Here is a 144,179-nt window from a genome sequence, read left to right as displayed (position 1 = left end):
AGACCTGTGTTCAGACAGAAGACCACTCTATTCTTGCTGAACATGAAGTGTGTCCAGTGTGTTTGAAAGTTAGACTGTTGCAGTGCTCTGAAGTGATAAGGGAATAAATGCTTATTGGCTATGATTAACCTCCACTTTGTCAATCACCCTTGAATTTATCAAGAATAGTTTGCAGTAAAAATGTCGATCTCAACCCTATTGTAAATGGAAATTATAGACATCAATTTAGGACAAGCCCAATGTAAATGGAAAGGGAAGGGGATGAAAGAAGTATAACTTTTTAGTTTGTATATATGTGAAATTGTAATTTAGAACAGTTCTCTCATTGATTACCTGTGTCAGATCAGATCAGATCAGATCAGTCGCTCAGTCGTGTCCGACTCTTTGCGACCCCATGAATCCCAGCACGCCAGGCTTCCCTGTCCATCACCAACTCCTGGAATTCACTCAGACTCACGTCCATCGAGTCAGTGATGCCATCCAGCCATCTCATCCTCTGTCGTCCCCTTCTCCTCCTGCCCCCGATCCCTCCCAGCAGCAGAGTCTTTTCCAATGAGTCAACTCTTCGCATGAGGTGGCCAAAGTACTGGAGTTTCAGCTTCAGCATCATTCCTTCCAAAGAAATCCCAGGGCTGATCTCCTTCAGAATGGACTGATTGGATCTCCTTGCAGTCCAAGGGACTCTCAAGAGTCTTCTCCAACACCGCAGTTCAAAAGCATCAGTTCTTCAGCGCTCAGCCTTCTTCACAGTCCAATTCTCACATCCATACATGACCACAGGAAAAACCATAGCCTTGACTAGATGAACCTTTGTTGGCAAAGTAATGTCTCTGCTTTTGAATATGCTATCTAGGTTGGTCATAACTTTCCTTCCAAGGAGTAAGTGTCTTTTAATTTCATGGCAGCAGTCACTATCTGTAGTGATTTTGGAGCCCAGAAAAATAAAGTCTGACACTGTTTCCCCATCTATTTCCCATGAAGTGATGGGACCGGATGCCATGATCTTCGTTTTCTGAATGTTGAGCTTTAAGCCAACTTTTTCACTCTCCACTTTCACTTTCATCAAGAGGCTTTTGAGTTCCTCTTCACTTTCTGCCATAAGGGTGGTGTCATCTGCATATCTGAGGTTATTGATATTTCTCCCGGCAATCTTGATTCCAGCTTGTGTTTCTTCCAGTCCAGCTTTTCTCATGATGTACTCTGCATATAAGTTAAATAAGCAGGGTGACAATATACAGCCTTGACGTACTCCTTTTCCTATTTGGAACCAGTCTGTTGTTCCATGTCCAGTTCTAACTGTTGCTTCCTGACCTGCATACAAATTTCTCAAGGGGCAGATCAGGTGGTCTGGTATTCCCATCTCTTTCAGAATTTTCCACAGTTTACTGTGATCCACACAGTCAAAGGCTTTGGCATAGTCAATAAAGCAGAAATAGATGTTTTTCTGGAACTCTCTTGCTTTTTCCATCATCCAGTGGATGGTGGCAATTTAATCTGTGGTTCCTCTGCCTTTTCTAAAACCAGCTTGAACATCAGGAAGTTCACGGTTCATGTATTGCTGAAGCCTGGCTTGGAGAATTTTAAGCATTACTTTACTAGCGTGTGAGATGAGTGTAACTGTGCGCTAGTTTGAGCATTCTTTGGCATTGCCTTTCTTTGGGATTGGAATGAAAACTGACCTTTTGAAGTCCTGTGGCCACTGCTGAGTTTTCCAAATTTGTTGGCATATTGAGTGCAGCACTTTCACAGCATCATCTTTCAGGATTTGGAATAGCTCAACTGGAATTCTATCACCTACACTAGCTTAGTTCGTAGTGATGCTTTCTAAGGCCCACTTGACTTCACATTCCAGGATGTCTGGCTCTAGGTCAGTGATCACACCATTATGATTATCTGGGTCATGAAGCTCTTTTTTGTACAGTTCTTCTGTGTATTCTTGCCACCTCTTCTTAATATCTGCTGCTTATGTTAGGTCCATACCATTTCTGTCCTTTATCAAGCCCATATTTGCAATAAATGTTCCCTTGGTATCTCTAATTTTCTTGAAGAGATCTCTAGTCTTTCCTATTCTGTTGTTTTCCTCTATTTCTTTGCATTGATCACTGAAGAAGGCTTTCTTCTCTCTTCTTGCTATTCTTTGGAACTCTACATTCAGTTGTTTATATCTTTCCTTTTCTCCTTTGCTTTTCACTTCTTTTCTTTTCACAGCTATTTGTAAGGCTTCCCCAGACAGCCATTTTGCTTTTTTGCATTTCTTTTCCATGGGGATGGTCTTGATCCCTGTCCCCTGTACAATGTCATGAACCTCATTCCATAGTTCATCAGGCACTCTATCTATCAGATCTAGGCCCTTAAATCTATTTCTCACTTCCACTGTATAATCATAAGGGATTTGATTTAGGTCATACCTGAATGGTCTAGTGGTTTTCCCTCCTTTCTTCAATTTAAGTTTGAATTTGGCAATAAGAAGTTCATGGTCTGAGCCACAGTACACTTAGAAAATAAGAATTTCTCTAAGCCTCAGTCTTCTTATCTGAAAATGTCATCCATATGATTTCTTTGCAAGAATATAATTGTCAAATATGATAAACTAATTATCCTATAAATGGAATGTATTTTGTCATGTTTTTACTATGATGATAATTTTATTTTATGCTTTTCCAAGCATTTTCTCATTATTTTATTTCAATATTAAAGATATTTTGAAGATGAATAGAACATGTATTATTATTACCATATACAGAGAGGAAGTTCTGTCCTGGCTTATGACTAAATGAGAGAAATAAGACAAAGGTCAATCACTTCTATTTTACTTCCTTTTCTCCTCCATCTTTTTTTCTTCTAATAAATTGATTCATAAGTGCATCATATTTCCATCTTATTGGGTATAGTTCTGTGTGTTCCTCAAAGATTCTCATCCTTCCTTGTCAGCAAACATAAATCCTTTATAAAGGAAGCTTTTTAATTAGATGCTTATTTTTACTCCACTGCTTCTCGACCACTGTTTTTTTTACCTTTTTATCTGCATCATGTTTTTATCTTATCCCTTTCTTATAAAACATATTTTCAATTGAATGACCTGATGCTGACTATCTACATTCTTTATTTTACCAATTCTTTGCCAATAAAAGGATGAACAGAAAGAAGACAGGCAAGAAGGAAGTGAGGAGGGAGGGAGGAAGGGAGAGAGGGAGGAAGCAAGGAAAAAAAAATTGCTAATTTTTCCACTGGCTCTACTCATCAAAACCATGTTTCAGACACTTAACATTTAATGCAGCTCTTTTTCTGGAGATTCCATGGTTCCCAGTGTAGTTAATTCATAAACTGGCAAGTATTCTATTTCCATATATTTACCATGCCTACTCAAGTCAGTGGTATGGTTTTCAGGTTTTATGTTCCTATGGCTGTATGATGGCTCTTATTCTTCCAGGTTACCACAGCTTTATGAAGCCAGGTCCAAGGACAAGATGAGGAAAACAATGTCACCCTCAATTAGTTTTAAAGAGGGATAGGATTGTTTCTTGGGGACTATACTTTTTGTCTTATTGACCCAAACTTCACCCCAAGCCCATCCTAAATCCTGTGGTGGAAGGTATAATAATCATGATTTATTATATCTTAGATGAATCCAGATTTACCTCTTGGGCTAGAAATGAACACATACTCACTTGAAAATTATGTGATATTCCCCAATACTTGAAAATAAGGTTTTGTTTCAAAGGAAGAAGATTAAATACCTTTTGCCCTGGAAGCTGACAGTGTCTGCCATGGCCCTCTCACGACTAGAGTGGGATATGTCACAGTAGTGAGAGGTTGCCAAATTTCCTATTGACCTAATGTCTCTTATTGTTTTTTATTATGGCCTGCTGAGTGCAATTATTAGGAAGTGCTTTACCTTAGTTTGCTAGGAATAGTGTTTTATAATATTATTTCTTGATCTACATAGCAGAGAGACCCTGGGCACTTATTTGCCCTCCATGGTCTGTGTCAGACTTAAAGCATGGTGGTTATGTGAACTTTTGTCATTTGTAGAAATATTTTCCTTCTCTTTCTCTCCTTTCTTTTGTGGTACTTAATCTTGTACGTTTCCCATTTTGGTGAGTGCCTTCTGGGTCACTAGTTTCAATTAGCAGCATTTCACAAGCTATTGCTTCAAGTACTGTTTTTTCTTGGTCTTATTATTAAATTATGTCTATTACTATTGGTGTTTTTAAAATTCATCTGCCGGATAATCTATTATAATGATTTGCAAGTTTATGTTGTGTCCCACCTGAGATGCCAAAGAGAAATGAGTTTTTCTTGTCACAGAAATTCAGTTTCAACTGCAGGGAAAACTGACTGGAAAGGTTATTAGCCTCTGAATTAGCTACTGAGAAAGCTTTGAAGTTATCTTCCTAAGAGATCTTTCATAAAAGACTAAGTGTGCCTGTGATGATTTAGAAATTTTTAACTGTCTGGAAAAGAGAAAGAAGAGGACTCTTAAGTTGTATACAATTATATCCTGATTATTCAAAGCCTCTAAATCTTCTGTAAAACCCAATGATTAGCCAGCTTAAGAGAATGGCCAAAAATCTGGAGGCCTATAGAGACATGAGGGTAATGTCAGGATACCCTCCCCAACTGTTGAAAGGTACTTAATCACATAAGGCTGTATAAATTGGCCAGGGCTGCCCCAAGGTTCTCTAGAAAAGACACTCATCCAGGGAGCATCTCCTATCTTATTGAAAGAATGTAAGAACTATGTGCCCCAAGTCCCATCCTTGATGGTATGCAAGTAATAAGAGCAAATTTCATCTTTTCAATCATGAATGTATTATTTGCTTTGAAGTAGGGTTAGTGAATTTGAGATACAAATCATAGTATTTTGAGGAAATCCTTTTAACACTCTGAGACTCATTTTCTTCATTTATGAAAGGCAATAACATCTTAGAATACTATTGTAAACATGAAATTCTATAAATGCATGAAACAATCTGTGATGCTGTTGATTCCCTATTAAAGTTACTTCTTTTAGTTCTTCCATTTCATGTCTCAGTAACATTGATAATAGACTAGTCACAGAGCACGATCCCTAGAAAACAGAGCTTTGAGGCATGTCATCCAGGTTGAAGATTGCAATCTCAGGGTAGCAAGAGGAGGAAAAATGGGATATGAAGCAGGAGACAGAGAAGAAAAAATTACAAAGCAGTTCACAAAAAATTTGGGTACACAGTCTTGAGAGAACAGAAACCATTGCTTGATTCCATGGTGTATCCTCCAGAAAGGCCCTGTGAAGCCACTGGGACTAGAAACAGTCCTTTAAAGACAGCAAGGATAGAGGATATATCTTCCGGGTATACCTCCTATGTTTCATCTGACAAGGTTCACTCCCAGGTGATTGATTCCCCACACTTTTAGGTTGGGTAACCCAACTCCTCCAGCTGGCTTCTAGAAAGTCAACTTGCAAGGTCAAAGTTTCATCTGAGCCACTTGACTTCTCAGATTTCAGAAGCAGAGAGAAGCCAGGGATTCCCTATATCCACCATTGTTGAAGATCACTGGGGTCAGTGGAAGTCACATTGGAGTGTAGCTTTGATAAATTCCCTTGGGAAGATAGGGTAGTCAAGCTCATGAGAACTTACGGAATTTCTTCAGGTTGTTTCCATTTGGAAATAGAAAGAGTTGAGGATGAGAGTGTGTTAGTGTTAGATGTTAGCATAATGAGTGTGTTAATGCTAGATGATTTGTTTTACACTCAAATGCCTAAAAATTTAGTTTTGAAAATAAAAAGGTAAAAATTTCAAAGCATACTATTAGTAGAAATTTACTAACCCAGATAATAAACACACTAAGATCTCAGCAGAGAGAACACTATGATGAAGTGTAATCAGGAAATGTATGGACTTGACCCAGTCCAGCTTAATAAGCTGTGATGCAGAAAATAGGGACATAGAAGCCAGGTCAACCACATAGGCAAAAGTGAGACTATGAATAAAGACTATGTATTTCTGATTTCTTACAAATAGATATGACTGATGAGACTGTAACTGAGCAGGACCTCCACAGGGCCTTCCTGGGACAAGACACTCCCCTGCTGTGTCCTCTGCCTATTTCTTGTTTGCAGAAAAACTTTAGCTTCCTAAGGCTTCCCCTATTTCTAAAGAACAAATTTAATCAGAGAAGCACAAAAATGCAAAAGCAAAGGAAAATAGTCAGGCAAAACAAAATAATCAAAATTTAACTATTAAACAAAACCAAGACCTTTAATTTCTCCTCAGGAGCTATATAATATTCTGAGCAATATCCTGTGAGCTGTCTAGTAGATACTGAAACACAGGTAGAGGAAGTTAATGATATGATAACCAGACTGTAGTCATGACATAAGCTGCTTCATCTAACACAATTCCAAGAAAACTGAATTCAAGTAGAAACAAAGCAACCCTGGAACTGAAGATTAACAGTACTCAAAATGATCAAGATGATGCTGATTAACCCAAATTCAAACAGATCAGTGAGACATGCTTCCTTTAAGCTGGGTAATTGAGGATAATTTTATCAAGAGAATATATACAAAGATTAGAGCAGGGGAAATACAAGGCATGGGGCATAATAATGGAGAGCCATCGCCTCTCCAAGCCAGGCTTCAATAGTACATGAACTGAGAACTTCCAGATGTTCAAGCTGGATTTAGAAAAGGCAAAGCAACCAGAGATCAAATTGCCAACAACCACTGAATCATTGAAAAAGCAAGAGAGTTCCAGAAAAATATCTACTTCTGTTTTATTGACTATGCCAAAGTCTTTGACTGTGTGCATTCAAACAAACTGTGGAAAATTTTTAAAGAGATGGTAATACCAGACCACCTTACCTGCCTCCTGAGAAGTCTGTATGAAGGTCAAGAAGCAGCAGTTAAAACTGGACATGGAATAATAGACTGCTACCAAATCGGAAAAGGAGTACGTAAAGACTATAAATTGTCACCCTGCCTTTTTAACTTATATGCATAGTATATTGTGAAAAATGCCAGGCTAGATGAAGCACAAGCCGGAATCAAGATTACCAGGAGAAATATCAACAACTTCAAATATGCAAATAACGCCACCCTTATGGCAGAAAGCAAAGAGGAACTAAAGAGTTTCTTGATGAAAATGAAAGAGGAGAGTGAAAAAACTGGCTTAAAACTCAACATTCAGAAAACTAAGATCATGGCATCCAGTCCCATCACTTCATGGCAAATAGATGGGGAAACAGTGGAAACAGTGACAGATTTTATTTTCTTGGACTCTAAAATTGCTGTTGATGGTGACTGCAGTCATGAAATTAAAAGACACTTGCTTCTTGGAAGAAAAGCTATGACAAACCTACAGTGTACTAAGAAGCAGAGACATTACTTTGCTGGCATAGGTCCATCTAGTCAAAGCTATGGTTTTTCCAGTAGTCATCTATGGGTGTGAGAATTGGACCATAAAAAAGCTGAGTGTCAACGAATTGATGCTTTTGAACTGGTGTTGGAGAATATGCTTAAGAGTCCTGTGAACTGCAAGGAGATCAAACCAGTCAATCCTAAAGGAAATCAGTCCTGAACACTCATTGGAAGGACTGATACTGAAGCAGAAGCACCAATACTTTGGCTACCTGATGGGAAGAACTGACTCATTTAGAAAGACCCTGATGCTGGGGAAGATTGAAGGCAGGAGGAGAAGGGGATGACAGAGGATGAGATGGTTGCATGGCATCACCAACTCAATGAACATGAGTTTGAGTAAGTTCCAGGAGTTAGTGATGGACAGGGTAGCCTGGTGTGCTGCAGTACATGGGGTTGCAAAAAGTTGGACACGACTGAGCAACTAAACTGAACAGATCACCTCTCCTAAGTTTATAGGAGCAAGGAGAGGAAAAAAATGACCAGAAGGCAGAAAGAAAATTCCGTAGAGAAGGATTTATGACAGTAAATCTAAGGTAATAAAGAACCATAGCCAAAATCAGGTGATGCAAGAAGAGTATACTAACCTCACTGCTCATCTGTATGATCTCCTGCCAGCACCAAAAGAGGCCAAAGAACAAGGGATATCATTGATATAATTCATATGGGTTAGCATCCCAAGAACAGAGCAGGTAGAAAAAACCATGAATGGATCAAGAGGAACAAACATTAAGATGTCCAACACAGAACCAATGAGCTGGTAAAATCCCCTTTTGCTTCAAATATTTCAAATTAGGGTTCTACATTTGCAAGCTAGAACAGTCACCACTAACGCACTTGAAATTCTCCTTTCCAGTTTTCATCAAGTGCCTATCTTGTCCATTTCAGTGATCTCTAACACAGGACTTACACAAAAAGGGTGATAATGAAAGAAATGGGATTAGCAGCTGATATATAAATCGTCAATTAACCCAGTGGAACCACTCTTATTTTTCCCCAAACTGGGCAGTAAAGGCAGCATGACAAAACATTCTCTAAGCCAGTGAAACACCTGATCACTTCTGTTCTTTCACTCAATCCTAACAGTGATTAAATCTCTCCAAATTAGTTTTTTCCCTTACCGTGCCTGCCTACCTAAATCACAAATATTTTATTTGACTTCATCCCAGCAAATCAACCCACTGCTCCACCATATCAACTTCTGGTGGAAATCAATCACACAGCTTCCATAATCCTAGTTTGAATATACACCCACATATGCTCATCATAGAGTTTTACCCTCAGCGCACCTCACTCATCAGTCTTAAAACCAGGCAGGATGAGAAGGTGAAGTTCTATAATATAAATTTTTAATGAGTTAAATGAAAAAGTTGTCCCCAGAACTTCTAGGTCTTGAACTCTGAAATTCAACCAAAGCAAAAACAGTGAAAACAAGATCTATTGCCAGAAGAATCCCTGCCCACCTGTTCCTGCTGTTTTTTCCCCCAGTCCAGCTTCCTGCCCTTTTTGTTGTTGTTGTTAGGGAAGACTGAAAGGGAGCAGGTAGTTTGAGGAAACTCTATCTTGTGAAAACAGCTGGTGCAAGCTGGCCTTCAGAGCAATCCAGCCATTCTACAGAGCATAGCCATTTTCTAAACTCTCCTTCATTTTTTAAATAAAGTAGATTCATATAAATATTGCTATTGGATATGGTAAAAAATGAGTAGTAGAAAAATGGACCAACATTCAGAAATAAAGCCATGCCAGTTTCATGGAAAAATATGAAAAGGAAAAGAGGATATTTATTTTCTAACTTTTTTCTTTTCTAATGCGTGGGTCTTATGAATAAATAACTGTTAAGTGCTTCAAATAACATGCTTGCATTAGATCTTGAAAACACACAAATAAGACATATATAATTTACTTTTGGTGAAGATTACTTGCACCTAGTCCAAACTAAGTCACAGCAGGGCAAAGCAAAGGTAATGACGATTGTAGATTTCCAAGATGCATCTGTGGGTCATTCTGAAACATTTGCAGTAAGACCACAAATTGAGGTGTCCTTAGAAAACAATGAGCATGAGCATTCACTATGTGTCAAACACTCTTCTAAACATTCTTTATTTAACTCTTGTAACACACTGCGATGTAGCTGCTTACTGTCGTTACTGAGTTTGCAGAGAGGGAAACTGAGACACAGGGATTTTTAATGATTTATCAGCATCATAGGGCTAGTAGTAAACAGAATCATAATTCAAATTTGGCCAATCTGGGTCCAGAATATCTGCAAACTTTACTTTTTTTTTTCTTTTTTAAAGAAATTATGGTCACTGATATTTCCCATGAAGGAGTAGTTAACAGATACAAGCATACTTTAACAACTGTGTTCAATTAAAGGTGTTTTCTAATAGTTAATAAAATTTTAAAAAAATTATGGCCATTTTATTTTTCAAAGGTATATAAAAAACTGATATTACACTGTTTCATAATAATCTTACAGAAAGAGATTGGGTTCTTAGTTATTCCATGACTTATTCCACAATATAGCCTAATATAGTTTTCTGCTGTTGTTATTTTTCAGTTGATAAGTTGTGTCCAACTCTTTGTGACAGCATGGACTGCAGCCTGCCAGGCTTTCCTGTCATTCACTATCTCCTGGAATTTGCTCAAAGTCATGTCCTTTGAGTCGGTGATGCTATCAAATCATCTCATCCTCTGCCACCATCTTCTCCTGCCTTCAATCTTTCCCAGCATCAGGTTCTTTTCTAATGAATTGGCTCTTCCTATTATGTGGCCAAAGTATTGGCGATTCAGCTTTAACAACAGTCCTTCCAATGAATATTCGGGGTTGATTTTCTCTGGGATTAACTAGTTTGATCTCTTTATTGTCCAAGAGAATCTCAAGAGTCTTCTCCAGCACCACAGTTTGAAAGCATCATTTCTTCAGTGCTCAGTCTTCTTCATGGTCCAACTTCCACATTTAAGTATCTCAGATGCATTTTAGAATTTCCCAGTCATTTCCACAAATCAAGCATGGTCTTAAGAGTAAAGGACAACTGTATAGTCTATATAGATGTCAAATTATAATATGGCACACCTGAAACTTGTATAATATTATATATTAATTTTACCTTAATAAAAAATAGTAAAAGGACATGTCAGAGATTGATACACAAGTTTATATTTTCAGTGAGGTCTTAACTTGCTTGAAACCCAAAAGTGAAATCTTTGCCTAGCATTTTTCAATTATGAAACACTCTTTTCATTTTTTTTCATAAAAAGTATAGACTCACGTTGTACGTCCAAAATCACAAAGCCAACATCAGAGTCATAATTCACACTCAAGTCTGTTTGACTTCAAATTTTACATTCTAAAGACAGTATCAGAAAATGGGGCTAGAGAGCTTGAAAGTCCACTAATCCAGAGATTTTAAAGTCAATTAAAGTCAATTATTCCTTTTGAAACTAGGGAAAGTTTGAGAAGTTTGTTGAGCAAAATCCAGTGTAGTTAGGTCATTCATGGGACACTAAATATTTACTGATCTCATGAATGTGACAGTTTCTTCAATGTAGTAGTAGTCAGTCACACAAGATGGAACAAAGTCTGGCTCTCCTCTCATCCCTGGCACATGGTACGAAAGAAACCTCACAATTCTCCCTCTGTCTGAAATATCTGAGGATTGACACAGAAAGATGGAGAGATGGATTTTACCAGATGAAGAAATCTAGTGATGAAGTTCTGCTAAAAAAGTTTAATGTGAATTTCTGTAAGAAGAGGATGTAAGTGATGCTGGGGGCATACAGAGGTGAGGCATCCTCAAGTCTGGATAATTAGATTTCTTTGTATGGTGAAGCTCTGCCAGTATTTTAAAGTAATTTTGGCTCATCAAGGAGTCCAGGATTCAAACAACATGCACAAAAACCAACCTCATATGCTGTCTGTTTTATCATTGATTTTCTCAGGCACTTATATAAAAAGAGCCTGTCACAGAATTAGTACTTAATAAACAATTCTGAGTATAAGGTACAAATTACATACATTCCTAAATAGGTCTTCCTTGGATGTGAAATGTATTCATGCATTTATTTATACTTCTGCCATGATTATTTTTTATCATTATTGTTTAGTCACGAAGTCATATCCAACTCTTGTGTAACCTCATGGACTGTAGCTCCACCAGGCTCCTCTGTCCATGAGATTTCCCAGGCAAGAATATCAGAGTGGGTTGCCATTTCTTTCTCCAGGGGATCTTCCCAACTGAGGGACCGAACCCACATCTCCTGCACTGGCAGGAAAATTCTTTACCACTAAGGCCACCTGGGAAGCCCATTACTTTTTGTATCATCTTTAAAAACACTATATATAGCTGGAGGTAATTACTAAATAATTATATTTAAAGTTAAGCAACTGTTACCTACAGAGGACAAAGCAGGGACACTGAGCACTATGAAGGGGCCTGGGACATTATCCAAATTTCCCTTCATTCACTTGTTTATTCTACAAGCACTTTGTGAAAGTCTACAGTTTTTCAGGAGCTAAAGAATATCAGAATAAATCAGTTTTTAATGTCTTAGCCCCAGAAAGGTCTTATAGACCTTGGTGATTTTGTGTAGCATTTGTCTTTGCTGTTCAGTTTCTAAGTCATATCTGACTCTTTGTGACCCCATGGACTGCAGCATGCCAGGTTCCTCTGTCATCCAGTATCTCCTGGAGTTTGCTCAGATTCATGTCCATTGAGTTAGTGGTGCTATCTAACCATCTCATCCTCTGCCACCCCCTTCTTTTGCCTTCAATCTTTCCCAGAGTTAGAGTATTTTCCAATGAGTCAGCTTTTTAAATCAGGTGACCAAAATATTGGAGCTTCAACTTCAGCAACAGTCCTTCCAATGAATATTCAGGGTTGATTTCCTTTAGAATTCACTGGTTTGATCTTGCAGTTAGAGGGACTTTCAAGAATCTTCTCCACCACAATTAAAAAGTATCAGTTCTTCAGCGCTCAGTCTTCTTTATGATCTACCTCTCACATCCATACATGACTACAGGAAAAACCAGAGCTTTGATTGTACAGACCTTTTGTTTCTGCTTTTTAACATGCTGTCTATGTGGTCCTGTTTTCCTTCCAATGAACATGTGTCTTTTAATTTTCATGGGTGCAGTCACGGTCTGAAGGTATTTTGGAGCCCAAGAAAATAAAATCTGTCATTGCTTCCATTTTTTTACCCTTGTATTTGCCATGAAGTGATGGAAATGAATCCCAGGTGGCACTAGTGGTAAAGAATCTGCCTGCCAATGTAGGAGACGTAGGAAATGCAGGTTTGATCCCTGAGTCGGGAAGATTCCCCAGAGAAGGACATGATAAAAACTCACTCCAATATTCTTGCCTGGAGAATCATGGATAGAGGAGACTCCTAGATACAGTCGATAGGGTCGCAAAGAGTTGGAGAAGACTGAATCAAATTAGCACAATGGGACCAGATGCTCTGATCTTAATTTTTTTTTTTTTTTAATGTTGAGTTTCAGGCCAGCTTTTACATGCTCCTTTTCACCCTCATCAAGAGGCCCTTTAGTTCCTCTTCACTTTCTTCCAATAGAGTGGTATCATCTGCACATCTGAGGTTGTTGCTATTTCTCTTGGCAACTGTGTAGAATGGCCTTCTCCAGTTCCTCTGGGATTTTCAAAGGCACATCATCAACAATCTGGAAGTGCAGTTCTGTCTTGTACAGGACACTCTGATGCCTTTAGCAACTCTGCTTTGTGCTCACCAAATGGCAGGGGCATTTTTCACTCACTGGGACAAACAATAATGTGCCTTTAAGTTTTCAAATGCTTCCTTACAAAACAGAACAACTTCTAGCTGAGAATCTTATTTGATAAAAAGAAAACCTAAATCACAGCTTCATCTAAAGATTAGAGCATCAGTGAATCAAGAGAAGCAGAGATTGTAGAGAGGTTTATGAATAAATACCACTACTGCTTCTGCTCCGACTCCTGTTTCTGCTAAAAGACATTCCACGCCCAAACCAGAATACCTAGAAAGCTTCCAGTTTTCAAAAGCTGTTTGCTGTTCAGTTCATCTGAAGTGTAGATTTGGAGGGTACCAAGGGCCAAGAGAATGAGAACAGGTGAGAAGGTGAAATTGGCATCCAGATTTGACAGTGGTTAATGGAGCCACTCATGACTGAGGATCTTGCTCTCTCTATCTCCCTCTCTCTATGTATATTTGTATATACCAAATACATATCTATATCTACCTATCAATACATGAATATATATGTATGAATATATACTCATATATTATTTCACATGAATCTTATGAGGATTATTATTACACTTATTTGTTATGTGTGAGATCAAGGACAGAACAATAGAAGACACATTTCCCTCAAAAGTCTGCAATTTTTCCACAATTGCCAAGTTCATAGGACCCATGTGGTAGTTCAATTCAGTTGAGTTCACTTGTTCAGTCATGTCCCGACTCTTTGCAACCCCATGAACAGCAGCATGCCAGGCCTCCCTGTCCATCACCAACACCTGGAGTACACCCAAACTCATGCCCATTGAGTCGGTGATGTGATCCAACCATCTCATGCTCTTTCATCCCCTTCTTCTCTTGCCTTAAATCTTTCCCAGCATCAGGGTCTTTTCCAATGAGTCAGCTTTTCCCATCAGGTGGCCAGAGTATTGGAGTCTCAGCTTCAACATCAGTCCTTCCAATGAATACTCAGGACTGATCTCTTTTTGGATGGACTGGTTGGATCTCCTTGCAGTCCAAGGGACTCTCAAGAGTCTTCTCCAATGCCACAGTTCAAAAGTATCAGTTCTTTGGTGCTCAGCTTTATTTATAAGTACAACTCTCACATCCATACATGACCACTGGAAAAACCATAGCTTGGACTAGATGGAACTTTGTTGGCAAAGTAATGTCTCTGCTTTTTAATATGCTGTCTAGGTTGGACATTACTTTCCTTCCAAGGAGCAATCATCTTTTAATTTCAAAGATGCAATCACCATCTGCAGTGATTTTGGAGCCCCCAAAATAAAGTCAGCCACTATTTCCACTGTTTCCCCATCTATTTGCCATGAAGTGATGGGACTAGATGTCATGATCTTAGTTTTCAGAATGTTGAGATTTAAGCTAAAATTTTCACTCTCCTCTTTGACTTTCATCAAGAGTCTCTTTACTTCTTCTTCACTTTCTTCCATAAGGGTGGTATCATCTGCATATCTGAGGTTATTAATATTTCTCTTAGGAATCTTGATTCCAGCTTGTGCTTCTTCCAGCCCAATATTTCTCATGATGTACTCTGCATATAAGTTAAATAAGCAGGGTGACAATATATAGCCTTGACGTACTCCTTTCCCGATTTGCAACCAGTCTGTTGTTCCATGTCCAGTTCTAACTGTTGCTTCCTGACCTGCATACAGGTTTCTCAAGAGGCAGGTCAAGTGGTCTGGTATTCCCATCTCTTTCAGAATTTTCCACAGTTTATTGTGATCTACATCATCAATGTCTTTGGCATAGTCAATAAAGCAAATATAAATGTTTTTCTGGAACTCTCTTGCTTTTTCCATCATCCAGTGGATGTTGGCAATTTGATCTCTGGTTCCTCTGCCTTTTCTAAAACCAGCTTGAACATCTGGAAGTTCACGGTTCACATATTGCTGAAGCCTGGCTTGGAGAATTTTGAGCATTACTTTACTAGCGTGTGAGATGAGTGCAACTGTGCGGTAGTTTGAGCATTCTTTGGCATTGCCTTTCTTTGAGATTGGAATGAAAACTGACCTTTTCCAGTCCTGTGGCCACTGCTGAGTTTTCCAAATGTGCTGGCATATTGAGTGCAGCACTTTCACAGTATCATCTTTTAGGATTTGAAATAGCTCAACTGGAATTCCATCACCTCCACTAGCTTTGTTCATAGTAATACTTCCTAAGGCCCACTTAACTTTGTATTCCAGGATGTCTGGCTCTAGGTGAGTGATCACACCATCGTGATCATCTGGGTCGTGAAGATCTTTTTTGTACAGTTCTGTGTATTCTTGCCACCTCTTCTTAATATCTTCTGCTTCTGTTAGGTCCAAACTATTTCTGTCCTTTATTGTGCCTATCTTTGCATGAAATGTTCCCTTGGTATCTCTAATTTTCTTGAAGAGATCTCTAGTCTTTCCCATTCTATTGTTTTCCTCTATTTCTTTGCATTAATCACTGAGGAATGTGGTAAGCTTCCTTTAATCCCTGAATATGCATTGTTTAGGCATATTGCAGATACGGTAAGTCCCCTACATAAGAACAAGTTCTGTTCCAAGAGCATGCACGCTGGTAAGTCCTATTTGTTCATAAGTCCAACAATGTTAGCCTAGGTACTGACTAACATAATTAGCTACATAGTGCTATTCTGTAATGGGTTTATAATACTTTTCACACAAATAATACTTTAAAAAATATATAAAAAGTAAACATTTTTAAACCCTGCAGTACACTACCTTGAAAAGTACAGTAGTACAGTACAACCGTTGACATCCATGGGCTGGTGTTGAATGAACAAGCAAGAAGAATTACAGACTTGAGGAGGGAGAGAAGGTGGGAGATGGTGGAACAAAGGATCATCAGCAATATGAGAGGGAAGGCAAGCTGCAATTTCACTCACACCTAATGCTGATGGCACCGGGTTCTGGTTCCTTGCTGGAACCAGATGCATGTTTGCACCTTTGAAAATTTAAAACTTGAAGGTTCATATGTAGAGGATGTACTGTATTAGTAACAGTGCATTGAAATGAATATGTTAATGTGATTTATTAGGAGTAGTTAAAGCTTCTCAATCCAGAATGTCTTGTCTGTGATTCAGCCCTGCTAGATATTATAACTGAAGTTTTATCAAGGGTGATGTTTACATATGTTTCCATTCACTGTTTCCATGATCCAGGGGCAAGGAGCTCACTTACTAACTCAATACTTCTTATTTATTAGGTAAATACAGGGTATGCATCACATTTAAAGGCAGTTGAAAAGACAGCATCAATACCTCTCACCTTTAAAAAATTATTAGTTTTTGAAATAGAGAAATAATTTTTTTCTCAGTAATAATTATTTTTTAAATTAGGTCTTTTGTTTAACAAGTGTGAAAACTACAGGTGTTTAGATTAGTATCATGGTTCATGAATAAGCCAGTTGAGAAGACTGTTAGCCTTTCACTGAGATAGGAAATGCAATGGAAATTAGATTGCACTAGTTCCATAAAACTTTCTTTTTTTTCCTTTTTTTTTTCATAGTCAAACTAGCAGATAGAGGAATGTTTCCTTCATTTATATTCATTCAGGGGTATTATTTGTAGAAAATTGAGTGTGCATTCAGAAGAAAGCTATGGGGTGGTATCACTCTTTAACATTTCACAGATCTAGTGTGTTTGGGTATACATAGCATGTGTGAATTTCTAGGAAGCATTTTAATTAAATAGTTATTTATAAGCATTCATATTTGTAAATGAATATGTTTAAAATATATTTGGATTTTGATTTATGACATATCCTGTGATTTCCCTTCATATCTTAATAATCATTTCAATTGTAACCTGAGAGTTCTAGCCAGGAGTACATGCTCATTTCTGTTCTTCTAAGTTAATTATTTTATTTCTTCCTTATTTGACAGCATTTTATACAGATTGGAAAATGTGTCTGCTAACCACATAGTGTAAGTCTTGACAGTAAAGATTGTCATACATGTACATATGTAGACATATGTACCCATCTCCTACTATGAAGGACTTAAGGAAAACATGTCTATTAATTATATTAGCTTTTAAGGTGTATATTTCTTAATTACAATGCTCTATGATTCTTTAATAAAATAAAAGTATTGTGATGATCCAGCCCTGCTTATTTAAATTAGTTTTTCTTCAGCAAAAATATTAGTTTAATAATGATGATCTATACCAAAAAAATACCACACTTGCTTCTGATTTTAGATCTAGCACATTTAAAACTAAATGTTTCATATATAAGATCAATTAATGAGGTCACAATTTAAATGAATAAACTGTTATTCAGGAGCCAAGTCATGTCTGACTCTTCATGACCCCATGGCATGCCAGGCTTCCCTATCCCTCACCATCTCCTGACAGAGTTTACTCAAGTTCATATCCATTGAATTGGTGATGCCATCCAACCATCTCATCCTCTGTCACCCTTTTTCACTTCTGTCTTCAATTTTTCATAGCATCTGGGTCTTTTCCAATGAGTTGGCTGTTCACATCAGATGGCCAACATATTGGAGCTTCAGCTTCAGCACCAGTCCTTCCAATAAGTATTCAGGGTTGATTTCCTTTAAGATTGACTTGTTTGATCTCCTTGCTGTGCAAGGGACTCTCAAGAGTCTTCTCCAGCACCACAGTCCTAAAGAATCAATTCTTTGGTGCTCTGCCTTCCTCATTGGTCCAGCTCTCACATCTGTACAAGGCTACTGGAAAGACCACAACCTTGACTATACAGACATTTGTCAGTTGGTAAAAAGATGTCTCTGCTTTTTAACGCACTGTCTAGGTTTGTCATAGCTTTCCTGCAAAGAAGAAATCTAATTTCATGGCTGTAGTCACCATCCACAGTGATTTTAGAGCCAAAGAAAAGGAAATCTGTCACTGCTTCCACATTTTCCCCCTCTATTTGCCATGAAGTTATGGGACCAGATGACATGATCTTAGTTTTCTGAATGTTGAGTTCTAAGCCAACTTTTTCACTCTCCTCTTTCACTTTCATCAAGAGGCTCTTTAGTTCTTCGCTTTCTGCCATAAGGGTGGTGTCATCTGTATATCTGAGGCTATTGATATTTCTCCCAGTATTCTTGACTCCAACCTGTGCTTCATCCAGCCTGGCATTTCACATGACGTACTCTGTATATAAGTTAAATAAGCAGGGTGACAATATACAGCCTTGACATACTCCTTTCCTAATTTGGAACCAGTCTGTTGTGTTCCATGTCCAGTTCTAACTTGCTTCTTGACATGCATACAGATTTCTCAGGAAGCAGGTAAGGTGGTCTGGCATTCCCATCTTTTAAGAGTTTTCCATTGTTTGTTATGTTCCACAGAATCAAAGACTTTAGTGTAGTCATGGAACAGAGGTAGATATATTCCTGGAATTCCCTTGATTTCTCTACGAGCCAGCAAATGTTGGCAATTTGATCTCTGGTTCCTCTGATTTTCTGAAGCCAGCTTGAACATCTGGAAGGTCTCAGTTCATGTAATGCTGAAGCCTAACTTGGAGGATTTTAAGTATAACTTTACTAACATAGGAGATGAGTACAATGGTCCAGTAGTTTCAGCATTCTTTAGTACTGCCCTTATTTCATAAATACAATAAATTAATGAGGTCACAATCTGAATAAATAAATAAGTACCTCAAAAAAAGTTGAACATTTACTCAGATGAGCTTTTTGATAATTGTGTTCTACAAATACAATATTTTCTGAAATTCAACTTTTGGATGATATGCTGTTTTATTTGTCCTTTGGAGAGAGTATAGAGTATTTAGAATTGAGACTTAGTAACCCTGGGTTTTATTAAAGTTTTGGCCATCCATACCTATTGCAAATACAAAAGTAAAAAATGGAAAACATGTCCTGTTAGAATACACAATGAAGTTTTATAACCATCACACTAAATAGATTGATGTATTTTTGGTTCAGTCAGGTCAGTTCAGTCACTCAGTTCTGTCTGACTCTTTGCGACCCCATGGATTACAGCACACCAGCCGTCCCTGTCCATCACCAATTCCTAGAGTTTACTCAAACTCATGTCCATTGAGTCAGTGACGCCATCCAATCTCATCCTCTGTTATCCCCTACTCCACCTGCCTTCAATCTTTCCCAGAATCAGGGTCTTTTCCAATGAGTCAGTTCTTTGCATCAGGTGGCTTAAGTGTTGGAGTTTCAGCTTCTGCATCAGTCCTTCCAATGAATATTCAGGACTGATCTTTAGAATGGACTGGTTGGATCTCCTTTCTGTCTAAGGGACTCTCAAGAGTCTTCTCCAACACTACAGGTCAAAAGCATCAACTCTTTGGCTCTCTAGTTTCTTTATAGTTCAACTCTCACACCCATACACAACTACTGGAAAAACCATGGTTTTGACTAGATGGGCCTTTGTTGGCAAATTAATGTCTCTACTTTTAATATGCTGTCTAGGTTGGTCATAACTTTTCTCCCAAGGAGCAAGTGTCTTTTAGTTTCATAGCCGCAATCACAATCTGCAATGATTTTGGAGCCCCCAAAAATAAAGTCTGTCACTGTTTCCACTCTTTCCCCATCTATTTGCCATGAAGTGATGGGACCAGATGCCATGATCTTAGTTTTTTGAATGTTGAGTTCTAAGTTAACTTTCTCACTCTCCTCTTTCACTTTCATCAAAAGGCTCTTTAGTTCTTCTTCGCTTTCAGTCATAAGGGTGGTGCCCTCTGCATATCTGGGTTATTGATATTTCTCCTGGCAGTCTTGATTCCAGCTTGTGCTTCATCCAGCCTAGCATTTCTCATGATGTACTCTGCATATAAGTTAAATAAAGCAGGGTGACAATATATAGCCTTGATGTACTCCTTTCCCAATTTGGAACCAGTCTATTGTTTCATGTCCAGTTCTAGCTGTTGCTTCCTGACCTGCATATAGATTTCTCAAGAGGCAGGTCGAGTGGTTTGGTATTCCCATCTCTTTAAGTTTGTGGTGATCCACACAGTCAAAGGCTTTGACATAGTCGATAAAACAGAAGTAGATGTTTTTCTGGAACTCTCTTGCTTTTTCAATGATCCAGTGGTTGTTGGCAATTTGATCTAGTTCCTGTGCCTTTTCTAAACCCAGCTTGAACATCTGGAAGTTCACGGTTCAAGTACACGGTTGAAGCCTGGCTTGGAGAATTTTGAGTTTTATTTTGCTAGCATGTGAGATGTATTTTAGCACCCCTTTTTTTCTAAATAGGTCTTTCATGATAAAATGAAATCAGATTAAATATTAACTGGGAATAAAATTTTGGAGGCCCTTAGGTGCTACAAATTAGTGTAGATATGTCTGTGAAATGCAGTGAATTGTGATTTTTGGTCACTAAGTTGTGTTGATTCTTTTGTGACCCCATGGTTTATAGCCTTCCAGGCTCCTCTCTTCACAGATATCTCTAGGCAAGAATATTGGAGCGGGTTGCCATTTCCTTCTCCAAGGGATCTTCCTAACCTAGGCATTGAACTCATGCCTTCTGCATTAGCAGGCATGTTCTTTACCACTGAGCTACCCGGGAAGCTCTGAATAGTGATTTTCAAATCTCTCCAAATTGATTTTTAAAATGTAAAAGATCCATTTGTTTGTTGACTGTAGCTTCAAGTTGATCTGCTTGGATCTTGTTATAGCCACAATAGAACTATTGATGATAAAATAAAATATCTTTCTGCCTAAATTTTTAATTCCAGCATGGGAGAGAAAATTGATATTCACTGGACATAATCCTTCCATGTGAAGACCACATAATATCTAGTAGCTGTACAGGATTTTGTCAAGTTACTCTAAAGACATGTAAGTGGATATGAGAGAATTATATAGAATTAATAAGCATAATTTTATGATAACATTTATCTTATACTTTTACATTCTTAAGGACTTTTGTTACTATTTTTTTTTTGAACCTTTGCAGTTCTTTCCTGTGGAAAATTTTAAGGTCTATAATCCAGTAAAAAAGTGTGGACATTTGTTATGTCTGACATCCATCATTGTTCTGTCTAGTTCAGTTTCCTTAGTTGTGTAATTCACCTTGGGGAACAGATTCTATAACTAATCAATCATTCATCTATCTATGTATTCATTGAGTAGCTGTCATCTAAGCACCTAAGAAATCAGACAGAGAGGTATGTCTGGAAAACAAAATGTGAGATAAAGTCTTCATTTTTCTTTGGAGATCTGGCAGTTTTTAAAAAGAAAAACCACCATAAATATTGAAATAAGCCGTTTCTAGACTCAAACGTTCTTCCAGGAGGCCTAGAACGTTCATTATTCAGTCTAACAGGATTATCTTTTTATGGAAGAATACATATAGATGAAAAACATGCAATAAGGGTGTTTATTATTGTATATATGTATATTATCAGAAAAACAGTTATGGACAACTGTTTTTCTGATAGACTATGACAGTAATATTTACTGTTATTAGTTTTACTTCAATGATAAATGCTCTGCTAGACAAGAAGTGCACTGTATCCAGTCATCCAATCCCCAGATACCAAGACATCACTGGATGTTATGCAAACAGTCCCAACTTATGGTGGTTCAACTTAGCAATTCTTTATAGTGTTGTAAAAAAAAAATACACATTCAATAGAAACCATATTTTGACTCTTGAATTATGAAATTTTCCTGGGTTAGTGATACCTTGTAGGATGCTGTCTTGGGACCCTGGGCAATGTCAGTGATTCACACTCTCAGTCATCATTAGGATGGAAAGGGTAAATAATCCATACACTTAAAAGCATTCTATACCCATACAACCAGTCTGTTTTTCGCTTTCAGCACAGAATTCAATAAATTGTATGAAACATTCAGCACTTTATTATAAAATAAGCTTTGTGTTAGATGATTTTGCCCAACTAATCTTAGCCTAATCTAAGTGTTCTAAGCATGTTTAAGGTAGGCTGGGCTAAGCTATGCTGTTTGGTAAGTTAGGTATATCATATATATTTTCTTTTTTGGAAAAGCAGAGTATCCCTTTTACTATAATTTTAACTTTTCAACTAAGATTCAGATAGTAACCTGTCTCTTCCATCAAAGGAGAAAGGTCCTGCATATTAAAACATGCAAAAAAAAAGGTTTTGGGAAATAATAATTTTAAATTTTAGATTCATTAAAATTTTTCATTTTCTTGAGTACATTGAAAAGAACAGAAGGAGAGAAAAGTGGCACTTCAAACAGAAAATTTCTAAATATTTTTCAAATGCATTTTTGACTTTTGGTATTTTTAGCTTACAGTAGATTTATTAGTGTGTGTGCTGTGTGTTGTGCTTAGTCACCTGGTTATGTCTGACTCTTTGCATTCCCATGGACTGTAGCCTGTAAGGCTCCCCTGTCTATGGGGATTCTCCAGGCAAGAATATTGGAGTGGGTTGCCATCCCCTGCTCCAGGGGATCTTCCCAGCCCAGGGATTGAACCCAGGTCTCCCGCATTGCAGGTGGATTCTTTACCAGCTGAGCCACCAGGGAAGTCCAAGAATACTGGAGTGGGTAGCCCATCTCTTCTCCAGGGGAACTTCCCAATTCAGGAATCAAACTGGAGTCTCCTGCATTGCAGGTGGATTCTTTACCAGCTGAGCTACCTGGTAAGTGCCTTATCAGCACCTAACCCCATGGCAAATCTTGGAAGATCTCTACTTATTTCCTTGTTCTTTTTTCATTTTCTATTTTTCTCTTCAGCATTCCTTATTCTTTCCTCTATAAAAACTTGCTGCTTTCTTCCTTCCTTCCTTTGCAGTTCTCCAAGTGGGTCCCTTCAAGAAGTGTTCAATAAAGTTTCTTTATATCACCCAAACTATATATTTTTAATTATTTTAACAGAAGCAAAAATAAACCAAAACACACACACACACACACACACACACAAGTTATAGGGAAGCATAGGTATGTTTCTGTGGGATTCTGAGGCCCTGACTATATCTGTGCAAGATCTCCACACTGCAGTCCTCCTTCCCCGACACATACAATCTCCATCTTCGAGATGCATTTTTTTCTTGATGTAGACAGATACTTTCTAAGTCTTTTGTAAAATTCTAAGTAAAAATGGTTTAAACTCCTGGTTTTGAGGCCCTACTGCACATTTCTCCCCATCCAAACCTACAAACACTCAGTAATTCTGTGTGTAACACTGCCCACTCCCTTGGACAACATCCTAAATCTTTTGTGAAAATCTGCTATATTTGTGTTTTCCTGAACTTCCAAAAGCCAAAAATAATTTAGCACAGGAAATACTTTTTTATTTTTGGTTTTTGAATAATTGCTTTCAATCTGTAAGACCTTGCTCATTTTGGGGTGAGGGAAATAAGCAAATCTTTAGTAAGTGCAATTAGCTTTTATATTTCTTTTCCAGGACTTTTCTTCTGCTTTCTACTCAGTTATCTTCCAATTTTACCTTTTCCCATCTTGTTAGTCAAACAAATTTCTACCTTTCTGGCTTCTAAATACAAACCTTCTTTACAGAGCAAACCAGGACAGGAGTCAAGTAAGCAGAGAGGTGTGTGAATCTAGTGTGTACATTCCTGTGTATGTTGAATGTTTGTATTTCTATTTGTGCATAAGCCCTTATGCAAGAGTTTTTGAGGCAGTCAGTAAAATGAGATAATGAAAAATGATGGCTGTCATAGTTACTAAACCACTGGGAAACTTAAACTCTTCCAAGACATGTTAATTAACAAAATAAGTGTAATGATGATAACATTCATACGATAATTCACACATTCAAAAACTTTTTTTTTTATTACTAATTGGGCTCTCAACATATGCTATGAAATGACTAAAGAAGCTATTATTTTTCACTTGCAATACATAAGAAGACTGAGTAGAAAAAAATTAAATAAATTACCTGGAGACCCTTATTGAGTTCACAGTGGAACCAGAACTAAACTTGCCCCAAACAGCTACCTCCTTATAACACCCTTACTCTTGGTTTCTTACTGTTTTCCCTCATGTTTTTGTTTCTGATTTTTTTTTTTTTTTGACATTAAAAGTAAATCAAGCTAGCCAATCCTGAAGGAAAGCAACCCTGAATATTCACTGGAATGACTGATGCTGAAGCTGAAGTGTAAGCTGCTCAGTCATGTCTGACTCTTTGCAACCCCATGAACTATACAGTCCAGGGAATTCTCCAGGCCAGAATACTGGAGTGGGTTGCCTTTCCCTTCTCCAAGGGGATATTTCCAACCCAGGGATCGAACCCAGGTCTCCCTCACTGTAGGCGGATTCTTCACTGGCTAAGCCACAGGGAAGTCCAAGAGTACTGGCGTGGGTAGCCTATCTCTTCTCCAGTGGATCTTCCTCACCCAGGAATCAAACTGGGGTCTCCTGCATTGCAGGTTAATTCTTTACCAAGCAATACTTTGACCTCATACAAAGAGTTGACTCATTGGAAAAGACCCGGATACTGGGAAAGATTGAGGGCAAAAGGAGAAGAGGGTGGCAGTTGAGATGGTTAGATAGCATCACTGATTCAATGGACATGAATCTGAGCAAATTCTGGAAGATAATAAAGGACAGAGGAACCTGGTGTGTTGCAGTCTATGGGGTCGCAAAAGGAGTCAGACATGACTCAGTGACTCAACCACATCAACATATAGTGCTTCATTCAGAATTTGAAGATAAACCTTGGCAATATATGCTTATAGGCTTAAACTAAACTAGATTAAAAACAAATCTGTGGTCTGACAACTTTCAGACCAGAATTGATTTTGAAGTAATTCAGAAAATGAAGATTTATAAGGGTACCAGAGACTACATCTTCATTAGAGAAGGTCTGGAGGAGATTGCAAAACTATGTCACAACCCTCCAGGCTTTTTCTACCTCCAAGATGTCCTCAAGGCTGTAGAGTAATTAATTTGCTTTGTTAGATAATAATTAAAGTATTTTCAATATGTGCTGCTCAACCCATATGCAAGCACATCTGGGAAGAAGCGTCTTTATGGCTACCTTCTGTTTATTCTTGACAAATCTTCTATTGTGCCAAAGAAAATGACTCATCGTGCTGCCTGTTTGACCTAAGTTGAGTACCCTTTCTGTTATAGTTAATACGCCCAGACAGTGGGGGCCGTTACCAGTTTGTCACAATTAGCCGGTAGGGACAAAAGTTGCTGGTGTGGTATGACAGTATAAACAAAAGAATACACAGATTTGAATAATATTCAGTCTTCTGGATAGCTTCTGCTCTGCACAGGAGCTTAATATAAAGTTGGTAGTATCTAATGATATAGGAAAATAACAAACTAGTTTTTCAAGTGTGTATATTCATATATCCAAAGTCTACCATATTCTAGACATATGAAATAAAAAAAAATTAAATCCTGGTGTTTGTTGCACTGAAAGGATGAAAAAGAATGGCTTTTACTATTATGTTGATAAAACAAGCTTGAGCAATTGCAATTTTTGATTTACAGTTGCTAATATTTTCCTGCATTAATGCTTGCATCCAGCTTCTGTTTTCTGGGTTTAATTTACTCCTGATTGAAATATACCCTTTAGTAACTCTTCCAAGAAGGGTCTGTGTGGTAAATCTGCAGTTTTGTCAGAATATACTTTTATTTAGACTTTCTCTTGAAATGTTCTTTAATAAAACAAAGAATTTTGGAAGCAGGTGGCAGACCTCAATGGAAGGGGAGGAAGACTCCGTGCTCACTTCCTCCTACAAGCACACCCAAATTACACTTCTTACCGAGCAACTACCCATGAGAACAACTTGAAGACTAGAAGAAAATATTTTCCATAACTAAGGACTTAAAGAAGGAACCAAAACAATTGAGATACAATGGGTGGAGATGCAGTAGAGTCAGAATCCACCCTCCGAGGCAGATGACCTACGAATAGGAAGAATATTCCAGCCTCTGAGTCCTCACAAGGAATGAGTTGTCTAAGCTCCACATTAGACTCCCCAGCCTAGGGATCCTTAACCAAAAAGACCAGCTCCCAGACATCTGGCTTACAGGCCAGGAGGGCTTGTATATGAAAGAACAAGAGGGCAATAAGAAACAAGTTTTCTTCTTAAAAGTCACACAGACTTTGAGTCCCAGGGGACCAGAAGAAGTTTGAAAGAAGCCTGAGTCAGACCTAACTGCTGGTCTTAGAGAGTGTCCTGAAGAGACAGGAGGAAACTGAACTCCCTTTGGGAGTAGAGATGTTGATGGTAGCCATTTTAGGGAAATTGTTCTACTATGATAACCCTGGTTTGAGCCATTTTGGAATCCTCCCACTAACCTATGGACTTGGGCTTGCCTGCCTACCAGTGGACTGTCACAAGGCCTAGGCCACCCAGATCACACAGACATCTATGTGGGACCCGTCCTTACTCTCCAGTGGGCTGGCACACAAGTAGGTACCCACCCCCAGGGACCCACATTGATCTTTTTTTTTTTTTTTGACTACAACAGGTCTTAGTTGAAACACTGGGATATTTAGTTGCAGTACCTGGGATCTAGTTCCATCACCAGGGATCAAACCTAGGCCCCTGGCATTGGGAACACCAAGTCATAGCCACTTTATCTCCAGTAAAGTCCCCACATTGATCTTTTCACATAATTCAACATTCTCCCCTTTCATACAACATAAAGTATTCTTCATTTAAAAAATGTATTCCGTGGTTGGCTTATAATAGTGGTCTCCAGGCTTTCTGGCACCAGGGACCAGTTTAGCAGTAAGCAAGCAATGCAGAGCAACAGATGTAACTTCACTAGCTTGCTCACTGCTTACCTCCTGCCATGCGGTCTGATTCCTAACAGGCCATGGACACTTACTAGGGGTTGTGGACCGCCGCTGTCAATCACTTCATGTATCCACAAGCTATAATCACCAAAAGCTTTGTCATTATTATTACTCAAACAAACTTTAGAGTCATAAGTAATAAGAAAAAGAAAAGATTTTATTTTACTTTCATTTATTCTCTAATGTTCTTCCTATATATATAAAGGAAGAACATTATACATACATATATGCATGGTTGCTTCAGTCATGTCTGACTGTTTGCAACCCTATGGACTGTAGCCCTCCAGGCTCCTCTGTCCATGAGATTTTGTAGGCAAGAATATTGGAGGGGGTTACTATGCCCTCCTCCAGGGGATCTTCATGACCCAGGGATTGAACCCATGTTTCTTATGTTTCCTGAATTGGCAGGCGGGCTCTTTATCACTAGCACTACCTGGGAAGCCTATATACATGTCTACATGTATCATTTTACTTCTCCGAGAAGAAATTCTCTAAATATTTCCTGCAAGAGAGTTTTGTTGACCAAAAAAAAAAAAAGCCCTCATTTTTTATTTATCTGAGAATGTTTTTATCTGGAGGATAATTTGCTAGATAAAAAAAAAAAAAAATTTATAGGTTGGTGTTTTGGTTTTCTTTCAGCAAATTAAATATTTTCTCCACTTCCCTTTTGCTTGAATGAGTTTTAATGGAAAATGTGATATAATTCTTATCTTTGTTCCCCAGTAAGGTGTTCGGACACGACTGAGCGACTGAACTGAACTGAACTGAACTGAAGGTGTTCTATGGAAAATGTTTTCTCTTCTCTGACTTCTTTCTAAATTTTTCCTTTGTCTTTGGTTTTCTGCAGTTTGAATAAAATATGCCAAAATATAGATTTTTAAAAATATATTTATTGTCCTTGATGCTCTCAGAGATTTTTAAATATTATTTTGTGTCTATTATTAGTTTAGAAAATTCTCAACAATTTTTCTTTAGAATATTTCCTCTGTTGCATTTGTTCTGTTATTCTTATATTTCCACTATACATCTGTTCCACTCTTTGTAATAGTCTCACTCTTTTAGTATTTTCTGTTTATATTTATTATAATTCTTTTTTATATGTTTTTCTTAGTTTCAGAAATTTCTACTGATATATCTTAAAGTTCCCTAATTCTTTACTTCTCCTAATTCAATATACTGAGAAGTATATTCAAGACATTATTTATATATTTTTCTTATCTCTAGCATTTCCTTTAGATTCTTAGAGTTTTTAATAATCCATTACAGTTCAGTTCAGTTCAGTCACTCAGTCGTGTCTCTTTGTGACCCCATGAATCACAGCACGCCAGGCCTCCCTGTCCATCACCAACTCCCAGAGTTCACTCAGACTCACGTCCATTGAGTCAGTGATGCCATCCAGCCATCTCATCCTCTGTTGTCCCCTTCTCCTCCTGCCTCCAATCCCTCCCAGCATCATAGTCTTTTCCAATGAGTTAACTCTTCGCATGAGGTGGCCAGAGTACTGGAGTTTCAGCTTTAGCATCATTCCTTCCAATGAAATCCCAGGGCTGATCTCCTTCAGAATGGACTGGTTGGATCTCCTTGCAGTCCAAGGGACTCTCAAGAGTCTTCTCCAACACCACAGTTCAAAAGCATCAATTCTTTTCATGATGTACTCTACGTATAAGTTAAAAAAGCAGGGTGACAATATACAGCCTTGATGTACTCATTTTCCTATTTGGAACCAGTTCTTTGTTCCATGTCCAGTTCTAACTGTTGCTTCCTGACCTGCATACAGATTTCTCAGGAGGCAGGTCAGGTGTTCTGGTATTCCTATCTCTTTCAGAATTTTCCACAGTTTATTGTGATCCACACATTCAAAGGCTTTGGCATAGGCAATAAAGCAGAAATAGATGTTTTTCTGGAACTCTCTTGCTTTTTCAATGATCCAGCGGATGTTGGCAGTTTGATCTCTGGTTCCTCTGCCTTTTCTGAAACTAGCTTGAACATCTGGAAGTTCACAGTTCACATATTGCTGAAGCCTGGCTTGGAGAATTTTGAGCATTACTTTACTAGTGTGTGAGATGAGTGCAGTTGTGTGGTAGTTTGAGCATGCAATTGTGTGGTAGTTTGAGCACTCTTTGGTATTGCCTTTCTTTGAGATTGGAATGAAAACTGAACCTTTCTAGTCTCGTGGCCACTGCTGAGTTTTCCAGATTTAATAATCATCTATTCCTGAATGTTGCCCACTTTTGCCCTTTAAGTCCATAGCCTATTAATCAGTTATTTTAAATATCTGGTATGATATCCAAAATTCCTAAATCATCTGATTTTGATGCTTGCTCTGTTTCTTCACACTTCTATTATGTTTTGCAAACAGCAGATTGTATTTTGATTTTCTATGTCTTGTAGGTTTTTCTTTTCTTTTTTATTTTTTGCTGCAAGCTAGAAATAATATGGAGAAGGAAATGGCAGCCCACTCCAGTGTTCTTGCCTGGAGAATCCCAGGGATGGGGGAGCCTGGTGGGCTGCCGTCTATGGGGTCGCACCGAGTTGGACACAACTGAAGCGACTTAGCAGCAGCAGAAATAATATATGAAAGTAAAAAGCAGGAAGTAAACTGATCTTTAGCATGAGATTATATGTTTATCTGGTTGCACGGCTGGCAGCATTAATCATTTGCTATAGCTATTGTTTTAGAGGCTAAAATTTTCACTTGTGTCTTTTTTGTTTGTTTCCCCTGTTGTTTTGGGGCATCCCTAGAAATTCTCTAAAATAAAGTCTGGGCCCCTTGCCGTTCATCCCTAGTTACTATACAAGAGTCCTGTTGATGTTGTGGTGAAGTGTGGAAAGAGAAAAACTGTGTTCTACTCTTGTAAGTAGGTGTAAATCTTTAGTGAGCCTGGGTCCATGGGCTGTGACTTTCTCAAAAGTCTGAGATTTTGAGGTTCCCCCTTCCCTCCATCTTTAGCTGAAACAGGAAGGGTAGAATGGGCTTGAGGTGGGTATATCCATTCTTCCAAGTCAGTTAGGCTTTGGGAAAATATTTTTATTTGAAGTCAGGCATTTGTTGACAGCATGGTACCTTGTGCATACTTTGATATTTTTATTCCTCCTACAGCTAGAAGCAAGATAGAATTTTTCTTTGATCTTCACCCCAAGAATCTGGTAGGGCTAAATGGTAAAATTTATGATAGTGTGTGGGTCCTTTTAAGGTTGGGCCTCCAGGAGCTTTTTCCTTCCAACTCCAAGTGCTCAAGTCCAAAAATTTTAGTCAATTACTATTTAAGTGCTTACTATTTAAGCAGATTCTGCTCCCAGAAAGCTGTAATTCTCTGTTCTGTATTTCTAGGTTTTGGAGTGGTGATTCACCCTGTTACCTCAGTTCTCTGAAAAATTTAAGAAGAGATGTTGATTTTAATTTTTTTAGAATTTTTTCTTACCTGAGTATGGGAGTGATGCCTTCCAAAGTCTAAACATGTCAAACTAGAATGTGGAATCTGACAGTTTTCTTTCAAAATTTTGTCTTTATCTGTGGTGTTCTGCAATTTTAGTGAGATATGTAGTGCATTTAATTTTATTTAGTTTGCTTGGTATATGGTATACATCTTTAATCTGGATAGTTCTCTCATTCTTAAATCCTGGAATATCCTTAGAGTTGAGCTCTTTAATAATGCATTCATTTTATTTCATTTCCCTTATCTGTTACTCTGGAACCTCTGATTCCATCTTTCATATCTCTTAACCCCTTTTCTCATAATTTCCATTTCTTTAGCTAGCTGTAAAAATGTTTTTAAAAATCAATTAGCCTATTCTTGAATTCTTTCTTCAGTTGAGTGTAATCAGTGGTTATCCACTGAAAGTAAGCTTTATATATTCAAAACCAAATTTTCATTGTGTAATTGTTCTAGTTGGTTCATTTTCAATTAAACTATTCTTTCTTATAGCATTCTATTCCTTCATTATGCATACTTTTTTTTCTTTTTTCCTGATTAATCATTTCAGCAATGATTTTGTAGCCTCTCCAAATAATTTCATTATTTCTCATTCTTGGTGCATTAATTCTGTTTATTGTGTACACTAACTGTTCCAAATAAAATTTCATTTGTATTTATTTTTATTGTGAACTTACTTCAGTGGAATTTGATCATTCTGTAGAGTGGCGCAAAGCCTGGAAAATGAACAATATATTATACAGGAGTTTTAACTTTATTCCAAGTCAAGCCTCCAGAGATTGTAGCAATCCAAGATCAACTTTTATTTAATTTGGAAACTTATGGATTGATGCATAGTAAATTCATTCTCCATTTGGATTGTAAATCTTAATGAAGAAATGTTTGGCTTTTCAATTTCTCATTGATAATATTTTTATTTTTTTAATTTTTTTTGTTGCCATTGCCTTCTCCGAATATTAGAATACAATAATAATAATACTATTATTTAGAATTACCATGCTCTTTGTGACGTAGACAGTATATATGTACCTTATCCGTGAAGTCCTCCCACCCCGCCCTTACACTGACATCTTCCCATGTCTCCCTCCCCCAGCCACTCTGTGATGATGGTTTTCATTTTTTTAGATGGCCTTGCATGGCATGTAAGTGACAGGAGAAACTCTCTTTCTTTCTCTACCTGACTTATTCATTGGGCATGACTCCTAAGTCACATCCATGCTATCACGATATAAGAATGTGTTCATTCCTGTGGCTACATATTACATCTATATCTACCTATTGATCGATCTCTATCTGGATTGTGTATCTTCTTGATCTAGTCTTCCCTTGATGGACACTTAGGCTGGTTCAACTTTACAATATTGTATTGGTTTTGCCATATATCAAAATGAATCCACCACAGGTATACATGTGTTCCCCATCCTGAACCCTCCTCCCTCCTCCCTCCCCATACCATCCCTCTGGGTCGTCCCAGTGCACCAGCCCCAAGCATTCAGTATCGTGTATCGAACCTGGACTGGCGACTCATTTCATATATGATATTATACATATTTCAATGCCATTCTCCCAAATCATCCCACCCTCTCCCTCTCCCACAGAGTCCATAAGACTGTTCTATACATCAGTGTCTCTTTTTCTATCTCGTATACAGGGTTATTGTTACCATTTTTCTAAATTCCATATATATGCGTTAGTATATTGTATTGGTGTTTTTCTTTCTGGCTTACTTCACTCTGTATAATAGGCTCCAGTTTCATCCACCTCATTAGAACTGATTCAAATGTTTTCTTTTTAATGGCTAAGTAATACTCCATTGTGTATATGTACCACTGCTTTCTTATCCATTCATCTGCTGATGGGCATCTAGGTTGCTTCCATGTCCTGGCTATTATAAACAGTGCTGCAATAAACACTGGTGTACATGTGTCTCTTTCATTTCTGGTTTCCTCAGTGTGTATGCCCAGCAGTGGGGTTGCTGGATCATAAGGCAGTTCTATTTCCAGTTTTTTAAGGAATCTCCACACTGTTCTCCATAGTGGCTGTACTAGTTTGCATTCCCACCAACAGTGTAAGAGGGTCCCCTTTTCTCCACACCCTCTCCAGCATTTATTGCTTGTAGATTTTTGGATCGCAGCCATTCTGACTGGCGTGAAATGGTACCTCATCGTGGTTTTGATTTGCATTTCTCTGATAATGAGTGATGTTGAGTATCTTTTCATGTGTTTGTTAGCCATCTGTATGTCTTCTTTGGAGAAATGTCTATTTAGTTCTTTGGCCCATTTTTTGATTGGGTTATTTATTTTTCTGGAGTTGAGCTATAGGAGTTGCTTGTATATTTTTGAGATTAGTTGTTTGTCAGTTGCTTCATTTGCTATTATTTTCTCCCATTCTGAAGACTGTCTTTTCACCTTGCTTATAGTTTCCTTTGTTGTGCAGAAGCTTTTAAGTTTAATTAGGTCCCGTTTGTTTATTTTTGCTTTTATTTCCAGTATTCTGGGAGGTGGGTCATAGAGGATCCTGCTGTGATGTATGTCGGAGAGTGTTTTGCCTATGTTCTCCTCTAGGAGTTTTATAATTTCTGGTCTTACGTTTAGCTCTTTAATCCATTTTGAGTTTATTTTTGTGTATGGTATTAGAAAGTGCTCTGGTTTCATTCTTTTACAAGTGGTTGACCAGTTTTCCCAGCACCACTTGTTAAAGAGATTGTCTTCTCTCCACTGTATATTCTTGCCTCCTTTGTCAAAGATAAGGTGTCCATATGTGCTTGGATTTATCTCTGGGCTTTCTATTTTGTTCCATTGATCAATATTTCTGTCTTTGTGCCAGTACCATACTGTCCTGAATGACTGTGGCTTTGTAATAGAGCCTGAAGTCAGGCAGGTTGGTTCCTCCAGTTCCATTCTTCTCTCTCAAGATAGCTTTGGCTATTTGAGGTTTTTTGTATTTCCATACAAATTGTGAAATTATTTGTTCTAGCTCTGTGAAGAATACCATTGGTAGCTTGATAGGGATTGCATTGAATCTATAAATTGCTTTGGGTAGTATACTCATTTTCACTATATTGATTCTTCCAATCCATGAACATGGTATATTTCTCCATCTATTAGTGTCCTCTTTGATTTCTTTCACCAGTGTTTAATAGTTTTCTATATATAGGTCTTTAGTTTCTTTAGGTAGATATATTCCTAAGTATTTTATTCTTTTCATTGCAATGGTGAATTTCTCATTGATAATATTTTTCTACACAACGCTGTAGAAAAGTGTCAAGATTTCTCACCATTTCACTAACTTTGACTTGAAAATTTTCTATTTTATGAAAAATGAATATCTTCTTGAGGCTTCAGATTCTAAGAGGCACTGGGGTATAGCTTCCTCATGTTGAATGGTCAACCAGTCTCCTGTCCCAGCACTTGGACCTCAGTGTCCTACCCTTGGCTCAGTACACTGTCTGACAACACCTTGAGCATGGATCACATTCAATTCATTTGAGTTCAGTCGCTGAGTCGTGTCTGACTCTTTGTGACCCTATGAACTGCAGCACGTGAGGCCTCCCTGTCCATCACCAACTCCCGGAATTCACCCAAACTCATGTCCATTGAGTTGGTGATGCCATCCAACCATCTTTTCCTCTGTCGTCCTTTTCTCTTCCTGCTCCCAATCCCTCCCAGCACCAGGGTCTTTTCAAATGAGTCAGCTCTTCGTATCAGGTGGCCAAAGTATTGGAGTTTCATCTTCAATATCAGTCTTTCCAATGAACACTGAGGACTGATCTCATTTAGGATGGACTGGTTGGATCTCCTTGCAGTCCAAGGGACTCTCAAGAGTCTTCTCCAACACCACAGTTCAAAAGCATCAATTCTTCAGTGCTCAGCTTTCTTTATAGTCCAACTCTCAGATCCATACATAATCACTAGAAAAACAATAGCCTTGACTAGACAGACTTGTGTTGACAAAGTAATGTCTCTGCTTTTTAATATGCTGTCTAAGTTGGTCATAGCTTTCCTTCCAAAGAGCAAGCATCTTTTAATTTCATGGTTCCAATCTCCATCTGTAATGATTTTGGAGCCCAGAAAAATAAAGTTGGCCATTGTTTCCACTGTTTCCCCATCTATTTGCCATGAAGTGATAGGACCAGAAGCCATGATCTTAGTTTTCCGAATGTTGAGCTTCAAGCCAACTTTTTCACTCTCCACTTTCACTTTCATGAAGAGACTCTTTAGTTCTTCTTCACTTTCTGCCATAAAGGTGGTGTCATCTGCATATCTGAGGTTACTGATATTTCTCCCAGGAATCTTGATTCCATCTTGTGCTTCTTCCAGCCCAGCATTTCTCATGATGTACTCTGCATAGAAGTTAAAAAAGCAGGGTGACAATATACAGCCTTGATGTACTCCTTTTCCTATTTGGAACCAGTCTGTTGTTCCATGTCCAGTTCTAACTGTTGTTTCCTGACCTGCATACAGGTTTCTCAAGAGGCAGGTCAGGTGTTCTGGTATTCCCATCTCTTTCAGAATTTTCCACAGTTTATTGTGATCCACACAGTCAAAGGCTTTATCATAGTCAACAAAGCAGAAATCGATGTCTTTCTGGAACTCTCTTTTTTTTCAATAATCCAGCAGATGTTGGCAATTTGATCTCTGGTTCCTCTGCCTTTTCTAAAACCAGCTTGAACATCTGGAAGTTCATGGCATTGGGTACATCCAGTACTCCCTTTTTTATTCTCTAGTTGAGACAGGTTTTTCTTACATATCTTTAAGTTCAGTGATGTAATGATTTTTGTCATTTTAATTTATTCAGCATCTCAATGTGGTGGGGTTGGAAAGAAATCTGTGTGTACTCAGTCAGTCATCCTACTCAAAACCATGACTTGACTGTATATATCATTTTAAAGTGGATATTTTTCCAGAGTTAGTTTTCAACTCTACAAGGTCTTTATTAGGATATGTGTGCTCAGTTGCTTCAGTCATGTCTGATCCTCTGAGACCCCATGGACTGTAGCCCGCCAGCCTCCTCTGTCCATGGGATTCTTGAGGCAAGAATACTCTAGTCAGTTTCCATGCCCTCCTCTGGTATATCTTCCCCACCCAGGGGTCAAAACCATGTCTACTGCATCTCCTGCATTACAAGTGGATTCATTACCCACTGAGCCACTTGGAAAGACCTTATTTAGGATAGCATCATGGTCATGTGAAAAGAGCAATATCTTTGGAATAAAACCAGTCTCACTTGAATCCTCACCTAAAATTTTCTGGCCATAGAGAAACTATTTAAACTTTTGAATTTGAGTTAAAATAACATAGTAGAATAGCACTTTCCTTTTTATCTCTGACTCAAAAGAAACAAGAAAGGGAATATCCTATTCCTAGCACTGATAAAACAAAGATAGAAGGACTTATGAGACACAACACAGAAATGATAATGTGAAATGCCTTTTGGGAAATTAGTGCAGATTTTAAGACATTAAAAGTATGGCATTGAAGAAAGCACCAGCAATGTGCTTGTGGCCCATGGGGACAATGCTTATAAAACCAGCTCTGATGGAGTATTTGGAAGAGATTCTAAAGGCAGTAGTGTTCAAATGGGGCACAGGAAAGTCCTGTAAGAGGACTCTGCCACTATAGATCACAAGTCTGTATAATACAGATTTCCAAAATTAGTAGCACATATGAATGGGAAAACTCATTAGCAAGTTCACAGGGAATTCTTTCAGTGAGTATCTTGTGGTAAAGACCTTGGATTGGGACTCTGAGCTTGCACCCCAGCCCCACAACTTCTGGTTATATGGACTTGTACACATTATATAACCACTCTGACTCTGCTTCTTCATCTTGAATGTTTGATAGAATTTATCAGTAATGTCCTTGGTTTCTGAACTTTTGATTTTTAATTTTTTAAATCAATGTTTCAATCTCTTTACTAATAATCAATCAACTTGGATTTTCTATTACTTCATGATACAGTGTTAGAAGATTTTTTGTTTCTCAGAATTTATTTATCCTAGGCATAGGATTATATATGATTATATATTGTTCATAGCCTTCTCTTATGATTGTTTGTATATTTGTATTATCAGTTATAACTTTTCTTTCTTTTCAGATTTTACTTGAATCCTCTGATTTTTCTTGTTGAGCCTAGCTAAATTTTTGCTAATTTTTAAAAATCTTTCAAAGAACTAAGTCTTACATTAGTTGATCTTGTTTATTGTCTTTTTTGCATTATTTCATTTATTTACTTATTTGCTGTGATCATTACTATTTCCATCCTTGTACTAATTTTGGGGGCTTTGTTATTCTTTTATGGTTCCCTTCTTTACTATTATTTAAGGTCTTTTTCTTATATCTTGATGTATGCCTGTATTGCTTGGATTTATCCCTTAGAACCACTTTTTCTGTATCCCACAGATTTTAGTTGATAATATTTCTGTTTACATTTGTCTCTATGTATTTTCTAATTTTTTCATTAAAATTTTTATGACCCGTTATTTGTGCAGTAACTTGCTTATATCCTACATATTTGCAGGTTTTCTAGTATTTTTTTTTCTTGTACTATATTTCTAGGTTTATAATATTGCTGTCAGAAGAGATAGCTTTTGTCACTGCTTCCTCTACAGTGTTATAAACCTCCACCACAGTTCTTCAGTTCAGTTCAGTCGCTCAGTCATGTCCGACTCTGCAACCCCATGAACTGCAGCACACCAGGCCTCCCTGTCCATCACCAATTCCTGGAGTTCACTCAGACTCAAGTACATCGAGTCAGTGATGCCATCCAGCAATCTCATCCTCTGTCGTCCCTTCTCCTCCTGCCCCCAATTCCTCCCAGCATCAGAGTCTTTTCCAATGAGTCAACTCTTCGCATAAGGTGGCCAAAGTACTGGAGTTTCAGTTTCAGCATCATTTCCTCCAAAGAAATCCCAGGGCTGATCTCCTTCAGAATGGATTGGTTGGATCTCCTTGCAGTCCAAGGGACTCTCAAGAGTCTTCTCCAACACCACAGTTTAAAAGCATCAATTCTTCAGCTCTCAGCTTTCTTCATAGTTCAACTCTCACATCCATACATGACCACTGGAAAAACCATAGCCTTGACTAGACGGACCTTTGTTGGCAAAGTAATGTCTCTGCTTTTCAATATGCTATCTAGGTTGGTCATAACTTTTCTTCCAAGGAGTCAGATCAGATCAGATCGGTCACTCAGTCGTGTCTGACTCTTTGCGACCCCATGAATCGCAGCACACCAGGCCTCCCTGTTCATCACCAACTCCTGGAGTTCACTGAGACTCACGTCCATTGAGTCAGTGATGCCATCCAGCCATCTCAACCTCTGTCGTCCCCTTCTCCTCTTGCCCCAAATCCCTCCCAGCATCAGAGTCTTTTCCAATGAGTCAACTCTTCACATGAGATGGCCAAAGTACTGGAGTTTCAGCTTTAGCATCATTCCTTCCAAAGAAATTCCAGGGCTGATCTCTCTCCTTCAGAATGGACTGATTGGATCTCCTTGTAGTCCAAGGGACTCTCAAGAGTCTTCTCCAACACCACAGTTCAAAAGCATCAATTCTTGGGCGCTCAACCTTCTTCACAGTCCAACTCTCACATCCATACATGACCACAGGGAAAACTATAGCTTTGACTAGACGAACCTTTGCTGGCAAAGTAATGTCTCTGCTTTTCAATATGCTATCTAGGCTGGTCATAACTTTCCTTCCAAGAAGTAAGCGTCTTTTAATTTCATGGCTGCAGTCACCATCTGTAGTGATTTTGGAGCCCAGAAAAATAAAGTCTGACACTGTTTCCACTGTTTCCCCATCTATTTCCCATGAAGTGATGGGACCGGATGCCATGATCTTCGTTTTCTGAATGTTGAGCTTTAAGCCAACTTTTTCACTCTCCACTTTCACTTTCATCAAGAGGCTTTTGAGTTTCTCTTCACTTTCTGCCATAAGGGTGGTGTCATCTGCATATCTGAGGTTATTGATATTTCTCCTGGCAATCTTGATTCCAGCTTGTGTTTCTTCCAGTCCAGCGTTTCTCATGATGTACTCTGCATATAAGTTAAATAAGCAGGGTGACAATATACAGCCTTGACGAACTCCAAGGAGTAAGTGTCTTTTAATTTCATGGCTGCAGTTACCATCTGCAGTGATTTTGGAGCCCAAAAAAATAAAGTCTGACACTGTTTTCACTGTTTCCCCATCTATTTCCCATGAAGTGATGGGACCAGATACCATGATCTTTGTTTTCTGAATGTTGAGCTTTAAGCCAACTTTTCCACTCTCCCCTTTCGCTTTCATCAAGAGGCTTTTTAGTTCCTCTTCACTTTCTGCCATAAGGGTGGTGTCATCTGCATATCTGAGGTTATTGATATTTCTCCTGGCAATCTTGATTCCAGCTTATGCTTCTTCCAGCCCAGCATTTCTCATGATGTACTCTGCATATAATTTAAATAAGCAGGGTGACAATATACAGCCTTGACGTACTGCTTTTCCTATTTGAAACCAGTCTTTTGTTCCATGTCCAGTTCTAACTGTTACTTCCTGACCTGCGTATAGGTTTCTCAAGAGGCAGGTCAGGTGCTCTGATATTCCTATCTCTTTCAGAATTTTCCACAGTTTATTGTGATCCACACATTCAAAGGCTTTGGCATAGGCAATAAAGCAGAAATAGATGTTTTTCTGGAACTCTCTTGCTTTTTCCATGATCCAGCGGATGTTGGCAATTTGATCTCTGGTTCCTTGGCCTTTTCTAAAACCAGCTTGAACATCTGGAATTTCATGGTTTACGTATTGCTGAAGCCTGGCTTGGAGAATTTTGAGCATTTCTTTACTAGTGTGTGAGATGAGTGCAATTGTGCAGTAGTTTGAGCATTCCTTGGCATTGCCTTTCTTTGGGATTGGAATGAAAACTGACCTTTTCCAGTCCTGTAGCCACTGCTGAGTTTTTCAAATTTGCTGACATATTGAGTGCAGCACTTTCACAGCATCATCTTTCAGGATTTGAAATAGCTCAACTGGAATTCCATTACCTCCACTAGCTTTGTTTATAGTGATACTTTTTTCAGGCACTCTGAAGTTATTCAGGCACTCTGACTACTCTATCTAATGCCTAGTATATTCATAACCTGCATTGTATATTAATCAGGTATTTGATTTAGGTCATACCCAAATAGCCTAGTGGTTTTCCCTGCTTTCTGAAATTTAAGTCTAACTTTTGAAATAAGAAGTTCATGATCTGAGCCATAGTCAGCTCCAGGTGTTGTTTTTGTTGACTGAATACAGTTTTCTGTATTCATCTTTAGCTGCGAATAACACAATCAATCTGATTTCAGGGTTATCTGATGATGTCCATATTTAGAATTGTCTCATGGGTTATTAGAAAAGGGTGTTTGCTATGACCAGTATGTTTTCTTGACAAAACTGTATTAATCATTGCCATGATTCATTTTGTATTAAAAGGCCAAATTTGCTGTTATTATAGGTATCTATTTACTTCCTACCTTTAGATTCCAACAACCATGATGAAAAGAATATCTTTGTGTGTGTGTGTGTGTTCATTCTAGAAAGTGTTTTAAGAATTCATAGAACCAGTGAATTTCAGCTTCTTCAGCATTAGTGGCTGGAGCATAGACTTGGATTAATGTGATGTTGAATGGTTTGCCTTGAAACTGAACTGAGATCATTCCATTGTTTTTGAGATTGCACTCAAACACTACATTCTGGGCTCTTTTTTGACTGAGTACTGCTCCATTTCTTCTAAGGGATTCTTGCCCACAGTTGAAAATACAATGGTCAGCTGAAATTCTCCCATTTCCAGACATTTAGTTCACTGATTCCTAAAACATCTATGCTCAATCTTGCCATCTTCTGCTCAATCACATCCAGTTTGCCTTGATTCATGGACCTAACATCACAGTTTCCTATGCAATATTGTTCTTCACAACATTGGACTTTACTTTTACCACCAGGCACATCCACACATCATTTTATGCTTTAGCCATGCTGCTTTGTTCCTTCTGGAGCTATTAGTAATTTTCCTCCACTCTTCACCAGTAGCATATCAGATACATTTTGACCTGAGAGGCTCAACTTCCAGTGTCATATCTCTTTGCTTTTTCATATTGTCCACAGGATATTCCAGTCAAGAATACTTGAGTGAATTGCAATTTCCTTCTCCAGTGGATGGCTTTTTGTCAGATCTCTTCACTATGACCCTTCCATTTTAGGTGGCTCTGCATAGCATGTCTCATAGCTTCATTGAGTTATGAAAGCCCCTTTGACACAATACTGTGTGAAGCAAAAGGCAAGGGAAAAAGTGAAAGATATACCTAACTGAATGTCGAGTTCCAGAGAAGAGAAAGGAGACATAAGAAGGTTTTCTCAAATGAACAATACAAAGAAATAGAGGAAAACAATAGAATGGTAAAAACTAGACCTCTCTTCAAGAAAACTGGAGATGTCAAGGGAACATTTCATGCAAAAATGGGCATGATAAAGGACAGAAACAGTATGAACCTAAGAGAAACAGAAGAGATTAAGAAGAGGTGGCAAGAATACACAGAAGACCTATGAACAAACAGTTTAAATGACCTGGATAACCACAATGGTGTGGTCACTCACCTAGAAGCAAACATCTTGGAGTATGAAGTCAAGAGGACCTTAGGAAGCATTACTATGAACAAAGCTAGTGGAAGTAATGGAATTCCAATTGAGCTATTTCAAATTCTAAAAGAGGATGCTGTTAAATTGCTGCACTGTATATTTCAATGAATTTGAAAAATTCAGCAGTGGTCACAGACTGGAAAAGGTCAGTTTTCATTCCATTCTCCAAGAAAGGCAATGCCGAAGAATATTCAAAGTACTATACAATAGCACTGATTTGTCATGCTAACAAGGTTATGCATCAAATCCTTCAAGCTAGGCTTCAGCAGTACTTCAGTCAAGAACTTCCAGATATACAAACTGGGTGTTGAAGAGACAAAGGAACCAGAAATCAAACTGCAAATATTTGGTAGATCATGGAGAAAGTAAGGGAGTTCTAGAAAACATCTACTTCTGCTTCATTGACTATGCTAAAGCCTTTGTCTGTGTGTATCACAATAAACTGTGGAAAACTCTTAAAGAGACCAGAATACCAGATCACCTTACCTGTATGCACATCATGAAACAACAGTTAGAATTGGTCATGGAGCACCAGATGGGTTCAAAATTGGGAAAGGAGTATGTCAAGACAGTATATTGTCACCCTGCTTATTTAAAATCTCTGCAGAGTATATCATGTGATATGCAGAGTTGGATGACTCAAAGTGGAATCAAGATTTAAAGTAATTTTTAAGAAATGTGTACTTATTCAGTTCAGTTTAGTAGCTCAGTCGTGTCCGACTCTTGGCGACGCCATGAATCACAGCACGCCAGGCCTCCCTGTCCATCAGCATCTCTCGGAGTTCACTCAGACTCACGTCCATCGAGTCAGTGATGCCAGCCATCCTCTGTCATCCCCTTTTCCTCCTGCCCCCAATCGCCCCCAGCATCAGAGTCTTTTCCAATGAGTCAACTCTTCGCATGAGGTGGCCAAAGTACTGGAGTTTCAGCTTTAGCATCATTCCTTCCAAAGAACACCAAGGGCTGATCTCCTTTAGAATAGACTGGTTGGATCTCCTTGTAGTCCAAGGGACTCTCAAGAGTCTTCTCCAACACCACAGTTCAAAAGCATCAATTCTTTGGTGTTCAGCTTTCTTCACAGTCCAACTCTCGCATCTATACATGACCACAGGAAAAACCATAGCCTTGACTAGATGAACCTTTGTTGGCGAAGTAATGTCTCTGCTTTTGAATATGCTATCTAGGTTGGTCATAACTTTCCTTCCAAGAAGTAAGCGTCTTTTAATTTCATGGCTGTAGTCACCATTTTCAGTAATTTTGAAGCCCCCCAAAATAAAGTCTGACCCTGTTTCCACTGTTCCCCATCTATTTCCCATGAAGTGATGGGACCGAATGCCATGATCTTCGTTTTCTGAATGTTGAGCTTTAAGCCAACTTTTTCACTCTCCTCTTTCACTTTTATCAAGAGGCTTTTTAGTTCCTTTTCACTTTCTGCCATAAGGGTGGTGTCATCTGCATATCTGAGGTTATTGATATTTCTCCAGGCAATCTTGATTCCAGCTTGTGTTTTTCCAACCCAGCGTTTCTCATGATGTACTCTGCATATAATTTAAATAAGCAGGGTGACAATATACAGCCTTGATATACTCCTTTCCTATTTGGAACCAGTCTTTTGTTTTGTTATTTTTTTCTGGCTATTTTTGTAGTTTCTCTCTGTTCCTTTATTTTTATCTTCCCTTCTTGTTTGATGACTTTCTTTAGTATTTTATTTAGATTTGTTTCTAAAATTTTTGTGAATTTACTATAACTTTCACCTTGTGGTTATGGTGAGGTACACATTTTTCATCCCTTATATTTAACAGTCTATTTTAAGTTGATATCAACTTAAATTTATACACACTCCAAAATTCTATGTTTTTACTCCTCTTATTTTATGCTTTTTCATGTCGCATTTTATATCTTTTTATTTTATTTATCCTTTGGAAATTATTGTAGTCTTAATTAACTTCACTGATTTTATTTTTAAACCTTGGTAGTAGCTTGGCACCCCACTCCAGTACACTTGCCTGGAAAATCCCATGGACGGAGGAGCCTGGTGGGCTGCAGTCCATGGGGTCGCTAAGAGTTGGACACGACTGAATGACTTCACTTTTACTTTTCACTTTCATGCATTGGAGAAGGAAATGGCAACCCACTCCTGTGTTCTTACCTGGAGAATCCCAGGGACGGGGGAGCCTGGTGGGCTGCCGTCTATGGGGTCATACAGAGTTGGACACGACTGAAGTGACTTAGCATCAGTAGCTTTACAAGTGATCAATCCAGTAATTTACTGTATATTTATTTACTTTTACCAGGGAGATTTTTACTTTCATATATTTTATTATAACTAAGTACTGCTATTTCATTTCATATTGAAGAAGTCCCTTTAACATTTTTTTGTAAGTCTGATCTACAGTAATGAACTCCTTTAGTTTTTGCTTGTCCAGAATACTCTTTATCTGTCCTTTAATTCTGAATGATAACCTTGCTGTCTGTGTGTGTTTAGTTACTCAGTTGTGTCCAACTCTTTGTGACTCCACAGACAGTAGCCCACCAGGCTCCTCTGTCCATGCGGATTCTCCAGGCAAAAATATTGGAGTGGGTTGCCATGCCCTCCTACAGGGGATCTTCCCAACCCAGGAATCAAATCCAGGTCCTCACATTGTAGGCAGATTCCGAGCCACTAGGGAAACCCAAGAATACTAGAGTTGTGTAGCCTATCCCTTCTCCAGGGGAACTCTTGACCCAAGAATCCAACTGGGGTCTCCTGCATTGCAGGCAAAGGATTCTTTACCAGCTGGGCTAACTGGGATACACGATAACCTTGCTAGGTAGAGCATTTTCAGTTGGAAGTTTATTTATTCATATGTTTTCTTTTCAGCACTTTGAATATGTCATGCCACTCCCTCAAGCCTGCAAATTTTCTGCTGAGAAATATGCTGATAGACTTATGGATAATTCTCTTTTATGTAACAATCTGCTTTTCTCTTACTACTTTTCAGATTCTCTCTTTACTTTAATTTTTGACATTTTAATTACAATGTGTCTTGGTGTCAGTTTTATTTGAAACCCTCTGTGCTTCCTCTATTTGGGTATCTGTTTCTTTCCCTTCATTGTGAAAGTTTTCAACCATTATGTCCTCAAACAAGTTGTCTGCCCCCTTCTCTCTTCTCTTTTTGCACACATCTAATGCTACTATTATTCCACTGCATACTATCTTATAGGTCCCATGAGTTATCTGTATTAAAAAAAAAATTATTCTTTCTTTTTACTGCTCTAAATTAGCTGCATTGTTTAGTCTTCCAGCTCACTGATCTGTTCTTCTCCTTCACACAGCCTGATTTTGAACCCCTCTAGTTTTCAGCTCAGTTATTTGCCAGCTCTGCAGCATCTGTTTTGTACCCTCTTATGTTTTCTGTCCTCTGTTGAAGTTCTCACTGTATTCGTGTCATCTTCTCCCAAGTTTATTGAGCATCCCTGTGACCACTGTTTTTAATTTTTTATCAATTTTTTATTACTTATCTCTGCATCAAGGTTTTTTTGAGATTTTTTTCTTTTAGAACATTATTCTTTTCCCTTATTTTGCTTGATTCTCTGTTTTTGTGTCTATATATTAGGCAAAATAGCTATCTGTCTTATTCTTGAAAGAGTGACTTTGTGTAAGAGAGAAAATTTCTTGTTCAACCTTGCCTTTGCTCTTGTTTGATTGTAGAAACCTTTGTGAATATCTAAACTTCTCTATTAGTTCTGATATGTCCCTCTTACTGAGGGTGCACTGAGACCTGTCAGTTCACCAAGAAGAGGATGCACATTTAGCAACTAGTTTCAGACTATTGAAAGCCATATATATACACAGTCCTATGGGGTTTCAATTGTAATCCTTAGTGGCCTTCAGTCCAGGAAATCTGGAGGTGTCTCCTGGATGACACTGGTAAAAAATTGTGACACCAAACATATATACATATACATATACATATACATATACATATATATATATATATATATATAAGCTCCTTTCTGGGAGAACTCTTTTAGCTGTAGTAAGGCCACAGGGGTGCACAAGGATGATATCTTACTGCTTACATTCTCTAGAATGCCTCCTTAGCTTCTGGATGTATGGGAAAGCTGAAGCCTATACCGTAGGCTACAGCTCTAGGCTATATAAACAGGCCTTTCATTGTTTTATTTTTTATTTATTTATTTTCCAGAAAACAGGAGTTATGTTTTAGTCAGTTGTGTGTGTGATACCCTGGATGGAGGCTTGCCAAGTACTGTCTTTCTGATTGTTACAGTCTGGTCAACTCAAGAATGTCAGCCCCCTTGGCCACCAAGTAAGGCAATCAAGTATCTTCAATGTGGATTGTATGTGTCCAGTGGTTTTAGTTAGGCAGCCGGAGAGTATAGGGGACAAGGCACATTCACTAGCTTCAGAAAGGCAGCAGGAAAATGTCTTGACCATGTACACCTATGAGTTTCAGTAATGCATTGATGGGTTAGTGCTTTGCCTATGCACATGTGAATTTTAGGCCAGAAGATGGAAAATGCCATGATCGGTCAGTTCCAACAAGGAATTGGGGAGGTGTTGCATCTGTGGGTACCCTCCAGCTTTAGTAAGGCAATGGGATAGCATCCCAGTCTATTGCCCCTCTATTTCTTAACAAGGCTGTGAAATGGTGTTACCTCTGAGCTCACTTACCTATGCTAGTAGGGCAGGTGGAGAGTGAAATAATGGTATCTGCCAGTACCCCTGTCACCCAGGAGAGTTTCAACTATTCCTTGATATTCAACAGATATTTTTGGATGAGTTTCCTTCACATAGAGTCTAGAAGCTTTCAAACTATTTTCTCACTGGATCTCAGAGTAAGTGGGACTGCATGTGAACCTTTTAAAAAGAGGGTCTCAATTTCTTAAAGTATTTCTATGGGTGCTTAGTCACTCAGTCATGTCTTTGTGACCCCGTGGACTGTAGCCCGCCAGGTTCCTCTGTCCATGGGCTTCTCCGGGCAAGAATATTGGTGTATGTTGCCATTTCCTCCTCCAGGGGATCTTCCCAACCCAAGGATTGAGCCTGCGTCTCCTGTGTCTCCTGCATTGCAGGCAGATTCTTTATCTACTAAGCCATCAAGGAAGCCCCTTGAATTTTAGTTCTGTTGGTTTCCTAAGGCAGATATTTTGGGGCTTCATTTCTCCACTACAGATTCCAAGAGCATCAACCCCTCACTCCTCCAGGGGAAGCACCAGACTGGTAAGATTCCTCCATATTTTATATCGCGTGTCACCGCACCAGAGGTTCACAGTGAGACCGTGTTTGCTTTGTCTTGATGTGGTCCTTTAACCCTTTCTTGTGAAGAAGCAGTTCATCTATTTTTTTTGGATCTTTTTCAAAGGGGAATAATTCACATGTAGCTGTAGATCTGGTGTGTCCATGGGAAGAGATGTGTTCAGGATCTTCCTATGCTGCCATCTTGGACCCCTCCACTTAATTTTATTCCTTTCTGTTCTTTTAATATTTTCTTCTTCCAGTTTGTATTCACTCTCTTTTCTTTGTAAATTTAGCTTATTCTTCTATTCCTAGTTCCTTAAATTGGGAGCTTAGATCATTTATTTAACACTGTTCTTCTTTACTAAGTATTAATGTTATAAATTTCCCTTAAATCACTGCTTCTGCTATTTTCCACATTTTTGTTATACAGAGCTTTCACTTTTATTCAACTTAAAATATTTTATAACTTTCTTTGTTACTTCCTTTTTAACCCTTCAGTGATTTAGACATAAATTATTTAATCCCCAAATATTTTAAGCTTATCAAATATTGCTTTTGTATTAATGCTATTATATATTATAGTTTAAGAAAAGACTTTGAATAGTTTCTAGTCTTTTAGATTCATTAGTGGTTTTCATGGCCTAGAATACGATTTATCTTGGTGAATGTCCCAGGTGTATTTGAAAAGAATTTCTATTTTTATGTCATAGTTATGCTGTATAAATGACAATTTAGTTCATTTTTTGACATTTTGATTCAATCTTCTACACTTTTATTACTTTTCTATCTACTTGCTCTATTGATTGTGGAAAGAGATGATGATGTTTCCAACTATAATTGTAGAATTGTTTATTTCTTATTTTAGTTCTATCAGTTTTTCTTTCATTTACTTTGAAACTCTGTTACTAAGGAACCTAAATAACTCTGTTATTTAGGAACCATGACAGTTATTGGAGAATTGATTTTTCACAATTGCTTAATGTCTCTTGTTATCCTTAGTAATAGTCATTGTTCTGGAGCCTACCATTTCTCATATTAATATAGTTATTCCAGACTTCTTTTGATTATTGTTTGCATGGTATGTAGTTTTACATTTTCTTAGACTTTTGGCATATATGTGACTTTATACTACAGCTGAGTATCTTTTATACAGCTTATAGTTGAGTCTTTTTTATTCTTTACACAATCAGGTAAAATCTGTCATTAGATCTCTTTTTAGGTCATTTACTTTCTATGCAGTTATTTATATCAGTTTCTTTAGCTCTAATATTTTATTACTCATTTTCTCTTTTTTCTTTCTGTTTTTTTGCCCATTTATTCCCACTTTATTATTTTTCATTATATAAATAAGTTTTAGGATTTCATTTTAATTTACATACTAAGCTTCTGGTGATATTTCTTTGTATTATTGCTTCATTCTTTGCTTTAGAGATTACAACATACATATGCCTAACCTTTTGCAACCTAATTTTCTTAATATTTTAGTACTTCACATGAAATTCAGATGTCTTAAAAACATGTAAGACTCCTTATTATTACCACTCTCCTTTATTTTATATTTGTCAAATATATCTATATACATTTAAACCTACTGTCAGTGTGGTAATTTTTATTTTTAATATTTATGTGTATATTTACAAATAAAAAATAAAAATTACCACATGATAGTAGGTTTTTTATTATATATAGATATAATAGTTTGAAAACTAAATATTTAGGTGTATATTTAGAGACTTCCCCAGTGGCTCAGTGGTAAAGAATCTGCTTGCAGTGCAGGAGCCGCAGAAGACTCAAGTTCAATCCTTGGGTCAGGAAGATAACCTAGACGAGAGCATGGCAATCCACTCCAGTATTCTTGCCTATAGAATCCCATGGACAGAGGAGACTTGTGGGCTATTGTCCAAAGGGTTGCAAAGAGTTGGGCACAACTAAAGAGACTTAAACACACATGCGCATGTGCACATCTGAAAAAATATACACATAAATATTACAAAAATAATAGTTACATATTTACCCAGGCACTCATCACCCAAGGCATGGAACTCCCTAGTTGAGTTTCACTATTGGAAATAGCACAAGAGGAAAGATAAAAATAAAATATGGATACCCCCTGCCCTCTTTGGAACATGTGGTTTCCTTTTCTTTACTCCTGTGGCTAGAAAGATGAGATTTCAATTGGAGATTTAGTTGACAGCATGCTCACTGCTACACAGCCTCATGACTGGAGAGTTCCTTCAAAGCAAAGTTGCAAAAGAAACAAAAAATTGAGAATCCCACACACATACAGCTTGGTTCTCGTATTTTTTTACTTTTATCTATAAATCACTTGTAAGGGTCCTCAGGTAGTTGATTTTTTGCTTCTTATCCAGTTGCTTAGTAGAAGACACAGGCTAAAGAAGGTATACTTGACTGAAAGAAACATAATCCCATGTACGTTTCCCAGCATGAGAAAAAGATTTATGTCAAAATGAAAAACTATTCATGTTACATGTAAAATAGAGCACATGACATATTGATTTCATATAAGACTTTGGATTTATGCAGTAAACAAGATACACAAGCTTTATGTAAATTTAATGAAAAACATAGTATTTAAATTGAAATGTGCTATGTGAGGAAAAAACATTTTTTGTGTGTGAATTGCTAGGAACCAGATAAACTGGATATCATGTGAATCTATAGAGAAAGTTTCTCCTTGACCTTTCTGAGTAAATTTTACTGCTATGATGTGTACCCCATAGTTATTTAAAGAAATTATCTTTACTAAAAAATACAGGTGAAAAACAAAAGGACATGCTTAAATGGAGTTTTCATGATTTGACATAAACTGATTCTGGCTCTTAAATATTTTATTAATTTGTTTTTTAAATGATGCAAAAAAATACATACAGTGAAATTACAGAGATCAGAGTTTAGGATTTAAACTTTCAAAGGAAAGATGTACAACAAGCATAAATGCTGTATCTATAACAGAGTGGTTTGACCTCTGTAAACCTTGTTTTCTTTTTTTAAATTTTATTTTATATTTAAACTTTACAATATTGTATTAGTTTTGCCAATATAGAAATGAATCCGCCACAGGTATACCTGTGTTCCCCATCCTGAACCCTCCTCCCTCCTCCCTCCCCATACCCTCCCTCTGGGTCGTCCCAGTGCACCAGCCCCAAGCATCCAGTATCATGCATCGAACCTGGACTGGTGACTCATTTCATCATCTCTAAAAATGGAATAATAACTTTACTCTTTGTTAAATTTATTTGGCAGGTTATATAAGCAAGCATTTACAAAGTACTTCACCATGCTTCTAGTGCTTGATGCTCAGTAAATGACTGTTGATGTCATTATTATATTCTAGTATTGTATCAGATACTAGGGAAATGAACCATAATGAAAACACATACCAAGTCTGAAGAAACAAGTAGAAAAACATACTAGTGAAAAGCTATGTAACCACATTGTAATCAAGTTATTGAATTACAACACAATAATTGTAGAAGCTTTAATATAATAAATGCAACTGAATGTGGAGATGGAAGCAAAAGGCCATTTTCTTATGTATGTTATCTCACACTATCTACATGAGGTTTTCCATCAATATGAAAAAAGATTACATAAAATGTTTAAAAAATGAGATCTCATCAATGTTGGGGTAAGAAAAATCTCTAAGGTATATCATTATGAAGACGCAGAGATACAAATGATTGTATGCTGATTATGCTGCCATTTGAGTAAAATGAAATACACTCATGCACATATATATGATTATTATTGTAATGATACATAGAGAAAAACAACAAACAGTATTTGTCCTGGAGGAGAGATGGAGTACAGTAACAAAACAGAGATTTGCTTTTCAACTTAAAGTTTTCAAAATATTTTCCATTACTTTATATTGTGTCTTATGTTATTAGAATTTTAATAACACAGTTAGGGAAAATATAATGTTGGAAAGTATTTTGATGTATTAATAAAATGTATATAGAGTAGTAATTCAATAAAGGCTAATATTTTAAGCACCTAATTAATAGTATCATTTAATTAAAGAGTTCCTTCTAAGATCCATTAGCTAATTACATTTTTTATTTATTATTATCATCCTTCCAAAATTCTTGGTGAATTTCCAGAACTTCCTTAAGGTGTCAGAAATATTCATTGATCTGCATACAGACTAAACTATTATCAAATGTCTTACAATTTTCCAATATTTCTACCATTCCTTTCATTTTTCCTGTAGTTTGCTAAGCTCAGAATGACATTCTCTGCTTCCTTTATGACTATTCTATACATGAATGAAGTAGGGATTTCTGAGACTCCAAAATCCAAGGGCTTTACTTCAATAAACTTTGCTCAGGTAACCATGCGTTTCTCCAACTAGGTCACCTGGACTCTGGATTGAGGCCACTGCTTCATCTTTGCTGCTCTAAGACATATATTGAGTCTCTTGGACTTTTCCAATATTTTAGTTTGACTTCTTCCGCATGGCATGAACCTATTTTATGTATGTGTATTTTGTCACAAATATGTGTATATTTTTAAAATATGTATATATAAATTATAAATACACATATGTGTATACATATACATATATATGTAATTTCAACCTAAAGCACATTGGGCCTCTTATAGCACTCATGATTTTAAAGTAAGTTGTTAAACTATAGGAGTTTGTAGCAGACACAGCAAGCTGCCTATTAAATACTCATTTTCTCTTTGTGCTTACTAAGACAGCCCCAGTTCTAATTGGGGTGACATTATGCTTTGCTAAAAATATGCTTTTTACCAGCCCATCTGGGTGCTAGGTAACAGCGATGTTGCACATTTCTGTACAGGGCCACCCCCTCAGTCGTTCAGGGTTTCAAGCGAATGTTTTGTGGGCCTCTCTTTCTATAAACAGTTTGATTAAAAATATGTTACAGACTTCTGGTGAGCTCCATTAGACATATTTATCCTGATGAATGCAACTGAAAATCCTGATTATTGTATATAAAACAAACATAGAAAGATGCTGAATGGTGAAGAAAAGTAGATAGCCTGTCTAGGAATATGGTAACATAGGGATGATATAAGGTAGTAAATTCTTTTGGTTTTCTCTGTCTTGTATATATCAGACTGTGAAGCCAACCACCCGGAAATGTCAATGGACACAGATTTAAGAAAAATAAATAAAAAATAAACAAGAAAAGCCTGATTTCTCTGTTAAAGGGGCAAGAAAGGATAGACATGCAAGGCAAAACGTCTTGGAAATAACCACTCTACTCCAGTAAAACAGCACATAAAAAAAAAAAGGAAGTACCCCACTCTCAATTCCATCAGCAAAAACTGAGTGGAAAACCAAAATTTCACAAGGTGTCCCAAACTCCTGGTCAGGGTAACGTCAGAGAAGGCATGGTCAGGAGCCAGCACCTTCCTCACCAAAGATCTTGGAGTGTCTTAACAAGTTCACCACTCTGTTCAGATTAACTTGACAGCAGAAAGGAAATCTATAGGTCTCTCCCACCTATGAGTAACAAAAAGCCTCTTTCCTGACTGCTTGGAGGGATGGCAGAGGGGCTCTGATGGAGAGTTAAATTTCTACTAAGGCTTACTGAGAACAGTGCTACCTTCTCCACGGTATCAGTGGAGGTCATGTGCAGAACAGTAAAAGTACATCTCTGTCCTTCCTAGCCAGGTTGATATAAGTGGCTGCCTAGATAGGAAGGAATTTGGTCTACATATAAACACCTCTAAGGAATGTGTTTTTTTTAATTTTTTTTAATTTTATTTTTAAACTTTACATAATTGTATTAGTTTTGCCAAATATCAAAATGAATCCGCCACAGGTATACATGTGTTCCCCATCCCGAACCCTCCTCCCTCCTCCCTCCCCATACCATCCCTCTGGGCCGTCCTAGTGCACCAGCCCCAAGCATCCAGCATCGTGCATCGAACCTGGACTGGCAACTCGTTTCCTACATGATATTTTACATGTTTCATTGCCATTCTCCCAAATCTTCCCACCCTCTCCCTCTTCCACAGAGTCCATAAGACTGTTCTATACATCAGTGTCTCTTTTGCTGTCTCGTACACCGGGTTATTGTTACCCTCTTTCTAAATTCCATATATATGCGTTAGTATACTGTATTTATGTTTTTCCTTCTGGCTTACTTCACTCTGTATAATAGGCTCCAGTTTCATCCACCTCATTAGAACTGATTCAAATGTATTCTTTTTAATGGCTGAGTAATACTCCATTGTGTATATGTACCACTGCTTTCTTATCCATTCATCTGCTGATGGACATCTAGGTTGCTTCCACGTCTTGGCTATTATAAACAGTGCTGCGATGAACATTGGGGTACACGTGTCTCTTTCCCTTCTGGTTTCCTCAGTGTGTATGCCCAGCAGTGGGGTTGCTGGATCATAAGGCAGTTCTATTTCCAGTTTTTTAAGGAATCTCCACACTGTTCTCCATAGTGGCTGTACTAGTTTGCATTCCCACCAACAGTGTAAGAGGGTTCCCTTTTCTCCACACCCTCTCCAGCATTTATTATTTGTAGACTTTTGGATCGCAGCCATTCTGACTGGTGTGAAATGGTACCTCATAGTGGTTTTGATTTGCATTTCTCTGATAATGAGTGATGTTGAGCATCTTTTCATGTGTTTGTTAGCCATCTGTATGTCTTCTTTGGAGAAATGTCTATTTAGTTCTTTGGCCCATTTTTTGATTGGGTCGTTTATTTTTCTGGAGTTGAGCTGTAGGAGTTGCTTGTATATTTTTGAGATTAGTTGTTTGTTGGTTGCTTCATTTTTTTAATTTTTTTTTCCACTTTGGCTGTAGGGCTTTTATTCAGTCAAAATGAGTGTGACAAAACCCAAGATGGGCCAGGTGGCCCCCATCTCCCCTCCCTTAGATCCACACTTCCCTGGGGACAGGGGATCCCAGGAGGAAGGGGGTGTGGAGACGACACTACAGGGACCAAGGGGCACTGCCTGGGAGGTTTGAGGTGCCCGGGTCTTAGGCCCAGCATTGTGTAATTTACCTTCCGCTCTCTCTCTCTCTTTTTGATTTTATGTTTGTTCTTTTTTATAAAGGAAAACATTAGTTTAGTTCCAAGTCATGTGAGTACAAGCAGAGGTGAAGGGGGGCCTTGGCCCAAGGAGGGAGCTCCTGCAGGAACCACTCTGGGTCCTTGGAGGGGTTTCTTGCTGAGGCTACTGTAGGTCTTGACAATCGGAGAGTCAGTCAGGACAGAAATGCAGGGAAGCCCCTATGTGAATTCCCACATGAAAGGAGAAATCTTGCCTTTGACCTGAGAATGGGGGGGTTGCTCCCTCCAGAACCTGCCAGACACTGGCTACTGTCCTGAGGGAGCTGGTTGGGCAGCCAGTCCTCCATTCAGGATGCCAGGGCCTACATCCTAGGGTGGCAGGGAAGTGGGGGCCTTGGCCCCCGATGTCATCTCCTCCAGAAGGCTGAACCCCTGAAGCAGCAGCATGGAGAGCTGGGTCTCCTCACACAGGGGCAGGGCCTTGGGGGAACAGCTGTTCCAGTTCCTTCATGTCCACACATTTCCTGCCTTGGCCCAGCTGGCCTCTCTCTCCCTGTCCCACCCCATTCAGGGCTAGGACACCAGGGTACCTCTGGCTCCAGGGGCCCTAAGTTGGAGAGAGGTGGTTTTCCACACCCTTACACAAGAGGACCCTGCCCCTTTGGCCAAATAAGAGGAAGAGGACACAAAAGATGACGCAGGTGACCTCGATGTGGATGCTGATAACAATGCCCATGGTGGATGTCTAGTTGGTGGCCCCTCTTTCCGACAGTCACATAGTAGGCTCAAGGATGCCCTTTTAGATGCTCCCCTCAAAGACACAAAGCAGACTGTGGCATTGCCATCCCCATGCTGGCTGTAGGCAAGCAGCTTCACATCGTACACTGCAATGGGGTCAAGCTGGCTTAGGCTATAAGAGAAGATAGTTCCAGGCAGCAAGTTGGGGCCTATGAAGGGGGCCTTGCTTGCTGGGTGGTAAAAATACCTTGAAGCCGCCCTCTTGCTAGGCCAGTGGGTGCCAGGGCTCCCACAGCAGCTACAGGGTGGAGCTGCCCAGGACCCTCACTGACAGTTGAGGGGGGAGTCGCAGTTCACCTAGAGTGCTGGCCAGGGTGGGAGTGAAGGCTGAACTGCACCCGCCTCCCCGCCCCCCCCCCCCCAAGGTGTGTAGACTTTGATGTAGAAACTGTAGGCAGTGGAGGGCACCAGGTGGCTCACCAGGTGCTGGAAGGTGCTCTTGCTGATGACTTCCTGATGCTCCAGCTCTGGGGAGTCAGCAGCCTTCCTGATGTATAGACCCACAATCTCCTTGGTCTTCACCAGGGTCTTGGTCCAGGACACATGGACCTCAGTGGACAACAAGAGACCACCTGCAGCCCCTCAACCCACAGCAGAGTCAGTCTGGCACTGGCTTAAGAGAAGCTGGCACCGTTCTCAGCCACACACTGGTAAACAGCCTCATCTTCCGAGCGATTCCAGAAATGATCAGGGCCCCTGGGCTACAGCACCTGTCCATTCTTCAACCACATCACATGAGGGGGTGGCTCACCCTGGGCTTGGCAGGTGAACATGGCTGTAGTCCCAGCCATCCTGGAGATGGACTGGGGGTGCTGGGCAAACTCTGCTGGGGCTTGCACCACCAGCCGGATCTGGGCCCTTCTCCTCACCCAGGTGCCGGGCCTTTTGGCCGTGTAGACATAAAGATGCCTGAGCGCTGGACAGTCACGTCTGAGATGATGAAGTTCCCCATGCCCGGCACCTGAGTGCCCTCCACCCTGATGGGGTGTTCATGCAGGGGACTCCAAGACACAATGGGTGCAGTAACACACTCAAGCACAGCAGTCTGATGCACAGTTAGGGTGAGGTTCTCAGGCCCTACAAGGACTGTAGGCTCCTTGCAGGCCTTCCTCTGTCCTTGGATCAAAGGCTGGTTATCTGAAGCACCCTCTTGGGCTGCAGCATGTACCTCTCCTCGTCCGTGTCATTGGGGACTTTGTTCTTCTCCCAAGTGATGAGGGGTTTGGGGAGCACATGGATTTGGCACTGGAAGCGGAACACACCGCCCTCCTCACCCTCACTGGCCTAGGGATACACGTGGAAGTCTGCCATGGTTGCAGCCTGGATTCAAGCCTTCCGATTGACCACCAGCCCAAACCAGTTCTTAGCCACCTACGTATAGTACCCCTCATCTGAAGGGCTACCTCCTCCATCCAGCAGGAAGTGGCGGATCATCAAGGACCTATTGGCCAGCACAGGGGAGTGGGGACTGTCCAGCAGCTCCACCTCATTCTTCTTCCAGGTGATTAGCACTGGAGGAGTCCCCTCCACCTTGCAACCCAGCATTAAAACGGGCTGCCCAGGGACTGCAACATCACTACTTGGCTCCACAGCAAATGCTAATTCAACAGAGTGGTCAAGACCTTCGCTCACTGCAGGCAAGAGCAGCATCAGTAGTGGCAGCAGGAGCCAGGACGGCAGCTCCAGAGCGTGGTGCGCTGAGCAACAGTGGGGCTCATGTTCTGCTAGGCTCGGCAACGCCCAGCTCTGGGGCCTCTAGCAGGCTCACAGTGTTCCATGGGGCCAGTGCCAGGGCTGAGCCCGAGGGCCTGGGGGCTGGGGCCACATGCTTGCCTAGGAGTGCTGAGGGTGCAGGGGGAGCACTGCCCCTTGAGCCGTCTTGTACCCTGGTGATCAGGAATGTATTCTGAAGAAAGAAACCTCAAGTATTAATAATTGAGTCCACCAAGACCCCAAGATATAAAATCAAAACCCTAAAATTAATTGCATTTCTATATACTAGCAGTAAACTTGCAGAATCCAAAAATAAAATGCAATATCATTTACAACTCAAAAGAAAAAGAAAGAAAGAAAGAAAGAAAGAAACCCAGAGGTTTAAATCTAACAAAACACATGCAGGTAAACTAAAAACTATAAAATGCGAATGAAGGAAAGAAAAAACTATCTAAAAGATGAAATACATTATGCCTCAAAAAGAACCTAAATAAATGGTGAGACATACCATGGATTGAAGGGATTTAGCAAAGTTAAGATGTCAACTCTTTGAAAATTATTATACAAGTTTATCCTATCAAAATGTGAGCAATTTTTAATAGGACAGTTTATTCTAAAATTTCTATGGAAAGTCAAAGGAATTATAATAGCCAACATTCTGGTAAAGTAGATTAACAGAGTTATTCAAGATTTATTACATAGCTTCAGTAGTCAAGACGGGACTTGGGATAGACAGACAGATCTATTGTGTAGAATGGAGAATTCAGAAACAATTCCATACATTTACAACCAACTGATTTTTGACAAAGGTGAAAAACACTTCAACAAATTGTGCTGGAGCAATGTATATTCATACTAAAAAATTATACCTCAGCTTAAATGTCAAAACTTATGCAAAAAATTAGCATGGAATGAATGACAGATTTAAGTGTAAAACTATAAAAATATAAAACTTAAGAGATAAGATAACATAGAGAAAATATTCTGGACTCAGGGCTTGTTGAAGAGTTCCTAGACATGACATCAAAACCACAATCCATTAATGAAAAAATAGACATCTGATTTTATCAAAATTAAAAACTTAATCCATTTAAGGTTTAGAACTTGGTGAAGAGTTCATTGATATGACACCAAAACCATAATCTATTAATTAAAAAATAGAATCTAACTTTATCAAAATTACAAACCTAATCCAACTGGAAATGGGAAAAGCCATAAATGGATATTTTACTGAAGAGAATTCTTAGATGGTAAATAAGCAAAGAAAAGATGTTTAACATCACTAGCCATTCAGTTCAGTTCAGTTCAGTTCAATCGCTCAGTCGTGTCTGACTCTTTTCGATCCCATTAATCGCAGCTCGCCAGGCCTCCCGGTCCATCACCAACTCCCGGAGTTCACTCAGACTCACATCCATCGAGTCAGTGATGCCATCCAGCCATCTCATCCTCTGTCGTCCCCTTTCTCCTCCTGCCCCCAATCCCTCCCAGCATCAGAGTCTTTTCCAATGAGTCACCTCTTCAAATGAGGTGGCCAAAGAGAATGGCAATTTTATACCACAATGGAATATCATCACACACTTTGTAGAACAGCTAAAGTTAGCAACAGTGACTAAATATCAAATGCTGGCAAGGATACAGAGAAACTGGAGCTCTTATACATTGCTGGTGGGAATGTGAAATAATACTACCATTCTGGAAAATAGTTTGACTATCCCTTAAAAAATAGGTTAAACTTACACTTAACAAATGACCCAGCAATTATTTGGGCTTCCCTTGTGGCTCAGATGGGAAAGAATATGCCTGCAATGTGGGATACCTTGGTTCAATCTCTGGGTTGGGAAGATCCCTGGAGAAGAGAATGGCTACCCACCCATTCCAGTATTCTGGCTTGGGGAATTCCATGGACAGAGGTGCCTGGCAGGCTATAGTCCATGAGGTCGCAAAGAGTTGGACATGACTGAGCAACATTCACTCAGACTCACTGGACAATTATCTCAGCAAAATGAAATCTTATGTCCACATAAAAACCTACACATGGTTTTTCATAGAAGGCCTATTTGGAGTGGTCAAAACTGGAAACAACTCATAAATTAATGGTTAAACATCTGTGATACTCTGGAATTTCACTTAGAAATAAAATTGATTGAATTACCAACTTGAAAGGATCTCAAGGGCATTGTGTTGAGTGAAAAAGGTCAATCTCAAAATGGCCACACATTACTTAAGTATATTTATATAACATTCTCTAAAAAAAATTACAGTGCTGGCAAAGGAATTAGTGATTGCCAAGAGTTATGAAATGTTGGGGGAGAGGTGTGTATATAAGAATAAAAAGGTAACATGAGAGGATCACAGATGTAGAAAACAATCCTATGGTTACCAAACTGGGGAAAGGGAGTTGGGATGAATTGGGAGATTGGGATTGGCATATACATACTGCTATATACAAAATGGATAACTAATAAGGGCCTGCTGTATAGCACAGGGAACTATACTCAATACTCTGTAATGGCCTAAATGTGGAAATAATCTAGAAAAGAGTGGATATACATATTACTGATTCACTTTGCTGTACACCTGAAACTAACATAGCATTATAGATCAACTGTACTCTAATAAAAATTAGTAAAAAAAATAATGAGGAAAAATTTGTGGTGATGGAATGGTTCTGAATCGTGATATAGTGTGGTGGTGATTACATGAACTTATCCCACTTCAGTACTCTTGCCTGGAAAATCCCATGGGCGGAGGAGCCTGGTAGGCTGCAGTCCATGGGGTGGCTAAGAGTCGGACATGACTGAGCGACTTCACTTTCACGCATTGGAGAAGGAAATGGCAACCCACTCCAGTGTCTTGCCTGGAGAATCCCAGGGACGGGGGAGCCTGGTGGGCTACCATCTATCGGATGGCACAGAGTCGGACACGACTGAAGTGACTTAGCAGCAGCAGCAGCATGCATGTAGTAAAAAGACAATGAAACATACAATCCATCAAAGTCAAATCCTTGGATTTGATATTGTACTATAATTATACAAGATGTAACACTTGGGGAAACTTGGATAAAGGGTATGGCACATGTCCCTGTATTATATTTGCAACTTTCTACAAGGCTGTTATTATTTCAAAATAAGAATGCATATTGATATATATTATATACATACATATTATATGGATGTGCATTAAAAACATATAATGTTATAAGTAATGTATATCATATAAAGCATATTATATATAATTGATTTAATGTGCCCATGTAAAGTATACTGATATATCAATTGATATATATGACAGTGTGAAAAGAGAGGTTGTTACATATTTTTTACTATCCAATCAGTATATATGAAGATTCTTCATGAATCCCACCCAATATGAGGTGTGGTAATACATGGTGTCTACTTTCCTTACAAATGGTCTTACTGAAGGACCCTAGTTTACTCTTGAGCTTTTTTCTCTGCTCCTTTTTTATAAAAATAGGAGTTTTCTGGGGAACCTAATACATAGTTTGTGCCTCTCAAATGCTCTGCTTTCGGTATTGACTTTACTTGGTTCCCTTCTTGATGTGTGTTGCTTTTCTTTGAGATTAAATTTTCTCTTTGTTCACTGCCATATTCCCTGGATCTAGAACATATTAAGAAATCACAGTAAAATTTTCTGTGACTGGATGTATAAATATGCACTAAAGAAATTAAACAAATTTTTTTCATAGGTGCCAACAAAGTATAAGATGTTCTATGTTGGGTCTCAGAAGGATATATATGTGTCAAATGAAAACACATGAATGGCTTCACCATCCCTTTTTTCTAACACTTATTTTTAAAAAATTTTTATTGACATACAGTTGATTTACAATGTTGTACATTTTTTTAAATTAAGTAATCCTTTGATTGATTAATGAGACATTGTACCTTTGCTTGATTTCTGTAGTAAATATTTATAGGAAAACTCAAATTATTAATCAAACAGGAATATCTTTTAAGCATTTAAATAAACAAAAAGAACCATGTTGAGATAAATTTCTAAATCCAAAAGTTTTGGAGGAAACAGCAAGGATGAAACAAAAGGAATGTATATGTATTTTCATTTTATTTATTTATTTGCCTGTGCCAGGTCTTATTTGCAGCACATGGAAGCTTTTTTAGTTGCTGAATGTGGAATTTTAGTTCCCTGCCCAAGGACCAAACCTGGGGTCCCTGAATTGGGAGTGTGGATTTTTAGCCACTGGACCACCAAGGAAGTCCCAGGAATATATATTTTTAAAATAAAAGAATGTAGAGAAATGAAGAGGAAGAAGGAAAACAAAAACTGAAATATAAGAGGCAGAATGATAGACAGGCTGTACAATGCTCACCCTCATCTTAGTCATCCATAACTCTTGCATAATGAAAAGCTTTTATGTAACAACATAAGAGATTCATCCCGCAGGACATGATTCAGTACAACAAAAATAAAATAAAGGTAATTAGTTCAATGATTTTTCAAGGAGAAACTGCCTGTTCTGCATTGTGCCATGTTGTGATATGCCTGTAGGAGGGACAATAAAATAGGGAAAGAAAAGATAAATGAAAAATGAACTTAATTAAAAATACATGTCATCTCCAGACAAACAGATTTAAATCATCCAAGTTGTAGAAAAACAATTTTAAGCGTGCAACAATTTATAGAATACTGTTTGTTAATCTGACCTAAGAAATCTAATGAAGATGACCTTTCCAATCAAAGGCCAAGGGAAACTTTGTTTTATAAAATGTTGTATAAAATTATCCATGTGGACTCCCCTGGTGGTTCAGCAGTTCAGACTCCATGCTTCTACTGCTGAGGTCATGAGTTCCACCCTTGTCCTGGAAACAAGATCCTTCATGCCAAGGGACAGGAGGCTTCCCAGTTGGCACAGCGGTAAAGAATCTGCCCACCAAAGCAAGAGACATGGGTTCAATCCTTGGCTTGGGATGATCCGCTGGAGTAGGAAATGGCAACTTGCTCCAGTATTCTTGCCTGGAAAATTCCATGGACAGAGGAGCCTGGAGGGCTATAGTCTGTGGGATTGCAGGGTGTCCGATATGACTGAGTACAATGCTGCATAGCACAGCCAATAAATAGACAAAACAATATAAAATCTGGAAGAATGTCATGTATGGATGTGAGAGTTGGACTATAAAGAAAGCTGAGCTCTGAAGAATTAATGCTTTTGAACTGTGGTGCTGGAGAAGACTCTTGAGAATCACTTGGGCTGCAAGAAGATCAAACCAGTCAATCCTAAAGGAAATCAGTCCTGAATATTCATTGGAAGGACTGATGTTGAAACTGAAATTCTAGTACTTTGGCCACCTGATGCAAAGAACTGACTCATTGGAAAAGACCCCAATGTTAGGAAAGATGGAGGGCGGGAGGAGAAGGGGACAACAGATGGTTAGATGGCATCACTGACTTGATGGACATGAGTTTGAGTAAGCTCTGAGAGTTGGTGATGGACAGGGAGGCCTGGTGTGCTGCAGCCCATGGGGTCACAAAGAGTCAGACACAACTGAGTGATTGAACTTAACTGATAAAAACTGGACTCCAGCATAGTTAATATTTTTTAATTAAATATAAAACTATAAATTTAGATTTTTCTAAATATCAAGGTACCAGAAAGTAAAACAAAATAGTAATTAAAATAAAAATGTAATATTTGAAGGATCAACTAGAAGCAAATAAAAATCATTATTTTGAAGGGATAGATGAGAACAGAGTTAAAGAGACAGAACTAAACACACAATGTATACACTATTGCTTTTTGTAGTTTTGAATTTTGAAACATAAATTACTTACAATGTCAAAAATGAAAATGAAATTGGAAAATAAGAGACCTAGGTAAATAAACCAGATATTATTAACTACAGAAAGAAAAAAAAAAAAAGTGACCCACTGCCAGGAAGCATTTAACAGGAGGCTTCCTGTGTGCTGTTTTGGATCCGTCATGAATCCTCTGTTCCTTATTAATTTTTGAATATTCAGGAATTAATTGGAGCAGCAAGCTACTCCTGGGGGCTTAGGAATGTATGTATTTCCTTTGTTAGTTTTTCCATATGCTTATAAGTAACTATTTACGACCCTCTTCCTTTTTATGAACCATACGGCAAAAGTGATTATTTACAACCCTCTCTCTTTCATATGGATGACCTCATGTTTCCTTGATAACTTGTAAGTTTTGATTTTATCTCTGCTGAGAATAGCTAACTTGTAAGACAGTATAAATATTCAAACAACGTTGAATAAAATACCTTTGCTCCATCAGAGCTTTGGTCCCTGTGTCTTCTCTTTCTCTCTTCCCCTCTCTCTCTTTCTCTCTCTCTCTCTTCCAGGCTAATTCTCTGGAGCGCAGAGGCCCTCTGAGTTCTTTCCTTCCCCAGGCTTCTAAGACCATCTGGAGAAGGTGCTCCACACCTTCACCCCATCTAGAGGTCACTTGAGGCTTTTGTGAACAGAGCAAGCCCCATGTCAGGGACTTTATTGGTTTTCTGCATAAACCAAGGAATATCAGCCTCTTTCTCTCTCGTGTATTTTCTTATCATTGGCTCTGGACCACCAGGTTCCGGTCCATTAAAGGACCTCAACAACCCACCACAGTTTTTGTTATTTTTTTAATTTTGAAATCATTTTAGTTTACAGAGAAACTGCAAAAGAAAAGAAAATGAAAGTGTTAGCCACTCAGTTGTGTTTGACTCTTTTGACCCCATAGACTGACTGTGAACCTGGATCTCGCTCCTTGCAGGAAGATTCTTTACCATCTGAGCCACCCGGGAAACCCAAGAAACTGCAAAAGTAGTACTAATTTTGCCCCACTTACCCTAACATTATCTCATGTAATGTTAGTATATTTACAAAAACTGTGAAGGTAACATTGTCAGAATACTATTAATTTTATTCAAATTTCACTGGTTTTTCTATTTATGCCCTTTTTCTGTAAATCCCAATCCATGATATCCATTGCAGTTGGTCTTTATGACTCCATTTTCAAGGTTAACACATGATGATTTCTTGGTGTTTCCTTGTTTTTCATGACTTCGTCAGTTTGGAAAAGTACTGGCCATCTATTTTTTACAATATCCCCCAGTTTAGGCTTGTCTAAGGCTTTGTCATGATTCAGTTGAGGCTATGGATTTTGAGGAAGAATAAATGTTAAGGGTCCTCTACACCGTGTCAAACAGGGATATATGAATTCAGTATGAGTTAATTCTGGTGATCTTAACATTGACTATTGGCTAAAGTGGTACTTGCTAAGTTTTTCTACTGAAAAAAAAAAAAAAAAACAAAAACAAAAAACAACTCATTTCTCTTGCCAGAAGCTGTTTTTCACAAGTGAGATACAATCCACCTGATATCCAAGGGGAGGGAATTAAATTTCACCTTTCAGAAGGATGGTTATCAAATAATAAGTGGACATACTAATTAACTGTTAAAATCAACATTGTTGTTTTCCAGTACTGTCCACTCTTTGTGACCCCATGGACTGCAGCACACTAGACTTTCCTGTCCTTCAGCATCTCCCAGAGTTTGCTCAAACTCATGTGCAATGAGTCGGTATATTAATTAACAAATAATTTGAGGAGATATTTGGATTCTATTCAAATAGTCTTTTTCTTATCATAAAGTTCCCCACACTTTTTACAGCATTCATCAGTACATTTTTTTCCTGCAGCATTAACTGTAATCACTTTCTGTATCCCTCACTCATTCACCATTCATAATCTGGAATTTTTCTGTAGGTAATGTGTCCCCTCTCCCCATTCATTTATTTATTTATGCTACCATTTATTTACATCAGCATGAACTCCCTGATACTTGCTTTGCTATTTTGATTGTAATTCAATATAATTCTATCATTATTTATATTGCTACTTAGATTGTTCCATTTTCAGCCACTGGAAGCTGTTTCACATGCCTTCTTTATTTTTTTTCTTCCTTACATTCTAGAACTAGGTATGTCTGACTCATGTTTCTTGCTTTATTGCTAGAATTAGCCATTTTGTTGAGTTCTGTTCTTTTTTTTTTAAATTAATCTTTATTGGAGTATAGTTGCTTGTGGCTCACCTGGTAAAGAGTCTGCCTGCAATGCTGGAGACCTAGGTTCAACCCCTGGGTTGGGAAGATCCCCTGGAGAAGGGATAGGCTACTCACTCCAGTACTCCAGTATTCTGGCCTGGAGAATTCCATGGGCAGTCCATGGGGTTGCAAAGAGTCAGACATGACTGAGTGACTTTCACTTTCACTATAGTTGCTTTACAATGTTGTGTTAAGTTTCTACTGTATAGCAAAGTGAATCAACTACGTGTATGCGTATAGGCTCACTTTTTAAGATTTCCTGCCTGTTGAGTAGAGTTCCCTGTGCCATACACTAGGTTCACATTAGTTAGATTGGTTATCTATTTTATATATACTATCAATAATGCATATATGTCAATCCCAATCTCTCAATTCATTTCACCCTCCCCTTCTATCCTTGGTGTCCATACTTTTGTTTTCTGTAAATAAGATCACTTATACCATTTTTCTAGGTTCCAAAAATAAGTGTTAATGCATTTGTTTTTCTCTTTCTGACTTACTTCACTCTATATAGTGAATAGTGTTATCTGTATGGTGAATAGTGTTTAGAAACCAAATCTGTGTCCCAGATTTTGTTCACTCTACTGTGTTATCTTTGCATGAAATGTTCCCTTGGTATCTCTAATTTTCTTGAAGAGATCTCTAGTCTTTCCCATTCTATTGTTTTCCTCTATTTCTATGCATTGATCCCTGAGGAAGGCTTTCTTCTCTATTGCTATTCTTTGGAACTCTGCATTCAAATGGGTATATCTTTCCTTATCTCTCAGACAGCCACTTTGCTTTTTTTGCATTTCTTTTCCTTGGGGATGGTCTTGATTCCTGTTTCCTGTACAATGTCAAGAAACCTCTGTCCATAGTTCATCAGGCACTCTATCTATCAGATCTAGTCCCTTAAATCTATTTTTCACTTCCACTGTATAAATCATAAGGGATTTGATTTAGATCATGCCTGAATGGTCTAGTGGTTTTCTCCACTTTTTTCAATTTCAGTCTGAATTTGGCAATAAGGAGTTCATGATCTGAGCCACAGCCAGCTCCCAGTCTTGTTTTTGCTGACAGTATAGAGCTTCTCCAGCTTTGGCTGCAAAGAATAAAAGCAATCTGATTTCGATGTTGACCATCTGGTGATGTCCATGTAGTCTTCTCTTGTCTTTTTGGAAAAGGGTGTTTGCTATGACCAGTGCATTCTCTTCCCAGATCTCTATTAGCCTTTGCCATGCTTCATTCTGTACTCTAAGGCCAAATTTGCCTGTTACTCCAGGTGTTTCTTAACTTCCTACTTTTGCATTCCAGTCCCCTATAATGAAAGAGCATTTTGGGGAGTGTTAGTTCTAGAAGGTCTTGTAGGTCTTCATAGAACTATTCAACTTCAGCTTCTTCAGCATTATTGGTTGGGGCATAGACTTGGATTACCATGATATTGAATGGTTTGCCTTGGAAACCAACAGAGATCATTCTGTTGTTTTTGAGATTGCATCCAAGTACTGCATTTCAGATTCTTTTGTTGACTATGAGGACCACTCCATTTCTTCTAAGGGATTCCTGCTGACTACAGTGGATATAATGGTCTTCTGAGTTAAATTCACCCATTCCAGTCCATCTTAGTTCGCTAATTCCTAGAATGTTGATGATCACTCTTGCCATTTCCTGTTTGACCACTTCCAATTTGCCTTGATTCATGGACCTAACTTTCCAGCTCCTATGCAATATTGCTTTTTACATCATCGAACCTTGCTTCTATCACCAGTCCCATCCACAACTGGGTGTTGTTTTTGCTTTGGCTCCATCCCTTCATTCTTTCTGGTGTTATTTCTCCATTGATCTCCAGTAACATGTTGGGCACCTACTGACCTGGGGAGTTCAGTTTCAGTGTCCTATCTTTTTGCCTTTTCATAATGTTTATGGGGTTCTCAAGGCAAGAATACTGGGAACATTTCATGCAAAGATGGGCTCGATAAAGGAGAGAAATGGTAGGGACCTAACAGAAGGAAAGATATTAAAAAGAGGTGGCAAGAATACATAGAAGAACTGTACAAAAAAGATCTTTATGACCCAGATAATCACAACAGTGTGCTCACTCACCTAGAGCCATCCTGGAATGGGAAGTCAAGTGTACCTTAGAAAGCATCACTATGAACAAAGCTAGTGGAGGTGATGGAATTCCAGTTGAGCTATTTCAAATCCTGAAAAACGATGCTGTGAAACTGTTGCACTGAACATGCCAACAAACTTGGAAAACTCAGCAGTGGCCACAGGACTGGAAAAGGTCAGTTTTCATTACAATCCCAAAGAAAGGCAATGCCAAAGAATGCTCAAATTACTGCAAAACTGCATTCATCTCACACGCTAGTAAAATGATCCTTAAAATTCTCCAAGCCAGGCTTCAGCAATATGTGAACTATGAACTTCCAGATGTTCAAGCTGGTTTTAGAAAAGGCAGAGGAACCAGAGATCAGATTGCCAACATCTGCTGGATCATCAAAAAAAGCAAGAGAGTTCCAGAAAAGCATCTATCTCTGCCAAAGCCATTGACTACGTGGATCACAATAAACTGCAGAAAAATCTGAAAGAGATGGGAATACCAGACCACCTGATGTGCCTCTTAGGAAACCTGTATGCAGGTGAGGAAGCAACAGTTAGAACTGGACATGGAACAACACACTGGTTCCAAATAGGAAAAGGAGTACATCAAGGCTGTATATTGTCACCCTGTTTATTTAACTTATATGCAGAGTACATCATGAGAATTGCTAAGCTGGAGGAAGCACAAGCTGGAATCAAGATTGCCAGGAGAAATATCAATAACCTCAGATATGCAGATGACACCACCCTTATGGCAGAAAGTGAAGAAGTAAAGAGCCTCTTGATGAAAGTGAAAGAGGAGAGTGAAAAAGTTGGCTTAAAGCTCAACATTCAGAAAATGAAGATCATGGCATCTGATCTCATCACTTCATGGCAAATAGATGGGGAAACAGTGAAAACAGTAGCTGTCTTTATTTTTCTGGGCTCCAAAATCACTGCAGATGGTGATTGCAGCCATGAAATTAGAAGATGCTTACTTCTTGGAAGGAAGGTTATGAGCAACCTAGACAGCATATTAAAAAGCAGAGACATTACTTTGCCAACAAAGGTCCATCTGGTCAAGGCTATGGTTTTTCCAGTGGTCATGTATGGATGTGAGAATTGGACTATAAAGAAAGCTGAGCACAGAAGAATTGATGATTTTGAACTGTGGTGTTGGAGAAGACTTTTGAGAGTCCTGTGGACTGCAAGGAGATCCAACCAGTCCATCCTAAAGAAGATCAGTCCTGGGTGTTCATTGGAAGTGCTGATGTTGAAGCTGAAACTCCAGTCCTTTGGCTACCTGATGCGAAGAGCTGACTCATTGGAAAGACCCTGATGCTGAGAAAGATTGAGGGCAGGAGGAGAAGGGGATGACAGAGGATGAGATGGTTGGATGGCATCACTGACTCAATGGACATGAGTTTGGTGGACTCTGGGAGTTGGTGATGGACAGAGAGGCTTGGCATCCTGTGGTCCATGGGGTCGCAAAGAGTCAGACAAGACTGAGCGACTGCACTGACTGACTATGTTATCTGTATCTAGTCCATCACAACAGAGAAAATACATATAAATTGTATGTATAACAACCCATGTAGATACAATTATATTTATTTCCCTTTATGTATGATAAAATAAACTAGAGTGCATGCTGATTTATAATTCTAATCTAGTATAATGGAACTTATTCTAACCTCTTCATTACTTTCTTAAGTAAAAACTACCATTTTTATTTTCCCTTTCCTCTACAAAATAAAGGTTTTGGCTCATAGATAAAAGAGACAAGATTGATCTGGGCCAATATCCACTCTCAACCATCATCATGAGAGACTCTTTCTCAAAATACTACCACTTTTCCTTGTGATTAAAAGCCTACAAGAGGGTCAAATTCCTCTTTGTTCAAGATCTCTTTGCAAATCATCAATTAGACTTTAGCAATTTATTAACAATTTCTAGCTTAATCTCCTTTTATACTTGCATAGTCTGGCAGTATCTGCCCAAACAAGCAAATCTTAAGGTCCTGTATCTCCCTGAAGGTTCCTGTCTCTCTCCAGACCTCATGACAGTTGCATACCTTTCAACCTTATTTTTCTAATGGATTCCAGAAAAGAAATTGATTTGCATTTTGTCCAGGTTTTCCTTATTATAAAGGTGATAGCAATGCTTTTGCTTGCTCTCTCTACATTTTGAAGGTGAAAACTTCCTCTCAACTAAATTTTTAAAATGGCAAAATGATTTTATATCCTTAGAAGGACATACTCTAAGGACAAACATAACTATAGAGAAATCTTAAACTTCAATTAAGTGGTTTATTTGTAGAAGTAATACTGGTATTGTAATTCTGAAATTATTTTATGAACATTGTAATATGAAATAAGTAGGTAAATATATTAATATTCATAGGAACCAAGATTTCCTCTGTAAGAGAAAATTAAAAAGTGAAGAAAGGGAAAATCTTTCAGTGGCAAATTTGAATTAGAAATGCCAACATGAACTCAAATATTTATAAGTATAAAAATAAATACATGTTTTTTTCTAACTCTACCCAATGAAATGTTAGAATTTTCATCTAACACAGTTATTTGTTCTAAGTACCATTTCCTTCTGAAAGTTACTGAACCATTGCAAAAGTAGGTTATTTTGAGTATGGGACAGGAGAAATATAGTACCAGTTTCAAGCACTTTGGCCAGAAAGCAAGCAGGTCCCCAAACACTAATGAGAGCGCACCTAAAAGGAAAATATGCTATAATAGAAAGCTATCATTTTGTAATGATTAAAGTAATACTTAGGCAAGCATCATCATGCATCCAAAATCATTTGGTGAAAGTATTTAGGCCACAAGACAATATTATCATCTCAAAATATCACCTCATAAACTGCTTACAAATTGTACTTATGAAGGTGTGAATGTGAAGTCGCTCAGTTGTTTCTGAATCTTTGCAACCCCATGGACTGTAGCCTGCCAGGTTTTTCCATCCATGGGATTCTCCAGGCGAGAATACTGGAGTGGGTTGCCATTTCCTGATCCAGGGGATCTTCCCATCCCAGGGATGGAACCTGGGTCTCCTGCAATGCAGGCAGACTCTTTAACATCTGAGCCACCAGGGAAGTCCATGAAGATACAGTATACTTTTAAAATGGAGACATCTGGAGCCTATCAGTTTAAGCAATTGATTAAATTTACCATCACCAATTTTGGGGCAATCTGAAATCATATATCTTCTAGCAAAATGCAAAAAGTATACTGTACATCAAAAAGAAAACTTGGCAGAGTTCTCTTGTCAAAAAATGTTTAATGCAAAATAGATCATGAGTAAATAATATGACAAATACAGAATATGACTGATTACACAGAATAATGGGATTTGATTTGAAACCTTAAAAGAATCATATAATGAGAAGAATGGGGAATGTTCTAAAATTAGAGATTAGAGACAATAATCAAATACAATATATAATCCTTTGTTGAATCCTGAATTTTTAAAAAAGACATTGAAATCCACTTTCAGAGTAAATGAGGAAATATGAATGTGGAATTGACATTTGGTGATAACAGAATTTAACTGAAATGTTAGAAGTGTGATGATATCCCTTTGGTTATGTAGGAATTTATTCTTAAAAGGCACATGCAGAAATATAAAAGGTAGAAGGTTATATCTTCACCTTAAAAGTTAGCACTATACACACACACTCATGCACATGTGTACATACAATTTGTATGTGAATAGAAGGGAAAGAAAACATGGCCTGTTGTATTCAAACTTCTTCAAATAATGTTCTAAGGCTCTCTACTCAAGAATGAAAGCTGATCTTGTTTTCTAAGCCTAGATCCAAAGAACAAGTTATATTGAGATTATCATTTCTCTATGCATTTATTAGGAGTTTAATTTTGACCTTACCAATTGTCAGGTATTATAATAGGACAATCATGTTCAATGCATGGTTGCAAAGATGACAACAGTCAGAAACTCCAGTTTCACAGCTGCATCGCCCAGACCTACTGAATCAGAAGCTCTGGAGGTTGGGCCCAGCAACATATGCTTCATTAAGCTATTCACATACTTCTTTGTAGAATACAATTTTAGAAGCATATAGCTAAGGTAAAGAAGATTATATATATACATATAATCCTCCCTGGTGGCTCAGATGGTAAAGCGTCTGCCTACAATGTGGGAGACCTGGGTTCAATCCCTGGGTCAGGAAGATCTCCTGGAGAAGGAAATGGCAACCCACTCCAGTATTCTTGCCTGGAAAATCCCAAGGATGGTGGAACCTGGTAGGCTACAGTCCATGGGGTCGCAAAGAGTTGGACACAACTGAGCGACTTCACTTTCACTTTTCATATATATATATATATATGATAATGTTTGTTCTTTGTGGTTTACAGTAAAGTGTTGGAAAGAGTAAGGAAAACAAATGCAAAATAAAAATAAAACATTTCCAGAGTCAGAGTCATGAGACATGTAATATAACAGCAACAGAGTACATGTTGTTGCTGCTAAGTCACTTCAGTCATGTCCGACTCTGTGCGACCCCATAGATGGCAGCCCACCAGCCTCCCCCATCCCTGGGATTCTCCTGGCAAGAACACTGGAGTGGTTTGCCATTTCCTTCTCCAATGCATGAAAATGAAAAGTGAAAGTGAAGTTGATCAGTCGTGTCCGACTTTTAGCGACCCCATGACTGCAGCCTACCAGGCTCCTACATCCATGGGATTTTCCAGGCAAGAGTACTGGAGTGGGTTTCCATTGCCTTCTCCTAACAGAGTACATACATGCTGTTAAAGCATAAAAATCCATATATGTGAATTCTAAGATGCATATCTTAACTAAAATAAAATAAATAAAATTTTAAATAAAAACAGACAGCGTGTTAAAAAACAGACATCACTTTGCCAACAAAGGTCCATTTAGTCAAAGCTATGGTTTTTCCAGTAGTCATGTACAGATGTGAGAGTTGGACCATAAAGAAGGCTCAGCACCAAAGAATTGATGCTTTCCAATTGTGGTGCTGGAGAAGACTCTTGGGAGTCCCTTGGACAGCAAGGACACCAAACCAGTATTCTTTGATTTTCTAAAGGAAATCAACCCTGAATATTCATTGGAAAGACTGATGCTGAAGCTGAAACTCCAATATTTTGGCCCCTTGATGCAAAGAGTCAAATCGCTGGAAAATACCCTGATGCTGGAAAGACTGAAGGCAGGAGAAGTGGATGACAGGGAATGAGATGGTTAGATGGCATCCATGACTCAATGGACATGAGTCTGAGCAAACTCCAGGAGATAGTGAGGGAACAGGGAAGCCCAATGTGCTGCAGTCATGGAGTCTCAAAGACTCAGACACAATGACTGAACAACAATAAATAAAATAAATGGTCAGTTCTAAGTAGAAGTAAAGATTTCTTCGTGGAAAAGATAATAACTATGAGTCAAATCATGACCTTGAATTGGCCACATCAGGAGGGCTTCCCAGGTGGTGCTGGTGGTAAAGAACCCGTCTGCCAATTCAGGAGATGTAAGAGACATGGGTTCAATCCCTGGGTTAAAGATTTAGCGGATCCCCTGGAGTAGGAAATTGGCAACCCACACCAGTATTCTTGCCTGGAGAATCCCATGGATAGAGGAGCCTGGCAGGCTACAGTCCATGGAGTCACAAAGAGTCAGACATGACTGAAGCAACTTAGCACAGGAATCTAGTACATTATGCAACTTTTAGATATTCTCCCAAATAGTCAAACATTGATTCCAGGCTTCAGGACTGCCTTCTTCCCAGGTAGCATTATAAAGCATGGAAACCTTTTCGGTTACCTTGGAGTCCTCTGGAACCAAAACCTTATTCTGACCTCAGTGGGTGATGGGGAGGTCCTGCATTCTTATTTCTTTTATGTCTAGCTTGTTCCTTCTGTGAATTCTACCACCAAGGCAAAATGGTGACTGATGTTGACTGCCCAAGATTTTCTCACTGTTCAGTTTCCCAGTGCTATCATCATCCAACATTTGAATTCTTTTCAATGTCTTACATAGAATTAAAAGAGATAATTTTAGCCACCCTGCCCAAACTCCCAACAACATACCTGGATTTTAATTACCAGTAAAGGTGAAACTAAGAATGGAATCTACAATGGTGAATTTAAAAAGTTCCTGTTCTCTACTTTTATCATAAATTCTGATGACTTTTTAGTCATTACCATTTAATATCATTTCCTTTCTCTATTTCTCTGTCCTCTATATATAATATATGATATAGTTTTAAATATTTATTTTGGTATGCATAATGCATTGCATATATGAATGTGTGCAAATAAATACCTGTATACATTTAAACACATTTATTTTTTAACTGAATCTACACATGTATTAAGGCTCTCCAGAGAAACAAAATCAGCTATATTTAATTATTTACAATTATTTTTTTGTTCCTTATTTTTGAATTGTCTCCAAAGGTCATTTGGGGTTGCAGACATATTGTGAAGTATCAGAGGAAAAGTGAATCAGTAGGAGGCAGGATAATGGTTATCAGCTACACCAACTATTTTCTTACAGGGAGGAAAATCAGCCATGGTAAAGAATATCATTGGTTTTGCTGTGCTCGACAAAGAAGAAGAAAGGGTAGTCTGCACACCCTGGGGATGTGCAGAAGGGGTGGCCATGGCCTCCATGCCTTCTTCATTGACCTCCACAAAAGACCCATGTAGGACCTTGGACAGGTACAAGTCTCTCTTTGATGACGCCCAAGAAGAGTAGCCTTGGCCTGCTAGAAGGCATCAGACATTGAAGAAGATATGCAAACAGCCAACTAGCACAGGAAAAGGTGCTCGGCATCATTAACTGCTGTGTGTTAGTCGCTCAGTCATGTTTGACTCTTTGTGACCTCATGGACTCTAGCTTGCCAAGTTCCTCTGTCCATGGAATTCTTCAGGCAAGAACACTGGAGTGGGTTGCCATTCCTTTCTCCAGGAGATCTTCCCAACCCAGGGGATTGAACCAGGATCTTCCCTAGGCAGATTCTTTACTGTCTGAACCACAGGGAAGCCCCAGATGAGTCCTTCCCAGGATGTGAAGAGCATCCTCCATGTCATGTTTCTTCTCTAGCTTAAGTCTAAGGAGGAAGTCTTCCATCTCTTCTTCATCCATCATGTCTGATTTTATCAGTTCTATGAATTTCTCATAAGTAAGTTATTTTTCCACCCCTTCACAATTGGTCTTTTTCTCTGGAAGCCTGTTATACCTATTCAGCTTCTTGCCAATTAAGAGAAGCACCAAATTCTTGGTAAATAGTTCTTCTATATATGTCCTTTCAAAGGTAGATTCCTCAAACATCACTTACACAGAATTGCCTTCATTCTTGAAGACTTTCAATGGTTTTTCCTTGGTTTGAAATTTATTAAACTGATGACCCTAGTTTCCTGTGAATTAGATGGCTTTCATAGGAATCAGATTAGTCCCTGAATTAACTGAATTTGTGGATGACAACTCTATAATTTCACTTTTTATTTCTTGGCGAGCCAGGTATGTCTATGTTTTCTGAACTCCTCTGTAAACTTGCTAAGGTCAGATTCTTCCATCTCTGATTGGTAGAATTTGCAGCAGCAATCTTTGAAAGATGAGAGGAAATAATAAGGCGTTTTTCCAAAGAGCCTTTTGGCAGTTCTAAGGAGGTACTGTGCATTAGTCATGGGAACTTTGATGAAGCAACTGGAAATCCTAGTGGACACATTCACCTCTGATTCCACTTTTACTTAATACCTGAATTGTAGTTTTTCTATTTGTTCCCATGAAAACCATGGCCAGGTCAGAAAAACATGTTTCTCAGTATCAGTACAAGCCAAAAGTGTATTATAATATACTTATGTATAACATAATTACATACATATACATTTAACACATGTATATAAAAATGTGTACCCTATAATTCTATAAACATGCAATTATTATTACCCAGTAGTATATGTGGGAGAAGGCAATGGCACCCCACTCCAGTACTCTTGCCTGGAAAATCCCATGGACAGAGGAGCCTAGTAGGCTGCAGTCCATGGGGTCGCTAATAGTCAGACACGACTGAGCGACTTCACTTTCACTTTTCACTTTCATGCATTGGAGAAGGAAATGGCAGCCCACTCCAGTGTTCTTGCCTGGAGAATCCCAGGGACGGGGGAGCCTGGTGGGCTGCCGTCTATGGGGTCGCACAGAGTCAGACACTACTGAAGCGACTTAGTAGTAGCAGCAGTAGTATATGTATGTGTGTATGTACTTTTCTTCCTTTGGAAAAAGGAATTGACTCCCATGATTATGGAAGTTGAGAAGTCCCACAGATTGCAGTCACCAAGCTATAGAACCAGGAGAGCTAATGGTGTTGCTTCAGTCTGAAAACCAGCAGGTTGGAGACCCAATTCGGGAGGATCCAGTGTTTCAGTTTCAGGGCAAAGCCAGACAATGACTGATTTCCCAGTGAAAACGTTTGAGCAATAAGAATTTTTCTTACTCAGCCTTTTGGTTCTACTCAGGTCTTGTTTAGGAGGAGACTCACCATGGAGAGAACAATCTCCACTACTTAGTGCACTGATTGAAATGCTTATCTCATCCAGAAACACCCTCATAGACATATCCAGAGTACTGTTTGACCAAATCTCGGGCACTTGTGGCTCAGTCAAATTAACATATAAAATTAGCCATCACAACACAAAATTAAATACAATTAGTCTTTGTATTCAAATATGCACCAAGAATATAATTTTGTTTATTAAAAAAGAAAAAAAAAACTTTAAAAGCAGATATTACCATTTTAACTGGAAACCTGCATATATTCTAGAGAAGAAAATTCTCTACCTCCTGCTCATGTTCCAGGCTAAGATGCTTATCTTACATGATTGATAATTTTTTTTTTATAATTAATTTTATTTTATTTTTAAACTTTACATAATTGTATTAGTTTTGCCAAATATCAAAATGAATCCACCACAGGTATACATGTGTTCCCCATCCTGAACCCTCCTCCCTCCTCCCTCCCCATACCATCCCTCTGGGTCGTCCCAGTGCACTAGCCCCAAGCATCCAGTATCGTGCATTGAACCTGGACTGGCATCTCGTTTCATACATGATATTTTACATGTTTCAATGCCATTCTCCCAAATCTTCCCACCCTCTCCCTCTCCCACAAAGTCCATAAGACTGTTCAAAGAGATCCTGGAAGTGGGTCAGTGGAAAATCAGAAAGCCTCCTAAAAGTGGACTCGTTTAAAAGTGGCCTATCATCATCAACGGGTCCTCCACTCACCTCTAAAAGTGATTCACTTGTGTAATGAGTTTGAGCTTTTCTACAAATTCATTTTTTATCAGGAAGAGAAATATTTTATCTTTGGATGTTTCTCTCAGTGTCACTTTCTTTCATATTCTAATTAACACTAAATACATTAAAGTATATTTTACATTAGAATAAAAGTGAAATGAAGTCCCTTTTAAATCAACATGTGGAATGATTCCAGAAATGATTTACATTCATTTTGCAAGACTTTGCCATGTATGAGTCTGCCGCATGGGAATTTTTTCCTCCTCAAACCACGGACTTTCTTATTAAACCACTGAGACAACAGTTTTTTTCTGAGCCCAAAGCTCATATTATTTTTCTTTTTTGCAGAATGCTTATTAGCTTCAAAGAGGATATACAAGGAAAAAGGGCTTACCTTAGTTCTTGAGAACTGAGGCAGAGGTGCTTTTTTAGCATTTAACAATACTAAGAAAGAGAAAAGATGATCATAGCTGACTTTTCATAGCAACTGATTGCAGGGGGCAAATTGCTACATCAAATAGAAGCCACATGCTCTCACACATTACCTCCTATGAGTCTTCTTTCTTGAGCACAGATAAGGAAAAACAGATGTATTGCTATCATTTTATTCTGCTATTATTTAATCAATGTTCATCCAAGACAAGTGGAACTTTATTAAGTAAAAATAAGTACAAATGTGAATCTTCTGCTTTGGTCTTGTGGAATGCCTCTTATACTTACTCTGAATTAACTCAACAATCACTTTCTCTGAATACTGTTAAAATACCATTAGAGTCACAAATTTACTTATGGCTCTTATCTTCTAAGAGTTTCTAAGCCATGTAAGCTAGGACTAATGCAGACAATATAGAGAGGAGGTGATTTCCTCTCCTCTTGCACACAGGAAATTTTCAATAAATGTTTGTTGCTATCATTGTTTTCATGAATATATTTTTTGCCCCCTCATTCCTCTGCTGAAACTGGTTGACCATCCCAATGCCATCAACAAAACACACACACCTACATCCTGGTGAAACAACAGCATCCCACCCACCCAAATTTACACTTGGAGAAATCCAACTGAAAGATTCCACACTGACCCACTCATAAGAGAGTGAACGTATATCCCTGTGCCTGAAGACAAGAAGAATGCCATGCTTACCTACTCCCCAAGCATAAGAATACAGGATAAGAGGAAAAATAAATTTTCTACTTTGCTTCACACTGCCCAAGTGTACCTTTATAATGTAAAGGAATAAGTGCAGATTTTTAGAATCAAAGAGTGAAAGTGTTAGTCACTCAGTCCTGTAGAACTCTGCGACCCTGTGGACTGTAGACCACCAGGCTCCTCTGTCCATGGAATTCTCCAGGTAAGAATACTGGACTGGGTTGTCATTCCCTTCTTCAAGGGATCTTCCTGACCTAGGGATCAAATCCCAGTCTCCTGCATTGCAGGCAGATAGAGTCAAGAAGACCTGGGTTTGAAACTCAGGTCCCTGCTTATTAGATCTGTGATATGAGTTTAGTATGCTTGTCTAAAATATGGAGCTAGTGATAACATTTCCTAAAACATTTCCTCCCCCAACTCATTTCTCAGGAAATAAAATCAGTAACTATGAATGGGTACAGTCTTTGTTAAAAGTTTCCTTATAATTAAAAGTCAGGAGATTGGTCTAGACATCTTTTTGGTATCTTATGTCACTATGAAATTGTTTTATAGATAGATTCCTGAAGTTCCTAGCTATATGATGGTCTTAGATTGCCATCAATCTTTTTTCCCTGTTTTCCCAGTGATATAATTTCACTTTCATTGAATATCTTTGTAGGTTGCCAGAGCTCTGTAGGCTTAAGCATAGCATTTATGAATTTAAGTAGCTTCACTTCATGAGTTGGAGCCAAGCTAAGGTTTCTGCTAGATACTGGCTACATTTATCCAAGTATATGCTTAAAAACTGGGAGATAAACCTAGAATGGGTTTACAGACCCATTCTGAGACTATTTCCTTTTAAAACTATATCAACTCTGCTGTTTATAGCAACACACTTAGTCTTAGGGATTATTATAATATGTGAAATAAGTCAGAAAGAGAAAGACAAATATGATATCAGTTGCATATGGAATCTAAAAAATTTATGCAAATGAATTTATTTACAAAAAAAGAAATGAATTCATGGACATAGAGAACAGACTTATGGTTACCAAAGGGTAAAGAGAGGAGAGTTAAATTAGGAGTTTGGGATTAGCATATACATACTACTATATATAAAACAGATAAACAAGGACCTACTGTATAGCACAGGGACCTATACTCAATATTTTATAATAACCCATAAAGACAAGGAATCTGCAATATATATATTTGCTGTACACCCAACACTAAGGTGACATTGTAAGTCAACTACACTTGAAAACAAAAATGCAAGAATGCCATCAATCATGAGTGGTGAGCCACTTTTTTTTTTTTTTATAGTTTCTGGAGTTAATGTTAGATTTGGAAAGAGAATTGGGCAAATTTTGAAAAGTGAAACAAGTATCAGCCTTTCTCTTTATAGTACTGAGCCTGTAGCTTTTACTATTCTAAACCAAACATCCTGGCAACACTTCCCCATAGTTCTGAAATTAGGTATTTTTATTTTCATTAAATTGTATATGACTTTAAACAAACACATAAAAAAGCAGCTGAAGATAAGAAGAAACAGACTGTGCATTTGAGCTCCCAAGAAGACAATAAACAGAAATCCATTTGGATATTTATTTAGTCAAAGATTTCACAATTTCCCACTATAGGGAAAAGCAAGATAATTCCTTCAAATACACAGCTAAGTGTTGTGCTCAGGCCATTTGACTTCCTGTTTCATTATTGCTGTGCTTGCAACAATACCATGCAGTGGAACGCAGTATATGCATTAACTCTGCATGCATTAACATATCGTTAACTATACAGACAATGTTGTTCCATGGATCTCTGGAACTTTTCATCTTGCATGACTGAAATCCACCTCCCTGTTTCCTTCACCACCCTCATCCCTGGGAAATGACCATTCTGCTTTCTGTTTTAATGATTTTGACTATTTTAGATACCCCAGATAATCGAATCAATCAGTATTTGTCCTTCTCTGACTTGCTTCATTTAGCTTAATGTCTTTGGCATGGATGAAACTTGAGGATATTGTTTTAAACTTTTGATCACAACCTATAGTCCTAGCGTACCAAAACATTCATTTCTCTTACACTAGATAAAACTGGTTTGTTAAAACTAAATATAATTTACAGCACTAAAAGTTAAATAAAATCACAAAAGAAAATAAGAAAAATTCACTCTTGGGACTTCCCTGGTAGCCCAGTGATTGGGACTTCACCTTCCAATGAATGGGGCTGTGGTTCAATCCCATGTGCCTCATGGCCAAAATACAACAACAACAACACAAAACAGAAGCAAAATTGTAAGAAATTCAATAAAGACTTTTGGAAAGTGGTCCAGATAAAAAATCTTTTAAAAAAATGAAAAATGCATTTTTCTTTCTTCAAATCAAGCTTTTCCTGTTGTTGCTATTAAGTCTCCCTATTTCATTTCATTTCAAGTAATCTTACAATGTTGTGAAGAAATGCCATAATATTTTTTGCCACAAAAATATATCTTAAGCATTTCAGCAAAGTTAAAACCAGATAGAAACTTTAGGTAACTGTAACAATAGTTAAATCGGTGGCCAAAAAGAAAACTGAGTCTGTCAGAGGACAGGACACAGAGAGAAAAATCAAAACTTCTAAACTCCTAAAACTGGTGGTATCGAAATGAACTCTGACTGGAATTATAGTTAAAATTTGTTGGTCTGACATAATCACCTGTTTCCACATTATTATTTCTTCCGATTAAGCAAGGTATTACACCTGCTATTCAGATATGCTAAGTCGTTTCAGTCATGTCTGACTCTGCAATGCTATGGACTGTAGCCTACCAGGCTCCTCTGTCCATGGAATTTCCCAGGCAAGAATGCTGGAGTGGGTTGTCGTTTCCTCCTCCAGGGGATCTTCTGTACCCAGGAATTGAACTCCTGTCTCCTGCAGTGCCTGCATTTCAGGCGGATTTGCCATGTGACATGAACAAGATTTGGAGTCACCAGTCAGGATTTAAATCTTGTACTCAGTTGTTACATGACTTTGGATTACTTAGTTACTTACTTTGTTAATCTTGTTTTTCTCATCTGTAAACTAGGTGCTAGTATGTAATTCCCAGATTGTAAAGATTAAATAAATGTATATAAATGTATACATGTATAAACTAATGTATATAGTATACGGCATAGTTCCAATCACATTGCACGCAGATTCTTTACTGTCTGAGCCACCAGGGAAGCCCCACCAGTCACATAAAAAGAATTAATTTTTAAAAAAATCTTATAGACACCTTTGGAGGGCTTGGCAGTGCTGTTTCCTTCTGCCTACTTTTAAAACCAAGAGGCCCTTGGCACAGGTTCACCTTGGAATGACTCACGGTCATCAGATAACTTCTTTCTTTGAAGTCCTCTATCAAATACTGTCAATGTAATTCAAGGGGCAATTAATCACTTACTACTTATGACATCTGTTCTCCTGTTGTCTTGTACTGCTAATCAGCAGCTTGATTTTCAAATTAACTGTTGATGACTTTCTTACCTCTCAATTTATAAGCACCTTGAAAGCTGAGACTGCTAAGTATTGTCTTTCCAGTAAAGTTTTAGCAAATATAATAAATGGGAAAGCATATTTTTGAAAACAAAGCATGCTTGTAAAAAGCTATATTGAATAAGTTACTCAGGGGCTCCAAATTTACACAGGATGGTTTGTCCCTGTGCTCACTATTTCCATTCAACTACAAGTTTCCAATATTTAAAATTTTCTGTCATTGTGTGTTCTTTAATGTGTCTGCCTCAAGCAGTCCCTCTCCACTCAGCTTCAGGATTTCTAAATTGTTCTCTGCTGTAACAAATCAATTTACATATCAGTGAATTTATTTTATACAGCTTGAAGCTAACAAATTCTGTGAAAATAGTTTTCCTTAGTACCACATAGGACTTACAGATCTATTTTCTGGATTAAATTTACATCATTGTTTTTCAAATCATTTTGAAAGTGACTTTTCAAGTCACTTTGGTTACTTGTATTGAATCATTTGGAACAATTGTTAAAGGAACAGACCTCAGACATACCAAAATATTCTGATTAATGGAATAATATGTAATAATAGCAATGTCATTGTTTAATGGCTAAGTCATGTCCAATTCTTTTGAGACCCCATGAACTGCAAACTTCCAGCCTCCTTTGTCCATGGGATTTCCCAAGCAAGAATACTGGAGTGGGTTGCCATTACCTTCTCCAGAAGATCTTCCCAAACCAGGGATCAAACTCACATCTCCTGCTTTGGAAGGTGGATTCTTTATCACTGAGCCACCTGAGAAGCATTATAGTAATAGTTATGATCATATAGTCACAACTGTCAAACAAGTAATAACAGACAACTCAAAGTTTGATAATTTTGATGGACTTAGTGTTTAGACAACATACATTCCACTCCCTACCACTTGTATATTTCATGCCTCTTCTTCTAGATTGCAAATTTTAGTGACACCTTCCTTGCATAAATGGTAATATGTCAATTGTAGAGTCTGGATTAGAGATTAAAGGAAAAGTTAAAAAGAAGTGGACAAACAAATCACAACAGATAAAATGCCTGCTGTTTCTTTTTATAAGACACAAATTCATTTATTTATTTTTAAAAATTGATGTTACTTATTTTATTTGTGGATTTAAATTCATTATTCATTTTATATGTATTTGGTGGTTTCTTTTTCAGGCCTTACATCATGCTTTTCTCTATAGTTTTTCTCATTTTTTTTCTGTTCTTAATATATTATGGGGAAGCATATATATGGGCTTCCTGGTGGGTCAGTGGTAAAGAATCTGCCTTCAATGCAGAAGACCCAGAATCAGGAAGATACCCTGGAGGAGGGCCTGGCAACTCACTCCAGTATTCTTGCCTGGAGAATCCCATGGACAGAGGAGCCTGGCAGGCTGCAGTTCATAGGGTCACACAGAGTTGGACACGACCGAGGTGACTAAGCAGCAGCAGCAGCAAGCATACACATACATGTGCCTATTCATACCTACACACAGCCCACAGTGTGTGCAGTCCATACTATATACAGATTGTAAACTAAAAGCTTGGAACATGTCTATAACTGGTCAAATCTCACAAAAACTATCATTAATGATGGGAATCCAGTGTAGAAACTGAGATAAGTAAAATAAAGTAAGTTATCCAATGTCACCCAGCTGGAATGTATAAGAAGAAAAATTTAAACTCAAGATTATCTTTTCCAAATCCACACTATTAACTTTTAACTCTTTAGAGAAACCTAAGACTTTTAGAATTTCTCCTCATAATATGAGCAACTCCTAAGTAATAATTTATATTATGCGTGGCATCTTTCACCAAAAAGTAAATTGATGTGTGTTGGTAAAGGAAAATAGTGTTATCTGGTTTCTGATAGCTACTTTCCTATGTATTGTAAGGAGTAAGAATTAAAGTGTTAAAAGTATAGGTTAGTTGCTAGAAAATTTTTATATATAAAAATGATGTACCATCAATAAGTAAATATTTATGTTTAATATATACACCAATCATTGATCTTGTACTTCCTTGCCACTTCTCACAAAAAAGTATTTTGTATGTGCTAGTAATGATGATGATCTTGTTTGTAGAGAAACAATTTCTTTTGAACTTGGCTTAATAGGCAACACAAATAGATAAAGAAAGAAACAGAGGAATTCTGAGAGTCATATGTATACTTTGATGGTCAAGTTGAATAATGGATATTAACACAAACTGTGTTATGACATGAGTGAATTTTAACAAATTCAAAAGATTCAAATACATATAGCCATACATTCAGAGAAAGAGAGATGTCTAGTTATGAAAAAATAAATTCATAGGTGATATAACATTACAATATTTTGTGTATGCCAGTGTCTTCATGTTCCCACGTCTATTCTCTTCACCTTTGCATGAAATCATCTTCCTCTCATATTTGCCTGATTAACTCCTGCCTATTCTTCAACAAACAGTTCAACAGCTCAGTGTTCACCTTTTTTAAGAATATTTTCAAAATCCTCAAGTTTCCTCTCCCATGAGTTTGGAGCGGAGGCTATGTTTGCAGCCATCATGAAATTACTAATTGGGACAGTCTCCCAGTACAGACCAAGAAGGCAATGGCACCCTACTCCAGTACTCTTGCCTGGAAAATCCCATGGATGGAGGAGCCTGGAAGGCTGCAGTCCATGGGGTCGCTGAGGGTCAGACACGACTAAGCGACTTCACTTTCACTTTTCACTTTCATGCATTGGAGAAGGAAATGGCAACCCACTCCAGTGTTCTTGCCTGGAGAATCCCAGGGATGGGGTAGCCTGGTGGGCTGCTGTCTATGGGGTCACACAGAGTCGGACACGACTGAAGTGACTTAGCAACACGCATTAGATATTGTCTACTATACCCTGATAAATATTAGAGTGAATTATCTCTGTGATTTTCATCTTTGTGGTTATAAGTTCCCAGAGGATGGGGACTTTCTATTTTACTAGGAACAGTGCACAAAATGGGTATTCTTAATTGTATGCTCAAGATAGGAAACAAATAATGCTTGCAGACTTGAATTTTAAAATATTTCCTATATATATCTCATATAATACGATGGTTGATTATACATACACAGATATGAAAAACAAACAAAATATGTCCATCTCCCTATACAAATTTAAACTATTTCCAAACAAGTTTCGGTCAAAATAGAAACCTGACTTAATAATGGAGAGAAGTTTGTCCTTCTACTTAATAGTGTTACTCCTAATTAAGTTCTGTTCTACATTTTTTAAGACAGCAATTTTCAAATTTTTGTTTGTCTAATGAAATCCCGCAAATGAGGAAAAGTATTTTTCGTATATTTTGTGAAAGTAAATAACATCTCCAAACCAGCAGTTAACCAATGGAAAGAACAGAAATATGACCAGAGTTTTGCAGCATCTCATCACTTGGCAAAATAACTTGAGAGTTCCATACATTGCCCGCCATATGTATTATTTGCTCTCTTTTGGTTAAATGAAACACTATAGTGACCATAGTGTTAGTCACTCAGTTGTGTCCAAATCTGTGACTACATGGACTGTAGCCTGCAAGTCCCCTCTATCCATAGAATTTTATAGGCAAGAATACTGGAGTGGCTTGTCATGCCCTTCTCCAGGAGATCTTCCAGACCCAGGGATGGAACCCAGGTCTCCAACACTGCGTGCAGATTCTTTACTGTTTTGAGCTACCTGGGAAGCCCATAAATGAAACACAGACCTCAAATAAAACTTCAAATGTCTTTTCCTTTTGCTTGCTTTTTGTGGGGGGTCCCTTTTGAATCATTATGATGCTAGAGGATAGTTTGTGGAAAATCAACTCTTCCTGGCCAGTAGAGAACTTAAACTTTGGATTATTGTCCTGTGGTGGTAGGTACCATCTCTATTTTTCTGTATGTGGGTGTTTTTGTGTGTGCATGTTATTACTTTTGTTGTGGATTCCTTGGACCTAAACTGTGAGGACTCTCATTAGATGTGTACACTGTGTATCTCAAATGAAATTCTCCTTTGACAAGGCAGCTATTCCTTATCCTCATAGAACATTCTCAAATCTTCCTTCTAGTTAAATATAGCACTTACACATTTAATATCTGTCAATTAAAAATAAAGGGCAGAAATATATTCTTACAAACAGAGTGCCTACCATCTGATGTCTAACATTCTAGAAGAAGGCAGAGAATGCCAAATCTGAGGGCTTTGTTTTTTCCCATACTATCTTACTTGCAGCTGAGAAGTTCGGGGAATCCATGAATTATCCATGAACGACATAAATGGGTATTTGAGATCATTTAAATCTAGTTTCTCCCTAAAAATTGTGGCTTCATACCCCTTTACTGTAGTTTATTCTATTTATAAATATCATATGGATTTAAAAACATTATTATTGCATGAAACAGAAATAACTGGAAAAGTTGTTTGAATTTGCCTTTTTTCATCTTTAAAATGGGAATAATATGGTACCTGTCTTATGATATTAAGTGGATTCATTTTATTACATTTTAAGGTATATAAATCATATAAATAACATAGTTAAAGTTGTATAAATAAATAATACTTAAGAAAAATATATTACAATTTTTTTACAGTTCAGTTCAGTTCAGTTCAGTCGCTCAGTCGTGTCTAACTCTTTGCGACCTCATGAATCGCAGCAGCCAGGCCTCCCTGTCCATCACCAACTCCCGGAGTTCACCCAGACTCACGTCCATTGAGTCAGTGATGCCATCTAGCCATCTCATCCTCTGTCGTCCCCTTCTCCTCCTGCCCCCAATCCCTCCCAACATCAGAGTTTTTCCAATGAGTCAACTCTTCACATGAGGTGGCCAAAGTAATGGAGTTTCAGCTTTAGCATCATTCCTTCCAAAGAAATCCCAGGGCTGATCTCCTTCAGAATGGACTGGTTGGATCTCCTTGCAGTCCAAGGGACTCTCAAGAGTCTTCTCCACAGTTCAAAAGCATCAATTCTTCGGCGCTCAGCTTTCTTCACAGTCCAACTCTCACATCCATACATGACCACTGGAAAAACCATGGCCTTGACTAGCTGGACCTTTGTTGGCAAAGTAATGTCTTTGCTTTTGAATATGCTATCTAGGTTGGTCATAACTTTCCTTCCAAGGAGTAGGCGTCTTTTATTTCATGGCTGCAGTCACCATCTGCAGTGATTTTGGAGCCCCAAAAAATAAAGTCTGCCACTGTTTCCACTGTTTCCCCATCTATTTCCCATGAAGTGATGGGACCAGATGCCATGGTCTTCGTTTTCTGAATGTTGAGCTTTAAGCCAACTCTTTCACTCTCCACTTTCACTTTCATCAAGAGGCTTTTGAGTTCCTCTTCACTTTCTGCCATAAGGGTGGTGTCATCTGCATATCTGAAGTTATTGATATTTCTCCCAGCAATCTTGATTCCAGCTGTGTTTCTTCCAGTCCAGCGTTTCTCATGATGTACTCTGCATAGAAGTTAAATAAGCAGGGTGACAATATACAGCCTTGACGTACTCCTTTTCCTTTTTGGAACCAGTCTGTTGTTCCATGTCCAGTTCTAACTGTTGCTTCTTGACCTGCATACAGGTTTCTCAAGAGGCAGGTCAGGTGGTCTGGTATTCCCATCTCTTTCAGAATTTTCCACAGTTGATTGTGATCCACACAGTCAAAGGCTTTGGCATAGTCAATAAAGCAGAAATAGATGCTTTTCTGGAACTCTCTTGCTTTTTCCATGAACCAGCAGATGCTGGCAATTTGATCTCTGGTTCCTCTGCCTTTTCTAAAACCAGCTTGAACATCAGGAAGTTCACGGTTCACATATTGCTGAAGCCTGGCTTGGAGAATTTTGAGCATTACTTTACTAGTGTGTGAGATGAGTGCAATTGTGCCATAGTTTGAGCATTCTTTGGCATTGCCCTCTTTGGGATCAGAATGAAAACTGACCTTTTCCAGTCCTGTGGCCACTGCTGAGTTTCCCAATTTGCTGGCATATTGAGTGCAGCACTTTCACAGCATCATCTTAAAGTTCACTTAAATAAAATTCTTAATATTTTTGATGCCAAGGAAAAATATACAATGTTTAATTATAAGTGCTACTTTGAATTTTTTATTTTTTTAAGAGCATGTATTGTCAAGAAATGCATTTAAGTATAAATCACTATTTTGCTATGCAGATCCAAACTTATATTAAACTATACACTGAACTTTAATCCAACAAGCAAAAAGTGCTTTCAGTTGTTTTTAATTTTCTTTTTGATGTTTAGAGTTCTTTTTATAAACCATAAAAAATAAACATATTCTGTTTGATTTTAGAAGCATTTGCTTAGAAATAACATATAATAGATTAATTGCATTCTCATTAAAAAAATTAGACATAATTGTCTTTACATCTTCACTACCTAGCACAGATTTTTGTAGTACTAGAATCATCCTGAATCAGTAAATTTGTGTGATCAAATAGATGAGTCTAAGGTAACTGTAGAATATCTTGAGGCAAATTTGCACAATTATAACTTTACGCTCATCTTCAGTGTTATGCATTTGTATTACTGATATTTTCCATTTCTAATCACTGAACTCTAGCATATTTTAAAACAAAATGTAAAACTGAAGATTAAAAACAATTTATAGAGTAAAGCAAAAAAATGACTCCAACTAATAAACTGTATTATAGCTCTATGATACTGCTGCTGCTGCTAAGTCACTTCAGTCGTGTCCAACTCTGTGCGACCCCATAGACAGCAGCCCACCAGACTCCCCTGTCCCTGGGATTCTCCAGGCAAGAACACTGGAGTAGGTTGCCATTTCCTTCTCCAATGCATGAAAGTGAAAGTGAAATCGCTCAGTCGTGGAGTCGCGACCCCATGGACTGTAGCCTATCAGGCTCCTCCACCTATGGGATTCCCCAGGCAAGAATACTGGAGTGGGTTACCATAAGTAGACACATTTAGTAGATGGAATGAAATCAGTTCCCAAGGTATTGAATACATGTATAAGTGAAATGAGCTGATACTCCCAGTTTAATTGCCTACATCCAAGTATACCTAAAGTTCATGTTCTCTTATCAGAGGCATATTAATGCCAGGTTCCATTCTCATCACTACCCAGCTTTTGAGCACCTACCACAGTTTATGGTAGTGATCTATGGGTCTCCAAAGCAGACAGCACTGTGTAGTGTTCCAGTTTTCCTGTGGTTACCAGAATACTCCACAGTGTTGTCGAAGACTAGAAGTTATGTATATAATGGTGGCTTATGCAATCTGATTGTAATATGATCTGAAATTTTGACACACTGCAATTTAAAAAATTAATGTGTGGCTGAGTTTATAGATTTTAAACTGGTTATCACTTTTTTTTTTTTGGGGTCAATAAGTACTTATATTTCACCCAAGATGCTATTGCAGGTAACCATCAAACTACTGTTTTCAGATATACAAAATGAACAAAAGCATTTTAGCATGCTGCATTACCATACATAGAAAACTGGTGAATATCTTCAGACACTAAGACTAGGAAATAAAATAAATTAACAACATTTGTTAATATGATTATGTATTCAGATATATGAATCTGAATATGATTCAGAGAAGGCAATGGCACCCCACTCCAGTACTCTTGCCTGGAAAATCCCACGGACGGAGGTGCCACTGCTAGGTGGCAGTCCATGGGGTCGAACAGAGTTGGACACGACTGAGCGACTTCACTTTCACTTTTCACCTTCAGGCTTTGGAGAAGGAAATGGGAACCCACTCTAGTGTTCTTGCCTAGAGAATCCCAGGGAAGGGAAAGCCTGATGGGCTGCTGTCTATGGGGTCTCACAGAGTCAGACACGACTGAAGTGACTTAGCAGCTGCAGCAGTAACATGCTGCTTTTAATTGGTGAACCTCCTCCCCTCAGCCCTTTTCTACCAGCTTACTTAGCACTAGCAAAATAATTCAGATAAAAGTTGGGAAAGGGGAATTAAGGCAGGTGTGAGAGATCCTTTAGTTATCTGATTAATCAAAAAAAGAATTTAAGTGATTTTGTGCCTGACTAGAAACTAGAAAAGTGAAAAAATGAGCCAACCTCCATGTGCAGGCAATGACCCTGTTGCTGATTGAATTGTGTGCTCAAACAATCTATATGGGTTTCCCAGGTAGCACTAGTGATAAAGAGCCTGCCTGCTAATGCAAGAGACACATAAGACATGTGAATTTGATCTCTAGGTGGGAAAGACCCCCTGGAAGAAGGCATGGCAACCCAGTCCAGTGTTCTTGCCTGCAGAATCTCATGGACAGAGGAGCCTGGCAGGCTACAGTCTGTAGGGTCCGGTACATGACTGAAGTGACTTAGGAGGAACGTATGATCTTCTTTCACTAGAAAGAACATGTCAAGTATGTCTAATCCATATTTTGGGTTTTCCCGGTGGCTCACATGGTAAAGAATCTACCAGCAATACAGGAGACCCCGGTTTGATCCCTGGGTGAGGAAGATCCCCTGGAGAAGGAAATGGCTACTCCTTCAAGTATTCTTTCCTGGAGAATTCCTCATAGTCCATGGGATAATAAAAAGTTGAACACAACTGAGCGACTAACACTTTCACTTTCAAAATCTGTATATTGAAGCTCTAACTAAGGTGAATATATTTGAAGATGGAGCCTTGAGAGAGCTAATTAAGATTAAATGAGGTCATAAAGGTGGGCTCAGAATCAACAAGAGATTGATATCCTTGTCAGAAGAAGAAGAGATAGACATTTTCCCACTCACACAGAAGGGAAAGGTCATTATGAAGATATCCCAAAGGTAGCTGTCTGCAACAAATATGTTCAGAAACAGTCCTGGAGGGACTCTGATGTTGAATTTCTAACCTCCAGAACTCTGAAGAATACATTTCTGTGGTTTAAGCCACCAAATTCATGGCAATTGCAACCTGAATTGACTAATGTATTTCCAAAGAAGAAAGATTAAAAGTGATCCCAGGCACAGCTGTTCAGAACAACAAAAGGCCAACCCAAGAGAGATTAAATGTGAGGCTGTATCCTCTTGCATGGATGGTGGCAGGATGAAGGGGGGACGTAGTCGTGACTCTTACCTCTGACAGAAGATCTGACCTATGTCACCTTGTGAATAGTTAGTTGCAGCAGGAGATTGTATCACTTCTCCAGGATGTTAACCAACTCAAAATAGACTTCCTAGTCATTAATTCCATTGGCTCAATTAGAGTACAGTCTAGTGTTTTGTTTGCTGAAAGAGTCTCAACAGTTGCCAGAAGCCAGAAGATTAAGATTACACTTGGGAGATCAGCTCTTTACCAGGACATCTGTAAATTTAAATATTTTGGGGTTTTTTGTTTCATTTTTTCAGTCAACCTATTCCTATAATTGGAAAATAAATTCTCTTGCTTGTAGAATTAGAGCTATCTTGGTTCAATTCTGGGTCCATACCATCTTTATGTTTTAAAGTTAATGTGAATTAAGTTTAGACTGTATCTGCCAAGACTAACACACCACTTCACACTTCTGGTCAGTGAGGGCCTGTGTCCTACCATATGGAAAGTAGCATTTTTTCCAGTTGTCAAGAATCTAGAGACAATGGTTCTTTGAGAGGTTACAGTTGTCCCATCTCAAAGTCTCAATAAATTCAGACAAATTAAAGCTAGAAAATGGTGGAGAATTCTATTGCAAGCAGGCAAAGAAACTACAAAAAGAATGCCTTTATTCATCCTACTTTTATTGTGCTCAAAAGTAGCTACAGGAGGCATTTCTGTTGTTGTTAGGAGAGTGGCAGGTGAAGGCAGTAGAGCAGTCAATAAGAGTTAGTGAAGAGCCAGAGTCTGTGATGAAGAATCAAATATTGATTTTGACACAGAGGAGTAGGTATTTTGGAATCAGTAACTGTGGCTGCCTCAGGGAGGCATGTGGAAGAAGCCCACTGGGAGTTTTGAAAATGCCAGGACCCAGCCACAAGTAAACCAAATCCAAATAACTGGATAAATATCACCCGAGAATATTTTCAGTTTCAATGGCAGGGGTTCCAGAGGAAAAAAGAAAGGAATAAGAAACTAAGACAGTAGGACAAATCAGCTTTTCTTGTGTCCAATTAGTGGTAATAACTAAAGAAGAGAAATTTGGGGATGATATTCTATCAAACTGATAAAGGAGATAATACAGTGGATGGACCTTGATATCATCACTAAGTAAGGCAGAAAGAGAAAACACAAATACCACTTATATATGGAATTTAAAATATGACACAAATGAACTTACCTATGAAACAGAAACAGTCTCACAGACAAAGAGCAGACTTGTGGCTGACAAAGGGGATGAGTAGGCAGGGGAGAGAAGGATTGGGGGTTTGAGACTAGCAGATCCAAACTGTTATATATAGGATGAACAAATAACAATATGAAATGGAATATATGTATGAATCACTATTTTGCACAGCAATTAACACAGCATTGTAAATCAACTATTATTCAATAAAATTTAAAAAGATGATAATGCCAAACTGAAAGCTCACAAAATCAAAATACAAAACTATCATGAAAAACACCTGTGTAACTGCAATAATAGGTGATTATATCCTAAGTATTGCAATCAGAATGAAAGCAAATATTATGAGTTCTTTCACACCTTTAATCATGAGATGTTAATGAATTAATCTACATGAATTTTTTTACCCAAGAGACCCACTATCTTCCATGACCTCTACAGAGTGCACAAACTCAGAATTGTGGTCAGACATGGACATCTATTTTTATTTCAGTGCACCATCCTCAACCTCCAAATGTGAATAAAATATGTACTCTATACATTCCTTACTGTTTAAGTATGATGTGTCCTTTGTCTCACAATCTATAAAAATAATTATGACTAATTACATCCTGAAGTTTCTAGGAGTATTCTAAGTATTACTTCTAGATGTATTACAGATATTTTACATAAGCTAAATGTGGTAAGTATCCTACATACAAACACGTTCCATTGCAAGAGCACATTCATAAATCTAATTAGTTTGTAAGTCCAACAGTGTTAGCCTAGGTATCCAACTAACCTAATTGGCTATATAGTACTGTACTATAATACATTTATAGTACTTTTCACACAGATAATATATAAAAAACAAACAGAAAAAAATTTTAATCTCATGGTAAAATACTTTGAAAATTATAGTAGTACAATAGAATAGCCAGCACACAGGGGCTGGCATCAGGTGAACAGGCAGACGAGTTGCCAACTGGAAGAGGGAGGTGGGAGATGGTAGAGCTGAAGGACTATAAGAAACAGGAGATGGAGGGTAAGCTGCAATTCCACTCATGCCTGATTTGATAACACAGGTTCTGTCTGGTTCCTTGCTGGATTCAATTCTATCTACCCTCTTGAAAAAAAGACCCAGTGATATCTGGATTGTGGGTCTTTTTTCTCATCATAGCTGACATGGTAGCAAGTAGCAATGGATTGCATTCTGAATGGCTGTTGCAAGTTCATGTACCATTCTACATTCAGGTTCTATGTCTCAAAAACTAACAGTACCTCCTCAAATAAAGAAAATCTCCTTGCTGTTTCCTGCGTGGTGAGTCTCTGGTTCATCAGTTACTTCTTCTTCCTCTTGCCTCTCTTTGTCCTTTCTCTTGTAATTTACACAAAAGCACAACCACTTGCAAAGGATGCACATACTTGACAATATAACCCAAACATGTGAACGGACACTTGAACACATATTAGCATCTTTGTAAGTTTGCAACTTGAAGTTCACATGTAGGCGACTAACTGTGAATGGTTTCCAATAAGACAATATTTAGGAGCTCATTTATCCAGGGCTTTAATGACCCTTTGTATGTGGGACTTCAGTATTCTATATATCACAATCTCATCTTCAAAGACTTGCTCTAGTCCTCAGCCTTTTATAGAGAATTTTGTAGCTATTAAGTCCTGCAAATATCTGTTTTATTTTTTCTTCCAAAACCTCACTGCCCTTAGAATAAATTCTTCCATCAAAAATTTGCTTTCTCACTTCAGAATGGGCATGTGAGTAGTTCAGCAACCCCCCTCGCAGTGAAGTGAAAGTGTTAGTCACTCAGTCATGTCTGACTCTCTATGACTCAATGTACTATAGCCTGCCAGGCTCCTCTGCCCATGGGGATTCTTCAGGCAAGAATACTGCAGTGGGTTGCAAATCCCTTCCCCAGGGGATCTTCCCGACCCAAGGATTGAACCCAGGTCTCCCACACTGCAGACGGATTCTTTACCATCTGAGTGACACCCCTCCCTGTTTCTCCCAGTGAAACAACCATTTAATTGGTAAAAGTTATAGTACAAGATGAAAAGTATCTGAAAGTTTTCCTAAGAGCACATAGAAAATGAAGAAATGTTTAATCAAGAAAATCTACTAAATATGTGTAAGAATAGTAAAAATTTGTTTGGGAGAGAGAGGTAATTTAAGCCATGATCTACTCCTCTACCCACCCCCATACCCAACTCAGTGTGAAGGAAATTCTACTCTAGATGACTTTGACTATGACCAAGGACACACTGTTCTCCAGCACCTAGTGTAGAGCCACGTTTTGCCTCCAGGGGGCATAAGCAGCCAGAATCTCTCATCCTTCTCCTCAGCAGTATATTGCATCTATTCTAGGTAGCTGGGACTGAGCTCAGAAGAAATAGCAGTGAGTGGTGGCTTGAAGCAAGATCTTAGTTCCCTGCCCAGGAATTAGATTGGGAGAAGGCAATGGCACCCCACTCCAGTACTCTTGCCTGGAAAATCCCGTGGACAGAGGAACCTGGTAGGCTGCAGTCCATGGGGTCGCAAAGAGTCGGACATGATGGAGCGACTTCACTTTCACTTTTCACTTTCATGCATTGGAGAAGGAAATGGCAACCCACTCCAGTGTTCTTGCCTGGAGAATCCCAGGGACGGGGGAGCCTGGTGGGCTGCCTATGGGGTCTCACAGAGTCAGACACGACTGAAGCAACTTAGCAGCAGCAGCAGCAGCAGCAGCCTGGATAAAAACCAGGAACCCTAGTCGCTAGTCCATCAGGGGCTAGAAGCTAGAGCGAAAATTCCCTGGCTCTTTCTCCTAGTGAAAAATGCATTTCTTAAGGAGAAAAAAACCAAAAACAGCAGCAAAGTTTATTGTTAGAGATGCAGCACAAGTGGGAAAGCACACACATAAGCAAGGCAGAGAGACACCTAGAGAGAAAGGGTGTAAGCATCCCCCTAATGAAGAGAACCACAGTAAAGAGATGGTTAAGTCATATATATAGGGCAGTTCTTCTGGGTCTTTGATACCTTTGACCAATTATCTGGTTTCTTTTTCCACACCTGCCCTGCCCTACCATCTTCCTTAACATGCATGCACAACATTTTTCCAAGATGAAGTCCAGCTCAGAGGTCTATTGAGAGGGATCTTGGCATCACCTATTATGGGGTGGTGCCCCCTCTTTCTTCACCTCCAAGGAGCCTAGGATGGGAAATATGTGACCTCTTGATCTTTTATTCAAACAGAGTTTAGCATCTCTCTGTCCCTGCTATTACTCTTATCTTTAAAGTGTCCAGTTCTTTATCCTGTTCCTGTTGTTATTCTATCTCAAAGTACAGACAGGAGGCTGGTCATAAATATCTAGCCTGAAGACCACTTGCCTCCTGCTTCAGAAAATGCAAACAGCAGACTAGTTGAAAATGCCTAACCTGGAGCCCATCTATCTCCTGCCTCAGAAACCAAGAGAATCCAAATTTCCTCACCCACTAAACCCCCATTCATGGGGCAAAAGCTATAACCCAGGTGCAGCCATTTGAGAATACTTGGAATTTATTCAGTTTATCCCAGTTTGATTGTATAATACATTAGTAGTTTCATTATGAAAGGAGCAAACCAAGAAGATCAGGAACTCCCATCACCATGAAATACTCCACCTGTAGAGTAGTAGGTCTATCTGGGAGAAGGAGACCCTTGTTCCAGAGCTTCAGGCCCAATGCAATTACATAGGTATTTTGCCCAAGGACAAGCTGTACTGGAAGAACAGAGATTTCTGTAGCTATTCCTAAGGGGGTAGACTTTATTTGGAACAGAGCTTGCAAAGTTTATGCTTAAGGAATATTTTGGTGGTAAGCAGAAAAGAAAATGTTAGTAGCTCTGAAATAGTGCTAGCAATAAGCAAGATGTAGTAAAACTGGCTCTGCTGCTGCTAAGTCGCTTCAGTCGTGTCCGACTCTGTGCGACCCCATAGACGGCAGCCCACCAGGCTCCCCCGTCCCTGGGATTCTCCAGGCAAGAACACTGGAGTTGGTTGCCATTTCCTTCTCCAATGCATGAAAGTGAAAACTGAAAGTGAAGTCGCTCAGTCATGTCTGACTCTTAGTGACCTCATGACTGAAGCCTACCAGGCTCCTCTGTCCATGGGATTTTCCAGGCAAGAGTACTGGAGTGGGGTGCCATTGCCTCCTCCAAAAACTGGCTCAAAATTATGCAAAGAGAAGTAGGAAAAGAGACAGCGAAGAAGTCCCCTCCTGAGACTGAATAAGTCTCAGAGACAGGCAACATTCTGCTCATGCGAAATTGCCACTTCAATTGGATTAGATTGTGGAACAATTTATATCCCTAGGGTGTTTTCAAAAACAATAGGACAGTCAGTTAGCACTGTGTGGAGGGGAACAGCTGGGTTTCCATACCAAAAGAGGCAGACCATCTATAAGTTTCACTGGAAATTCAGAGACAGAACTCTCTTGAGAGAGTTTGGCTAAGACCACACTTATTCCTGTTGGTCAGATGCCTGCACAAGCCCATCAGAAGTTACAAAGTGTGGGGGAAACAGGCTTCACTGAAATGCTGCAGCCAAGTTCTTAAACAATAACAGGCCCTTGGGGTGGGGGTGAGGGTTAGGGTATGGTGTCTAGAGAGTTACTACAATCCATTACCGAAAATGTCCAGTTTTCAACAACAAAAAAAGAGACATGCAAAGAATAAGAAATTGTGATCCATAAATAGGAAAAACAAAATGCATGCAATAGAGACTTCCTTTGAAGGTGTCAAATGTAGAACTTAGCAAAGATGTCAAAGCAGCTTTTACAACTATATTCAAAGAAATAAAGGAATCTGTGTTTGCGTAATTAAATGAAGGTGATAACAATGTCTTATAAAAAGGAAAATAGCAACAGAGCTAGAAATCACAAAGGGGACCAAATGGAAAATCTGCAGTTGAAAAGTACAATATGCTAATCAAAATGGGAAATTCACTAGGAGGCTCAATAGCAGATTTGAGCTGGAAGAAGAGAGTGTCTGCAAATATAAAGATCGAGAATATACATTCTGAAGAACAGAGTGTGAAATGAAATACTTGCTGCCATGCTGCTGCTGCTGTCACTTCAGTAGTGTCTGACTCTGTGCTACCCCATAGACAGCAGCCCACCAGGCTCCCCCGTCCCTGGGATTCTCCAGGCAAGAACACTGGAGTGGGTTGCCATTTCCTTCTCCAATGCATGAAAGTGAAAAGTGAAAGTGAAGTCACTCAGTCGTGTCCGACTCTTAGTGAGCCCATGGACTTCAGCCTACCAGGCTCCTCTGTCCAAGAGGCAAAAAAAAAAAAAAAAAAGCCACAGCTATCTGCAATTTCTGGCCTCCTAATGTGAATGTGTGCTAAGTCACTTCAGTCATGTCTGATTCTTTGGGACTCCATGGACTGTAGCCCACCAGGCTCCTCTGTCCTTGGGACTTCCCAGGCAAGAATATTAGAGTGGGTTGTTATTTCCTACTCCAGGGGATCTTCCAACCCAGGGATTCAACCTGCATCTCTCATGTCTCCTGCATTGACAGGCAGGTTCTTCACCACTAGTGCCACCTGGGAAGCCCTGATGTGAATGAGGGCTCCCAAAAGGGGACACAAGGGCTGCAATCCAGCGGATGCCACCACTACCCCCAGGGTGCCTGCTAATGAGCTGGGGGTGGGGGATGCAAGAGGCACCTATCCACCACACGTGCCACCCCTTACAGTGACAGGAAACATGATTTGGCCCCAGATAGCTGAGATGCATAGGAAAGGAATGAATTCAGTAAGCCCAGAAGCTTCCATCTTCGCATATATAGAATGCTAAATTCCTTCACTTGATATCTTGTTTTCCTTATTACTTAAGAATCTTCAATATTTAGACTGCCTGCCTCCTTTGTTACCAACTTGTGTATAGTCTAACTCCCTCTCCTACGTCCTGAGAATAATTGTCTCTGGGCTACTGTGATGCTGGTCTTCTCAGGTGGCACTGCTGCTGCTGCTGCTGCTAAGTCACTTCAGTCGTGTCCGACTCTGTTCGACCCCATAGACGGCAGCCCACTAGGCTCCTCTGTCCCTGGGATTCTCCAGGCAAGAATACTGGAGTGGGTTGCCATTTCCTTCTCCAATGCATGAAAGTGAAAAGTGAAAGTGAAGTGACTCAGTTGTGCCTGACTCTTAGTGACCCCATGGACTGCAGCCTACCAGGCTCCTCCATTCATGGGATTTCCCAGGCAAGAGTATTCGAGTGGGGTGCCGTTGGAACCCACCTGTCAATGCAGGAGATGTAAGATACGCAGGTTTGATCCCTAGTTTGGGAGATCCCCTGGAGGAGGGCATGGCAACCTACTACAGTATTCTTGCCTGGAGAATCCCATGGACAGAGGAGGCTGCTGGGCTACAGTCCACAGCGTCGGACACGACTGAAGAGACTTGGCATGCCTGAAGGCACTGAGACGTTGTGTTCAGGGCTCGGAGTCCTTAACATCCCCACCAAATAAAACAATTCTCTATTTACAAGTTTTGACTAATATTTTTTTAGTTGACAAGAGAGAAAACCAAATGAAGAAAAATGAACAGAAACTCAGAGAAATGTGAAAACCACCAGGGGCATCCACATAAAGATAATAAGGACACAAAAAGAGAGGAGGAAGGCAAAGAAGTAAAACATATATTTGGACACACAATAGCTGAAAAGTTCTCAAATTTATAAAAATAACCAATCTGAACAACAAAGGAGTTCTATGAACACCAGAGAGATTTACACCTAGACCCATTATTGGTAACATATTGAAGGACAAACAGAAAATTTTGAAAGTAGCAAGATTAGTATCACTCATTTTGTACATGGAAACTCTGATAAGACTAACAGCAGATATCTCATCCTAATTATACTCTTCTTTCCCATATAAAATATGGATAAGTAGTTCTAATAATGAATTATTTACTTGAAAAAATAAGACATGCCACATAAATGTATACTTCTAGATGACAGAGTGTACAAAGTTGCTTGATAACAACTCCCATAATATTTTTACCTTCACTAGATGACACATATAATTTTAATATATAAGCCACAAGTCTTAATTTATAAGTACTTTCAGTCTTGAATACACATAGAAAATAGAAGATAGTAGCAAACATATTTATAATGCAGAATACATATGGTGAGTGCTAAGTATTGTACAAATTGGTATAGGCTATATTATTTTATTACTACATGGCAGACTTTGCACATAAAACTCTCTCATGGTTACCAAGATGCTATTGAAATAACAACAATAATTAAAAATTTATAAATTTATATATGCGAAACAATGAGAAAGTAGTCCCTCACTAGATGAGAGATTTCAACAAAATTTGGAAGCACAAGTCCCAGCTTGATAATAGACTATATCTGGGAGGTAACCGATCCATCCCACCTAAATTGAAATAGGTACTGTATGTTTCGTAATCCGAACTTAGATACATATTTTCTGATAGTTCCAGGATCCCTGCACAAACAACCACTAATGTAAAGCTCACTCCATAAGGTCTGTGTGTGCTGTCATACCACAGTTTCCATGTGTAGGATTCCTACTCCCTCACTCTAAAGAATAAGTGGACATATAAAATAAGCTACCTATACAACATGGGGAACATAGAAAATATTTTATAACTATAAATTGAGTATAACCTTTTAAAACTGTGAGTCCCTATGTTGTACACCTATAATATATAATTATATACTTCAACATACTTAAAAAAATAAATAAATAAAATAACATAAAAGTGGACATACAGGTTTCAATGTATATTTGAAGGAAATCATTAATACGAAAACGCTGAGATAAAAAGCACACAAAACTTGTATCAGGGTAGAGATAAAATTGAGAGAGTATAACCGTTTAAAATACATAGCTCAGCAGGGATTTTTAGGGAGGTGAAACTATTCTCCCCAGGACCATTGTAGACATCTGACATTATGCATTTGTCAATACCCATTGAACTGCATGGCACAGAATGACATCTCTGCCAAAACTCTAGCTGAATATGGGATTAAAGAACAAGGACTTCAGTGAACACACACAGCAAGGAGTAGTCTATGAAAAAATACTTAGAAAAAAGAAAATAAGCAGAATATGAGAGAAAAGGAGAGATTCAAGGATTGCGATGATGCCAACATATGAATTTAAAGGGGGAGGAGATAAAAGAAAAAACACAGAGGAAATAATTAATATAATTTCTAGTAGTTTAAATAACTCATGTGTGGATACTCTAATATATCTGTTGTCATAAGTCTTTCTCAACTGGTAAGACATTAGATCAAAAGGGCTGAATACCAGTGAGGATAAATATTTTCTTAATGATCCACAGTTAGACCTATTGCTATGAAATTTACCACAATAAAATGATGTCCTAAAACTCTTCTAGCATGGTAGAGGAACGTGAAACATTTGTTATAAGACATCTGATTGAAGAGGGAATTCACAGGGCCTGAACTCCATCTTAGGCCTGTTCATGCTGATCATGCTTGGCCACCTCTCCAGTGGACTCTCAACTCTGTGTTTAGTGCCCATGGAAACGACAACAGAAGGATAGACCCCCCTCCGGACAAGGGAAACTTGAAGATTGTATCCTGGTTACTTATCACCTAAGAGAAAACATACACTAATCCCCCCCGCCTCCAGACAGGCCATAAATTTTTCTGTACCTATCAGAGTGTAACCTTGCGTTTTTTGATTATTGGCCAATTGCTTAACTGTTTGAGCATATAACACGTGAATGTTGGGGTTATTGGGATTGTATTTACCCTTCCTTTGTTTTGTAAGTATCAAGGAATTTGAAGTCGTGGGTTCAGACACGTACACATGGGGTATAAAAGATTTTCATAAATGCTGGTTGGGGTTCTTGGCCAAGAGGAAACTCTGCCTTGGGCCTGCTGGTATAATAAACTGCACTTCACTATCTACATTGTCCTTCTGAGTGAGTTTGTTTCCCAGAACACGTGGCTACAACATGATGAATGGACTTCTGCAGTGTCTCAGAGGTAAAGAATCCACCCACAATGAGGGAGAGGTAGGTTTGATCTCTGGATGGGGAAGACACCCTGGAGGAGGGCACGGCAACCCACTCAAGTATTCTTGCCTGGAGAATCCCTTGACAGAAGAGCCTGGTGGGTTCCACAATACATAGGGTTGCAAAGAGTAGAACACAACTGAAGTCACTTAGCACACATGCCCTCACATCTAATGAATAACATTGGGAACTGAATTTCACAAGAAAATCCTTAAGAGATTGCTAGAGTTTCTGAGTGAAAAACAAAGGTATTATAATAATAACATTTAGAATTATTGAAAAGTTTCTGTCCCCATTGCCCACAAACCACCAGCAATAAAGGGCCTACAAAAGTCTGAGGAAAAAAAAATTGAAAATAAACTTGAGCATAAGCTTCTTAATATATGTATTGAAAATGTTGCAATTACAAAGGATATATCTGTTCATGCACACTTTCTTAGGGGGATACTTGAAGATGTAGCTAACCAAAGTAACTGTCACAAAGTGAAACATGTAAATTATAATCACAGATTTTAGTGAGGAAATCTCAGCGTAGCCAGTGTCAATAATCCTGGCTAGTATCTTATTTGATCTGAAGTAGGATACAACAGAGAAGGCAATGGCAACCCACTCCAGTACTCTTGCCTGGAAAATCCCATGGGCGGAGGAGCCTGGTAGGCTGCAGTTCATGGGGTCGCTAAGAGTCAGACACGACTGAGCGACTTCACTTTCACTTTTCACTTTCATGCATTGGAGAAGGAAATGGCAACCCATTCCAGTGTTCTTGCCTGGAGAATCCCAGGGACGGGGGAGCCTGGTGGGCTGCCGTCTATGGGGTCGCGCAGAGCCGGACACGGCTGAAGCAACTTAGCAGCAGCAGCAGCAGGATACAAATTGAAAGACTTGCATGAAGCATGTTTGTCAGGATAAAAATGGAATGATTTCAGTAAAGTAGATAACATAACTAATGTTGCCAGATATCCATGATGTAATGAATTAAAAAAAGAAAAAAAACTAATATGTAGATTGTGCTAGGGGGTGAGCTAGAGACAATTGCTCAATCGTGTCCAACTCTGCAAACCCACGGGCTGGAGCCTGCCAGGATCCTCTGTTGATGAAATTCTCCAGGCAGGAATACTGGAATGGGTTGCGATTCCCTTCTCCAGGGGATCTTCCCAAACCAGGGTTTGAAACTGGGTCTCCCACATTGCAGGCAGCTTCTTTACCATCTGAGCCACTGAGGAATTTTTTGCAGTGCCAGGCTGGATGACTCACAAGCTGGAATCAAGACTGCCAGGAGAAATAATAACAACCTCAGATATGTATATGATACCACTTTAATGGCAGAAAGTGAAGAGAAATTAAAGAGCCACTTGATGAGGGCAAAAGAGGAGAGTGAAAAAGCTGGCTTAAAGCTCAACATTCAAAAAATGAAGATCCTATCACTTCATGGCAAATAGATGGGGAAAAAGTGGAAAAGATGACAGATTTTACTTTCTTATGTCCTAAATCACTGTGGAGAGTAACTGCAGCCACAAAATTAAAAGATGCTTGCTCCTTGGAAGGAAAGTGATGACAAACCTGGAGAGCATATTAAAAAGCAGAGACATCTCTTTGCTGCCAAGTGTTCATAAAGTCAAAGCTATGGTTTCTCCAGTACTCATGTATGGATATGAAAGTTGGATCATAAAGAAGGCTGAGCATCAAAGAATCAATGCTTTTGAACTGTGGTGCTGGAGAAGACTCTTGAGAGTCCCTTGGATAGCAAAGAGATCAAATCAGTCAATCCAAAAGGAAATCAACTCTGAATATTCACTAGAAGAACTGATGCTGAAGTTAAAGCTCCAATATTTTGGACCACCTGAATCAAAGAACCAACTCATTGGGAAAAACCCTGATGCTGGGAAAGATTGAGGGCAAAAGGAGAAAGGGGCAACAGAGGATGAGATAGTTGGATGGCATTTTCTACTCAATGAATATGGTTTGAGCAAACTCCAGGAGAAAGTGAAGAACAGGAAAGTCTGGTGTAATGCAGTGCATGGGGTTGCAAAGAGTCGGACATGATTTAGGAACTGAACAACAACAACAATAAAGAGAAACAAAGTTGAAAAAAAATAACTCAGGTGGAAACTAACAAATAAGCTAAGAAAGACACAAGAAACTTGTTGCTCAAGTAAAGCAAACCATATTTTCAATGGAGGGAAAGGCAGTCCAAATATTCTGATTGTCATAGAGGTTGTGCACTGGATTTATAAAAAAGAAAGTGCAATCCTAGGAATATATTTGGCTTTATCATAAACATTATTTCTAAAAAACTAACAATAAATCATCACATAGTGATTTTCATGTTACAAACTAAATATTTAAAAAGTGCAGAAAATTTAATTATGATTACAGTAAGTAATGTCATCCTTAAAATAAAAAAATGCAGATGACAAAGTCAAGAGGTAGAAGCAGCGAATAAGAGGAATTTAGATAGGTTAGAATGTGACTATATCAATTCATAAAGGAAGAGGCTAAGAGATATAAAACTGGTAGAATAAGAAATACATAATTATATTATATGTGGGTAATCTGCAGGGTGGTGTATATATATTGTATAATGAAGCCATAAGAAGAAGAAAGAGTGGAGATACAGTGACAAATTTGGAAACTGAGGAAAAGGAGATGAGGACATTTAAGCAAATTTCATAAGAAAATCCACATGTAATTGCTAAATTCATGAATAAACCAATAAAGGCATAAAAATATCATTTGCCTCTAATTAAAAGTGTCTACCTCCACTGCCTATGAACTCCCAGAAGCTGAATGCCAGGCTCTGCTAGGAGACTTTCCTAAGCCTATTTGAATACAACCTTCCTTTTAATAACTGAGGAAAACCACTAGCAAGTTTGTCTTCTAAAAGGAGAAGAGCCCTCAGCACCCTGAGGAGCAATGGAAGAAATATCCTTGACCCTAACAGGTAAGAGGAAATAGAGGAAATTGGCCCCCACTATGTTTTATGTTCTGGAACCAATACAAATGCTTCTCAAATGTAGTTCTTGTCCTTTGCTAGTGCAGAAATGTCATGTTGCCTGTCTTGGAGGAAAAAAATGGAGAATAAGGCTTTAGAACCCTACTCTGTAGCATTTAAAACCTCGCATAGCAAATTGACAGAATGATTGGATGTTTGTTGACTGCAATAATTGTTTGTAATTTTTATGTCTTTAATTTCATTTTTCTAGTTCAACATGGCATAATATATATAATAGTGTCAGTCCATCTCATCCTTCACCCGAGGCAGATAGAAAAACCCTGCTCTATAGCATTTAGTCACCATCTGTCTGTGGTTTATTTCAGGTTCAAATGACTATTGCCTAGCATAATGGCTGCCATGTAATTGTCACTCAAGTAATATTTCTGAGTGAATGAAGGAAGGAAGAAATGCTTGAAACACAATAAAATTAGTAATCATTTATTCAGTGTTCCAAAATAAAATCTGGCCACCTCTAGGGAGCAGATCTGGGATATCAGACAGATGAGGGAAGGGGGATTCCTTTGACAGAGGTCTTTTATATAGTTCCATTTTACCTAAAATGTGTTCAGAATTAGGCTTTTAACTGGAGAAGAGGACTCTCCTTAGAGAGATGAAAAAGAGTGTGAGCAGGCTCCACAGGAGTAAGAAAACATGCTTCAGAGGGGAAGGAGTGGTTTTTGACTTTGTTTTTAGTGAAGATTATGGTGAATGCACATGAAGAAATGGTAATTGAATACAGTTTAGACATCACCATAAAAAATTAACTGAAAAAAGACAGAAAAATCATGATTCGTATTTTAGACGTGTTTTGTTCTCTTTCCATACAGACAATAGAAGTTAGCATTCAGTAAAATGCCAGGATTGTGTGTGTCTATCTTTTGTTCTAGACATAGTATTATAAAATAGTTTAACTCTGGGATAAGCAAGATAATTCAGTCATATCTATGAGCATATCAAGGGCAGGCACTATGACTTTTTTCTTTCATTACATTTGATGATGACTAACATTTCAAAAATCAGAATTTTCTTCAAAGCACAGTTGTGAACAAATCCAGAAAAGAAGAAAATAGCCATCTTCCTTCCTCTCTCTGTTAACATGAAGTTGTCCAACATCAGCTGCAATAATTTTGTATTTTTAAACACAGAAGCTTTCCCCTTCTCTAAAAAAAATTTGATCATTAGGTTGGGAAGATCCCCTGGAGAAGGGAATGGCTACCCATACCAGTATTCTTCCCTGGAAATTTCCATAGACAAGAGCCTGGCAGGCTACAGTCCACGCAGTCACAAAGAGGCAGACACTGCTGAGAGACCCACAACACAACACAGCAAAGAATGTGAAAGCAGGTTACTTCAGAGGCACCTTATTTGATCTGAATCTTTCACAAGAAGGACTGAATGAAATAGTAAAGAATGTTCATTTTCTTGTCTTTTCTTGTTGCTAGTCTCACAGTTTGGGTAGACATGTAGAAAATACATACTATGTGTAGGATTCCATGGAACTCACTCAAATGAAGGGAAAAAACAATGAAAGTGCCTGTTTTTGAACCTAGTTTCAACCATGACTAACAAGATGGGAATCATTAGAAGCAGCTTTAACCACCATACGAGTAGAGTAAAAAACCACTTATCTTGCGGTGAGAGATGAAGGCCATTGTAAATAGACCTTAGAAACTGTGAATTAGAAGATGCTGAACTTGGAACTCTTCAGGCTCATACAAACTGGAAAATGGTCATTTTATTCTCATCCCCTTTTTATGACACTCAAGAAAAAATTGCTTCCACGTGCACAATTATTGTATTCTAAATATATGCAACATGAAAAATGTGAATTCTTCAGGGAAATTCTCCCTTAGGCCTTCAATCTGATTTTGAAATGGATGAAGTAAATGGCTGTATTTCATTATTGAAACCCCCCTAGGAAGGTACTTTGACTTGCCTAGTAAATTGTGAATGTCATGTTGATTTTCTTTTTATTACTGCACTAGAGGATGGTATTGACTCCTTGTGAAAATCAGGCATGTGGAGAAATAAATGTCTGTCCTTAATCTTCTCTCTTCTCAGTGTTAAGAAATAAGGAAGAACTGATATATTCACATTGTGCTTGTAGCTATGGCTACTTACCCTAACTCCTGACATTTCAAAATACTGACATATCATACAGCTAGAAAATAAGATAAAAGTTTAGTAATTTTGGCTGAACTTTACAAACCGTCTACATGTCTTTAATATGATCAACCATTCTTATCATTCATAAATTACATTGTACAAAAAGATTTCATGTATCATTGGAAGACTGAAGAAATCAAGCAGGTTTCCCAAAACCATTCAGTCAATAAAAAATGGACTTTGGAACCTGCCTTCTGTCCCCAAACCACAGCTTCTTCACAAGAGAAATCAGGATATATCCCTGAAAGTTAAGCCTTTCTGCGAATGTCACTCTTAAAAAATTATGCTTTCATATTGCAGAGTTAGTTTGCTGTGGTGGCTTTCTCTTGCTGCAATGAGTTTTCAAGATTCTGTGTTGGCAGTGTTTCTGTCATTTCCGTTTTTAAAGGATTAGGTGCTACTGCATCCTTAGTCATAAGGAGTACAATATTTTAAATGTCAGAGATTATTTCAAACACCTCTTCTTTCCCCAAGATCTCCACCTGAACTTCAAGTCAATACCTCTTTCCCAACTACTTACTTTCCCAACTACTTTCCCAAGATTTGAGTGGACTGAGTCAGGGAGTTAGCAACCATCTCAGCTCCATCTTCCAGATGGGCAAGACTTCACACTTGCTTTACCTTTTGGATATCTTGTCAAAGGCTGAGACACCAGCACCTTTATATCTTGGCATCTGAAACATAATCTAGAGTATACATCTTATTCTCTAAGATCATTGTCAGTAGTTCTCAGAGAGTTGTACCTAGACTAGCAGAATTATCTAGAAACTTACTAGAAATACAAATTCTTGTGTCTGTTCCCAGACTTCAGATACTCTAGAGGTGGGGCCAGGGGAGCTATATTAACAAAGAACCAGGTGATTTTGATGTGTAAAGAGTTTGGCAATCAATTTCCTCTTTTATTCTGTATTGGCCCAATTTATGGGACCGGGTTTGAATTTTTAATCCCACTATGAAACAACTGTGGTAAATTTATAAACAAAATCTTTGATTCACATAAATAAAATTTTAAAGTTCCTTACATATTGCTTTAGTGTGGCTTGCTTTTCATAATGAGTTCTGAAGAGTCAGATTCAAACTATATACATATATGCACTACTACATAAATATACACTAACCATAGGCTTTAGATTTACAGTCTTTTTATTGATGATGGCAAGTTTATAGTTTTACTCTGAAAAGAAGTCATTAATTTTTTTTTTAAACTGAACCATGGAAAACAATCCAAGTGTTTTGGCACTAAGAATGTTCAATATAGGCAAATTTAATTCTATAATTTTCTCTGCTGCTATTCATGGACTTCTATTACCTTGGCAGAATCATAACTTGTAAAAAATGACCATGTCCTAATTAGTGAATACCTAAAATATTTGCAATTTAAGGATTATCTGCTGCCTGTTTATTAGAATGAAACTATACAAGCACAAATAGAGATGGGCTTCCCTGGTGGCTCAGACAGTAAAGAATTTTCCTGCTATGGGGGAGACCCAGGTTTTATTCTTGGGTTCGGAAGATCTTCTGGAGAAGGAAATGACTACTAACTCCAATATTCTTTCCTGGAGAATTCCATGGACAGAAGAGCCTGAAGGGCTACATTCCATGGGATCACAAAGAGTCAGACACGATTGAGCATCTAACACATGTAATAGATGCACAAATGGAGACAGGTTAGCCAAAAAGGAATCTAATATTTGGCCATACGATTGGATATAAGACAAAGGATAAGATTCACTCATTCATTCTGCAAATTAGGAAAAATAAGCTTGAAATTGAAATGATAACATTTGAGGAAGAACTGAAATTGTTTCTTCACCATTATGTTGAGAAATGAGAGAACATGCCAGGGCAAATTAGATGTTATCTAGTTATGCCCCTTATTTTACAAATAAGGAAACAGAGACCAAGAAAGGGGGATAAATTGATCTCTTGATTATATAGCAGGAGAGTGGTACAGTTTTCAGTTTCTTAAGAAAGACACTTTTGAGATGCATGTGCATCTCAAAGGTACAAAAAAAAAAAAAAAGGATTTGCAATTGCACTTTTAGTAAACACTCTAAATAAGGAAGGTCTGGGGGTTATCATCATCATTTGTGTGTGCTAAGTCACTTCAGTCATGTCTGATTCTTTGCAACCCTATATAGACTGTAGCCTGCTGGGCTCCTCTGTCCATGGGGTTCTCCAGGCAAGAGTACTTGAGTGGGTTGCCATTTCCTCCTCCAGAGTATCTTACCAGGCATTGAACTAACGTTTCTTATGTCTCTCGAATTGATAAGAGGCGGATTGCTTACCACTAGCCAACTGGGAAGCCTTCATCAATTGTTCAGCTCAGTTCAGTTCAGTTGCTCAGTCGTGTCCAACTCTTTGTGACCCCACGAATTGCAGAACGCCAGGCCTCCCTGTCCATCACCAACTCCCGGAGTTTACCCAAACTTCTGTCCATCAAGTCAGTGATGCCATCCAGCCATCTCATCCTCTGTCATCCCCTTTTCCTCTGGCCCCCAATCCCTCCCAGCATCAGGGTCTTTTCCAGTGAGTCAACTATTCACATGAGATGGCCAAAGTACTGGAGTTTCAGCGTCAGTCCTTCCAATGAACACCCAGGACTGATTCCTTTAGGATGGACTGGTTGGGTCTCCTTGCAGTTCAAGGGACTCTCAAGAGTCTTCTCCAACACCACAGTTCAAAAGCATCAATTCTTTGGCACTCAGCTTTCTTCACAGTTCAACTCTCACATCCATACGTGAGCATTGGAAAAACCATAGCCTTGACTAGACGGACCTTTGTTGGCAAAGTAATGTCTCTGCTTTATTTTTTTAAATATAAATTTATTTATTTTAATTGGAGGCTGATTACTTTACAATATTGTATTGGTTTTGCCATACATCAACATGAATCCGCCACGGGTGTACATGTGTTCCCCATCCTGAACCCCCCTCCCACCTCCCTCCCCATACCATCCCTCTGGGTCAAAGAATAAATTCTCTGGATCCTTAGAACTTCTTCAGACAGGTGTTTTGTAGTAGGTCATCCTAGGAACATTGCCTTATGATGTTAGAAGCCTTACTAGAGTCTGGACACCTATTAGTACAGATGTTTGGATAGAGTCATTATGTGTCAGGGCTTCCCAGGTGGTGTTACTGGTAAAAAAAACCTGCCTGCCGATATAGGAGACATAAGAAACATAGGTTCAATCCCTGAGAATATGCCCTGGAGGAGGAAATTGGGTATCCAGTATTCTTGCCTGGAGAATCCCATGGACAGAGGAACTTGGCAAGCTACAGTCTAAAGGTTGTGAAGACTCCCCGGTCCAGCACTCTTGCCTGGAAAATCCATGGACAGAGGAGCCTGGTAGGCTGCAGCCCATGGGGTCGCCAACAGTTGGGCATGACTGAGCGACTTCACTTTGACTTTTCACTTTCATGCATTGGAGAAGGAAATGGCAACCCACTCCAGTGTTCTTGCCTGGAGAATCCCAGAGACAGCAGAGCCTGGTGGGCTGCCGTCTATGGGGTAGCACAGAGTCGGACACGACTGAAGCGACTTAGCAGCAGCAGCAGCAGACATGATTGAAGTGACTTACTACACATGCACTCTCCTGTTATGTGCCAAAAGTTGGCCAATTCTCAGCCTCAAACAGGAAACAACCTAATCATTCAATAACAGGGTAACAGAAACATAAACTCCTCAGCAATAAAAAGGAATTAAGTTGCAATATTCATGACAACATACACGTGCATGTTCAGTTGCTCGGCTGTGACTGACTCTTTGCAACACCATGGACTGGAGTCCACCAGGATCCTCTGTCCATGAAAGCTTCCAGGCAAGATATTCGAGTGGGTTGCCCATTTCCTACTCCAGGGGATCTTCCCCACCCTGGGATCGAACCCAGGTCTCTTGGCTTTCCTGCATTTTAGGTGAATTCTTTACTAACTGAGCCACCTGAGAATATTAAGGATGCCTAAACCTCCAAGTCATAATACTCTGCCTACAAAGTAAGCTAAACGCCAGAGTGCATCCTGTGTGTTTCTATTCACATGAACAGGTGAAATAAAAAAGAAAAAAAGCAGTGATGGGAAAAAAGAAATAAAAAAATAGTTTCTCTGAAGATAAAAGTGGGATTTCTTTGTGATGTCTCTCTTGGTCTTCCATTTGTAACACTTCTCACATCGATCTATAATTATCATTAACTAACTTTCCCTCTGAGCTCTTTTTACTTACCTCCAACCTCTAGGAATTTTTTCAAGCCTTGGTGCAGGGTTGTGGACAAATTAATTTTCATAGGACCAAACTAGAACCTTGGTCTCACTGAGTTTGATGCTAGCATCTCTAGGAAAGAGTTTCCAGTTTTGCCTTCTTTCTTCTCTTAGCAACTAGCAAAGAGGGCTTGAGGTATAGCTGTACTTGGATATCAAGTTTGTTATCCATTTGGAATTATCTCAAAGCGCATATCCATGTAATAGTATAAAATTTCTAGCTAGATGAAAAAGAAAATAACACAAAATACCCCTCATTTAATTATAGTAATAAATGGACAAAGTATAAATTTCAGGACAGGAAACTGCTGAAAACTTGATAATCCCCTAGAAATTCTCCAGCCTAACCACATAATCTTGGAAAGAAGACTCGTATACTCATATTTTGCAAATAAAAGATCTTTGTATACAAGATTAAAAAAATAAAAGGGATGCCAGTCTATTTCAGTGGTGCACCAATGCATGTAACAAAGTCTTTGATAATCAGCCATAGAAAAATGTTATTAAAAATAGAAAAATGTCTCTTAAAAACAACTCCAAAAAGTTTTCACAGGATAATATCTGTTAGGTGCTATCACAATGAGAAAAAGAGAGAGGAAAAAAATGATACTGCTTTACATTCTCAGTTACAATTTATTTAGAGAGGGATGCTGATTTGCCATCTTCTTTTAAGAGATGTAAAAAATGTGAATGCTCATTAGGTAAGAAGATATATAGTGAGGCCAGAAATAACTAAAGAACCTAAGATGAGAAAATATGACAGGACACTACACGTTTGAATGGGAATATAAAACACACCGTGTGTTTCATAATTTTAACAGTCTGGCCAAGGCAAAGGTTTCCAGGCCATTGGTTAGGCACTTTACTCCTTTCCTTTTTTATACCTGTCTGAAGATTCAGATCAAGAACACACACATATTAAATATCTGGACACAGTAAAAAATGATTTGAAAAATAGTGTAACTAATGAAAAACCATAAATGTACACTTGTTTGTGAAAGTGAATCCAACCTCATTCAATTCGCCATTACATTTTGGTGGTATTTATTTTCAGTTTTCTTTTTCCTTTCTCTCTAGATGCTATTTCTAAAAATGTTAAGTAAACAAATACAAAAATGCATGGTATATCAATACAATCTCTGCCTTTCCTTTGAATTAATACTTTGAGTTTATCCTCTCCCCAAGTCAATAACATGAATAATTGGTATCATATGAGTAAATAATTTTAAACTCTAAGTTTCAAATCATGAAAAATACCAGCTCCAGTTTTTTATACAACCCAGGTCTCACTTGCTGGGTTGGACCATGCCATCTGATGACTGACAGGAAGACACAGAACACAGTCACTGGCACCCTCCTTCTACTTGCTAGTGTGCAGCATTGGGCTGGATCTTCTGAAATGGATGGGTAAAGCTCTTAATCTTATATATCATTCAGTGCTTTGCCTTGGTTGGAATTCAAGAAGCCTGCAGAACTTCTTAGAAAAGAATATAAATGTTCCTGAAGTGTTTCAAAAACATCAATTCAAAAGGTCTAAATCAGCAACAACAGTGACAACAAAAATGTGTCACTTTCTGTTGGAGGAAGAAACCCAGATAAAAAAGCTTATTTTCCCAGATGGTCCACTGACTAATTACACAGGCAGGAGCTCCTGAAAAGAAAGGAATCAGAAGGAAACCCTAATAACCAGTATAATGGGAGGAACAGAATGGTAGTTTCACATCTGTGCCTCCTCTGATAGATAAAAATATAGCAGATATTTAAAGCAATGTAACCTACCATAAAACATAATGCAATTTGGTAGTCAACAGTATTTTAGCACTCTAGTTATTATGTTACAGTATTTTATTGGTTAAAACCATTGACAATTATCATTAATAGAAGACCTAATTATTCAGACCTGCATTTAATAAGCAGACAAAAAGTCATGATATAATACAAATCGTATCCATCAAAGGACAGTATAAAGTTGATATCCCTAGGTCATGTGTGTGTGTGTGTGTGTGTGTGTGTGTTTGTGAATACGAACTACTGAGAATAACTGAAAATGGTTATAAAGATGACCTGAAGTCTGAACAGAGTGCTGGCACTTCCTTAACTGCACCCTCCCAACCTCCTGGGTTCTGTGCTTCACTCTTTTCTAGTTCTTTTGCTCTTACAGACTGTCCATGCTTTATACAGCATTGACTGTGTGAATTCCAGTTGCCACAGTTTAGTTAAACATTGGTACCCAACTACACCATCCAAGTTCTAGTTACCTGATTCCCTGGTAGCTCAGATGGTAAAATGTCTGCCTGCAATGCAGGAGACCTGGGTTCAATCCCTGGGTTGGGAAGATCCCCTGGAGAAGGAAATGGCAACCCACTCCAGTACTCATGTCTGGAAAATTCCATGGATGGAGAAGCCTGGTGGGCTACAGTCCATGGGGTCACAAAGAGTCAGACACGACTGAACAACTTCCCTTTCTTTCTTTGATAGTGAGTCATTAAATAAAGTGTGAACTTTGCAGCTAACTCTTCCATTCACAGATTACAGATGCACGTGGCAATCAATGACCAATCACATTCCATCTTTTAAATTTTTTTATCCTATTTTTATTGCTTATTTTATTTTTTGGCCATACTGAGCAACATGGGGGATCTTAGTTCCCCTTCCAAGGATTGAACCTATGCTTCTTGCAGTGGAAGCACAGAGTCTTAACCCTTGGCCCACCAGGGAAGTTCCCATATAGCATCTTTTACAGTCTGTGTTGACTGGTCACTGCACATCTACAATTCAGTTCATGCATGAACTGCAAGGATGCCACTGTGTGAGCTCTTTGTCACTCAGTTATAACCTTGTGTGGCATTTTACAAAAATAGATAATGAAAAGAGAAAGTTTACGAGAAAGATGAAAAAACACAGCCAAAAAGAAAACAAAATGTGATAGTACTAGAAGTGAAATTCAAATAAAAATTTATTATAGAAGAAATAGCTGACCACAGAAATGTTGACACGGTTGCCATTTGTGAGACTGAACAGATTCAGCTAAAGGACTTCAGAAAGAGTGTATTTCTCAACACAAATGAGAAAAGTGGTGGTGAAGAAAAAAATGAAGATGTCTCATAGGAAGTAATGGTGCCCAAAACCTCCACATTGAAAGCATTCACAGAATTATTTCACAAAATTAAGAACAAACAATGAAATGCTGGCAACTTAAATAAGCATAGAAAACATATAGCTATTTACAAAAGCATAGAAAAGATTCTTATTCTATATTCTAAACTATATAAATAAAAGAAGGGAAGTACTTTTTGTAAATAAATGAAACACTTTGATTCTCATTCCTTCTAATATTTTAATGTGCTAAATAAATATTCAGTTCAGTTGCTCAGTCGTGTCCGACTCCTTGCGACCACATGAATTGCAGCACGCCGGGCCTCCCTGTCCATCACCAACTCCTGGAGTTCACCCAGACTCACGTCCATCGAGTCAGTGATGCCATCCAGCCATCTCATCCTCTGTCGTCCCCTTCTCCTCCTGCCCACAATCCCTCCCAGCAGCAGAGTCTTTTCCAATGAGTCAACTCTTCGCATGAGGTGGCCAAAGTATTGGAATTTCAGCTTTAGCATCATTCCTTCCAAAGAAATCCCAGGGCTGATCTCCTTCAGAATGGACTGGTTGGATCTCCTTGCAGTCCAAGGGACTCTCAAGAGTCTTCTCCAACACCACAGTTCAAAAGCATCAATTCTTGGGCGCTCAGCCTTCTTCACAGTCCAACTCTCACATCCATACATGACCACAGGAAAAACTGTAGCCTTGACTAGATGAACCTTTGTTGGCAAAGTAATGTCTCTGCTTTTGAATATGCTATCTAGGTTGGTCATAACTTTCCTTCCAAGGAGTAAGTGTCTTTTAATTTCATGGCTGCAGTCACCATCTGCAGTGATGCAGTGATTTTGGAGCCCAAAGAATAGAAGCGGACACTGTTTCCACTGTTTCCCCATCTATTTCCCATGAAGTGATGGGACCGGATGTCATGATCTTCGTTTTCTGAATGTTGAGATTTAAGCCAACTTTTTCACTCTCCTCTTTCACTTTCATCAAGAGGCTTTTGAGTTCCTCTTCACTTTCTGCCATAAGGGTGGTGTCATCTGCATATCTGAGGTTATTGATATTTCTCCCTGCAATCTTGATTCCAGCCTGTGCTTCTTCCAGTCCAGCATTTCTCATGATGTACTCTGCATATAATTTAAATAAGCAGGGTGACAATATACAGCCTTGACGTACTCCTTTTCGCATTTGGAACCAGTCTGTTGTTCCATGTCCAGTTCTAACTGTTGCTTCCTGACCTGTGTACAGGTTTCTCAAGAGGCAGATCAGGTGGTCTGGTATTCCCATCTCTTTCAGAATTTCCCACAGTTTATTGTGATCCACACAGTCAAAGGCTTTGGCATAGTCAATAAAGCAGAAATAGACATTTTTCTGGAAATTTCTTGCTTGTTCGATGATCCAGTGGAGTTGGCAATTTGATCTCTGGTTCCTCTGCCTTTTCTAAAACCAGCTTGATTAGCTTTACTATTTTTTAAAAAGTCCTGTATACAATTTTATAAGTTTAAAGGTTTTGATGAAGTATTTTTAAAAAGTCACAAAACAATCATGAATTTCCTCCTTGAGTATTACAATCACTTTGCCAGCTTGTGTGGTAATTTGTATGGTCTCTAATGCAGCATGGGCTTCTTATGTTGCTGCTGTTTTTGTTCAGTTGCTAAGTTGTGTCCCACTCTTTGCGGGCTCCCGATACCTAGGGTTTACAAGGATGCATGTGCAGTTTATTTTCATCTTGTCTGCCAAGCAAATGGCTACTTGTCCTTCCAGATCCATCCCCAAAATCACCTAAAGAAAGTTTTCTCTCACTTTCAGATAGTATTATATTCTTCCTGAATTATAATCTTTTGACATAATTTCCAGGCCCCAGTTAGAGTGTTTTAAGAAGTGTTTCCTCTCAAAGCTATGAATTTCATAAATGTTAATCTGTGTATACATTAACACAGAGCAACTTATCTAGAATAACATATCCCTGTGTAATGTTTATATAAACAAATGAATCTGCCATTTTCTTTTGGTGGCACACTAGAAGTCACTGATATGATAACTGCAGTTTTGTCTGTTCATAATTAACACCAGCTGCCCACAATATGTCCCTGTGACATTTTTTTTAGGCCCAAGTGTTAGTCACTCAGTCATGTCTGACTCTTGGAGACCCCAAGGAATTTAGCCTACCAGGCTCCTCTGTCCATGGGATTTCCAGGCAAAACTACTGGAGTGCTTTTGCCATTTCCTTCTCCAGAAGATCTTCCTACCCAGGGATCATATTTTTTTCTGGCCCAAAGTTGCATTAAATACATAGAAAATTTGGAATTTAGAAACTAGCCTAGCACATTACTGCTTCTGAATGACACTATATTAACTCTTGGTTCTGCCAAGCTGAAGGTCTTTGATAACTTTTGGGAGAACAATTTTGATGGGGTTGTGTGGCTGCAAGCCTACTTGTCATGTATGAAAGGAAGCTGAGAAGGGAACTTCCTGCTTACATATTGTAGATAAAACACACATCAACAATTGCAGTCTCTCAAAGCACCACTAATTGCAGTAAATGTTTTTTTCTTAAAGACATAATCACATGAAGACAAAAAGAAATGAAGGAGAAATAGAAGTTCTGAAGCAGAAGTTTATTGAAAAGCAAAAGAACATATGTAATAGTTATAACATAAGAAGATGTGTGATTATATAATAAGCACATGAAAAGATGTTCAAAGCCACTAATTATAAGGAAAATCCATATCAAAAATCAATGACATACCATACCACACTCATTAGGATGACTATTACAAAACTAAATTGTTTTAAAAAAGGAATACTTGTTAACAAGGATGAAGAGAAATTGGAACCCCTGTGCATTATTAGTAGGGATATCAAATGATGTAGCCACTATGGAAAATGGGTGTCATTTTTCAAAAACATAAACACTAATCTATGATCCAGCAACTCCACTTCTGGATATTCAGTTCAGTTCAGTTCAGTCGCTCATTTTGTCTGACTCTTTGTGATCCCATGAACCACAGGACACCAGGCCTCCCTGTCCATCACCAACTCCCGGAGTTTACCCAAACTCATGTCCATTGAGTTGGAGATGCTATCCAATCATCTCATCCTCTCTCATCCCCTTCTCTTCCTGCCTTCATTCTTTCCCAGCATCAGGGTATTTTCAAATGAATCAACACTTCGAATCAGGTGGTCAAAATATTGGAGTTTCAGCTTCAACATCAGTCCTTCCAATGAACATCCAGGATTGATCTCCTTTAGGATGGACAAGTTAGATCTCCTTGCAGTCCAAGGGACTCTCAAGAGTCTTCTCCAACACCACAGTTCAAAAGCATCAGTTCTTTGGCACTCAGCTTTCTTTATAGTGCAACTCTCACATTTATGCATGACTACTGGTAAAATCATAGCCTTGACTAGACAGACCTTTGTTGGCAAAGTAATGTCTCTGATTTTCAATATGCTGTCTAGGTTGGTCATAACTTTACTTCCAAGGAGTTCAGTTCAGTTCAGTTCAGTCACTCAAGTCATGTCCGACTCTTTGTGACCCCATGAATTGCAGCACACCAGGCCTCCCTGTCCATCACCAACTCCTGGAGTTCACCCAGACTCACGTCCATCAAGTCGGTGATGCCATCCAGCCATCTCATCCTCTGTCGTCCCCTTCTCCTCCTGCCCACAATCCCTCCCAGCAGCAGAGTCTTTTCCAATGAGTCAACTCTTTGCATGAGGTGGCCAAAGTATTGGAGTTTCAGCTTTAGCATTATTCCTTCCAAAGAAATCCCAGGGCTGATCTCCTTCAGAATGGACTGGTTGGATCTCTTTGCAGTCCAAGGGACTCTCAAGAGTCTTCTCCAACATCACAGTTCAAAAGCATCAATTCTTGGGTGCTCAGCTTTCTTCACAGTCCAACTCTCACATCCATACATGACCACAGGAAAAACCGTAGCCTTGACTAGATGAACCTTTGTTGGCAAAGTAATGTCTCTGCTTTTGAATATGCTATCTAGGTTGGTCATAACTTTCCTTCCAAGGAGTAAGTGTCTTTTAATTTCATGGCTGCAGTCACCACCTGCAGTGATTTGGGAGCCCCCAAAAATAAAGGCGGACACTGTTTCCACTGTTTCCCCATCTATTTCCCATGAAGTGATGGGACCGGATGCCATGATCTTTGTTTTCTGAATGTTCCAGCGTTCCAAGGAGTAAGCATCTTTTAATTTCATGGCTGCAATCACCATCTGCAGTGATTTGGGAGCCCTAAAAATAAAGTCTGACACTGTTTCCCTGTCTATTTGCCATGAAGTGACGGGACCAGATGCCATGAACTTAGTTTTATGCATGTTGAGCTTTAAGCCAACTTTTTCACTCTCCTCTTTCACTTTCATCAAGAGGCTCTTTAGTTTCTTCTTCACTCTCTGCCATAAGGTTGGTGTCATCTGCATATCTGAGGTTATTGATATTTCTCCCAGCAATCTTGATTCCAGCTTGTCCTTCTTCCAGGCCAGTGTTTCTCATGATGTACTCTGCATAGAAGTTAAATAAGCAGGGTGACAATATACGTACTCCTTTTCGCATTTGGAAACAGTCTGTTGTTCCATGTCCAGTTGTAACTGTTGCTTCCTGACCTGCATATAGGTTTCTCAAGAGGCAGGTCAGGTGGTCTGGTATTCCCATCTCTTTCAGAAATTTCCACAATTTATTGTGATCCACACAGTCAAAGGCTTTGGCATAGTCAATAAAGCAGGAATAGATGTTTTTCTGGAAATTTCTTTCTTTTTCGATGATCCAGCGGATGTTGGCCATTTGATCTCTGGTTCCTCTGCCTTTTCACTTCTGGATATATACCTCCCCAAGTTAAAAAAAAGAAAAGAAAACTAAAAACAGATGCAACTGATATTTATATAGCCTTATTGATAGCACCATTATTTATAAACACTAAACTTCTGTGGTGTCTCAGCAGTAAAATCCCCCTGCAATGCAGGAGGCCACAGGTTCAATCCCTGGGTCTGGAAGATCCCCTGGAGAATGATATGGCAACCCACTCCAGTATTCTTGCTTGGAGAATTCCATGGACAGAGGATACAGTCCATGGGGTCACGAAGAGTCAGACACGTAAGCACCCATAGGCACACACACACAACATGAGTATAAGGAAAATTCAGAATAATACCAAAGAGTAAATTCTATTCAGTGTTAGTCATTAATTGATTTCAAACTAGTGGAGTGTGCAGATTCAAATCAGAGCTGAGAATCATTGTTATTGCAAACACTCATCAGTAGATGAATGGATAGACGAATATTGGACACATGCTACAGAACAGATGAACTTTGAAGATAACCTGCTATCTGCCCTCTTAGAGCAGTAGACAGCACATCAGTCTCATAATCTGAAGGTCCTGAAACAGTCTGCTAAGTGAAATAAACCAGTTGGAATAGAGCAAACATATTTAGAGTAGAGAAATTCATAGAGACAGAGAGAAGAACAATTATTTCCAAGTTTTGGGGGAGGAAGAAATGGGAAATTGTTTGTATTTAACAAATACAGAGGTAATCAAGTATAAGATTCCAGTGTACATAATTTTAACATGCAAGAACTAAAGTAACAACAAAATTACCTCCAGTGCATTCTTTTTGAGAAAGCTATTAGAAAATTACCACCCCAAAAAAATTTTAAGGGTAAATCAACAAAATGGGGGACATGAGGCTGGAAGCAGGATATTGGTCACAGGAAGCAAGGAGAAGAAATTGTAGGAGGGCAGTGAAGGCACATTTCAGCAAGACTGCTGTGGACAAGAAGCAAAGGGAACCCTGGGTAGCTGGAAATGCCAGAAGAGATGCACTTGTTTAGAAAGATAATGTGAATATACTGAAGCACTGAAAGTATTTTGAGGAGATTCTTTTTGGCAAAGAAATCATGTTGAATTTTTGAATGCAAAAAGCTAAAGGACGAGTCAACATTCAAAAAACCATGTATGTGAAGTAAAGTAAGTGTAATTATAGTTTACTATCACACTCAGAGATAGTGTATAAAAGACACAAAATATTAAATTTGGAGTATTTACTTTTCAATCAAAATACAGTATAAAACTTGGGGTATGAAGATGAATGCAAATGTCCTGCATAACAAGGCAGAAGAAAAAATAATAGCTTTTCCTAATGGGAGAGAAAATGATCAAACTTAACAAACCAACAATAGCAAATCAGCATGTTATCTTTAAAGACACAAAGATAAATATGATAATAATTGGAGAGAAGATAGGGAATGTTGGGCCAGTGCAGGTAGGTGGATGGATTGGATGCTGGAAGCTTGTGGATTTTCTCATGTGAGGCTTCTGTTTTTTTCAGAAAGCTTCTTCAGCTGAAAGAAAGGATTGAAAAGAAAGATGGTGATGAATTTAAACCAAAGCAGAGTTTGAAATAACCATCTGGAAAACAGAGAGGGATGAGCATGTATAACAATAAAACATGTGCATGCTCACTTTTGTCTTTTACAATCCTCTTTTTATAGTATATCTGTGCTTGTGCTACTTGTGCTCAGTCACTCGGTCATGTCTGACTCTTTGTGACCTCATGGACTGTAGTCTGCCTGGCTCCACTGTCCATGGATTTTTCCAGCCATTTCCGACTATAGGAGATCTTTCTAACCCAGGGATCAAACTGCGTCTCCTGCATTGGCAGGTGGATTCTTTACCACTGAGTCACCTGCGAAGCAAATCTGACTCCATATTGGATCTGTTCCTTTCCCTGTGCTTAGTCACGCTGGCTCTGCACCTTTCTTAGAAGAATGTTGAAATATACAGGGTAGCCCTTTCTCAAGGCTCTGACCTTTAAGGATATAACAATTTTTTGTTCATACAGTGTCAGGAAGCATTTAACAGGAGGCTTCTTGTATGCTGTTTTGGATCTGTCAGGAATTCTCTGTTCCTTATTAATTCCTGAATATTCAGGAATTAAGAGGAGAGGCAAGCCTCTCTCCGGGGCTGAGGAATCCAGGCATTTCCTTCGTTAGTTTTTCTATACGGTGATAAGTACCCTCTTCCTTTTTAATGAACCATAGGGTAAAAGTGATTATTTACAACCCTCTCTCTTTCATGTGGATGACCTCATGTTTCCTTGTAAGTTTTTATTTTATTTCTGCTGAAAACAGCTATCTTGTAAGACAGTGTAAATACCTATACAATGTTGAATAAAACACCTTTGCTCCATCAGAGTTTTGGTCCCTGTGTCTTGCTTTCTCTCTCTCTCTTTCCCTCTCTCTCTCTCAGGCTATTTCTTTGGAGCACACAGGCTCTCTGAGTTCACTTTCCTGCCCAGGTTTCTAAGACCCTCTTGAGAAGGCACTCTGTGCCTTCACCCCATCGAGAGGGCGCCTGAGGCCTCCGTCAACAAAGCAAGCCCCATATCAGGGACTTTATTGGCTTTCTGCATAAACCAAGGAATATCAGCCTCTTTCTCTCTCCTTTACTTTCTTATCAGTCGACACCAGACCACCAGGTTCCGGTCCATTAAAGGACCTCAACAATACAGAGATAAAAAGTTGCAAAACCGAGAATAACATTTGTGGTGTTGGAGGCTTACAGGAACATACTGATCTGAGGATTTCAACACCAAACAGTTTGCAAAACTAACCATGCCCCTCCCTCACCTTGCCTTTAAAAGTGCTTAGCTGAAACCCTTCAAGGAGTTCTGGTATTTTGGGGCAGAACCTGCCAATCTTCTTGCATGGTCCTGCAATAAGCCTTTCTCTGCTCCAAACTCTTGATGTTTTGATTTGCTTGGCATCACTGTGTGTCAGGCACACAAACTTGCATTTGGTATCATATCTAAGTGTGTCACTTAACTGAAATAAAGTGATTTGCATGTAACTTTCTTTTTTCCCATAATGTCAAGTTACCAAACTTGTCTGTTTCTTCTTGTTTATATTGTTTGCCTGACATTCAATTTCTCATGTAAAATGTTTGACTGAAAGAAACTGCACACAGTGGTTGTCCAACTGCTTTTCACATTTAAAGATGTGAACTTGAAATGAACGGTTCTGTGAAGTCCAAGTTGTCTAACTGGTTCTCAAGTCCAGACAGTCTGGGGTCATCCTTCACATCTGTCATGGTTGGTGTGGACTTCTCTGTGACTGGCAATATTTCCAAATGAGATTCTGACTTCTTGATGACCTCCTGTCTTGATGACCTTCTGCCTCTAATTTATACAATTCCAGGCTTTTTCACAAAATTTAGACTGTAAATATGTGTCATCAATTTTTTAATAATTTATGACATTTATAAAGTCTTCCCTGGTGGCTCAGATGGTAAAGAATCTGCCTGCTGTGCAGGAGATCTGGGTTCCATCTCTGGATTGAGAAGATTCCCTGGAGAAGGGAATAGCTTCCCACTATAGTATTCTTGCCTGGAGAATTCCACGGCCAGAGGAGCCTGGCAGGCTGCAATACATGGGGTTGCAAAGAGTTGGACATGACTGAGCAACTAACACTTTCATTTCTTCACTTTCAAGACATTTCTCTTTTAGTCTCCAAATTAGTGAGCACAGATTTCTCCATAAACCTAGGACTGGCTAATAAACATGATCATATTGATCTCTCCTCTCCTTGTAAGAATGTTTGTGTATGGATCGTTGTTGCTAAGAGTAGAAGAAAAGCCCAACCTCAGTTAAAAGGGGGGAAAAAATCTCCTTTTAAAATCACGCACCACAAAACTTCTATTTAGCTATTCACGGCAGGAAACTCAGTAAAAATTATTTAAAGCACATTAATTCAAATCAGCACAGCCTACCTCCATGAGAAAGTTGTTGCATAAAGGGAACAGTTCCTCTAATTAAATCTAAAAACTCTACAGCTGTGAAACTATAAATTTTTATCTATGCTAGCAGTAGCTGTAAAAGTGATTCTAAATTAAAATATTAACTTTTCCCCCTTACACACAATAAAAGACTTAAAACTTCCATAAAATGACTCATATTATTTTGGCCTTTCTAAGTGGATGCCCTGACTTTGGCAGACTTTTCCTACCCCAGAATAAAGTGTTTACTTTTCACCATAATGCCTGAGCTTTTTTTTGGCAACAGTTTTCATAGCATGACTTAACTATAGAAAAACTCACACTTTTGATTTTTTCTTTGCTTCCTTCTTAGATTTTTGTTTTTTTCTAATCAGTTGTTCCTCACTGGCCAGTTGTAACAAACAACAACATCTGGTCTGTTGCTGGGTGAATAGTTAAATCTCCTCTCTCCAGGATAAGAAAATCTGTTTTTAGATCCTAGAGGATGGACTTTACACATGTTCAAGTAACCATGTCCAAAACCCTGGCTGATCCTCTGCGTGCAAATTCAGTCATGTCCAACAGTCCTGTCATGGTTATAGTCCTGCCAGATTTCTCTGTCCATGGGATTACCCTGACAAGAATACTGGAGTGGGTTACCATTTCCACCTCCAGGGATCTTCCCAATCCAGGATCTCCTGTGCCTCCAGCATTGGAGGCAGGCAGATTATTTACCACTGAACCACCTGGGAAGCCCAAAAAGAGAGAAAAATCCTCCCCAAAATAATTAATTTCCAGAAAGACATCAAAGAGAATGGTAAAATTCTATGGAACAACAGACTGGTTCCAAATAGGAAAAGGAGTACATCAAGCTGTATATTGTCACCCTGCTTATGTAACTTATATGCAGAGTACATCATGAGAAAAGCTCGGCTGGAGGAAGCACAAGCTGGAATCAAGATTGCCAGAGAAATACCAATAACACCACCATTATGGCAGAAAGTGAAGATGAACTAAAGAGCCTCTTGATGAAAGTGAAAGAGGGGAGTGAAAAAGTTGGCTTAAAGCTCAACATTCAAAAAAGTAAGAACATGGCATCTGGTCCCATCACTTCATGGCAAATAGATGGGGAAACAGTGTCAGACTTTATTTTTGGGGCTCCAAAATCACTGCAGATGGTGATTGCAGCCATGAAACTAAAAGATTCTTACTCCTTGGAAGGAAAGTTTAGACCAACCTAGACAGCATATTGAAAAGCAGAGACATTACTTTGCCAACAAAGGTCTGTCTAGTCAAGGCTATGGTTTTTCCAGTGGTGGCCATGTATGGATGTGAGAGTTGGACTGTGAAGAAGGCTGAGCGCTGAAGAATTGATGCTTTTGAACTGTGGTGTTGGAGAAGACTCTTGAGAGTCCCTTGGATTGCAAGGAGATCCAATCTGTCCATCCTAAAGATCAGTCCTGGGTGTTCATTGGAAGGACTGATGTTGAAGCTGAAATTCCAATACTTTGGCCACCTCATGCGAAGAGCTGACTCATTTGAAAAGACCCTGATGCTGGGTAAGATTGAGGGCAGGAGGAAAAGAGGACGACAGAGGATTAGATAGTTGGATGACATCACCGACTCGATGGACATGGGTTTGGGTGGACTCCGGGAGTTGATGATGGACAGGGAGGCCTGGCGTGCTGCAGTTCATGGGTTCACAGAGTCGGACACGACTGAGAGACTGAACTCAACCAAAAATTCTAGTTTTGAACACTTGAAAATAAACAGATAATTAAAAGTTACCATTTGCTGAGCTGGTTCTGTTCCTATAAATTTCAGTGTGTTTGACCCATTTTATCATTTTTGTAAACAACTTCTCCCTATACTCACAAATTGGGATGTGTTTGGAGAGTATCTAAAGATCTTTGCAGGCTTTAGTGTGACTTGTCACAATCATCTCACCTGTGTAACATCTAACATTTTGACCTTAACTGATTCTAGAGTTTCTATTGTTTGTACAACAAATTGGAAATTTTGGTGGTAGTGTCCTAAAATGATGTGTGTCAGTGGTGTGATGAGCGTCCACATATGTGCACTCATGGTCTATTGACTCCTGGAAAGGGTTCCGGTGCTTCCAGTCCTCACCTTGAACTATCATTTGGTGAGGGTCAGGGAGGTATTCCATAAATTACTTGTGAACTCACAATAGTTTGAAAACAGAGACATGGTAGCCAAAACATATTTTCTACAGTTTCTTTGACCCTGACTTTTTCTTTGATGCAAGGATTAAGAGGCAAACCATATATGTGAAAATTTGTTGTTCTGACTAATGATAACAATAATGTTAGCTATTTCATCTTGACAACCATTTTTTACATACTTTTTTCAAGTTCTGGTCCTAAGGTAACAACCACAATTCATTCATTCATTCATGAAATTCTCTCAGCCATATCTGACTCTTTAAGACCTCATGGGCTATAACCTGCTCCTATATCCATGGAATTCTCATCTCTACGCAGTCATCGCTCCTTTATTCCTCTTCCCTAGAGTCATAGAAAACATGTATTTTACTCTATTGTGTTTATTTTCACATATGCTCATGGCAATGATTTTTGATGTTTTCTAATACGAGATTTCCCATTCTAAGATGTATTTTCACATTTGCATTTATACATATATGTCTATATATGTATATATGTATGTATATTTGTTTTTATATAAGTTGTTTGATTTGCACTTTTGTCCTGGAGCTACCAGCAATGGAATTTTTAATTTTTTAAATTTACTTTAATTGAAGTATAGTTAATTTACAATGTTGTAGTATTTTCATATATACAGCAAAATGATTCTGTTATACATATATGCATTTATGTTTTTAAATCTTCAGTCTGTCTTGCTAGCAATGGGTACATTTACTGAATTATTTATCTTCCACGAAAATGTTGCTAGATTACTGATGAGCTTTATAACTGATAATAATTTGGAATCAAGACTATTCAGTACTTCTTTTGTTCCTGCTTATGCCCTGAAAGTGAAAGTGAAAGTCACTCAAGTCATGTCTGATTCTTTGCAACCTCATAGACTATACAGTCCATGGAATTCTCCAGGCCAGAATACTGGAGTAGGAAGACTTTGCTGTCTCCCAGGGATATGTCCTACTTCATCATATTGATAGAGGAGTAATAGTGAATTAATGAAGACACAGGTTTTGAAAGCAGAGACTGCTGTGGTGGATCTAGGTGCTATGTCCTTGGACACTTTCCTTAAATCCATGTTAACCTGTGAATCCTAGTTTACTAATTCAGAACATTTTTTGGAGCATTGAAAGATGTTGTGTGCAGGCATGATGATTCTCCTTCCCTTTCCTCAGAGGATCAATGAACCAATCACTACAAGGGCCAACACATGTTTAATATTTGTTTTATGTTCAGTATTATGGATGTCTCAATAGTGATATTATGAACTACCATATAAACCAAATTATTTGAAGATTGCTTAAGCCTCAAATACATCTGAAAATACTACAGGAAAACATTGGAAAGAATGTGAATGCCCTCTGAGAAATTAACTAAGATCTAATCAATTCCTAGACTAGCATTAAGTAGAAGTACTAATACTCCTATTTAAGGTACACTACTAGCAACACTGGAGAAGGAAAAGGCAACCCTCTCCAGTAGTCTCATCTGTGAAGTCCCAGAGACAGAGGAGCCTAGTAGACTACAGTCCATGGGGTCTCAAAGAGTCAGACTTGACTGAGTGACTAACTCTTGAGCCTGAGGAAAATACTACAGGGACACATGGTGAGCAACTGGTGTTATTTATGAATGCATAAAACTACAGTCCATGGGCAAGTCCATGGGGTCACAAAAAGACAGGTCTTAGCAACTGAGCAGGCACACACTAGCAACAATGTTACCTTTGTATTTTGTGTCTCTAATTCACTATGTATAATGACTGGCACCCATCATGCTATACCTATCTCAGCTATAGCCTCTCCTATAATAATGTATAGGGGAGGCTATAGCTGAGATAAGGAAGGCTGACAAAAGAGGAAGACAAACATTTTGTTCTATATTTTTATCCAGCTGTCAAACACATAAACGGTCTTCTGGATCCTTTAAATACTGGGATAAGCCTTAAATAGCTTGCATGTGTGCATGTTAAGTAGTTTCTGTTGCATCCGACACTGCGACATTGTGGACTATAGCCCATCAGGCTCCTCTGTCCATGGGATTCTCCAGGCAGGAATATTGGATTGGGCTGCCATGCCCTTCTCTGGGGGATCTTCCTGACCCAGGGATCAAACCCACATCTCTTTTGTCTCCTGCATTGGCATGTGGGTTCTTTACCATTTGCATCACCTGGAAAGCCTCTTAAATAGCCTACTTACCCCTAAAGATATTCCTGCAAGACGATACACATCAAGATAAAAATTGCAGTGATCTCTGCCTTATCAAAAAAGGTTATGTGGGATTTCAAATACTCATTCAAGAAGCAGAAAGGTGTGAAGTATTCCTGAGAAAGACTTCTATTTAAAAATACTTAAGATAAACTTTATTCTCTTCAAGTTTCAGCCATCTGGAAAATTCCTTCATGCCAATTATCCTAGTCTTTGGTAAGACCATGTGAACAAGGTACTATTTTGCTTGCCTGATGAAGAAAAATAAGTTAATTGCTTTAAAAATTACTCTGATCATATGGGCATGAACAATGATTGAGAGAAGCATTTGAATATTATAGACTTGTTCTGACTTTTGGAATCTTAGGCTTAGCATTTCAAGTACTGGCTAAATTTCTAAAGATTTCAAAGCTTTCTCTATGTAATGAAAGTCACAATACTTAATTCATAAGATATATTTAATTTGAGGGTGCTACTGCTGCTAAGTCACTTCAGTTGTGTCCGACTCTGTGTGATCCCATGGACTGCAGCCTACCAGGCTCCTCCATCCATGGGATTTTCCAGCAAGAGTACTGGAATGGGGTGCCAATTTGAGGGTAAATGATTGTAATATACTATGTACTTAGTAAAAAGAGGTACACTTTTTAAACTCTCATTAAATGGTGTTTGTGGTGTTAGTATCCATCACCTTTTACATAATGCAATTCCAAATAAACATGAATATTCTTTTATATGAACCAGTAAAAAATAAAGAGATCTAATTTATTTGCCCCTAATTTCCATGGTTTCAATCGTACCTTATTGCCCTATTATCTTAAGGAAATTACAGAAAATGCATCAAGAGTAAGAGGTCTAATGATGTTGTAATAGAGAGGCAAATGACAGCAAGCTTCCTAAAAGGACATTAAAGCCTGAATTCTGGGTTTTCCTATATGCCTGATATGTGCCAAATGTCTGAAGGAGTAGGGACTTTAACCTACCAGACCCAGCAACTGAACTTGTTTGTCTTCCAATTCTGGATCAGATCTTGGAGGCGCTAAAGAAATTCAAATTAATTTTGTTTTGCTTTACAATATGTTGTCATCAGGGATGATACATATTGAACTAATATGACTAATTAGCCCCTTGAAATTTAGCTCCATCCACACCAGCTTTCTTGGGATCCAGGATATTATTAAGTATGCAGATGTGCTTGAATGCCTAAACATTCTGAGACATTGTCTCTTTTTTGAGACAATGTGGTATGAAGGAATGTGTACTGACATGTGAATCAGGTTTTTGTTTTCATTATTTATTTACTTTTAAAATTTTTATTGTGACATATATGCTTTACAATATTGTGCTGCTTTCTGCCATACATCAGCATGAATCAGCCATAGGTATACATATGTCCCTTCCCTTGAGAGTCTCCCTCCCATCTCCCATCCCATCCCACCCCTTTAGGTTGTCACAGAGCACTGGATTGAGCTCCCTGTGTCACACAGCAAATTCCCACTGGACATCTATTTTACATAGGTAATGTGTATGTTTCCATGCTACTGTCTCAATCTGGTTTTTCATGTTAACCAGCCTCTGGTGATCCTTGGCTCCTGTATCCATGCGTGTGCTGAATGGGTGGATGTGATGGTCTGTGATTTTCAAAGCTGGGTCATAGCAAGCACCATTGTTTCTACTGTGCATTCTTGGGTTTCTCTCTCTGAGATGCTGACTACATGCCAGGAACACTCTCAAACAACCCCATGGAGAAGTCCACATGGTAAGTGACTGACTTCCTACCAACAATCAGCAACACTTGCCAGCATGTGAGTGAGCCACCTGAAAAATGGATCCATCAGCCCCCGTCAAAGCTCAGATGACTGAAGCCATAGGAGCCATCTCTCTGCAGCCAACTAGAAAGCCCCTATTCCAGAACTTTGTAACCAAGCCACTCCTTAGTTTCTGAACTAAAGACACTGTGAGGGATAGTTCATTAACTTCAGTTGTTTAAAGCCACTACTTGTTCTAGGTGATTTGTTATGTAATAAATTAATACAAGCTCTGGGATCTTTGGCAAGTAGTTTTCTTTCTTCTTTCCTTCAGTCCTTCCTTCCTTTTTTCCCTCCCTTTCTCTCTCTCTTTCATTCATTTTCTTTTAGCTCAGTGCTCTATTTGCAAAATGAACAAGGTAAACACCTACTTCACATGACTCATTTTATTTTGTTTTGTTTCTGGTTCAGATTAAATGTCCCAGTCTGTGTATAGAATCTGATACATATCAATAAGTACTCAACAGATGCAAGTTGTTTTCGATTCCCTCATTTACAAAAAAAAAAAAAAACATTATTTTTTCTACAATACCTGGTACTTGTAAGAAGAGATACTGAACTTTGGTTCAAGTTCCCAGACAGTGAGATAAATATATGTATAATGTAAGCCTTAAAGGTGCTATAGCAGAATGGGATTCTAAAATAGCCTGAAATGTCAGACATTTTCCCCAGGCAATGAAAACACATTTGTCCAAAGAGCAAATGCTAGTTGCAAACTAGGGAGGCAGTAGTGTCAACCTTCATATCATATCTTTGCATGTTTGAAGACCAAAGACGTCAGAAAAATCAAGCATGTTCAGGAATTAGAGTGAAAGGTGATTATGTGCACTAATACTATGTGCAGTATAAAGGACAAAGTGAAGTCGCTCAGTTGTGTCCGACTCTGCGACCCCATGGACTGTAGCCTACCAGGCTTCTCTGTCCATGGGATTTTCCAGGCAAGAATAACTAGAGTGGGTCACCATTTCCTTCTCCAGGGGATCTTCCCCTCCCAGGGATCGAACCTATGTCTACCTGCATTGCAGGCAGATGCTTTACCCTCTGAGCTACCGGGGAAGCCTATAAACTATCTGTCATATAAAGAGACATCTGAAGTGACTAAGCTTCAGAGATCCGGATGTTCTGCTGCAACATTTGCTGTAAGCCTTTGTCATTCTGCATGCATACGAAGTCATTCAGTTGTGTCTGACTTTTTGTGACGCTATGGACTGTAGCCCACCAGGCTCCTCTGTCTATGGGATTCTCCAGGCAAGAATACTGGAGGGGTTGCCATGCCCTCCTCCAGGGAATCTTTCTGACTCCGAGATTGAACTCACATATCTTGCTTTGGCAGGTGGATTCTTTACCACTACTGCCACCTGGGAAGCCCTTTGTCATGCTGCTTGCTGCTTGTTTGCAGTGTTGCTGTCACCTCATCAGTCATTCTGTGTCATGCTGACTGGAAATAGGAAGTGGAGAGGGTCAAGGAACACAACAATACACTTCGGATGTCACCCCTGATATCAAATTTCCAGCAATATCACATTGACCAGACTATATTACATGATTCCCATAGAAGCCTTGACCATTGAGGAAATAGGTTCCTGAACTCAGCACAAATGTGTACTTGTGAGTGTGTGTGTGTGTGTGTGTGCTTGTGCATGCTAAATTGCTTCAGTCATGTCTGACTCTTTGCAACACCATGGAATGGGCCTGCCAGGCTCCACTGTCCATGGGATTCTCCAGGCAAGAATACTGGAGTGGGTTGCCATGTCCTGCTCCAAGGGATCTTCCCGACCCAGGGATTGAACCCACGTCTCTCATATTTCCTGCATTGACAGGCAGGTTCTTTACCATTAGCACCACCTGTGAAGTACTCCTAGAGGAAAAACAAGCTATGTTCCCCTAACCTCTGCCCACAACATTCTCATTAACTGATCAACACAACTTAATTTATGTCTATTTCTTTTTAAAGGCATCTTATTTAATATATATTGTGATTGATTCACATTGATTTCACACTCAGTTGTACTATAATACATGCCTGAAATAAGCTTATCTAACACATATATTTTCTCCAAAAGGCACAGCATAGCCTGCTTGTGCTTAGGGATACTAGACAACAGTTCAGCACTAGGTTTACAGGTCATTTTAAATGGTGAAATTACCAAGAAGAAGAATAAAAATGTGGCACTAAATATACTTAGAAAAGGACCTTATTTACTGTGTGAGAGATGAATAAGATATCAGAGCTTTTATCTTGATTGACCTCAGCTGGGACTGTGTCTACAGCTCAATTTGAATTTTTGCTTCACTGCACATGTCTGGGAATGCCCACAAAAGCACCATGAGTATTGATTTTGGGGTTATAAATAAATTTTAGTGAGTAGGTGAATTCATGCCTATGGAATATGTGAATAATGAAGATCAATTGTTATTTGGTGCCAATTATGTTGGGAAAGAGGAAGATAATCTGACATGTACAACCACTAATTTAATTAAAAGTACATATTAGACCTGGCATTAAATATTTAATTTCTAATGCCAGAAATGTGGAAGGATGTCCCACAGAAGAGGAAAATCACAATAATGGTATGATTAAGTTATTTCTCTACGAATCTTCTGATTTTCTATTTGATGAAGAGGAAGAAAATAATACTGGTTCACATGAGGGTTTCAGATAACTTTGAAATAAATATATTATCTACTGATTTTTTTATCTTTCATATGATCCTGTAGCTATCTTTCCTGTTACAATTCCATTCACTGAGGCTACACATGGGAGGAGATACATTCTGTCTGAAATCAGATTAATAGATGATCTATCCAAACATCGTTCAACTTATCTATCAATATCATCGGGGCCTAAACTTGTCTGACCATCACTGAAGAAGGGAAAATGCAGACTTCACTGTTGATTAAGTGAACAAACATCATTCTTGCTTTATTTAAGCAGCTAGACTAAGGACTGGGAGTAAAGACTTACATTCATGTGGTGTGCTTGCATTGGGTGGATGCCTAACATAATGACACCTATATCTCATTCCTATGCCAAGGCCTGGCAAAGTCTTCTTGGGAAACTATCATACACTCAATTATTGGTTAAGTGTTGTATACAATAGATCTATGACTTAATAGATATTCCTTGCACTTAAAGAAGTTAATTATTTTGAGGGAGTAGAAATGATTTATAAACAAAAAAGAATCAGACAACAATCATACAGAGTCTACAATGATGTACTAAGTTGTATGTGTCATGAGCCTGATGAGAAAGTCTTTATGAAGGAAATAAGCCTTGATGTTTGGCTTTAAAAAGAAAGAGAAAGTATTATTGGCTTAAAAATAATTCTAATGTATTGTTGTTGTTCAGTTGACCAGTTGTGTCTGACTTTGTGACCTTATGGACTGTAGCACCTCAGGCCTCTCCACCCCTCACCATCTGCTAAAGTTTGGCGGAGTTCATGTCCATTGCATCGGTGATGCCATGCACCCATCTCATCCTCTGTTGTCCCCTTCTCCTATCCTCAGTCTTTCCCAGGATCAGGGGCTTTTCCAATGAGTCAGCTGTTTGTATTAGATGACCAAAATACTGGAGTTTCAACTTAACCATCAGTCCTTCCAACGAGTATTCAGGGTTGATATCCCTTACAACTGACTGGTTTGATCTCCTTGCTGTCCAAGGGACTCTCAGGAATCTTCTCCAGCACCATAGTTCAAAGGCATCAATTCTTCAGCACTCTGCGTTTTGTGAGGTCCCGTTCTCGCAACTGTATGTGACCACTGGGAAGACCATGCTGCTGCTGCTGCTGCTGAGTCGCTTCAGTCGTGTCCGACTCTGTGCGACCCCATAGATGGCAGCTCACCAGGCTCCCCTGTCCCTGGGGTTCTCCAGGCAAGAACACTGGAGTGGGTTGCCATTTCCTTCTCCAACACATGAAAGTGAAAAGTGAAAGTGAAGTTGCTCAGTCGTGTCTGACTCTTTGTGAGCCCATGGACTGCAGCCTTCCAGGCTCCTCCATCCTTGGGATTTTCCAGGCAAGAGTACTGGAGTGGGGTGCCATTGCCTTCTCCAGGGAAGACCATAGCCTTAACTATATAGACCTTTGCTGGCAGAGTAATGTCTCTGCTTTTCAACACACTGTCTAGATTTGTCACAGTTTTCCTACCAAGAAGCAAATGTCTTCTGATTTCATAGCTGCAGTCACCATCAGCAGTGTTTTAGAGCCCAAGAAGAGGAAATCTGTCACTATTTCCACCTTTTCCCCTTTTATTTGCCATGAAGTATTGGGGCCGAATGCCATGATCTTAGATTTTTTAATATTCAGTTTTAAGCCACTCTTTGACTCTCCTCCTTCACTCTCATCTAGAAGCTCTTTAGTTCCTCATTGCTTTCTGCCATTAGAATGGTACCATCCACATATCTGAGGTTGTTGGTGTTTCTCCCAACTATCTTGATTCCAGCTTGTCACTCATCCAGTTTTGCATTTCTCATTATGAACTCAGTGTATAGGTTAAACAAACAGGGTGACAGCAGACAGCCCTATGGTAATCCTTTCTCAATCTTGAATAAACCAGTTGTTCCATACAGGGTTCTAATTATTGCTTCTTGACCTGCATACAGGTTTCTCAGCAGACAGGTAAGATGGTGTGGTATTCCCATCTGTTTAAAAGCTTTACTTTATTAAAAAATATATTCTTACTGTTACTCCTGGAAGCACTGGGGATGCAAGAGTGAACAAAACTCATGGATAAAATAAATAGGATATAATGAATAACTAAAGTATGCAAGTATCCTCCTGTAAAATACTATATATGAAAAAAGTGAAAGTATTAGTTGCTCAGTCATGTTTGACTCTTGCGATCCCATGGACTGAGCCTGTTAGGCTCCTCTGTCCACAGAATTCTCCAGGCAAGAATATTAGAGTGGGTAACCATTCCCTTCTCCAGGGAATCTTCCCCTCCAAGGAACTGAATCCAGGTCTCCTGTATTGCAGGCAGATTCTTTATGGTCAAAGCCAGCAGGGAAGCCCCCAGGATACTAAGTATATTGACCATTAATTCTTCCAATAATATTGGCAATAGACAGTTTACTAAATAAGTACAAAGAAAGCTACACATCATAAGTTATCTATCCTTGGCCACAGACTGGTAAGTGGTATTAAAGATATGACAGTAAGTAGCACCTTGGAAAGGGGTGGGGGCTTGCCTGGTGGCTCAGTGATAAAGAATCTGCCTGCAATGAAGAGACTCGGGTTTGATCCCTGGGTTGGGAGGATCCCTTGGAGGAGGGCATGGCAACCCTCTTTAGTACTCTTACCTGGAAAATTCCATGGACAGAGGAGCCTGGTGGGGTACAGTCCATAGGGTCACACAGAGTTGGACATGACTGAAGTGACTAAGCAGCAGCAGCAGCACCTGGATAAGTTTGTTGCAATTTGTTTTACTAACCAAATACAGACCTGAAACATAACCCTAAACAAAATTAAGTATGGGACATATATATGTTACTTGATTCTGAAGATTCTTGGAATTCAGAGGGGTAATGAGAGTGAATACATAGGACAAAATTTCCAAAAATAGAGTTAAAGGTAGGAAACAAATGTTTGAGCTAATATGAGGGAATGTGGAATTATTTGGAACATAAAACATCATTGATTCAACTCTAGGAGAGCACATGTTGTGATTTTTTTTTTTCATTAGTAGATTCTGTCCCATCAAACCTGAAATGGATTAGTGAAAGATCAAGAGTAATGATGAGGTAGAATAAAGTTGATTTTAATATATGTCTAACATTTAAACAATCCATTAAAAATATAAATACAGTCAGCTGCTTAAGAAAGAGGCAAGGCAAGAGAATCTGATCAAAAGATAGATTCCAATTAGACTACAAAAGGCTTCCTTTATCTTCAGAGATTTTTCTCATCTCATAACTCTAAATTCTCCCTTCAAGTATTTCATATGTTTAGGATTTAAAATATATATATATATATATTATCACTCAAGTCTGGGTAAAGTTGTATTAATTGATACAGTATACATTGAACTATAACTTTAAACTTACTGGTCATCAGCACAATAGTGAGCTCATTTGGAAAATTATCATTCTGCATCTCCTATTGGAATATAAATAGCAAATTGCATCTGGGATTAAAGGGCACACTGTTACTATACCCAGGTTGTAAGATAGTCAATGACGCAGAAAGCTACAAACTCCTTGAGGAATATTAATAAAGAAATCAAATCTTAGATTTTTTTAAATACTGTTTTGCTTGTATCACATAGAAAATATTTAATAACATTCAGTTCAGTTCAGTTCAGTTCAGTCACTCAGTCATGTCCAACTCCTTGAGACCCCATGGACTGCAGCACACCAGGCTTCCCTGTCCATTGCCAACTCCCAGAGTTTACCCAAACTCATGTCCATTGACTCGGTGACACCATCTAACCATCTCATCCTTTGTCTTCCCCCTTTCCTACCGCTTTCTATCTTTCTTAGTATCAGGGTCTTTTCAAATCAGTCAGTTCTTTGTATTAGGTGGGCAAAGTATTGGAGTTGCAGCTTCTGCGTCAGTCCTTCCAATGAATATTCAGGACTGATTTCCTTTAGGAGGGACTGGTTGGTTCTCCTTGCAGTCCAAGGGACTCCCAAGTGTCTTCTCCTACACCACAGTACAAAAGCATCAATTCTTTGGTGCTCAGCTTTATTTATGGTTCAACTCCCACATCCATACATGACTACTGGAAAAACCATAGCTTTGACTAGACAGATCTTAGTTGGCAAAGTAATGTCTCTGCTTTTTAATATGCTGTCTAGGTTGGTCATAGCTTTTCTTCCAAGGACCAAGTGTCTTTTAATTTAAGACATGCAGTCACCATCTGCAGTGATTTTGGAGCCCAAAATATAGTCTGTCACTGTTTCCCCATCTATTTTCCATGAAGTGATGGGACCAGATGCCATGATCTGAGTTTTCTGAATATTGAGTTTTAAACCAAATTTTTCACTCTCCTCTTTCACTTTCATCAAGAGGCTTTTTAGTTATTCTTCACTTTCTGCCATAAGGGTGGTGTCATATGCATATCTGAGGTTATTGATATTTCTCCCGGCAGTTTTGATTTCAGCTTTTGCTTCATCCAGCCCAGAATTCTTCATGATGTACTCTGCATAGAAGTTAAATAAGCACAGTGACAATATATATCCTTGATGTACTCCTTTCCCTATTTGGAACCAGTCTGTTGTTCCATGTCCAGTTCTAACTGTTGCTTCCTGACCTGCATACAGGTTTCTCAAGAGGCAGGTCAGGTGGTCTGGTATTCCCATCTCTAGAAGAATTTTCACAGTTTGTGGTGATCCACACAGTCAAAGGCTTTGGCATAGTCAATAAACCAGAAGTAGATGGTTTTCTGGAACTCTCTTGCTTTTTCTATTATCCAGCAGATGTTGGTAGTTTGACCTCTGGTTCCTCTGCCTTTTCTAAATCCAGCTTGAACATCTGGAAATTCACAGTTCAAGTACTGTTGAAGCCTGGCTTTGAGGATTTTAAGCATCAATTTACTAGGGTGTGAGATGAGTGCAATTGGGTGATAGAGTGAACATTCTTTGGCATTGCGTTTCTTTGGGATTGGAATGAAAACTGACATTTTCCAGTCCTGTGACCACTGCTGAGTTTTCCAAATTTGCTGGCATATTGAGTGCAGCACTTTCACAGCATCATCTTTTAGGATATGAAATAGCTCAAGTGGAATCCCATCATTTCCACTAGCTTTATTCTCAGTGATGCTTCCTAAGGCCCACTTGACTTCACATTGCAGGATGTCTGGCTGTAGGTGAGTGATCACACCATCGTGGGTATCTGGGTCTGAAGATCTTTTTTGTAGAGTTCTTCTGTGTATTCTGTGTATTGCCACCTCTTCTTAGTATCTTCTGCTTCTGTTAGGTCCATACCATTTCTGTCCTTTATTGTTCCCATCTTTCATATTCCCTTATCTCTGAATAGCTTTTAATATAAAAGTAAAATATCTTAAGGGAAAGAAGACAGCTATCAAGAGACTTACAAGGAAATGGATAAATGGTAATAATAAAAATAATTCATATGAAGGAACTGTAAACAAATAAAATAAAAATAAACATTTTAATCACTGTTGTGGGCTGTATTGTTTCTCCCTGGCCAGAATTCATTTGTTAAAATGGTATTCTCCAATTAGACTGTATTTGGGGATAGGACATACAAAGAGATAATTAAAGTTAAATGAAGCCATAAGGGTGGGACCCTATTTCAAGAGGAATAGTGTCCTAAAATAAGAGGAAGAGTAATCACGGGGTGCATTCACACAGATGAAAGGCCATGTGAGGACAGGATGAGAAGGTGGCCAAAGACAGAAGCCTCATAAAAAACTAGACCTGCTGATCTTGATCTTGGACTTGTAGTTTCCAAAACTGTGAGAAAAGAAACTTATGTTATCTAAATTACCCAATCTATGATATTTTATTATTGAAGCTCTAGAAGATAAATGCAGTTACATACAATTGCAGTTACACATTTCTGATGGTACAGATAAATAGTGAGAGACTTCTTGTTGAAAATACTTAAATTTATTGGATAATATGTGATTAAAACATTGCTGAAGTGTGATGGAGATGGGGTAAAGCAATAAAAATAAAGCAGGCAAAATATAGGATGAAGCACCATTTTGTCTGTCTCAGTTTTGGTTCTTTTTGGAGAATTAAAAAATAAAACCTACCCTGAGAATGTTTTTATTATGAGCTGGCATTCATAGATATGTTACCCCAAATATACTTTGGACCTGATTTGATTTAGCCCTTACACATGAGAGAAATAAATTTAAACCTTGTCTGAATGAATTCTGTTTAAACACAGACATGATTTATATATTTATTTTATTTATTTATTTTAATTGGAGGCTAATTACTTTACAATATTGCAGTGGTTTTTGCCATTCATTGACATGAATCAGCCATGGGTGTATGTGTGTTCCCTATCCTGATCCCTCCTCCCACCTCTTTCCCCATCCCATCCCTCTGGGTCATCCCAGTGCCCCAGCCCTGAGCACCCTGTCTCATGCATTGGACCTGGACTGGCGATCTGTTTCACATATGATAATATACATGTTTCAATACCATTCTCTCAAACCATCACACCCTTGCCTTCTCCCACAGAGTCCAAAAGACTGTTCTATACATCTGTGTCTCTTTTGCTGTCTCACATATAGGGTCATTGTTACCATCTTTCTAAATTCCATATATATGTGTAAGTATACTGTATTGGTGTTTTTTTTTTTTTTTCTGACTTACTTCACTCTGTATAATAGACTCCAGTTTAATCCATCTCATTAGAACTGATTCAAATGTATTCTTTTTAATGGCTGAGTAATAAACCATTGTGTATATCTACTACAGTTTTCTTATCTATTCTTCTACCAATGGACATCTAGCTTGCTTCCATGTCCTGGCTATTATAAACAGTGCTGCGATGAACTTTGGGGTACACATGTCTCTTTCAGTTCTGGTTCCCTCATAATCACAGACACAATTTAAAGAAACAAGAGAAAAAATATTTCAAATAGTTCAAAACTTGCAAATTTAAAATTGCAATTGTGCATCAAAAACAATCAACTACAAATTCAGATTCACAAAAAAATTATAGATTGAAATTTTATAGTATATAGCATTGAATGAAATGATTAAATATATAATATTAATATTATAATTATGACAAAAGAAAAGAAATGAAAATTATTCTATTCTGACTGGAATTAAAAGAACTTCTAGAATGGAGAAAAGAAAACTATCTTAAGGAATATCTAAAACTGAAAAGACCCACTTCAAGGGTTAGAAGTCCAATAAATGCTAATTTCTGCAGAGGATATTAAAGACCAAAAACATCTTTAGAGAAACCAGACAAACAAAGAGAAACTGAAACTTAATATTAACATGATATAAAATACCAGGTGCCACTATGAAACTCAGAAGATAATAGTATAATCTCTTAATTCAACACAGAAAAAATATATTAATTTAAAACTCCATAGGTAAGGAGACTATATTTCAAGATTAAATGTGAAAAGAATACATTTTTAGAAAAATCAAAATCCAAGTTTGACAGTATCTTAGCTACAATAAACATAGTTTAAAAGATTGATCTCATGTGAAAGGAAGAAGTTCTCAATGGAATATCTTCAGTGCAAGAAGAAATGAAACCTAAAGAGTGTTCTAAATATGTGTTTAAAGATAATAAACAAAAAATAAATTATTAAATGACATATTAGAAAAATTATAGAATCAATATGCATAACAATCTCATATGAGACAAGAAGGGAATAATTGGGTTTAACATATTTTAAAAACCTACTCTTTGGGGAAAAAATAAAGATGGTGATTAACTTTAGTATTTTATGAGCCATAATTAATTGCTAAAATGAAATTAAGTTTATAATTTACAAATTAACAGAATAAAAAATAGAATTACGAGACTGTGCAATGAAAAAGAATAAAGAAAAATAAATTGTAATACTAGAAGAAAGGTTCATATAGTCAAAGATATGGTTTCTCCAGTAGTCATGTACAGACATGAGAGCTGGAGTGGCGAAAAACATGCTTTTGAACGGTGTTATTGGAGAAGACTTTTGAGAGTTCCTTGGACAGCAAGGAGATCAAACCAGTCCATCCTAAAGGAAATCAGTCCTGAATATTCATTGGAAAGACTGATGCTGAAGTTGAAACTCTGATACTTTGGGCACCTGATTCAAAGAGACTCATTAGAAAAGACTCTGATGCTGGGAAAGATTGAGGCAAAAGGAGAAGGGGTGTACAGAGGAAGATGGTTAGATGGCATGATCGGTTCAATGGATATGAGTTTTAGAAAACTCAGGATGATAGTGAAGGACAGGGAAGCCTGGTGTGGTGCAGTTCATGGGATCGCAGAGTTGGACAAGACTGAGTGACTGAACAACAGTAACAAGTAGAACAAGTTATTGTTAATTTGTCTTGCAACACATTATTAAGCATATTAAATGTAAGTAAAATATAAATTTGTATGACAGTTAAAAAGGCAAATCAAGTCAAATGCTAATTACAGCAAAAAATGTAAAAGAACCCCCAAAATTATGAGTAAAAATACAGGAAATTGTATACTATAAAATTATTAATCACTTAACGACAATATAGTTATAGCTGTGTTTATTACTTCATTAATAAAAACAAAAACTAGACAACCAAAGAGATAAAGAGGGTCTTAGCTTTTTAATGATGAGGAAATTACTACAATTCTAAACTTTTCTGCCCTTAGTATTATAACTTCAAATACAAAACTAAAGACAGAAGTAAGTATGTCTATAAACAGAGATGAAGATTTTCATAAACCTTTGTTGCGGCTGCTGCTGCTGCTAAGTCACGTCAGTCGTGTCCGACTCTGTGCGACCCCAGAGAAGGCAGCTCACCAGGCTCTGCCATCCCTGGGATTCTCCAGGCAAGAACACTGGAGTGGGTTGCCATTTCCTTCTCCAATGCATGAAAGTGAAAAGTGAAAATGAAGTCGCTCAGTCATGTCCGACTCTTCGTGAGCCCATGGACTGCAGCCTACCAGCTTCCTCCATCCTTGGGATTTTTCCAGGCAAGAGTACTGGAGTGGGGTGCCATAGCCTTCTCCAAACCTTTGTTAGTAAATAACAAATTATTTAAACAATAAGTAGCATGTATGATCTAATATAATATTCACCACAATAAAGGATATACATTATTTTTAAGAAGATACATAAAATTGATGAAAATTGACATAGTTATATGACAATTCTGTACAAATTTAAAACATTTTGATCAAATAGATTATATTCTCAGACACAATGCATTTACTGAAGCAATCAGTAAAAAGGTAAAATGCAAATTCTGTTTTCTCCATGTTTAGAAAATTCAAAATAAACTTATATATAAAATATAACCTAGGGACATCTGAAAATTCTTCAGTTCAGTTCAGTTCAGTCACTCTGTCATGTCCGACTATTTGAAACCCCATGCATGGACTGCAGCACGCCAGGCTTCCCTATCCATTACCAACTCCAGGAGCTTGCGCAAACTCATGTCCATCCAGTCAGTGATGCCATTCAACCATTTCATCCTCTTTTTTAAAAATTCTTAGAAATGAATAATATTGAAAATATACTTTTTAATTTTAAAGGATTTTGTCATGTCAGAACTTTTACTGGGATAAAACAAAGATTGAAAATCAATGCAGGAAAAATTGACTTTAAATAAATGATGGAAAAACACATCAAAAAAAAGTACAAAAATGGATGAACACTATTACAAATTTTAAAAGAGCAATGCTACAGGGACAGGGAAAATGGAGATAATATAAAAACTTTGTGCAAAAAACTTAAAAGCAAAAACTTAGGAGAAATGAACACATTTATAGAAAAATATCAAAGATCAAAATGGTTCAATAATATATTGAAATGTTTAAAATAGTTTTCTGAAAAAACTATTTTCAGAAAAAATACAAGAAGAATAGATATTTTCATGTCCCTTAGAATATATTTTTATATACTCTACAAAAGAGTCAAGGAGATATCAAATTTAACCAAAGTAGTTTTAAAAAGTTTTAATTATGGTAAAACATAATATTTGCTATCTTACCAGATTAGTACCACCAAGAACATTCACATTGCTCTGCAAACTATTGCTAGAACACTTTCCCTTTTGCAGAAATTAAACTTCATACCAAGTGAACAACAGTTACCCCTTCTCCCCTTTCCTTCGGCTCTGGGTACTAACATTCTACTTTATGCCTCTATGAATTTGACTATTCCAGATGCCTCATATAAGTGGAACCATGCAGTATTTGTCTTTTTGCATTTGGCTTATTTTACTCAGCACAATGTCCTCAGGTTTCAGTTATGTTGTAGCACATGTCAGTATTTCCTACTTTTATAAAGGTTATAAAATTTTACATTCTGACCAGCTGTAATGAGAATTCCAGGACTTCACACCTTTGCCAACATGAGATGCAGTCATTTTATTCTTTAACTTTAGCCATTCTAATATGTGTGTAATGATATTTCCTAATAGTTTTAATTTTCTGCTTATTAATGTTATTGTGAACTTTTTCATGTTCTTATTAGTCAATTGAATATTTGTCATGAATCATCTATTCAAATATTTTGTCATTTGAGAAAATATTAGGTTGTTCATATTTTACTTTTTCTAAGAATTATTTAAATCTACTGGATATAAGTTGTTTTTCTGATATATGTGTCGTCAATATTGTCTCCCAATATGTTGCTTGTGTGCTTTTTTTCCTTAATGGCCTTTCAAAGAGCAACACTTCTAATTTTGATGAAGTACAATTTATCAAGTCAAAAAAGGTAAAAGTGTCAATGTGTTAATCAACTCCAAAATATTATAGACTTAACACAGGAAAAGTTTATTTTATCTTACTCACATGAAATAATTAGTTTGGATTGGCTAGGGAATTTACTCAGTGCAGTTACTCAGAGATTTAGACTAAAGGAATTTCACCTTGACATATTCAACCATTATCCTATCAGCAGAGGAAGAGAGGATGGTAAATGCACTGGCTCTTTGTGAACTTTCTCTATGATATAATACAAATTGTTTCTTCATGTTAGTCTTTGCTCAAAGCAAGTCACATGGCCATACTTAATTTCAAAGCACGTGGGGAATTTTGGTGTGTCTGTGTTACACAGTATGGATGTCAAATATTATATAACATATATGAAAATGGTATCACTGACCTCCATTTACAATGCTATAAATTGTACCTTAAACTTTCCAACAATATGAACTTGATCTATAGTATATAACTATTTGAAACATCACTTATTACTCTGGAATAAGAGCTTGCTCTCTCTCTCTTACACACACACACACACACAAATATATGTTAAATCAATTAAAAAAAGACAAATAGCACAGCAAGAAAAATAGACAAAGATGACATTGAACAAGAGGAAATGTAAATGACCTATCAACAAGTGAGAACACACTCATTTCTTTTCAATAATGCATAGCAAAGCTACGATGTGACATCATCTACACTTCAAAGATGGACACAAACTTAAAACAGAATTATTATAGGCTTTCAAGGAAAAGGAGCAATGGACATGGTGGCAGTGTAAACTGATAGTACCATTTTGAATAAGTGAAAAATCTATGTCACAGCTACTTTATTCTCAAATACATATGCTAGAAAAACTATTGCACATGTGAATCAGGAGATACAGAAAGGCCTATTTACAGCAACAATGTTTAATACACCACACTTTAGAAAGCTAAATAAATATGGTTATTTTCATACAATTGAACACAATATTGCAGTGGAAAAGAATGGCTTTACTGAATAGTACCAATGTGAATAATTTTTAAAAATATAACTTTGAGTAGAAAATATAGTCTAAAATAAGATATATAGTGTTATTTCATTTACACACATTAAAAAAAGCTAAATAACATATCATTTATGAATATGTAATAAAAAATTCATTCTTAAAAACAAGAAATTGTATAAAATTCAGGATACTGGTTACACATGCAGTGGGTGTTAGAATAAAGACTTGAGGAGGTCTGAGTCTTAAACAGGTTGGTAACATACTATTTCTTAACCTGGATAGTGTTGACTTGGATTTGTTTTGTTGTATTTTTAATTTTACTTTCAGGCTGTATACACTTCTTTGTACCTATGAAATATTTAACAATAGTTATAAAGAAAGAAAAGTAAAACAAACATGCTTATGCCTTAAATCTTTCAACAATATAGACTTAATTTCTGGATTGCAAATATTTGGAACATGTCCTTCACTCTGAAAGGAGGGCTCTGGCATGATGCAGAGAAAGGAATGCTATATTGCAAATCAGGAGATGTGAGGTCTGGAATGGTCAGAACCTCTGAAGCAAATGTATTATATTACTTTAAGCAAATGGATTTTTACTATTTTCCTTGTTTGAAAAATGAAAGAAATCAAACATGCTGATTTTTAAGGACATTTTTACTATAATATCACACAACCAAAAGTATTTTCATGAAGGCAATGTAGACAGAGGGCTTTAGGAATCATAAAAAGTATAAGCTTCCCCTTTTCTATTTGGTAAAGCTTGCAAAGTTTTATGCCACAATAATATTTCACATATCAAATAATTCCTGTGAAAAGAAGGTATTTTTGAACCCCATAAAGGGTTGTATATTGACTTAAACTGGACTATAAACTCAGTGTCACAGCTGGGCCTCCTATTCAGATCATTCATTGCTACTCTCTTTGTGTTTTTCAGCTACAGAAAACTGTTGTAGTTCTTCATCTGTGCACCTCTAAGAAAAATGCTAGTTCAGAAGGAAAATGACTTAATCAGGCTACTGGGAAAAGGGATTGACAGAAAAATAAATAAATCAAAAGTTTATCATATTCCAGGCATTATGCTAGGCATTGACTAATGTTATCTCATTTAATCTACATAACAAATGTTAAGGGTAGTTATTTTTATCATTTATATTCTATGAAAGTTAAGTGAAAGTGGCTCAGTCGTGTCCAACTCTTTGTGACCCCATGGACTTTAAATGGAATCCTCTGGGCCAGCATACTGGAGTGGGTAGCCTTTCCCTTCTCCAGGGGAATCTTCCCAACCCAGGGATTGAACCCATGTCTCCCGCATTGCAGGCAGACGCTTTACCAGCTGAGCCACAAAGGAAGCCCAAGGATACTGGAGTGGGTAGCCTATCCCTTCTCCAGAGGATCTTCCTGACCCGGGAATCAAACCTGGGTTGCCGGGGTCCAGCCCCGGCGGATCCAGGGTATTCGAAGGAGAGACGGCGTAGACGAAGATCAGGAAACAATTGCTTAATTAAACGTTAATTAAGGATATAAAAAGTAATAGAATGAGGATAGCTCAGTGAGGAAATTCAGTGGAGAAAAGAGGCTGAATAATTCAGCCAGAAGGTAAGAGAAAGAACGACATGGTGAGACCAAGTTTCGGTGCACAAGGCCCGCACTTTATTTTCCAAAGTAGTTTTTATACCTTAAGTTATGCATAGAGGATAATGAGGGAAGGGGTAGAGTCATGCAGTAAGCCAGGCTTTCTTCCTGTAAACTTATCATATGCAAAAGCTTAGGTGATTTGCATCATCTTCTGGCCCAGAGGCCTGTTAACATTTTAAGACCCTTTCTTCAGAAAACTTATTTTTCTCTAAAGGTGATTGGTCAGGAGCCACCCTCCAAAAGCATTAGATAAAGTTGCATTCCTACAGCGCAAAGGTGTGGTGGGCTATAACAAGAAAAAGAATTAACTCAAGGGTCCCAGGTTACAAACATTAAAGCTACTACTTATACCAATTATATTAATCAATACACTGCCAGGGACACAGCAGGTGAGGGATATGGAAACTTAGCAGCAAACATTGGCCCAACAAGTGAAAATCCCTTCACCAATACAATTTCTAATCAATCTTTTAACTACTCAAAAGAATCTGTGTTTAGACAGTTTAGAACATCTCCTGCCTCTCACAGTTGGGAGGCTCTGAACAATCACATGTGGCCAGAAAAACCTATTCAGGCAGGCTAGAGGATTTCCAAAGGAGCTTGTAGGTTAAACACTGTCACACCCAGGAATTACTAACTGGAACTGTAAGCTAACTCTTTTTCAGAGAGAGGTAGTGGGGGACTGCCCCCGCTAAAGTCAGAGGTGTAGGTGAAAGCACAAAGCAGAAAGTAGGCAGACTCTGGTTTTGGGGGTAGATGGGGGACTCCTGAGGCTCGATCCCGCCTTTGCGTGTGCCGAGCCTCCTTCCTCATGACCTTTGTCATGGGCGGAGTTCCTCACGCTGGCTACCGGCAGTGATAGAATTCCAGTTGAGCTATTCCAGATCCTGAAAGATGATGCTGTGGAAAGTGCTGCACTCAATATGCAATATGCTCTCAATATGCAATATGCCGGCTCCCAGCATCTCCCCCTTTTTTATTGCTTAAAACAGCCAGATGCAGCTCAGTCGCGAGCTTCTGAATGTTCTGCCGAAGAATCCTGACAATACAAGGAAGAATGATTATGAGAAGCAAAATTAGAACTAAAGATATTAGACAGAATGTTTTTTCCAGAAATAAAGTTAGAGAAGGTGTGAAATAAGTCATTAGCTGCTCCAGCGGCGGTAAAATCCAGTCGAGAGTGTTCCAGGGTCTGTATTTGATTATGAAGTTTCCCTAAGTCCAGGCCAATGTCAGAGCTGTTCCAAACACCTGAAATGTGATTTGTAATTTTTTTCCCATTTATAATCTGTCTCGTTTACCTTTAAAGATGTCACCATATCCACCGGTAATCAGCGTGGCAAGACAGAGCCATTTTCACTATTAAAGCCTGTAACTCAGTCCCAATATGCATTACTGCCTCTTTCAAGGCATCTATTCTCATCTCCAACTTTCTATCTATAGCTTCCTGTGTTGCTAGAATTAAAGAGACGTTTTTAGGCATAGTATCAACAAATTGGGCAGTATGCACCTGTTGAGTCAATGATATTGCTGCTGCAGTAACAGAAGTAATTGCTGCTGTCAAAGCTGATATTCCTAAAATAAGTAAGCCCACAAATCGTCGCGATCAATTAAATCTTGTAGTTGTTGTAACACAGCAAGACTATAGTTATATCAATAAGCGGTTACATCATAAGATAAGGTGGACGTTGTAACACTACAAAGGA

At 38.5% G+C, this 144,179-nt stretch overlaps 1 pseudogene; it reads right to left on the bottom strand.

Moving 5' to 3' along the window:
- Window positions 1–53,560: 53,560 nt before the first annotated feature.
- On the bottom strand, window positions 53,561–132,587 carry LOC133256138 (immunoglobulin superfamily DCC subclass member 3-like; annotated as a pseudogene).
- Window positions 132,588–144,179: the final 11,592 nt, after the last annotated feature.

Source organism: Bos javanicus, chromosome 2, assembly GCF_032452875.1.
Source record: "Bos javanicus breed banteng chromosome 2, ARS-OSU_banteng_1.0, whole genome shotgun sequence".
Classification (NCBI taxonomy): Eukaryota; Metazoa; Chordata; class Mammalia; order Artiodactyla; family Bovidae; genus Bos; species Bos javanicus.
Note: the sequence above shows the minus strand (reverse complement) of the source record. Positions and strands in the feature narration are given on the sequence as shown.